The 137,770-nt window shown below is 39.0% G+C and overlaps 18 protein-coding genes and 2 long non-coding RNA genes across 39 annotated transcripts in view; 12 read left to right on the forward strand and 8 right to left on the reverse strand.

Annotated features, from left to right (window-relative positions):
• LOC135612167 (AP2-like ethylene-responsive transcription factor At1g79700) overlaps positions 1 to 1,725 on the forward strand; it is a 2,816-nt gene extending 1,091 nt beyond the window's left edge. For both annotated transcript variants that reach the window (XM_065108052.1, XM_065108055.1), the window contains 3 exons: positions 38 to 88; positions 337 to 413; positions 966 to 1,725. In XM_065108052.1, the coding sequence (XP_064964124.1) occupies positions 38 to 88; positions 337 to 413; positions 966 to 1,450 (613 nt within the window). In that variant the 3' untranslated portion in view covers positions 1,451 to 1,725. The remainder of the gene's footprint in view (positions 1 to 37; positions 89 to 336; positions 414 to 965) is intronic.
• A 1,373-nt stretch (positions 1,726 to 3,098) lies between these two features.
• LOC135612168 (uncharacterized) lies at positions 3,099 to 6,860 on the forward strand. Its single transcript, XM_065108056.1, has 6 exons — positions 3,099 to 3,419; positions 3,585 to 3,824; positions 4,730 to 4,841; positions 4,941 to 5,115; positions 6,010 to 6,250; positions 6,331 to 6,860. Exons 1-6 carry the CDS (start codon positions 3,236 to 3,238, stop codon positions 6,624 to 6,626), a joined length of 1,248 nt encoding a protein of 415 aa, XP_064964128.1. The 5' UTR covers positions 3,099 to 3,235; the 3' UTR covers positions 6,627 to 6,860.
• A 5,532-nt stretch (positions 6,861 to 12,392) lies between these two features.
• LOC135612169 (UDP-glucuronate 4-epimerase 1) lies at positions 12,393 to 14,281 on the forward strand. Its single transcript, XM_065108057.1, has one exon. It carries the CDS (start codon positions 12,611 to 12,613, stop codon positions 13,928 to 13,930), a length of 1,320 nt encoding a protein of 439 aa, XP_064964129.1. The 5' UTR covers positions 12,393 to 12,610; the 3' UTR covers positions 13,931 to 14,281.
• A 1,283-nt stretch (positions 14,282 to 15,564) lies between these two features.
• Positions 15,565 to 18,916, reverse strand: LOC103983944 (uncharacterized). 4 transcript variants are annotated; one of them, XM_009401306.3, is made up of 8 exons: positions 18,737 to 18,916; positions 17,821 to 18,000; positions 17,127 to 17,194; positions 16,917 to 17,030; positions 16,620 to 16,782; positions 16,377 to 16,523; positions 16,246 to 16,298; positions 15,565 to 15,877 (listed from the first exon to the last, which is right to left on the reverse strand). In XM_009401306.3, the coding sequence occupies exons 2-7, from the start codon at positions 17,893 to 17,895 to the stop codon at positions 16,272 to 16,274; spliced, it is 594 nt and encodes a 197-aa protein (XP_009399581.2). In that variant the 5' UTR covers positions 17,896 to 18,000; positions 18,737 to 18,916; the 3' UTR covers positions 15,565 to 15,877; positions 16,246 to 16,271. The 4 variants fall into 4 exon arrangements, with proteins under 4 accessions (XP_009399581.2, XP_009399580.2, XP_009399579.2 ...); XM_009401305.3 differs by having other exon boundaries at positions 15,565 to 15,912; XM_009401304.3 differs by having other exon boundaries at positions 15,565 to 15,985.
• Positions 18,917 to 29,476: 10,560 nt separating this feature from the next.
• Positions 29,477 to 31,562, forward strand: LOC103983946 (RING-H2 finger protein ATL13-like). Its single transcript, XM_009401308.3, has one exon. It carries the CDS (start codon positions 29,965 to 29,967, stop codon positions 31,330 to 31,332), a length of 1,368 nt encoding a protein of 455 aa, XP_009399583.2. The 5' UTR covers positions 29,477 to 29,964; the 3' UTR covers positions 31,333 to 31,562.
• A 5,072-nt stretch (positions 31,563 to 36,634) lies between these two features.
• LOC135613223 (uncharacterized) lies at positions 36,635 to 37,591 on the forward strand. Its single transcript, XM_065110319.1, has one exon. It carries the CDS (start codon positions 36,635 to 36,637, stop codon positions 37,589 to 37,591), a length of 957 nt encoding a protein of 318 aa, XP_064966391.1.
• A 1,752-nt stretch (positions 37,592 to 39,343) lies between these two features.
• On the forward strand, positions 39,344 to 41,556 carry LOC103983948 (protein transport protein Sec61 subunit gamma). Of its 2 annotated transcripts, none has more exons than XM_009401310.3 (3): positions 39,344 to 39,516; positions 39,647 to 39,762; positions 41,353 to 41,556. In XM_009401310.3, the coding sequence occupies exons 1-2, from the start codon at positions 39,423 to 39,425 to the stop codon at positions 39,760 to 39,762; spliced, it is 210 nt and encodes a 69-aa protein (XP_009399585.1). In that variant the 5' UTR covers positions 39,344 to 39,422; the 3' UTR covers positions 41,353 to 41,556. The 2 variants fall into 2 exon arrangements, with proteins under 2 accessions (XP_009399585.1, XP_009399586.1); XM_009401311.3 differs by lacking the exon at positions 41,353 to 41,556 and adding an exon at positions 41,144 to 41,321.
• A 1,653-nt stretch (positions 41,557 to 43,209) lies between these two features.
• LOC135612171 (protein CYPRO4-like) lies at positions 43,210 to 48,553 on the reverse strand. Its single transcript, XM_065108058.1, has 2 exons — positions 46,870 to 48,553; positions 43,210 to 43,669 (listed from the first exon to the last, which is right to left on the reverse strand). The coding sequence occupies exons 1-2, from the start codon at positions 48,499 to 48,501 to the stop codon at positions 43,388 to 43,390; spliced, it is 1,914 nt and encodes a 637-aa protein (XP_064964130.1). The 5' UTR covers positions 48,502 to 48,553; the 3' UTR covers positions 43,210 to 43,387.
• A 3,296-nt stretch (positions 48,554 to 51,849) lies between these two features.
• On the forward strand, positions 51,850 to 58,171 carry LOC103983951 (probable cyclic nucleotide-gated ion channel 14). The gene is made up of 7 exons (XM_009401313.3): positions 51,850 to 52,310; positions 52,756 to 53,254; positions 54,028 to 54,231; positions 54,326 to 54,636; positions 55,162 to 55,273; positions 55,596 to 55,832; positions 57,112 to 58,171. Exons 1-7 carry the CDS (start codon positions 52,252 to 52,254, stop codon positions 57,841 to 57,843), a joined length of 2,154 nt encoding a protein of 717 aa, XP_009399588.2. The 5' UTR covers positions 51,850 to 52,251; the 3' UTR covers positions 57,844 to 58,171.
• A 1,455-nt stretch (positions 58,172 to 59,626) lies between these two features.
• LOC103983952 (protein GLUTAMINE DUMPER 3-like) lies at positions 59,627 to 60,043 on the forward strand. The gene has a single exon (XM_009401314.3). The coding sequence runs from the start codon at positions 59,627 to 59,629 to the stop codon at positions 60,041 to 60,043; it is 417 nt and encodes a 138-aa protein (XP_009399589.2).
• Positions 60,044 to 61,817: 1,774 nt separating this feature from the next.
• On the reverse strand, positions 61,818 to 67,296 carry LOC135612172 (uncharacterized). 2 transcript variants are annotated; one of them, XM_065108063.1, is made up of 11 exons: positions 67,162 to 67,296; positions 66,332 to 67,063; positions 66,190 to 66,257; positions 65,317 to 65,387; positions 64,868 to 65,116; positions 64,408 to 64,565; positions 64,251 to 64,306; positions 64,100 to 64,152; positions 63,884 to 64,004; positions 62,960 to 63,057; positions 61,818 to 62,060 (listed from the first exon to the last, which is right to left on the reverse strand). In XM_065108063.1, the coding sequence occupies exons 2-11, from the start codon at positions 66,652 to 66,654 to the stop codon at positions 61,989 to 61,991; spliced, it is 1,269 nt and encodes a 422-aa protein (XP_064964135.1). In that variant the 5' UTR covers positions 66,655 to 67,063; positions 67,162 to 67,296; the 3' UTR covers positions 61,818 to 61,988. The 2 variants fall into 2 exon arrangements, with proteins under 2 accessions (XP_064964135.1, XP_064964134.1); XM_065108062.1 differs by having other exon boundaries at positions 64,402 to 64,565.
• Positions 67,283 to 72,397, reverse strand: LOC103983954 (uncharacterized). 11 transcript variants are annotated; one of them, XR_001978137.2, is made up of 5 exons: positions 72,018 to 72,397; positions 68,990 to 70,743; positions 67,879 to 68,101; positions 67,617 to 67,714; positions 67,283 to 67,525 (listed from the first exon to the last, which is right to left on the reverse strand). XR_001978137.2 is itself a non-coding variant. In XM_018826497.2 (4 exons), exons 1-3 carry the CDS (start codon positions 72,339 to 72,341, stop codon positions 67,885 to 67,887), a joined length of 2,295 nt encoding a protein of 764 aa, XP_018682042.2. In that variant the 5' UTR covers positions 72,342 to 72,397; the 3' UTR covers positions 67,283 to 67,714; positions 67,879 to 67,884. The 11 variants fall into 11 exon arrangements, 4 of the variants coding, with proteins under 4 accessions (XP_018682042.2, XP_009399591.2, XP_064964133.1 ...); XR_010486789.1 differs by having other exon boundaries at positions 67,594 to 67,714; XR_001978136.2 differs by having other exon boundaries at positions 67,838 to 68,101.
• A 756-nt stretch (positions 72,398 to 73,153) lies between these two features.
• On the reverse strand, positions 73,154 to 74,224 carry LOC135611665 (beta-1,3-galactosyltransferase pvg3-like). The gene has a single exon (XM_065107308.1). It carries the CDS (start codon positions 74,206 to 74,208, stop codon positions 73,264 to 73,266), a length of 945 nt encoding a protein of 314 aa, XP_064963380.1. The 5' UTR covers positions 74,209 to 74,224; the 3' UTR covers positions 73,154 to 73,263.
• Positions 74,225 to 76,895: 2,671 nt separating this feature from the next.
• On the forward strand, positions 76,896 to 92,630 carry LOC103983955 (uncharacterized). Of its 2 annotated transcripts, none has more exons than XM_009401318.3 (11): positions 76,896 to 77,358; positions 79,989 to 80,038; positions 80,278 to 80,393; positions 82,347 to 82,707; positions 85,411 to 85,593; positions 87,505 to 88,008; positions 88,137 to 88,236; positions 88,325 to 88,385; positions 90,400 to 90,509; positions 91,818 to 91,893; positions 91,970 to 92,630. In XM_009401318.3, the coding sequence occupies exons 1-11, from the start codon at positions 77,076 to 77,078 to the stop codon at positions 92,283 to 92,285; spliced, it is 2,160 nt and encodes a 719-aa protein (XP_009399593.2). In that variant the 5' UTR covers positions 76,896 to 77,075; the 3' UTR covers positions 92,286 to 92,630. The 2 variants fall into 2 exon arrangements, with proteins under 2 accessions (XP_009399593.2, XP_009399594.2); XM_009401319.3 differs by having other exon boundaries at positions 88,137 to 88,233.
• Positions 92,631 to 92,778: 148 nt separating this feature from the next.
• Positions 92,779 to 95,773, reverse strand: LOC103983956 (uncharacterized). Of its 2 annotated transcripts, none has more exons than XM_009401320.3 (3): positions 95,307 to 95,773; positions 93,763 to 94,010; positions 92,779 to 93,670 (listed from the first exon to the last, which is right to left on the reverse strand). In XM_009401320.3, the coding sequence occupies exons 2-3, from the start codon at positions 94,006 to 94,008 to the stop codon at positions 93,116 to 93,118; spliced, it is 801 nt and encodes a 266-aa protein (XP_009399595.2). In that variant the 5' UTR covers positions 94,009 to 94,010; positions 95,307 to 95,773; the 3' UTR covers positions 92,779 to 93,115. The 2 variants fall into 2 exon arrangements, with proteins under 2 accessions (XP_009399595.2, XP_064964136.1); XM_065108064.1 differs by having other exon boundaries at positions 93,106 to 93,670; positions 93,763 to 93,941; positions 95,307 to 95,432.
• Positions 95,774 to 102,408: 6,635 nt separating this feature from the next.
• On the reverse strand, positions 102,409 to 103,385 carry LOC135612175 (uncharacterized). Of its 2 annotated transcripts, XR_010486792.1 has the most exons (3): positions 103,256 to 103,385; positions 103,011 to 103,151; positions 102,409 to 102,934 (listed from the first exon to the last, which is right to left on the reverse strand). It is a non-coding gene; the product is annotated as an uncharacterized LOC135612175 (long non-coding RNA). The 2 variants fall into 2 exon arrangements; XR_010486791.1 differs by having other exon boundaries at positions 103,011 to 103,332.
• Positions 103,386 to 103,429: 44 nt separating this feature from the next.
• On the forward strand, positions 103,430 to 105,351 carry LOC135612174 (uncharacterized). The gene is made up of 2 exons (XR_010486790.1): positions 103,430 to 103,801; positions 103,873 to 105,351. It is a non-coding gene; the product is annotated as an uncharacterized LOC135612174 (long non-coding RNA).
• Positions 105,352 to 109,326: 3,975 nt separating this feature from the next.
• Positions 109,327 to 116,643, reverse strand: LOC103983957 (WAT1-related protein At2g37460). The gene is made up of 7 exons (XM_065108066.1): positions 114,860 to 116,643; positions 111,663 to 111,903; positions 111,530 to 111,592; positions 111,138 to 111,456; positions 110,715 to 110,879; positions 109,651 to 109,802; positions 109,327 to 109,562 (listed from the first exon to the last, which is right to left on the reverse strand). Exons 1-7 carry the CDS (start codon positions 115,785 to 115,787, stop codon positions 109,430 to 109,432), a joined length of 2,001 nt encoding a protein of 666 aa, XP_064964138.1. The 5' UTR covers positions 115,788 to 116,643; the 3' UTR covers positions 109,327 to 109,429.
• Positions 116,644 to 126,914: 10,271 nt separating this feature from the next.
• On the forward strand, positions 126,915 to 128,625 carry LOC103983961 (probable WRKY transcription factor 17). The gene is made up of 3 exons (XM_009401324.3): positions 126,915 to 127,662; positions 127,739 to 127,864; positions 127,954 to 128,625. The coding sequence occupies exons 1-3, from the start codon at positions 126,998 to 127,000 to the stop codon at positions 128,126 to 128,128; spliced, it is 966 nt and encodes a 321-aa protein (XP_009399599.2). The 5' UTR covers positions 126,915 to 126,997; the 3' UTR covers positions 128,129 to 128,625.
• Positions 128,626 to 133,636: 5,011 nt separating this feature from the next.
• LOC103983962 (exocyst complex component EXO70A1-like) lies at positions 133,637 to 136,600 on the forward strand. The gene has a single exon (XM_018825819.2). The coding sequence runs from the start codon at positions 133,940 to 133,942 to the stop codon at positions 135,950 to 135,952; it is 2,013 nt and encodes a 670-aa protein (XP_018681364.2). The 5' UTR covers positions 133,637 to 133,939; the 3' UTR covers positions 135,953 to 136,600.
• The last annotated feature ends 1,170 nt before the right edge of the window (positions 136,601 to 137,770 follow it).

Consider the following 137,770-nt stretch of genomic DNA (forward strand, 5'->3'; position numbering starts at 1 on the left):
AATTGGTCAAGTATTTAATCGTACTGTTGTTCTACAGGAAAAGCAGTGGGTTCTCAAGAGGTGTCTCAAAATACAGAGGTGTTGCGAGGTATTATACATCGCCATTACTCCTATCGTAGAAACCTCATCGTACAGTTCTTAAGTTCGACTTGACGATGCTGTTGCGATTTACCTGCAACAGCTTCAGATAACTTGCCATGTTAATAGGAACAGTCTGCTTACCTCAGTTTTTACGACGCTCCTAATATTTCCATATTCTTTTGCACTAATATATACCAACTGGTTTAAGATAAATCAGTGATGATTAAGTGCTTTATCCAAACACATTCATTGCAGACACCATCACAATGGGAGATGGGAAGCTCGGATTGGTCGGGTTTCCGGTAACAAGTACTTGTATCTTGGAACATATGGTAAGATTATCCCACCTGTGCTTTGTATCTAAACATGCAAACTGGGCATTTCAGATCTTGAATCGGAACCCATTTCACCACCTTCCGTCTGTAAACCTCATGCATCGCATAAAAGATTTCTCATGAATCCTGGCACGGATGTGGAGTGCAGGATTGAGTTCATGGCGATGCTGGGTAGCTGAACTACCACCTTGTCATCTCCTTCCCCTTTCCTGCAGACACAGTGTGGCAACCATGAGTCAATCCTGTTAGTTGGGAGAGAAAGGACTTTAACACCAACCTCCAACGCTCAGCAGTATGCTGTCCTTGTCACTACATCCGACCACCGATGCTGTCGTCTTGAATTCACTCTGTAGCTCACACCCACAACCATTTTCCTGCCCATACAAATCCTTCGCCGGCCTGCTGGCGTTGGATACTTGTCTGCTTTCATGCTGCATTACTTCGATCGCCCAACCTTAAATGACATGTACCAGAAACCTTCAAGCTTAATGGCTGCCCATTAAGCTCGGGAATCATCTAACATGCACCTGTCGCCTTCCATCTTCGCAGCGACGCAGGAGGAGGCTGCGACCGCGTACGACATCGCCGCGATCGAGTACCGCGGCCTCAACGCCGTCACCAACTTCGACCTCAGCCGCTACATCAAATGGCTCCAACCCAAGGGGCTCGATGCCGAGCCAGGCAGCCACGGCAGTGCAGGGCAGAGCATGCAGCAGGAGGACGGGATTAGCGTGAGGGGGATCTCACAGTTCCCTGAACCAAGAGAAGCAGGAGTGGCCACATCGTCTGCACTTGATCTGCTGCTGCAGTCGTCAAAGTTCAAGGAGATGTTGGAGAAGACATCGGCAGAGAGCAGTAGTACGTCGTCGACACCCGGTTGTGATGACAAGCCAACCGGGTGCAGTTTTCCGGACTACATACAGACGTACTTCGAGTGCCAAGACAACGGGGGCTTCATCGAGGAAGAAGACTCCATCTTTGGGGATCTCAGCACTTTGATATCCCCCATCACCGAGTTCGAGCTCGACATATGAACAACACAAAGAAGAATCTATAAGGGTTTTTGGTGCTTGCGCCTCTGCTTCTCGTAGGTGAGTCTAAAAGGAGGCAAGCTGAGGCAAAAGGTAGACTACACAGAAGAACAGAATACAGATAGTGGAAGAAGACAACTATTTTTCTTTCTTTCTTTCTTTTTCCTCCCCAAGGAGATGATTAAGCTAATTATTGATTCATTTTTATTTCCAAGCATGTGGATAGTGATTGTTTTACCATTGCCAACACGAAAATAGTTTGTGTGGATCATTCCGGAGATCGATTCTCTCTACTCAGATACTCCATTAAATAGCCCAAGATTGAATGGTACGGATCCATACAGGATGTGCTGGTGAAGTTTCATCCAACTTCATCTGAAACATCAGGATCGCTTAATTAAAAGCTCATCGATGAATGACAGCAGGTATTGAATGCCTTGCTGGGCCGCATGTTACAACAGCAGGTATAGAAAGTTTTGAGGTCACATGGTAGGAGTAAAAATTAGGTCAACAGGAAAGAAGAGATGTTGTTCTACGATGGCCATTGAGATGGCTAAGAGAGAGTGAATACACATGCCAAACAAGATGTCTACCAGTCCGATTTGCATTTAATCCTATGTTATCCAAGGGATTGAAGAGAGGAAGGTAAGAGAGCTATCGCAATCTTTTGGTCAAACCGATGCCGTAAACCTCGTCGGATTTATCGAACATGAAGGTTGCTTGGTTTTTGAAGTCCATTATATTGGACATATTACAGAACTAATTGTATACTTCTCCTCCTCCTTGTCATGATCTTAATTTACAAGCTCACACTATATTAGGAAGAACTCACAAGTTCGCTTTATATATAATTAGACATCAATCCAACCCATACGCTTAATGTGATCTAACATTATAGTGAGGTTTTAATTATTCGAAAGGTTACAACATTACGAGAGTATTACGGCCCAAAATTGTTGGTCGTGAACCAACACAGATGTTTATATTTGTATTTTGACGCTTTAATCTTTTAGACGATTGGAACTATTCTTTATCTAAATAAAGATGTATAAGGGATACATTACTAATATGTCTAATGATTTGGTATAAATAATATTATTAGAAAATATATGCAGAACTTCAAAAAATTTGGGCCACTATTTTGCAGATAAAGATGTCATTAAATAAAAAATGATTGCATAAAATTTCAATTAACATTAATTCCACTTTAATGTTTTATGATCTCTCTCTCTCTCTCTCTCTCGCTCTCTCTCTCTATACATATATATATATATATATAGGTTGATGGCTTCTAAGACTTGTTATGGTAACCAATAAAGATTAATTATATTAATAAATTAATTAATAAAGATTTTGATAAATTATTCTAGGATTAAATTTTATCTTTATCATCTACTCCTTATATAAAAATATATATTATTATAATAAATATATATTTATTATTATATTATAAAAAAAATAATGATCAAATAGGAAAATCATAAGTTTTCTTAAAAATTAAAAATAATACGCTTTTATATATAAAAAGATTATAGTTTTTGAGGGATATATACACGATGGAAAATACATTGGAATTGATAGAGCGAAAATAGTTATACAGCGAAGGAAAAAATAATCCTCGATAAAAATAGAAATACCAATGGCTTAACGGCGTTCACCGCCGTCGACTTTGGTTCTTTCTTTGCGTCTCGTCGACCTTTCTCAAATCCCCTCCCCGCACGTCCCCTAGGGTTACCAGATCTCGCTATCAGGGCTTCTCCCCCTCTCAATCTCGAAGAAGAAGAAGGGATGTGGGCCGCCTCGTGCCTCGCCTCATGCTGCGCCGCCTGCGCCTGCGAAGCATGCCGCTCGGTCGCCGGAAGCATCAGCCGCCGCTCCGCCCGCATCGCCTACTGCGGCCTCTTCGCACTATCCCTTGTCGTCTCCTGGGGCCTCCGCGAGGTTGCCGCACCCCTCATGGAGTCCCTCCCTTGTAAGCCCTTCACTCTCCGCCCTTCCCGGCCAAAATCATCTCGCTTTCTCCTTTTCTAGGTCAAACTTGGATAGAAATTCTATCGCTTCCCAGATCCAAAGGCTTTTCTCCTTTGTCACGTCCAATTTTGATTAAAGATTTGACCTGTTGTTGGCTTGTTTGAAGGGATTAATCACTTCCACAAGACGCCGGATAGAGAGTGGTTCGAGACCGACGCTGTGCTCCGCGTTAGCTTGGGGAATTTCGTGTTCTTTACGATCTTGGCTGTTGTAATGATTGGGATCAAGGATCAGAAGGATCCGCGCGACCAGCTGCATCACGGTGGTTGGATGGCCAAGATCGTTTGTTGGTTTATCGTAGTGTTTCTTATGTTCTTCGTTCCCAATGGCATTGTCAGCTTCTACGGTGAGCATTTACAAGTTTTGATTGATAATATTGTTTTATCGTTTGGGGTAGTGTTTCTTTGGTTGCAATTACATGCAGAAGGCAGTATTGTCAAGATAGGATATAGTTTCCTAACGCTGAACTAATTTAATACTATGTTAATGCTGAAAGTAATTTTCAGTTAAAATTTTCAGAACATTGTTTCTTGATTAAGGTAGATATCATGAGTTTCTTCTGAAGATGAAAGGCCTGTTTCAATGACCTAGATATTTGTGTGATGGTTTTCTTTGCAAATGGATCTTACAAAATCAAATGGTTACTGCATTCTAGCTGAAAACTTCTTTTTTTGTATGGTAAACAACATGATGAGGGAAGAAAGAACAGATGATTGTTACAATAAACTTCAGAAGGCCAAACTAAGTTTGGTGCGTAAAAGGTAGGAAGTTTCTGCAATAAAGGGCTGTGGTAGGTAGCTTTCCTTCAATTTATATGGTTAATTGAGAACTGGAGATGGCAAGGTGATGATGGATATGTGGGTTGTAGTGGTGGTGTTATGATGTGATCCTCATTTAAGCTTCATTGGAGCATGTAGGCTTTTTTTTTTCTGTCTTAGCATCTTAGACTTCCTTTGAGATGTTATTCTGTTTCCTCTGTGATTTGGGGATTTGGTTCCAGACATAAGTCTTGACTCACTTTTTTTTATTTATCTACATTCTGAAGATTATTTCCTGTCTTATGTGATTTATCAATTTTTTTGCGTATAATGTGGGAAGAATTCCTGCTCATCAGATGTTCAACCTTTAACCCAGTATTTTCTACAGTCTATTTGTTTAGCTTAAATGGACAGATGAACCACAATTTTTTTAAAAATCTTTTTAGCATGCTAGATTGTGATTGTGACTTTGGCAATTATGTCTTTGCTGCAGAGACAATATCAAAGTTTGGTTCAGGATTGTTTCTTCTGGTTCAGGTTGTTCTCTTACTGGATTTTGTACATGCATGGAATGAGAACTGGGTTTCAAAGGATGAGCAGTTCTGGTGTGTAAATAGCTCTTTCTTTTATCAAGTATTTGTTGTTAGATACAGACTCTAGGATTATGAAAATCATACGCTTAACAACATTTTCTTCTACTGTAGGTACATGGCTTTGTTAATCGTCTCGCTGGTTTGCTATTTGGCAACGTTCTCCTTTACAGGAGTGCTCTTTCACTGGTTTACTCCATCAGGACATGATTGTGGACTCAACACCTTTTTTATTGTCCTGACATTGATTCTTGTATTTGTTTTTGCTACTGTTGCGTTGCATCCAAAGGTATGATCTTGCTATCTTTTGTGAACCATCTAACAAATATATATTTAAATTATGTTCAATAAGAGATTAATTTAGAAAAAAAAAATACAGCTTACATATTTTCTTCTGGTGCTACTGAGTTTGGCAAAAATGTTACATTTTGATGCTTTCAGAAATAGTAAATCTGCATTTTGTTATATTTAGAACAATTAATGTTGGTTAACTTGTGTTTCATCATTCTGTGTATTATATTGCTTCAGCTTATCAATACGGTGGCACAGATTGACATGTAATGCATGTAACGCAAATTCCATTATTCAAACGTTTTTCAGTTTACGAGGGTGGAAAAGTTGATTTTGGAACTTATGCAGTGTTGAAGACAATTGCTATTGATGTAACTGTTTTTATGGGAAATGGCAAACGGGAATCACTATCATCAACTATAGATATTATGCTTTCATTTCTTTGAAGCATGGAGATAGACTTGGGACATGAATAGTACATGATACGTATCCCATGATATTTCAAATTTAGAATAAAAGTATGTGTAAATATGGCATGGATGTGGCACTCAAAAAATCTTATTTTTGTTTCTGATTGTTATCATTCTAGTTATGAGTTTGTGTCCTGTATATCTATGATGCTATATGATAATAATATGTAACTTACAATGAGTCATGGCCACCATTAACCCAAAAGGTAAAAAGTAGACTCAATGTAAGATATCAAGGGAGTCCCATATGTATTATGCTGTATACGGTGTGTCCAGAACTCCTTTATAGATGAACATTTATTATATTTGTTAGTTTTATGTGGTCTCATATGTAGAAATATAATTTCTACAATTTGTTGTTCATTGTTCACCCAACCAAGGACAAAAATTGCAATCTGATGCATTTGGATTGATGTGTGCAGGTAAATGGCAGCTTATTGCCTGCATCAATTATTTCACTTTACTGCACTTACCTCTGTTATAGCGGGCTTTCTAGTGAACCAAGGGATTACGAGTGCAATGGTCTTCACAACCATTCAAAAGTTGTTTCAACTGGAAGTCTTACACTTGGCCTGCTTACCACTGTGCTCTCTGTTGTCTACTCTGCTGTTCGTGCCGGCTCCTCAACAAGTTTATTCTCTCCACCAAGTTCACCACGTGCTGGTTAGATTCAATGACAAGTTCTAAAACACCCCTGCAGTATTATCTTAATCGATTTTAGTCTGCTGATGAATCTATTGTAGGATCTGAGAAGCCGTTGCTCCCATTTGACAAGTTGGATGAGCAGGAGGACAAGAAGACTGATGAGGCAAAGCCAGTCTCCTACTCATACACCTTCTTCCACCTCATCTTCTCTCTTGCAAGCATGTACTCAGCAATGCTTCTGACTGGCTGGTCCACCTCGGTTGGTGAAAGCGGAAAGCTCATCGATGTTGGGTGGCCATCTGTGTGGGTCAGGATTGTCACTGGGTGGGCAACAGCAGTTCTCTTCATGTGGTCCCTTGTCGCCCCCCTTATCTTCCCCGATAGAGAGTTCTGATTTCATATCAGAGCCCCATGAGACCATTTCATGGATTAATGCATCTATCGTGCTACCGCATTCACATATTCTACATATGTTGTCGACAATATGACGAATGGAGAACTTTATTGTGGCGTGGCCGAGGTTTTAGTTGTGTATGCTCCGATAATAATCAAGCATTCTCTGTAGCTAAATAATTTGTGGACTTGGAGTTCAAAAACGTATAAGTGGTTTGGCTTTTATGTCTTCCAATCATCGTTGTCAAATGGTGAATTGATGATTCTCTATCTTTACTTTTTCTTACAGGTTTCTTTTTTGTTGTTTATTTTAGTTGTACAGATCAGAAAAAATAATCACTTGACTTGTTTTCTCCTCGACATTTCTTTCTTGAAGCATTATTCTCTGGTAGCTAATCATCTATTTCTTATCTCCTGTAGCACTTAAAATGCAAGGACGAAACTTATAAACTTGGCTGTCGATACTGTCCTCAGGAGAACTAATTCGATTCGGAATAATTAGATTTATGTCAGAGCCCTAATCATCTGATGTAATTTATTCTCTCACGTAGTAATTCAGTGGCTGACAAGATGAAATCTATCAGTTCATCTAAAATCCATTAATCTCGATTCGATGCCTAATATTTTGGGGAAGAAGAGAACAGTTCTCAAAGAAAAAATTTCACAAACAGAAAGGCTTATAAAGATTAGATTACAAAATAGTGTCCTACGGTGAATGGAGAGATGGATCAGACGAAGAAGCAAACAGGCTACTGCCGGATGAAACTTATTGCCACTAATTCGTGCGACCTCAAGGTTGGACAGCAAGGTGGCGCTCTGAGCATGGCCACCTGATCATCTTCCTCCACCCTGGGAGGTAGGCTTCCGCGTGCACAGTCCAAGAAACAAGACAAAACAGTGGCGACTGTGGAGGACCACTGTTATTTTAAGCTCGACACCCCCCACCCACCCCGAAACACTGTTATTACGATTCCTACAATATCTTTATGTATCATGTGGTAAGCAGATGAAATGATGTTTCAGTTTGTGCACAGTATGGATAGAGCAGTGACTGTTAAGCTCGTACATGAAAGACAGGTGGAGAGGACCGGAGGCACGGCCACGCAGATCCGGAATGGACAAGGAGAGGAAGAAGGTAAGCTTTGAGAATGATAATGACCAGTTTTGAGCTGTAATAATAGCTGCATTTGCAGAGGAAAAAATGGAGATGAAGAAGCTAAAAGATAAGGAAAATGAGAGAACAGTTAATGGTAGAAGTAGATTTGCTCGGATTCAAAGCTAAGAAGCATGGACACGTGGTTTTGGTGGACATGTCCGTGTCCCACACATGTTGAACATTCGTGGTACTATATGCTCACATGAGAGTCATACGTCGATCCTTTTTCGGATCTGTCTCTATCTCTCTTCATACATGCAGCCTCAATCTGATGAGTAGTAAATTAGATAGGGTTGGATAGCTTGTCTTGTTCTCCGGACATTAATTTCGTGTCTGGTGCTCCTCCTTCCCTCCTCGTAGAAGGCAATGATGCCAAACTTGGTCATTTCTGTCTCTGTCCATCTCTAATCGAACTTCCCCCATCAGCCACTTCATGTGAACTTTTCTGAACCCAATGCTGTCAGAAGTTTTACTGCTGGACTGTCGTAGTAATTTCGTATGCAGGCACTGGTCGCTCAGCTGACCGTATTGCCCGTGCCACTGTTGCTCACCCCGAGATCGGTGTAACGCGACGCTGGTCCCGTTGTTGCCTTGCGGTCGCCTGGCCACGCGCACATGGGTTGGCCGACGGCAGCTGCAACAGCAGCTCTCTCTCTCTCTCTCTCTCTTTATCTATCTATCTATCTACACTGTTTTCGTCTGCTAACGTTGAGCGCCTGCCTGAGTCGTTCTTTAAGTAGCTTGTACCCCATACTTCCATGGTGGAAACGGAAGTAGATGGATCGGCTGCCCATTTCATTTCCATTCCTTCGGTATCTCAGTGAGCAAGTTGATCGCTTCTGCTGCTTCAGCCGGTGCTGTTGCTCTGTGTGAGAGAGGAAAAGGAGGAGAGAGATATACCTATATCTATATATATATATATATATATAGAGAGAGAGAGAGAGAGAGAGAGAGAGAGAGAGAGAGAGAGAGAGCTTCCATACCCAAAACGGAGCCTCTCGTTGCGTTCCTTGATCCCGGAGTTTCTGGGCTGCCTTCTCCCGCACTCTTTTCACCCCCTCGCGGCCACAGGAGGGGAAGGTCGATATGGGCACTTCAGACAGAAGAAGAATTGGCTTACAGAGTGGTTAAGAAGCGACTGGTGATGTGTTTTGGGCACGGAGTGGCAAAAGCGAAGATGAGGAGGATGGAGTTTCCTTAAGTGGAGTTTGGTGTGGATGAGGAACTAAAGGAGGAAGAGAAGCCATTAACACGCAGCAACGAGTCCACCGTACCGAGGGTACATTCGACTTGGGACGGCGCACCCAAATGCAAAATGCAATGTGCAATGTAGCGAGCCTACCATTGTAACGTAGAGAGGAGAAGAAGTACTTCAGAGGTCTAGTCCTCGCTCTACTGTTTGGTTCTGTTCTTATTTTCCTAGCTTCGGGAGAGCTGAGAAGGGTGACGGAGAAGGAAGATGGCATCAAAGACCTCTCTCGTGCAAGCACGGCCGAGATAGTCAAAGCAGCAGAGCAATATTTAGAGTGCATCGTCATTGCTCTCTATCTTTTTTTTCTTTGTGCCTTGTTTTCTTCCTGTGACAAGGAAGATTTGAGGAGGAATGGCCATGGAAAAGGTGGACGCGCCAGCGAGGGTAACCAAGGTGCGGTGGCGAGGTGAAGAGAGGCCTCATGGCGACGACGCAGATGACACGAGGATGTACAGCATGTGGGACATGCTCCATTATCATATCATTTGCGTGTAAGGAAGAGGAAGGTGCTGTGATATTGGCGTCGGCGGCTCAATCAGCTCTCTTCTTCTTCTTCTTCTTCTTCTTCTCATCTTGTTATTTAGCTCTCTTTCTTTAGCTACTTTCTAACGTTGCCAACATGCTGTTTGTAATTGTCTTTCGTTCGTCTTCTAATTTTGTTTCCACTTTTTGATCGTGCGAGTGAGATGAAGCTTCGGTGATTGGGACGATTGTGTTAATGGTGGAAAGGAGGAGGGGCAGTTTCTCATGGCTTGGCTGCATCATAGTCATGCTTCTTTCACTTCTGTCCCTTGTTGAGTGGATGCATTGGTTGACCACCATTTGGAAAATGTTACACCCACATTGTTGCTCATAGATCTCTCTTCTTAACTCTGGATAAGTTGGTGTAAAGTGACAGGAACGTTCTCTAGGCTCTTGCATCTTTTATCACTCGCCCCAACCCTTGTGTCAACTGCTATGTTATAGGGCTCAGCAAAAAAGTTTTCTCTTTCTTCTCTGTGTTGTGAGCTGAGCTTCTACTCAGCAGAGTGGAGAGTGGAGAAGAGTCAAACACAAACTAAAAGCATTACTATGAGAACATTGTATGTGAATCTGTGGATTGTACATGTCAGTCTCTGGATCATTTACTCGAATGCAATGCTGTAAGATGAATGCCTAAGTTAGCCTGAAGTACAACTAATTAAGTGCGTCTTTTTTACTCAGGATGAATGAGGTGAGCATCAAGTGCAGCCTTAAGATGGCCTTTCACTTTATCCTCCAACATCTTAGCCTGCAGTGCCAAGCAAAAATATTTTTACCTTTGCAGGAACAAAACAAAAAAAATGATGATTCGACATGAAATCTATAAATATATCAAATGATTAGAAACTCTTTGTGTGTGTGTGTATATATATATATATATATATATATTGGGATAGAAGAAATTCAATCAGCTTGACTGTTATGGTCAGCTCTGATACTTGAGCATATCCAAACAAGTGAAGAGCCTGGAGATTACTGGTTGAGAAAATCCAGAATTTGAGAAAATCGTGTTTGCTTAAATCAAGATGCTACAGACTTGTGATCCGATAAAAGATATTATAAGACAAGTGTTCCAAGCTTACAATCTTAATTTATTGGCTTTGTGGGAAGCAGACTTGTAGGTTGAAGAAACCACTGTGTGCATGCACAATGTGGAAGTCTGATAGACCACGTTATAATACGCAAGTCACTCGGATCTCAAACCCTCGGTCTTCCTTAGAACTGTGCAAGTGCTCGTTAAGAACAAACATGAAGGCAGACCAGAATGCCAAACATGAAATGTGAGTATCAACAATAACATGGAAAAAAAGGAAGAAGATGGTTTCAATGGTTGACTTTTATTAGTCAAGAATATTGACATATATATATGTGTCTCTCTACCTTGTCGAGAGATCCACTCATCGGATGGTCAAGATGTGGTACATGGTTTCATCCTCTGCATGCCTTCGTGAGTGCATGCAAGCACGATACGTCGGTGATGTCGATGGCGACAATAGTGTAGATTTACTTGCGTCATGGAATGACAAAGAAGCCCTCCTTCCTAAGGATTGATTTGTGTCTATTCCAAGTTCATTTCATTCGTGTTGTGTCGGTCAAATGCAGTTCTTACTGGTTGAGAAAATCCAGCATTTGATTAAACTATCCAATCTGAGACCACCAACAAGACATGCCACTCCGGTCCGAGCAGCAGCTGCTGACACTCGAGACCCTAAAACGCCACAAGAGCAGCATCCTTTGTCCACCTGTTCATCTGCGTTGGCTGAGTGATGCATTACATCACGTCATCACGGAGCATCACATCACATCACCAATAAAGAGATCAAACTGCGGCCACACATGTGTCCTCCATACAGAACCCTACTTGGCTTCCTGAGCAAAACCAGTTGCTTCCAGGCCAGCAGCGCTAAGAAGCGTTCTCGCCTTCTCGTCCTCGGAATGCATTGAAGAAGATGAGGCCACCCTCTGCTTTATGCTGCACACAGGACGAACACAAACACGCTGCTGCCGCCAACGTCGCAGCGCCCACGGCACATAAAGGGCGACAACGAAGGGCGACGACGGCAAGTTACTGAGATGGGGCCCCACTCGGAGCTGGCGAATTGGAAAACGGGCGAGGCAGCGCCCAGTCAAAACCGCCCGGCACCGTTCACCGTCCCACGAAAACCGGGGCACCGTACCGCGATCTCCGGCCCCCCGCGGTCGTCTCCCGGTTGCCCCTCTTCCCCGCGACCGGTTCTCCGGTCCCGAACCACGCGTGTCACACCACCCCGCATGCGCTAACCTTATCCTAGTCCCGGTCTCACCAGAAACCACGTGGCATCCGAAGCTGTGGTAGCAGAAGACCGAACCACAACCCGAGGGAGAAACCAACACAGGGGTACTCGAATCCGCCAGCCGATGGTGGGTCCGATTACTGGGCGCCACACACTCGAAGAGAAAGCGGTGGTGGGGAATGCGACTTCTACCGCGGGTAAACAATCTAAACCACTAGTCAACTTCAAATAGAAAATAATGAAAGAATTTGATGAAGAAATATATATATATATATATATATATATAATTAATTAAACTAATCGTATCAAATTCCTGTGATAAGGATACTACTCGACGTACAAAAAAGAAAAGAATTATTGATATTATTATCAAAATAAACCATCTTTAGTTAGTCAGCATTTATGTGATCTCATTCGAAATTAATTGTATACTGTTTATTATGGAGAGCAATAAATCGTATAGTTTGTTTGTCTAACAATAAAGCAGAGTAATAAATTAGGAAAAAGGAAACAGTGCATAGTTTTAAGTTCTCGTTGTGGGAACAAACTGGCCGCCCCTCTTCCAGCGCGTTCACGCGCTTCCTGTCGCCTGTCGGTTCTCCTTTCCTTGCTATTTATATATCCCCGTCCGTCCGCCCTCTCTCAGCAGGTGCAGCAAGGCATTTATTTCAGCAAACACCTCATTTACCGTCGCTGCCCTGTCTCCGCCTCCTCCGTTCCCACCACCTCCACTCGCCGCATTGCCGCTGTTATCGACAGATTTTAAGAAAGCAGCGAAGAAGATGAGATTGATGGAAGACGAGTTGTTTCCGTCGACGCCTGGGAAGTTTAAGATCGAGCGGGCGCACACCATCAATCGCCAGTTTCACAGATGCTTCGCATCGACGAGCACCATGTTCCTGTGGGCGTTGTTCTTGATTGCGCTCACGGCGTCGTACCTTAGTTTCCAGAGCTTCGTCGACACCTCCTCCCGCTACTTTAATGCGTCGTGGGGCGGGATGCACTGGGAGAAGCAGATCCGGGCCTCCGCCACCCCTCGACGCCCCGGCGGCGTCTCCGTGCTCGTCACGGGCGCCGCAGGCTTCGTCGGGACGCACGTGTCCCTCGCCCTCCGCAAACGCGGCGACGGCGTCGTCGGGCTGGACAACTTCAATAGCTACTATGACCCGTCGCTGAAGAAGGCCCGCAAGGCGCTGCTGACCTCCCACGGCGTGTTCGTTGTGGAGGGGGACATCAACGATGCCCGCCTCCTCGCCAAGCTCTTTGACGTCGTGCCCTTCACCCACGTGATGCACCTCGCGGCCCAGGCCGGCGTGCGCTACGCCATCGAGAACCCGGCGTCGTACGTCCACAGCAACATTGCGGGGCTCGTCACGCTGCTCGAGGCGTGCAAGTCTGCGGACCCGCAGCCGGCGATCGTGTGGGCGTCGTCTTCGTCGGTGTACGGCCTCAATGAGAAGGCGCCCTTCTCGGAGGCCGACCGCACCGATCGCCCAGCCTCCCTCTACGCGGCCACGAAGAAGGCCGGCGAGGAGATCACCCACACCTACAACCACATCTACGGCCTCTCCATCACGGGGCTCCGCTTCTTCACCGTCTACGGGCCCTGGGGCCGCCCCGACATGGCCTACTTCTCCTTCACCCGCAACATCCTCCAGGGGAAGCCCATCACCGTCTACCGCGGCAAGAACCACGTCGACCTCGCCCGCGACTTCACTTACATCGACGACATCGTCAAGGGCTGCGTCGCCTCCCTCGACACCGCGCAGAAGAGCACCGGGAGCGGCGGCCGGAAGCGTGGCCCCGCCCAGTACCGCATCTTCAACCTGGGGAACACCTCGCCCGTGACGGTGCCGGCGCTGGTAGGCATCCTAGAGCGCCACCTCAAAGTCAAGGCGAAGCGCCACGTGGTGGAGATGCCGGGCAACGGGGATGTGCCCTTCACCCACGCCAACATCAGCTCCGCTCGCACCGAGCTCGGCTACAACCCCACCACCAACCTCGAGGCCGGCCTGAAGAAGTTCGTCAAGTGGTACCTCTCCTACTACGGCTACAACCCCAGAAGTGGCGGCGGAGCAACGAAAGCATCCAAGAGCTTGTAAAAACCTCTCTTTTCCTCTGTTCTCTTCGTTGTTTTTTATCGATTTTTTGTCCAAATTAGCGTCTTTATTTTTTCTTCGTTTTCTCTCCTCCCTGTTTATTCTGAGAAAGATGAACTAGTAATCACACTCAGATTATTTTCTTTCGGAGAGGGAAAGAAAAGGGAGAAAATAAGTCGAGAAAAAGCAGAAAGCAACAACAGCTGTGGATCGCCTCTGCTCTTTGCTCTTTGCTCTTTCCGAAGTCTCTCTCTCTCTCTCTCTCTCTCTCTCTCTCTAAGTTTGTATTTGCCCTGTTTATAATATTCATGATAATAATTCCCGTCAAATAAAAGTGAATCGGTGTACGTTTCATTTGCTTGTTCTCTTATTCTATGCTCGTCATCCTCGCCGGGCGGCTGGCCAATGGATGCTCGGTCCGGGTGTCAAACCGATACCATCCCAGATTTAGCAGCGAATCCGCCGGGGAGCAACAGAGCGGATCGGAACTCCTCGTGTCGTTCCCGTAAAATATCGCCTGAATCTTGGCTGTTTCATCGAGTCGGCTTCGTCATCTAATGAAACTTCTTTGACGCCCACCCGCTGTCTCCGCGTATCAACCCGGTCTGATGTTGGGGCCCGCTGGGATCCACGGGTCAGTGACCATTCATTGGCCGGGTGGCGGAACGAGTGTCGCGCACTCGATCGTCTGATGCCGTTGTTGCGGGATAAATGTGCCGTTGTCGGGGGAGCATCGGGAGATGGGCGCCAGTTGTAACGGGCCCACACGTTGGACGATTCCCCAAAGGCGATAGCCTGTCGGCAAGGCGACGGACGGTCGTCATGCGCCTTCTGGGGATCGGACGGTGGAGGCGCCTCATCCACCTCTGTCTCCCCTCCCCTCATCACAGCGCATCGCCTCGTTACATCCAGCTGTAAAGGGCGCGCGACCGACCACGGAAATAGTAAAAGATGGAGGCAAAAAGTTCGAGTCAGCGACGCTTTGCGCGCTGCACCACCGAATGGGCACCAGTTGTCGGGGTGGGCCCCGAGGAAGAGGACACATTTGGACGGGTCTCCTCCTCGGCCCCACAACGTCGACCCGAATCCAGTAAACCTCCGATTCATTGTAATTAAAGCAAAATGTTCATAATTTAATTCACGTTGAATGTAAATAAAAAACAAATACTCGAGTAAATTAGTAATAAAATTCATGAATAAATCCTATTATTTATTATTATGTTCCCGAAAAGCAAAGCTTTACCCATCCATAAATTCCAGTAAAATCAATTCATTGCATGTTTTATCGTACCCAAATGGATGACATCAGAAAAAAGGCCCCTTTAGGTCATTGCAGTAGAAGAATTATCATTTGTCCTTTTTACCCTACGTTACATTTTAGTACTGGCAAGAAGAAGAAAAAAGGCAACACGGAAACACTGCACACCATGGAGATGAAAACTTTCCAGCCCAATGATAATTGCTCTTGAATGATTCTTTTGGAAATTACAACTAGAAATGAAGACTACACACAGTTATGGGAAGATTGCATCGATTATGCTGTAAAAATTTGAGATACTGAAGATTGATGCCAATCTGGTTTACCTGGCAATTCATTATAGGCTCTGTTGAAATGGGATGACAAAAGATACAGAAAATTCAAGGAAACAACCAGTGTATAGAAACTGAAATGTGGCACCAAAACAAGTCCATATACATGGTATCATCTTGCAGTCAGAGTTACATTATTGTTGCACTTTACTCATGACTTGGCTTACAAACATCTTACTTCCTACTTACATAACTTGCATAAACTTTTTCTTTAGCTATGTGTCCATCCTAAGAGAGACATCTCTTACACCAGTAGTGCTCATCAAATTCTTTGGTAAGATCAGGTAGTAACCATCTCTGTTGAATTCCTTTGGGCTGTTTCCATTTCTCGGTGGTTACTGTATAAACTAAAAATTATTCCTGCTCCAACACAAGCCACCAACCATGATCATTCACTGACAGACATAATTATGTATGATTTCAGACGCTTCTTTGATCACAGACATAGCAAAAAGCAAACAGTGTCATCTGCTAAAACCAAACATGTATGCACCACATAAATCAAGCATGGGGAAAATATCACTTATTTAAGTCCAATGAACAGAAAGCAGCCTTGTAACTAGCCAACAATTAGTGAAGTTTATGTTACGTGCATCCAACGTGCTAAGAGTGTAAATCTAATGGACTTATCATCTGTCAGGTTTATCAACTAGTGACTACAATTATCATCTTCCAGACTGGTTCCAGAATTTATGTAAAAGAAATAAAGAGCAGGATAAAAGAATTACATTTTTATAATTATCGCGGAGTGGCATCATTCCAGAAACTCTTCCATTAGACCCTATCATCAGCACAAAGAGTTGTGTTAAATGGTATACAAACATCAACAAGTCTAGAGACTAAATTGATTATACAAAACCTGTGAGATAAATGGTTCAGCATCAGTACGCCTAAGAAAATGCAGTGAGTGCTTGGCAAGAGAGATCGAATGGTCATCAAGGCAGACTTCACCTATATCATCAAGCACCCTAACTCGAATATAGGGGTCTTTGGGAGGAACCATATCCTAACAAAAGGTGGAACAATTTAGAAACAGGAGGAAAATAAAAATGGAATTCACAACTCATTGGCACAAACATATTGAATGAAGAACACCAGATACCACAGTCAAATCTAGGTCCATCTCAGACATGTAGGCCTCTATGGCTGCCGAGTGATTTTTGAAATATTCTTCTTCTGAATAATTTAATTTTTCTTGAATTTCTTGGGGAAGCACAGGGCCAACTTTCCATCTCAAACCCCGAATGATCTCTGCCCGATTATACCTGAGAATCAGTGGCAATTTAAGGTGGCAGTCAAAGTTGCTCACATATGTACTAGAAAATACAGATTAATTGGGACAAAGAATTATGCTACAGAAGGAAATATTTCAGGAGTAACTATTCAGTTATCCACTTGCATGTAAGCCATGAGACAGCGTTTATTGCGAACCAAAGAAAGGTGGTGGATGACTGCGCCAAAGTGATCTTCATTTCTGGTTGTTTGCATATCTAAGTTCTGCTCCTCAATTTTCCTGGTTTAGATAGATGCAGAGTACATAAATAACAGGATATATTATACTCTTATAACAAGCATGGCAAACCATGAAAGGAGAATCATTGGAGCTTACCTGATTAATGACTGGAGCTGAAGGCTGTGCTCATTGCATTCACTAATAACTTGATCAAATAAATCACTCTGTTGTTAGGACAGAAAAGTTATGTTCACAAAGATCAGGAAAAATGAAACTTCAACTGACATAACAAGTACTAAGCATCATGGGGCCTTTATTTAGGTGATTAATTTTAGATCGTGTAATACATCGAAACCCAACCACCAACATCAATTGTGTTGTTCATGACCACAGATCCGAAGACAATAACCAGCACAAACTGAAGCCCAAAAATTAACATGGAAGAAGATACACTGAATTAAAGACGGAAACATGTATGAGTTGGCACCAATCATGGTTTTAACAGACCAACATCATGAAATCTGAGTGGTATTATACCAGCAAAGGAAGAGCCCCTTAAATATGAAGATAAAAGAATTCTTCTTTGGAAGTAATACTGCAAAGTTGTGTTTGGTGCCATATGTAAGATGGAGATTTTTCATTCATCGTTTCGATGACACATAAGCCACAGTTATGTTGAACGATAAGAATTATACGATCAATTGCACAAGCAATTGCATACAAAGAAAGAAATTTAGAGCCAAAGAATAGTATTATGAACGATGCAGATAATGCAGAACAAATATAATAATAATTCTAGCAATATTAGGATAACATAAAGCTGTTGAAGAGCAAGCGAGGAATAGCTTACATTAAATGGAGTAAACTGTCCATTTTCACAGCATGCTTGATCTTTTAAAAGCTGGGATGCACGTTTCCCATACATCCTGGCTCAGATTGACAATACACTTGTACAATTAACCAAGAAATTCCCGAATATAACGAAGTTAAATTGAGACTCCAAGCTTCCAAAATGCCCGACTTGCCCGAGCTACGCGAAGCAAGACGCTCGTCAAAATAAAAAGTTATAAAAATATAATTAAGGAGAAAAAAAATCATTCCAATCGAATAACAATCCTAAATCTACATTTGCAATGATTCAAGATGTTAAAACGAGCGGTACTCCAAAATACTAGCAATGACAAATTTAATCCTTTCGCAGGCTGTAATTAACAAAAATTAACTGTTATTAATACGTAACATTACTGTTGAATTTAAGAAAGATGGTGGCTGTTGGGGAGAGAAAGAAGCTGAGAAGGAAGAATTAGAGAAAAAGGAGGCTAGGCGGTTTTGCTGGGGAGACACAGAGAGAGGGGATGAGGGTGTCAGCCATGGTCGAATTACGGCAGAGAACTATCGGCCGGAGAAGCTCGAAGGAGGAGGAGGGAGGGAGGAAGGTCGGGGGAAACGGCTAATGAGGAGGAGAAAGGGGGAGAAGCACGGAGGAGGGAAGAGGGAGGGGGTTGTCGGGGACACATCGATGGGGGCAATGGCGGAGGAGGAGAGACGGGAAGAGGAAAGGAGAGGGAGGATGGGGCGAGAAGCATGGAGGACGAGGGAGGGGGGCATCGTGGAGGATCGACGGGCCAGCTGCGGTGGAGGAGGGAGAGAGATAGCGGGAGGGAAGAAGAGGGGTGGGTAGCCGGAGAAGCACGGAGGAGGAGGCATGGGGTGGAGGTGGCTCAACGGGGTGAGGGCGGAAAGGAGAGAGAGAGAGAGAGAGGTACCGCCAATGCTCGATGGCTGCGCACGGATGCGAGGAGCTATGGGCGCGGGGAGGAGCGGCGAACAGAAGCGGAGGCAGCGGTGAGGAGCTATGACCGTAGGTGAAAGAGGAGAGCAGTGACGGCGAGGAGAAGCGCCGGCATCGCGAGGTGGGAATAGGGTTTCTCTTGGCTGGGTTGAACCATTTGTAACATTCCGGTTCAACTCAAGTTGAGATGGCAAGTTGAAGACGCCCGCTCCGACCACCCCCTCTTTGTGATGCTCTCGCCTCGCCTCGTGTCGTCTCGTCTCGTCTCGTCTCGTCTCGTCCCGATTCGTGGGTGAGTGAGCCGTGCATCTCTTGATGTCACTATAATTATGAGAGAGAAAAAGAGCTAATTATAGTAACCTACATATTAACAGGTAATTATTGGAAAGACGTCAATATTTTTTTATTATATAATAGAAAGATATTATAAAAAGGTTAAGAGAACATTATATAAATAGTAATATTACTTTTAAATGAGATTAGAGATAAGAGGAATCAATGGGTGAGGAGAGATGGAGAGAGCTGTCGCTCGTCTTGATTACCAAACAAAAAAAGGATCAAGTGTTCTCCTTCCCTAAGGTTGGGTTTATTTAACTTTGGTCTAAGTCCCAACAACGATCCAATTAAGAACTCAACTTAATAATAATCGAATAAATAATTAACCCAATTCATGATATAAACCCTAAGCAATTGATAATAAAATACCCTAAGCAAAAATCATTGAAATGATATATATATATATATATATATATATATATATTTACTATATAATAGAAAGAAATTATGGACGGCTAAAAGAATACTATATGACTATTTTCAATTTTATCAAACGTCTAAATTCCTACAAACTAATTTATTTAATATTTTTAACATAATAATATTAAAGTTTATAGAAGAAAAATAATAGTTTGGGAATCACCCCATGCTACCCTAAAAGAGAGTTAAAAAAAATCTATTCCATATTTCGATTCAAAAACCTACGTTTCCTTGTTACATAACAAAAATCTATTCATCCTCTCATTTTTGGTTTTTTTTTATATTATATTTATTAGAGGAGGAAAACAAATCAAAAGATAAGAAAGCAAAATCATCCTTTCCTAGTTGGAATTCTTAACTTGGAGATATTAAGGAAATAAAGAGAAAATTAAAAGGAAATAGAGATTAGACATGATTTGCTCATCTCAATTGTTAATAGGAGAAGAAGAATGAAGTGCTTGTCTTCCCCGAGGTTTACAACTATCATGAATCGAAAAGAGATAGGGCATATGAAACCTAAGTTGGGCCTATCAGCCTAATTTCAACAATGACTCAATTAAAAAATTAACTATAATAGGCTCAATGATGCTCCATTTGTATATCTTCCTAACATTTTTTAGGGTGACATTGATGAATATTGGAGGATAAATAATTTTCCATCAAATTGATAGAAAAAGATATCCCAAGTAAAAGTCATTGAAAAGACATTAATATATTTTTTGACTATATAATAGTAAGACATTATAGTAGGTTGCGAGACCATTACATAAACAGTAATATTTTGTCGAGTGTCTAAATTCTCATAAATTTATTTGTTTAATATTTTTAACATAATAATATTAAACTTTATAGAAGAAAAATAATAGTTTAAGAATCATCCTATGCTGCTTTAAAAAAAAACTACTAAAAATCTATTCCTTATTTCATTTGGAAAATTTATATTTCCCAATTTTATTATATAAATCTAATCATCCTCCTATTTTCTTCAAAAGATTTGATTTTTTTTCTTATATTAGAAAATAAATTAAAAGATCATAAAGCAATATCATCCTTTCCCGTTGGAACTCGGATATCTTAATAAAACCAAGAGAATACTAGGAAAAAAATAAAAGATTAAACATAAGGGACTTCCATAAAAATAAAACTTGAAAAAGATAAAAGATATTAGAACATGATTTAAACCAAACTACATGAAAATAATTGGTGAGATACTAGAGATATTATGAATAAGACTGAATATAAGAGAAAATAATGAACCAAAGAAAACGGAGAGATCACTCGCTTCGATCACTAAAGGGAGAAGAATGATGAAGCACCCATCTGTTCGAAAGTTTTCAACCATCATGAATCGAGGAGCCATAGGGCATATAAAACCTAAGTTGGGCCCATATAACTCTTGCTCAATTCCCAATGATGACCTAATTAAATATTTATCTAATTTGTTTGTTGATTCATGATGAATTCAATATGACTCAATTAAAAACTTAATTATTATAGACTAAATGATCCTCCTTTTGCATGTCTCAAATTCATGATACTTTTAAAGCGGCGACAATGAAAGCAACGATAGTTTGGGGTGATTAATGGAGGATAAAAGATCTTTTTATCAAATTAATAAAAAAGATACCTTAAGTAAAAACTACTAGAATTAACCCAACCCTTATCTCAACTATATTATTCATGCTCCTACTTGTGTTCTTGTTTGTCGAGCAACTTACTTTTTTGTTTCTCTCAAGTGCAAGTTCTTTTTTGGTTAGCTAAAGGGCTTCTGGAACTCTATCATTTATTATGTTTGTTGCTTATAAGAAGAAATTGATTGGATTAATAAGTCGCATATGATGTGTTGAATAAGTAGTGATTAGGCACTGTCAGAAGTCAAATCTCACTTAAGTTGAAATCGAATTTAGCCTCTTTCTTTATGTTTGAAATAATTTTTTTGATTATATAACAGAAATATATTATAGAATACCGAAAGAACATTACATAAATAGTAATATAACTCTAAATTTTATTGAGTGTCTAAATTCTTACAAAATTATTTATTTAATATTTTTAATACAGTAACATTAAACTTTATAGAAGAAAATAGTTTGAGAATCACCCCTCAAAAGAGAGCTTTTAAAAATATATTCTATATTTCACATAGAAAACCTATATTTCTAAATTTCATTAAAGAAATCTAACCATACTCCCATTTTCTTTAAAAGATTTAGTTGTTTTCTTATATTTATTGGAGGAGGAAAGCAAAATAAAAAAAATAATTGTTGTATTTATTGGAACTCAAGGGGGCTTTTACAAAATCAAAAGTTGAGAAAATGATAAAAGATATTACAATAGAATCTAAACCAAAATGCATAAAATTGATCATGACACTAGAGATGCAATGAAGAGATTGAAGATAAGAAAAAACAATAGATAAAGAAAAATAAAGAGATATCACTCACCTCAATCAGTAAGTGAAAATAAGAATGAAGCAACGATTTTTCCCAAGATTTATGACTATCTCAAATGAGAGGAGAAGGACATATGGAACTTAGGTTGGGCCTATATTACTCTAGCCTAATTCCCTATGATAACCCAATTAAAGACTCAATTCTAATAGACCCAATACTAACCTAATTTATTATTGATTCATGATATACTCAAAGACTATCAAATTAAAGATTTAATTGTAATAGACTTAATGACTCTTTTTTCGCATATCTATTATTTATGGTATTTTTGAAGGTGGCAACAACGAAGGTAACAATGATCAAGAAGTGATTAATAGAGGATAAATAATATTTTTTTATTAAATTATTGAAAAAGAAGTCTTAAGTAAAAATTATTAGAAGGACATGAACATTTTTTTCAACTATAAAATAAAAAAATTATATCAGAGAACACTACATAAACTATAATATGCCTTTGAATTTTATTAAGTGTCTAAATTCTTACAAACTTATTTGTTTAATATTTTTAATACAGTAACATTAAACTTTATAGAAGAAAAGTAATGATTTGGGGATCATGAAAACTTATATTTCATAATTTCATTATGAAAAGCTAATCATCATCCCTTTTTTTTTTAAGATTTATTTTTTTATATTTGTTGGAGGAAAACAAATTAAAAGATCAAAAAAAATTATCATCCTTTCCTATTGGAACTCCTCGGTGATCTTAATAAAAGAAATTTGAGAAAAAATAAAGATCACAAAAATAAAACTCGAGAAAATAATAAAAAATATTAGAATGGAATCTAAACGAAAAGATATGAAAATGGTAGGTAGGAAACTAAAGATGCAGTGAATGAGATTGGACATAAGAGAAAATAACAGGTAAGGAGAAATAGAGAGATATCACTCACCTCGATTGCCAAAGAGAGAAGAAAGATGAAGCACCTATCTTCCCTCAGGATTAATAAAAGAGGGAGAGGGCATATGGAACCTAGTTTAGGCTCATGTTGTTAGATTATATGATTCTATCTAATTATATAAGATATATTATAGATATGATTAGATTTTTGTTATCGCTATCGGTCAATAGAAAAAAAAGTCTAATTATTGTAAGATTCTTTAGGAGATGATCTTGATAGGAGAGACTCTCTTAATTATTTATCATAGACCTTCTACTCTCACATATAAATAGATAGGATCTTCAAAGGACTCAACATGAAAATATGACATTATTAAAAGATTATAAATATTCTCTTATCTCCACTTTATCCCTAATCTATCATTCGTAGAGGTCCTGATAGGAATAGGAGAAGGTGTTTAGCTTTCTTTGCATATTAACATTGTTACACTTTTGAATCCAATGATGGTGTACTTATAGATCAAATAAAGTGTTTTTAAGTAGCATCGAAAAGTTATGAATTATAAACTTAATCTATCATTATTTGATTTTAATTTCTAGCATTAAAGTTTTTCACATAACAATAGTATAATCATGGTTTATACACTTATAATTGATACCATATCCATATTTTGAAATCAAATACTTTAGACAAAAAAATATTTCAGATCTATTTTGTATTTAGATCTATTTATTATCACCCTTCACTTGTAAAATGTATTATTTGGTTTTGATTTACAATTCTTAAACAATCTATTTTCTATCTAATCCATCATGTTACCTACTTGTGGACGATGCAAGGCTCCTTGTGTTTGATTAATAAATCACTATCAACAGCTTGTTATTGACAACAGTATTATTAAGGGCGGTAAACTTCGGTGGTCACCAGCCTAGTCATTAGTAGTGACTGCATATGCAACGAAAGCACCTTGGAGTACGACAATCTTGTTGCGCTTATAGCAAATGCAATAATGCGGCTACATGTGGCGATTGCAGTAGTGCCACTACATGTGATGATTACGATGACTACAATAGTATCGTTGCATGTGCAAGTGATAATCAAGGACCATGATACCTAATTATTATATGATGAATAGTTGATGCACCAATTGCAAGACTCATGTGCGTGGGCACGATGACATAGCATAGCACGATGATGACGCATAACTGCATATGGGCACAGTGGAATGGTACGATGATGGTGAGGTCATCAGTCAATCACATGTGAATAGTCATGCCACCACGAGTGGTGCACAGGTGACGAACAATTAGTGCACCACTAGCGAGACTCATGCGTGTGGGTGCTGTGACTACGACTGCAAAAGGAAATTAGATTTTTTTAGAAAAGGATATTTTTATCCTTGAAAATTAAAAAAAACTTTAATCAATGTCCTTAATTTAACTTCGATAGTTATACCCTTCATAAATTTGATATTTTCAAGATAAAAAAAAAGATAAAATACTTAATTTTATTATAATTGTTAATAATATTTAGACTTCATTACAATATACAACTAATACATTAAAATATTTTAAAAATTATGATTAAATTTACTAACAAGTCATTGATTGACATATTAATGCAAGGATTGATTAAAATTTAATATAATAATACTTATGGAATTCAAGATCATGTCCTCAATAATTGACAAATGGGCATAAATGTAGTTAAGTCCTTTATCACATAATTTATTCTTTATTTTATTTTTTTATTTAAAATCATTATAATAAAATTAAGGATAAGTGAAACTTAAATGAAATGACTAATACATGTTTAAAAAGAATTATGATTAAATTAATAAAAACTCTATTTTGGGTACTACTTAAGAAGTAGATAATAATAAAAGAAAATTAAAGCATAAATCACTTAAGTTTATAAATACTATATAAACTCATAAATAAAAAATTTTCATAGTAAAGTACTATTTTATGGTGAGAAAGATATTGTGCAAAAGAACTATAAGGTTCTGATTTGAAAAAGAAATGTATAAGTTTAACCTTTATATGTTTCGAATCAAACATTACATAAGTTCTTTTCTAATATTTGGTAGATTGATACTAATACTTTAATTTATATTATCAATAATAGAATTTATTTTAATATGAGAATCAAAAGAGTATGAAATAATCATCGTTACATAAAATTATCTTAAAACGATAGTGATAATGGTAGGTACTTATCACCTGTACTTAAAAATAATTTATCTGATGTTATGTTCCTATAATTTTAAAATTTTAAATTCTTTATCTAGAATTATCAGGATATTATTTCTCTTCAAGTGAAGGTAAACTCATTATGATTCAATAAAAATTAAATTTTATATTCTATATGATTGTCTGTACAGAATTAATATGAATATTAAGTTTATAATAATCCTATAATCAAATATTAAAATAATTTTTTTTATAAACTCCTTGAGATTATATATGTTTGTTTCTATAAGTCACTTCATGTTTCTTATTTTAGTGGAGAGTGATATTTTATTAAATTATAGATTAACTATATATATATATATATATATATATATATATATATATCTAATTCATGTAAGGTCTTAAGTTGTTGATTTATTTATGTGCATATAAATAAATCCAGAGACAATTAGATAAAAGGATTAAGATTATCAAATTTGATAGAAATGATAAATTTTATGATAGTTATAATAAATCCAATCATAGTTCTGGTTCTTTTACTAGATTCATAGAAAAATGATATATTTATGTCATAATAGAATATGATTACTAAAAAATGAAATCATATTCTTATGATATGATTAAGCACATGATAAGTTTTTTTTTTTACCCGAATCAATGTAAGGATAAGCTCTAAGAACAATTATATATTTTTTGAATTGGGTTCCTAGTATGTTAATTCTATCAATGACTTTTGAGTTATGAATTGGTAGGAAACCCATCTTGAGATATTTATATATTTAAGATTATTATACAGAGATAAGGGTCTTCGGTTTATCTGAAAATAAATTAAAGTTAATGATTATTTTTAGATATTTTATTATTTATTTAAAAAATTTAAATGGGTGTAACTTTTATTATCTTAATCATAATATGAGAATAATTGAATCTGATAATGTATGATTCTTAAAAAAAAATAAACCAATGAGAGTGAAATTTTTAAAATTTAATCTTAATATTAAGGAAATACAGGTTAATACTCCTTTATTATTTTATATTCGAGAGATGGTTGTTCTTCAAATCACTAAAAAAATTGATAAGAATGAATAACAAAATAATATTACTGAGCTTTTATATAATATTGATGTTGTCGCTAATTTATTTTATAGAATAATTACAATTGATAGGTTTGAGAAGATAAAAGAGACTTATCATTTTTTATTATTATATGGTATATTTACAAGAATTATATTATGATATAAGAATCAAAATGGTCTCTTGTTGTTTTAACAAATTATGAAAAGTAATTATTCTAAAGAAGTGATATAATACAATAAAAAAGATTTGAAATCAGTAAGCCGGAATGATGTTTGAGAACTCATTGAATTATCCAATAATCATAAATGACTCAATTGTATAAATATGACTCAAAAGATAATATTGAATGATAAAATAATTAGACTTGTAGTTGAAAGTTTTATTCATAAATAATATGTCGACCATAATAAAATATATTTTTTTATTTTTAAATAAATTTATTAAGAATTATCATGACATTAGTGACTTATTATAATTTTGAGCTATATTATATGGATGTGAAATAATTTTTGTAAGTGAGAATCTTGATTTATATAGATTAATCTAAATTATTTATAATAAAATTTAAATTTTAAAATTTAGTATGTAAATTTAAGAAATTCATTTATGACTTTAAAAAAACTTCTAGATAATAGTATATAAAGTTTATTGATACTATTATTTTCTTTAGATTTAAAAAGAACAATTACTATTGATTAGTATTTATATATGAAGATCAATCGGAGTAAGTTTATTATATTGATCTTATATATGGATAATATTTTGTTTGCCAGGAGTGATTTTGGTTTATTGTATCAAGTCAAAAAATTTCTTATCAAGAATTTTAATATAATTGATATGAATCATGCATCTTATGTTATTAATATTGTGATATTCAAAGATAGATCTAAGGGATTATTGGGGCTATCTAAAAAATGATATGTTGACCGAGTCTTGGAGAAATTTAGTATACAATTTTATTCAGTAAATAATAAAACTAAAATTTCAATCAGAATAAGTATTTTAAAAATAATTTTAAAAAATTAGATAAAAAGATATTCATTATGTATACGTAGTTAGACGTTTATTACATGCTCAAGCCTATACCATTTGGATATAAATCTTATAGTCGGAATATGAATATATTTTATAGTTACTCAAGAATGAAAATATAAGATGTTGTAAAGAAAGTAATAAGATGTTTAGAAGGGATGAAGGATTATATGCTCACGTATATAAATTTTGATTAGCTTGAAATGATGATATTTTTATATGCTGATATTATAAATTACCTTGATAGTAGGAAGTCTACTTTACATTTTATATTTATATTAGTTGGAGGGACAATTTACATAGAAGAATAAAAAGTAATATATTATTATATTATCAATATTAAAAGTTAATTTTGTTATATGTTTTGAGGCTATTAATCAAGTTTTATGATTATGAAATTTTATCTCAGGACTTGGTATGATCAAATTCAATTACGATGTCACTAAATATACTTTGTAAGATATCGTAATAATTTTCTTTTCTAAGAATAATAAGTACTATAATAGTTGTATGCATTATGGTATAAAGTACTTGATGATTATATAAAAAAGTATAAAAATAATTAATTTTAATTAATTACAATCTAAAGTATTTACCGTATTGATTACCGATCTATTTACTTAGAATTTACAATCTAAAGTATTTGAAAGAACATGTTCTTCTAATCTGGTTTATAAGCAACCTATAAAAGATACGATGATACATATTTAAGTAGACATTATAATTGATATTTTTGTTTATACACTTAAAGTTATTTGTTTCTACTATCCTCTTTATATTTATATGTTTATATTTATATATACATAGTTGAATATGTATAACATGATTATCTTCATAAGATAAATTATAATGATCATTTTGGACTGCATTAGGAAGAACTAACAATGTTATGATAAATAGAAAAAATTATAACATTGATGATATACAATCGTTATGAGTCGTATTGGTAGTTAGACTTAATAAAGTATTATATTTATTGAATTTATTAGTTTATTTTATAAAATTCATGCACATGTGTAAAATACTTTTTTAAAATTTTAGAATCTAATTAAATAAAATTATTTTCAAGTAAGCTTTTGGTTTATTTATTTTGATTTTAAAATTTTTTATATCTTACTAATTAATGGGTAAAGTGGAAGAATATTAGATTATATTGCTCTATCTATCTAGGGAAGATATATTATAGATATGGGTAAATTCTAATTATAATTATCGATTAATAATAAGAAGATTCCTTATAAGATAATATTGATAGGAGGGACTCTCCTAATTACTTATCCTATATTATCTGCTCTTGTCTATAATAAATAAAACCTCTCTCTCTTATCGTTAAATTCATTGATCATAATGATATATAAATGATAGAAAGAGAGAAGAATGACAAGTCTAGCTTTTTTTTGCATATCAACATCATTATAATTTTTAGATCCGACAATGGTACGCTTAGAGATCATCTACAAACTTTTTAAATAGCAGGTACGTATTATAAATTTGATATATCATTATTTGATTTTAATTTATAAAATTAATTTTTTTGTATAATAATAATATAATCATGATTTTTATGCATATATATATATATATATATATATATATATATATATATATATATATATATATATATATATATATAAACTTTAGCCTAATTTGGAACGATAACCTAATTAAAGACTCAATTGTTGACTGTTTCATGATATATTCAAGATGACTCAATTGATGACTCAATCATAAGGGACGCAATGACTCTACTTTTTAATTAAAATAATCAAAATAATTTAATTAAAATAAAAAATAAAATTTTATTCATATGCATCATCAAATCAATGGATGCGGATAATACTTCAAAAAGGTAACGACATGACATGAAAAAAACAAAGAGATCGATAAAGTAAATAATCCTTTATATCGAGTGCAACGAAAATAATCGTACAAAGGAAAATATATCTTAATATACTAGCTAAATTAACATACGCCGATTTCTGAGAAAGATTTTAAACCTTCGTAGTATCTATTAATATTTATGAAACCATATCAAACTCGAATGCTTATTCTCTATATGAAATCGGATTTAATGAAATCGGAATCGAGGTGAATTGGACCTGCAGCCATCGGTGCACATTTCAATGTGACCGAACCAAATCCCAAGCTCAAGGCAACGAAGTCCCACTCGGGATCCAATGCTGGGCTCCACACGGCAATTAAGTCCCACCCGGATTCCAATGTTGGTCTCAGCATTTCCCACCCATCCCTTTCTCATCGGTCCCCGCACCAATTTTGAGGTCCACGTCCCTACGACACCCCCAAGCAATCCCATCCGATGCATCACAGCCACGCAATCCCCGTCCTTTCCCTTTCTCGCAAGCCATCAGAAGAGAAGTGGAGGAGACAAAGATGCTCTTCAGAGCCTCCATCTCTAAGCTTTGAACCATCCCTGACATGGACAACCAAAGCAGCAGGAGAGTGCAGAAGAAGAGTTAAGAGAAGCTCTGGATTTGAAGTCTCATGTGATGACGGCACCTCACTACCACCTACTGTTTTTATCTTATTGCCGTGTGGTGCAGCACTCTCTCTACATGCATAAACTCCATTTCAATTCCATTAACCCAGTGGTGGCCTTTATTATAACTAATCTCACGTTACTCCCTTCCTCCAATGCAATCGATTCATTTATGTCTCGACACTATCAGCTGGCACACCATTAACTTCTCCCTCCCCCCCATTCAAGACACCATTTGCTCCTTTGCCTTCCACCACCTCCAAGACATCAGAAGTCTGAACCCTTGAGTGCTTGCTCCAGCACAAGTGGTGAGTCGTATCTCATATTTGTCACTCTGTAGGCCTTGACAAAGCATGGAGTGGGCATTTCGTCCGTTAGCAGTCCTCTCACCACCGCCACCACCGCTTCTTCCTCCTGCTGTTGATTTCGAGAATCGGTTCAGTCCTAGTATCTTTCTGATAGTGATGCTACTAGCAGTCATCTTCTTCGTCTCTGGGCTGCTCCACCTCCTTGCGAGGCACCTCCTGAGACCTATCAACAGGGAGCCCGAAGACATGAACAATGTTACAGCGCTCCAAGGCCAGCTGCAGCAACTGTTCCGTCTCCATGATGCCGGGGTGGACCAGTCCTTCATAGACACCCTCCCAGTCTTCCTCTACAAAGCCATCATAGGCGTCAAGGACCCGTTCGATTGTGCTGTGTGCCTCTCTGAGTTCGAGGCTGATGACAAGCTCCGGCTGCTCCCAAAGTGCAGCCATGCCTTCCATCTGGACTGTATAGATACTTGGCTCCTATCCCACTCCACCTGTCCTCTTTGCAGAAGAAGCTTGTTCGGTAACATCTCTCCGACCACCAGTTGTAGTCCCATAGTCCTTGTTCTCGGGTCTGGAAGTGAGAGCCCACGAGAGTCTGGCTCTGGGAGGGGAGTCTCTGTCCCTGATTCTAACCTTGGTCCTGTTGGTGATGATGGCTATGGTCCTTCCATGAGCGACACTTTGCGTAAGCCGGTGGAAGTCGCAACAGAGGAAGAAGGTGGCAAGGCAGTGGCGGTTTCGGAGGCTTCCAGAACAGAGGTGGCACCTGTTAAGCTCGGCAAGTTTAGGAGTGTGGATGTTGATGTAACTGTCGGTGAAGGTGACTGTGCTGCCAATAGCAATCTGGACCAGAGGAGGTGCTTCTCCATGGGGTCCTACGAGTATGTAGTGGATGATAACAGCTTGCTTAAGGTTCCCATCGATCCACCAAAGAAGCCAAGCATCAAGAAGCCCGAATGCGATTGCCATTCAAGACGGGAAGGGTCTAAAGGATTGCTTGCACCGAGAGCTACGGAGTTCAGAGATGATGGTGGTAATTCTGGCATGAGCAGTAATCTACATGTGAAACAATGCTTCTCGGTTTCCAAGATATGGCTTCGGTCCAAGGAGAAGTCCATGGCTGATGATGACACTACCAGACGAGCCTTCTCTTTCCGATTGCCATTGCGTCAGGCGACGACCGATGAATCGAAGCTGAAGAGCTATGCCAGCCCTGCTACGACTACCTCAGAATTCAATGTTTCGGCATGGGAGAAGAAGAGTTCAAGTGAAGTAGATTTGGATGAGGAGATAGGCAGCTCTAAACATGGTAGTGTAGTTTCTGGGGCTGAGGAGTCACCTTCATTTGCCAGAAGAACACTGCTTTGGTTAGCAGGAAGACAGAACAAGGTGGGTAATCACATCTGATATCGACAATGTAGCAGCTGCTAGTTCACATCAGTAAAAAAAGGTATACATCATTCAGATATAGTCCTCCAAAGTCTCCATTTGCATATTCTTTAGGATATTGATGGAATTTCATGGATATGTTTCTTACCAAAGGCTAAAACTGATGTGCATGAAAGAGGTGGAAAAAGTGCTTCTGTTTGAGTGTAAACATATCTATAGTCAATGCATTTGATTGGTATTATCACTTCTACTCATTTGATTGCATGGTTTCATTGGATGCATGAGAGAGTCCATTGGTCATCAGAACAATCAAGCATGATAGCAAAATTGAGATATATCTGCAACTATTAGTAGCCATTTCAGAGCTGTCATCCATATTCCATGAAGATGATATGTATATGAAAAGCTCGACCAACATTTGAGTTTCACTAACATTGCTTATTAAAACAGAGGAGATCCATGTAATTTTAGATATTAATGTACACTACAAAGACCAAATGTTATGATGGATCTACAGCTCTGGCTTCTTCAATCTTCATGATGAACAGCTAAGTCAAAATTAGGTTTCTCGATCATGTTTATCTTCATAATTCTATGAGCCTCAGCCATGGTAAGCACTTCAATTTCTTTATCAGTAAGATAGTGTTATGTCGAAGGGAATTATCCGTGATGAAAATAATAGAAGATAAGAATAATTATTGAAGAAGCTTTATTGAAGATAAGAAGCTTTAGCTTAAATGCATTAACATGTCCCTCAAAAAAATTGTAACAATAGAGAAAGCTATAACAATGCTATAGCAAAGGAAAAAGAAGCAGAGGATAGCAATTTGGGAGAAGAGCATATCATTGCTGCTGCAGCTGCTGCGACAAAGAGGGCTGCTGCGGCGGACGACGGCAACGACACTTCTCGCTTGAGCGAGATGCGAGAACGAGGAGGAGAGATCGTTGGCCTGGGAGCAATTGCGAGGTTGCGTCGGCTCTGCTTCTGCAGGAAGAGGCAGATGAAGGGCAGTAGTAAAAAATGTCGCTGGCGCAGGGAGGAGAAGAGGGCGCGACGTGGTGGCCCTTATTCAGCTTCGAAGGAGGTCGATGCAACGATCCTGGAGGACCCGTGGAAAACGCTATACTACTTTGAGATAGAGTCGTAGTCCACAAGGTAGTAAGAGAAGGAGCCGAGATTCGATGGAGTCCGGCGGGGAGACGGGTCTACTTCAAGATGTTTAGAAGTGGCCTTTACGGCGAAAGCTATGATATCATGATAGAAAGAATATAAGATAAAAGAATATAAGATAAGAAGAATTATTGAAGAAACTTTATTGAAGAGGCTTTAGCTTGAATACATTAACATGTCCCTCTCCTATTTATACATATTAGGAGGAAGGATTTTCCTCAACAGAATAGAGGATTTTCCTCAATAGAATAGAGAGATTTCCTCGTATAGTTGGAAAAATCTTATCTTCTATCATGCCCCCGCAAGATGGTGCTCGTTACTAATCTTGGACCGATGCAAAGAATGACTTACGAGCAAGAGACTTCGTGAGTAGAGCAAGAACATATCATTGCTTCTGCTACGATTGCTGTTGCTGTGAGGGCACAAGCGTTCCTTTCGTTCCCCTTAAGTCCGCCCTTCGTTCTCCTTAAGTCCGTCGACTGTTGGCAGATCAACGAAGACTATCGTGGTGAGGAAGATGAGGATTGGCCGTGGAGCCTCTTAGGAATTTGGCTACAGCGACGTTGGTCGCTGTCCGAAGGCAAAGGCGAAGCTTTACTTTTCTCAACGACATTGGTCGCTGGCCGAAGGCAAGAGCGAAGCTTCGCTTTTCTCACTGCTCTGATACCATGATGAGAAGAATAGAAGATAAGAAGAATTATTGAAGAAACTTTATCGAAGAAGCTTTAGCTTGAATACATTAACATATCTCTCTCCTATTTATACATATTAGGAGGAAGAATTTCTCTCGATAGAATAAAGAATTTTTCTCTATGAAATAAAGAGATTTCTTTGTATAGTTAAAAAAATCTTATCTTCTATCCCAAAAGCACTCGTAAACAGACATTAACAGGTTCTTATGGTGTTTCTCATTTAAAGCTAGTAAATGAGAAGAAGGAAAGATGCAAGTGTTTCCTTCCAAGTTCAGGTGCTATCAATTAATGGTTGTCAGCTAATCGATGAGATCCACAGAGATTTCAAATTCAAATGCTACCGGTTAATGCCAATATATGTGTGTGTATGTTGCAATCATATACATCTCCATGGCTCAACTATTGGGAGCATATTTTGAGGAAAAAGATCTATGGGTTGATTGACTTTTATTTATATAGTGCTAAGTGGTCTCTGCTTTTGCCATTTTATCTGAATGTCACTCTCTTAATGGAGAAAGGAAGAGAAAGGATGGCTTTGACTTTTTGTTCTGATGGCATCAGAACGAGGCACAATCAATTCTCAGATGGATTTGTTGCCTAACAATTTAAGTCGATACAAGTTCATTCAGAATTTACTATCTCCTACTAGCTTGAGAAATACATAGACACAAACACTTGTTTCAGACATTAGTCCACTCAGTTTCTGTCTTCTTCATCACCTAAAAGTTGGTAGTGATCTTCTCTGGATGAAGAATGGGTACCAACATGTCTTTTGGTCACATTAGCAGTGCAAGCAAAAAGCATCTCTTGTGGAAATACTTCCAAGAAAAGGTGATGCAACAATGCTTATCAAAACATATATTGGTGTTCTTGAACCCAATGCTCCATGCATATTGGCAAACTTCCCTAAGCACTTAGTATATCACTTGTTCTCAATTAAAGTTAAAATTTGAGATCATATTAGAACCAATAAAATAATGTGGAGAAACTATAAACACTTAATATTTAAGGATTATTATTACTGGGGTGGAATTAGTTGATATTAATGTTAGATTATATGATCATATTTAATTAGATAAGATATATTATGGATATGATTAGATTCTGATAATGATTATTGACTAATAGAAAGAAAGTCCAATTAAGATAAGATTTATTAGAAGACATGGAGGAACTCTCCTAATTATTTATCCTAGACTCATTGCTCTCGCTTATAAATAGACAGGATCTCTTAGGAATACATCTTAAGAACATAATAACATAAGAGTACGTGACATAATGGATAGATTATAATTCTTCTCTCCATCTCTTATTATAGTTCTTCTCTTCGTATCTCTTTAGTCATATGAATCATTTATAAGAAATTATATATCTTCTCTCGTATACTTGTGTTTTTGAATTCATCAATTATACTAGTCCTATGAAAGGATAAGAAAAGAAGAGAATGTGAGTCTAGTTATTTTTACGTATTAACATCTCAGATTCGACGATGATATGCTTGTAGATCGGATAAACTTTATTTTTCTAAATAATAATGAAAGGTACACATTATAATATTATTCAGATCTATTGTTGTTTGATTTTAGATTCTGATATGAAAGTTTTTTCATATAGTAATAGATAGCATGATTACAGATTTTATGCTAACAATCTATTCTTCCTTATGAATGCTTAGAAATTGATGAAAATACTATTGAAACTTGTAAGTGGTCTAATCCAAATACAAACAGAGGTTATTTTTGGGTATGCTGATTTATAGAATAATCAGGTGGGAAAATAAATAATAATAATTCCATTCATAAATAATTAGATTAGATGAACTTTAATAGAGGATAAAACGAGAAAAAAAATATACTATATAAATACGCTGATGATATAAATAATTATTATTAGAGGTATAAGGAGAAATATAAGCAAATCCAAAAAAATTAAAATTTATATGTAAAAACTTTAAGGACTCTCCTAATTATTTATCCTAGACTCATTGCTCTCGCTTATAAATAGACAAGATCTCCTAAGAATACATCATAAGAACGTAATAACATAAGAGTACGTGACATAATGAATAGATTATAGTTCTTCTCTCCATCTCTCGTTATAGTTCTTCCTTTCATCTTTCTTTAATCATGTGAATCAGTTAACGAAAAATTAAATATCTTCTCTCATATTATTGTGTTCCTGAATCCATCAATTATAGTAGTCCTATAAAAGGATAAGAAAAAAAAGAAGGTGAGTTTAGTTATTTTTGTATATTGGCATCTGATGACGACGTGCTTATAGATCAGATAAACTTTATTTTTTTAAATAATAATGAAAGGTACATATCGTAATATTATTTAGATCCATTGTTATTTGATTTTATATTCTAATATGAAAGTTTTTTTACATAATAGATAGCATGATTACAGATTTTATACTGACAATCTGGAATGCTTAGAAATTGATGAAAATACTATTGAAACTTGCAAGTGGTCTAATCCAAATACATTTCTATTATAAACATAGAGAAGTTATTTTTGGGTATGCTGATTTATAGAATAATCAGGTGGGAAAATAAAAAATAATAATTTCATTCATAAATAATTAGATTAGATGAACTTTAATAGAGGATAAAACGAGAAAAAAACATATTATATAAATACGCTAATACATATATAGATGTTATAGTTAGATGATATAAATAATTATTATTAGAGGTATAAGGAGAAATATAAGCAAATCCAAAAAAATTAAAATTTATATGTAAAAACTTTAAGGACTCTTAATTTTAACTAAGAATATACTGTTATGAAGCTCAATGATGAAAAAAAGAAAAATGCATATATTCGATCTCAGATAATTAGGATATTATGACTTTCTGTTTTATGGTTATAATGATGATTTGCCTAACAATTTGAACTCGAATGAGAAGCTCAGGTTCAACTCAAACCCTAATCAGGAAGCCTGTACGAGTTCCAACTATATCAACTTTTTATAACCCTGATTAGATTTAAATTTGAATTAAATTAAAATTAAATCGGATTAATGGGTCGATAATTCCAAAACAAATGGAAGCCCGATTTAGGTTTGATATCGGTTCAGATTTGGTTCCAATATATATATATATATATATATATATATATATATATATATATGAGATGGCCGAGCTATCTACCCCGCGGTACTCTATCGCCATGGCACATCAATCTTTTGCCTGTATTTGGCATTTACTCATTGGATACATCTAGTATTGTGGTTGTGTGGGCCAGCCATCTGAGCTGCCTCTAATAATTGAAGCCAATGCTTAACCCCCGCAAGATAGTTTACCATGCACTCTCTACAGCCTCTCCTGTCAGCGTCAACAAAAGAAAAAGGAAGAAGAAGGAGAGAAGACACCATAACCATTTCACACCCTCTTCTTTCTGCAGTACTCAGCCTCAATTAGCTCTCCCTGATCTGCTCACGGCCACAGGCCACCATGGCAGCTGCCGCCTCCGATTTCATGGGCGTCCTCCAGATCCTGTGGGAAGCACTCCATCTCCCTGTCAAGGCAGGAACCCTCTTCCTCTACCTCCTCCTCCTCACCCTCCTCTCCTCCTCTCTCCTCTTTCTCTCCGCCTACTCCATCTCCCCTCTCGTCCTTGACCTGGTCTCCAAGCTTTCTCCCCTGTTCAGGAACCCCATCGGCCCGGAGCCCCCTAACCTCTTCCACGAAATAGAGAAGGACCTCCGTGACATCGCCAGCCTCACATCCGGCGTCGCCTTCGTCTTCTTCTTCGTCTCTCTGTTCCTCATTGTTGCCACCATGTACACCTTCGCCATGGCCTACACCAACCGGAGCTTGTCCCCCAAGCAGCTGCTGCTCCGGGTCGGCCGCCGGTGGTACCAAACCCTGGTCACGCGGCTCTACGTGGTGCTTCTGACCCTTGGACTTGCACTCCTGTCCTCGCTCGTCATCGGCACCCTCATGCTGGTCTCCCGTGTCCCGACGGTCGCCACCGCAGGTGTCGTTGCAGTCCTTTTGTACCTCTACCTTTCCACAAGGTGGTGTACGAGCCTCGTCATCACTGTCGTCGAGGAGACCTGGGGGATCGGCGCCCTCTCCTGGTCGGTCGAGCTCTTCATAGGCAACAAGAAGAAAGGGACCATACTCACCCTCATACTGAAGGTGGTAGAGACGGCGATCTTTGGAGCCTTTGGTCTCGCTTTAGCGTCGCCAGGGCCGCCTCGGCCGCCGGAGGCGCAGATGAAGCTCTGGTGCATCGTGGCAGCTGCGACTGCAGTTTGGGAGATCTATGCCATGGCTGTGTACACAGTGTTCTATTACGAGTGCAGGAAGAGCCACGGATTGGAAGAGGTCATGACGGTGAAAGGGGAATACATCTACACCGGCTTTCCCGCTGCTGTTGCAGTTAAAGTCGACGAAATATATTGAGATGGAAGATAGCGAAAGAGATCAAAATAAGACTATGGTTTGTTCTTGCTCTTCCTATATGTATTTGCCACAAATATCATGTCACAGCTTCGTTTTCTGTCGATCATGTGGACGAATCATATCACTGCTCTGGAAAAACACACTGCTCTTGTAATATATAATGTGTGATCAGATAGCTTTTCTGTCTCATGAACTCCCTCTCTCTCTCTCTCTCTCTCTCTCTCTCTCTCTCTGTTTTTAACTAAGGTTAGATCCTCTTATTTCTGATAGAATTATCTGTATCATTGTATGCGGTGAAAATTGAAGCGATAGGGCTTCAGCTGAAGCTCGTACGGAGAGGGACCGTTGGTCTCTTCACATTTACTTCGTTTTCTGCTTTTTGTACCGCCTGTCGACTATACATAAATATGTAGTGAAATGCATGTTCTTTCTCATGAACTAATTAATGTGATCTACGCTTGCACATTCACATGCCACATGCTGTGTCTGCAAGCATTCATCTCTAGTAGCAAATTTTTGGTGTCTGCTTACACATGAATGGAGATTCAAGATCTCGTAAATTACCAGCCAAAGAGGTTCTCCTGTGGGAGTTGGGCATTTCACTGATCTTTCTTTCATATCCAAATCATGAGTCTGTTTTGATCTACTTATTTCTTGTGATGGAGGAAGCCAACATCGAGTCACGAGACTCGGGTATCATGGAGCTCATTCTCGACATCAGCCATGACCTGATCACAGCTTTTGTGAGGAAGAATCTTGCTTTAATGTCATTCGAGAGAGGTGACCTACAACCTTCGACCTTCGAACGTAAGGGACACCTTGAAAGAAATCTTTAATATCAAAATATGTTTTTTAAATTATTATAATAGAAACACAATAAAAACTAATATAGAAACGAAATAGCATATCTGCTCAAGAATTTATATAGCAGTTTCTTTTTGAACTTTGACATTTCTTGGCTTAAAACTCTCGCTGGTGTAGGAAATCCTTTTGACTTCAAAGAGATGTTCTCTCATCAAGAACATTTATTATCATCAACTCATAACGTTCAAGAATTAATTTAAATTTGTAACGTTTGAACCATAATGAAGAATTTTAATAATATTAAATATTTTTTTAATTTAATAATAATAATTTTATTTATAATGAATAAAAAACTAAAATTATTTAAACCATAATAAATGAAGAAATTCATGATAATAAATTATGAATCTTAATGAGAATGATTACATTATTATTAAATAAGATATTTAATAATAACTTTTACACACCTTTCATTTTTTGTATCTATAGTTAGATGATGAGATATCGAAGGAGGTCTTGTCTTCTTTGTTCTCCATCCATGAACAAAAGCTAGAGAATCTCTAAGTTAATTCTACCCGACGCCGAATCAAATACTTCTATTATACTCTTTGAATTTTGATACGTGATAAAAGCAATCACTTTGATTGCTTGTGAATTAGTGAAAGAAATAGAATCACATCACAAGTGTCATTTGTAAAACTAACACCGAAATTTTTTTGGTAAGACCACTTTAATACTTAAATTATTTCGTAAAATATATTTTTTCTTCTTTTTTATTATTAAAAAAAGATTAAAAATCGTAACACAATAGCACGCATCTTAATGCCGACGTGGCAGGTGACAACAATAGCAGGAATCGAGACCGTTGATTCAGTCAATGAGACTAATCCGACGGTGCTGATCGGAAGTTGGAGTGCTAGGGTTACCGATAACCTCTCGAGCAGCCGTATTCTTCCGACTCTACGGTCGTCATCGTTCTCACATCGGTCTCGATCTCGAGCGTGGGGTTTTGTGATCCGCGATCGAGATGGACGCCCTCGACTCCGCCGTCGACCCCTTGAGGGAGTTCGCCAAGGACAGCGTCCGCCTCGTCAAGCGGTGCCACAAGCCCGACCGAAAGGGTAAGTTCTTACCCGAGGTATTTTTTCCCCCTTCCGATTCGGTCTTTCAGCGCAATCGGGTGCTCCCTGGCCCTCGGATCTTCGTTTTTGGTTTGGATTCTGATGGATCTTGAACGGATCGAGGATGCAGAGTTCACGAAGGTGGCCATCCGTACAGCGATCGGGTTCGTGGTGATGGGATTCGTAGGGTTCTTCGTCAAACTCATATTTATCCCGATCAACAATATCATCGTCGGTTCCGGTTAGGTAATTGGATCTCAAACCGTTGTGATTTATGCTTCTGTTTTGTCGAATAATCTATTCTTGTCATCACGAGATTGAGGTACACGAAACAACTGTTCATTAGCAAGCCTGAGTATTCTTTAGAATTCATAAACTATGATGTTCTTCGATTATTGTCTCCTGTTCATGTTATCTACCAAACAAGAATGAGAATCCTGTAAAACTGGTGGCCGATCTCAATACCACGAATGGTTGATGGTTTTACTGAACATTTTATGTCACTTGATGAATACATAACGTGATCAACTCAGATTTTAGGGTGAGGGATTTAAATGTGGATTGATGGTACAACTACAAGTAAATTAACTAGCTCTCATAAGTATTTTATGTGAAAAGGCATGTAAAGGATTAGACTGTCTTAAGCTTTTGAAATTGATTGGGAATTCGAGTAATTTATGCTGTTTGTGTGACTTTGTTAACTGTTATGGCAAGTTATTTTGGATATGTGGAAACTGGAAAGGGAATCAATTATATGAAAATCCGAGATCCAAGTTTGCCTAGTTATGATTTTTTGCAGGTGATTCACAGGTTAGGAGCTAGAAAGACAATTTGGTTTGGATGTATGAGATCGTTAATTGATTTGCATTGGAGCACTTAAGTATTATGAAATTGTGAGGTTTTGATCAAATCTATCAGAAATAAAGATTTTCTTGAACTATAGTTATGTAATATTGGATTTTGAATGATGGTGATTTGTGCTTGGTGTGATCTTCTCGTAGTTGTGTTACTTTGGGCATGACACTTAAAGTGGATACTATGAGTGGTATATAGGACTGGATGATTATACTTATTTTTTTGGACCATGGGGTTTTTTGCCGACAATATCTAGCTAATTGATAGTAGGTATATTAGATCGAGACATGATAATTGATATCAAAATGAACCTATTACTATGATGCACAGTAAGTGGATTAATTAAGTAGGACAGAATATCCATGGATAGTGCAAGAGATACATCACGATTTAGAGTTATTATTTGGCCATGACTAAGTCTCACATGCTCGCGTACTAGAATATGATCATAAGCTACTTGGTCCTTATTGACCATGAGACCTAATAATTCTTGCAATGAAGCGAAAATGGATTGTGTTTGTATATAGAGTTAGATCAACTTATAACATTTTTGGGTTACGTAGTTTTAGGCTCGCTATATGGAAATTGGATCATGACACAGATGGTCACGTATTAACAACGATGACCGGAATGTTTAGCAAGACTTTTAGGCAGATACAATACTATCTTCTTCTACTTTGAAAATGTAACATGATTATTCTTTCCTTGTTCATATGCAATCATTTTATGCATTCGTTTGTACTAATATCACACTGTTACTCACCTTTGTCAGACGTTAATTGGAGCACCCGTGTTTAATCATGTATCAGGGGTGTGTGCTGGTTTTCCTAATCTTTTCTATGAGAGTATGGTTTTCTAGTGTTGTACTACAATGCGTTGCAGAATTCTGTATGCTCTTTATATACGAGTGACACGAGTTTATTGGAATTTATGTGTTGCGTGGTGCTGAAGTCTTCTTTTTTCCTCCCCTTGATTTTTCAGGTCGCTGGATATTACGAATTGGGTGTTTCTCATTGTAGGAACAACAAAAATGTCTCTGCCATCATAGAAGAGTTTGCTGGTTTTGTCTTCCAGCATTTTAACCGTCAAAGGCACATTTTGGGGGAACATTTGTTGGTTTTTACCCAGAATCTGCTATGGAGCCTAACTAGGGAATAAGATATGCTTAGGACATTCATTGTCAAAGGCCTTTTCCATTACTAGGGAATAAGATAGATATGCTTAGGACATTCATTCTCATCTTCACATCCTAATAAAATTTTATTTTTAGTCTTTATATAAATTGATCCATCCCAAGTTATTAATGCTAACCATGTAGAGTACAAATCAAGATAAGTCCTCAAACTTTTTAATGTAATCGACTAGCGATTGGTCTTCTTGTTTGAAATTAATAAATTATATCATTTTGATGAATTAGTGGGCTATATTGAAATATTATTTTGTAAAAAATCTTAAATTTTTCTTAGATCATTTATTCAGCATCTGTAATCCCCTTCTTGAATCCCACTAGTGATAAGCATCTTTTCGTAGCATATAAGTTATTTGTGGATCTATATCATCTTTAAAGATTGGTAAATTATTCTTTCAAGACCTTTCACTTTTTGATTCTAAAATATTATGTCCTTGAGCTACTATCAAGCTACTATCGACATCGCCTCCTATTCTCGGGCATGTAACTATTCTAGTTGTCTAGATTATCTCTTTGCTAATTTTGTTATAATATTAATTACCTTATCTCTTTGATCTCGTATATATTTCTCTATCATTGTGAGTCTCCTCTTAAACATTATTAGGGATACTATTTTGTCCTTTGGTTCTCATGATATCTTTTTGATTAAACCAAAGTTGTTCATACCCTATTTAATAAATATAAGAGTATTATATATTAATAAGAATTTTAATGTAACTCAATTATTAAAATTTATAAGATAATTAAATAGTATATTTCATGCTTTTACAAATAGTCTACGTGACTTATGACCTGATGTTCGATACCATAACTTATAACATTCTATTTTTAGTACCCTACATGGTAACATTCTATTTTTAGGACCCTACATGCATGATTAAAGTACGATGTCATTTTTTATTGTTTACTAATATAATTATAAGGTAATAGCAATTTGAATTGAGTCTCATTTGATTTGATAAAGATAATTTTTTGTCTAAACTCATTCTTCAATTTTATTCATGTATCTTAATATTTTCAATATAACACTTCTTTTTATTTTTATTTAATTTATTATCCCCAATATACATGATAGTTAAAAGTCAAACTTTTCTATTTTAATCATGATCAAATCTATTCGAGTCTTGAGATTCACTCAATTAAAATTTAATTGTCATTTCTAATAATTATATATATATATTTATTATCATAATTTAATTTTGTATTCAAATCCGTTATCACACTTAAGCTTGTTACGTCAAAATTATACCTTTCGCTATAAGATATACTTAAAATAAACATTAATGTTTATACATATTTAACCAACGTTTCATAAAACACTAACAATAATGTTTTAAAAAATATATATATTTTAACTTTAAAAGATAAAAAAGATAAATATATTATTTATTATATTTATGAAGCATAAACATCATAAATTATATTACTAAATAAAAATAATATAAATATATTATCTGTACTTCTATGAATATATTATAATATATGAGAGATTTTAATACTACATATATAAATTTACAATAGGAATTTGAACGAGAGAATATACCCAAATAAACCAGTTATATACTGATACTACAACATTTCGATCACCAGATTGCTCTTCAATAATAAGACTTGAAAAATGAATTAAAGATCAAGAAAGGGCAAGAAAGGAAATGAATATCCACATGTTGAAGTCAAATTGGTGGAACATTTGAGAAATCCACATGTTGATCACAAACAGGGGTCTTGATACATCAGACAACATTGATTCGATTAAGCTTTTCTACATAAAAGTTGATTCAAACTAATAGGAATTCAGCAGTCCTAGTGACAACAGGATCTCTATAGTTACCGCCTGCTTGATATGCTGAAGGAGCTAACCTTCATCGGGGTGGCCACAACCAGAGGAGCCTCGGGAGATTCACTAACTGCAAACTTCTCGTGCATGAAGCGGCTGTCCACGATTGATTCATCCTTCGGGACGACCTTGTAGCAATAGCAACTCTTCAGCCCTTCCTGGTTCTTGTAGCACTCGTGGTTGCTGATCTTTACCTGCTGGAAGTTCCAGATGACGCTAAATTTGCCGACTGTCGCAACTAAATGCCTCTCCTGCTTACCATTTTCAGTCACCTGGATGCATATAGAAGCACAAAGTCGTCATGTGAGACAACAATGGAAAATAAAGGAATACAGTTATCGAAATTAATACAATCACTTGAGAGAGATAACAATGAGGTGGAAAGCACATTCAACACAATGGAAATGCTTGCAAGTGCCAGAAGATTCAATGGGAGTGATATCATATGAACTATGGTTTTCTCTTGTTTTTTTTTCTTTTTTAATGAAAAATTGTTTCATTTAACCATCAGTAATCTTCCTAACAAAAAAAAAGCAGCCCCTGCCACCCAAAATTGCTTCCCCATGAGTAGGACCTCCCAGATTCCCTACCCCAATTGGCCAAGCAGTGTGCTATGCCACTATCTTCTCATGAAGATGCTGAAAGCTAACCACCGAAACTTCATCGACACCAAATAGAATTCTCTTGTTTCCCAAGAGATTGATTATCATATTTGACATGTTATGCTTTATTAGTACCTATATCCAACATAATGACAATTATACAAGTCATTATTGACACTAAACGTCTGTATTGACTTGGCAATGCCTCATGTGTCTTGACTCCTGTACTGTATGTTGCCAAGTCATAGTTGAATGCCTCATATTTTGACATGTCTATGTCCTCTCTTTTTTCTTTTTGGCATGTCTTGGCAATGCCTCATATTTCAAGTGATTATCTAAAAGTTGCCAAGTCAACAACCACTGCCCTGCACGTCATCTCATCTTGAAGTGTGCTTCATTCATAGCCTTAATCTAACAATAATAATAATAGTTGAATGTATGCATCAGACTTGTCTATGTCTCATGGACACTAATGACCACGACAAATTCCTTAAGACAGGAGTCTGATTGCCCATCCTATCTTGAGCTACATAAAAGACATAATCTGCGAGACAAGGTTACCGTCATGTGCCAGATCCTAACTCTTACCGACATATTTCTCTTGTGCATCAGCAGCTTTTTGCTATAACCAGTAGGATAGGGCAACTGGAAATTCGATATATCCATGGAAAATCATGGAGACACTTTAAATTAACATGTTCCATACTCAAATAGGAAAAGAACTCAAAATGTGGGAAACAGCAATCATAAAAAGGAAACAAAGGTGGTTGAACATGAAGGCAGCTAAGCTCTGTACAAGCATGGAGATATGCTCAGGAAACTGAGGTGAATAATGCAACAGATTTATATGTCATGAAGTTTCATGATTGACTGCATGAACTAAATTTTCATTGTCATCAGGTTCTCTGAATAAGATTGTGGGATGTAACAAGAAGGAAGTTGGCCTAACTTGTAGAAGTGCAATAAACTGCTTGGATCAATTTTAAACCCCAGTTTCAGCCCATCATTAAATATGTAACAATGTATTTGTACAAAAAGTTTTATAACAATTTCTACCTTTGAAACAAGTAACAATGCATTTGAAATGATGTGGATGCATCTCTTACAGTTTATAATGAAGAAAGGAGAAATCTAAAATGCAGATGCACGGAGATCTTAGTTGCACTGTACAAAAGAAGCCTTAAGTCTGTACTGAATTAAGAAGTCCAATTATAGAGAATTATACATCCCTATACTATTACAGTTTCAGAACAAGAACATATGTATGTAAACGAGACATTTTAGCTTTAAAATCACCAATTTTAATTCATATGAACTTTAGAAAGATGGCAATCTAAAGCTGATTTAAAATTCAGTCAACACACACTGAACCGTAAACCAATAATGTGTAGCATATATCAAACACAGCGAAACAAATACGGATCCATAGCTGTGTCAAATAGAATCAATTTGAAGACTCAAGATATAAGAGCTTAACAGGCAAATAAAAGTTTTCTTAAAACATTTGGTTAAGAAGTGAAAAGGCAAGAAACTTTCAACTCTAAGAACCATGGAAAAATTAATTGTATATACTTATTCCAAAGATCGATAAGTCCAAATGAAGGAGCCATAAAAATATTACTTGAACAGTATCTACTGTTGCCAAACAGAAAAGCAAAGCTAAATCTGGGAATACGTGAAAACACTATACCAATTCCAAGAGCTTCAGAATTACCAAAGACAGATATCCAAAACAAGGATCAAACAACACATCTGCATTTATCCTACATTGTGATATCTTAATTCAATGAATATCAAAAGGCAATCCTGAAATCCAAGATGTGTGACAATTTTACTTGCATAATGTGAATCAAAACACTCAAGACACCCAAATGCAAATCGAACTAAAATAGATACAATACAATTACACAAACCTGATTAAGTTTTCAAAAGCAGAATATCTCAATTCAAAAGGTACTTAATTTACATCCAAAAAGAATAAGAAAACTAAGATACATGCAAAATAAGGAAGACATGAATTTCAATTGCACTAAAGTCATTAATTTCCACATTCAGAAAAATTTAACAATCCAAATCAGACAGACATGGGCATATATCTCGAAGTCAACTTATGTTTCAAATGGCAAGAAACCTGACTGGCTTGATAAAATCCATAATTCTACAGCTAACCTGGAGCTAAAAACAAAAAATACTGTGACAGGTGTGGAGTAAAATACCTATCATAGGTCCAGAAAAAAAAGGCAACAAGACTAAAAGGGTAGTCAAAGTCCAAATAACCAATGCTAGTATTTTAAGAACACTGCTAAGATTCTGATTTTATAGAAAATAATTGCCACTATGAAAAACTACCTCAAAATGATTACAGGTCAAGAGAAAACTAATTTATAAATCCAAAATAGGAGACCAGAAATTCAAAAGAAAAACTGTAAATATAAATAAAAACTACAAATAGCCTAAAAACAAAAATTAAATGTAAAAACTATAGTAATGAGAAGATTAATTCTGTAAGACAAATTTCTGTTCCAGAAAGCAAGCAACAAAATCTAATATTACAACACACTGATATTCATTTCAACTAAAATTATGCTTGTCTGTCACAACAACATAAGTTATATGTCGAATTCTTAGTTTTAAGAAGAAACAACTGATCAACTCTTAAGATGGCAGAATTTATGTTGTCATTAGAAGATCATGCCATGAATTGTATGAATGCAATGAATGATCTTAAAAACATCAGTCCAGCTTTTAATTCATTCAAGTTGATTAAAGAGTTGAACCGAATATCGAATAAAGAAGGCCAGAAACAATATTGGCATTCTAGAAGGCATTATGTGAGTTTAGTAAGGAAACTAGGATGAAGTAAACCATACCCATGAAAACTGCCCCCCATGGAATTTATTGTTCTCACCAGCCAGATGTGAATCCAATGGAGTAAGCTTCAGTAATCTTGGAGCAGCAATCCTGTTCCCCATTCGCCCAGCAAAACCAGTCTTTTCCTTTCCATCTTTATCCTTAAATACCGTGCTTATAAGGATCAAGTATGTATCTGTTGTGCCCAGTATCCACTTTCCATCAAATGTGACATCCACATGAGTGATTGGTGATCCAAGCCCAGGGAAGGCAGTCTTTGCCATCCTCATAGAACTCTTTGAATATAGTCGTATCTTCCCATCCAGAGACCCCACCACAATAGAACCATCACCTGTTGAGGCAAAGCATTGGAAATTTGTACCCTTGGAGAACTGGTGACCTTGCGTCCACTGCAACACTGGCGACTCCATGGCATTTGCGAGGTTCTGGACTATCCCTCTGCGATCCCTCATATCCCAACGGCAAAGCCTACTATCATCCAATCCCAAGAAGGTCGATTCTGATGGATCCAACTGAGCACCCTTGCTATCGTTTGCGATGTCTCTCATAGTAATATCAGTCCCATCCTTCTCAAACTTCCACTCCGTGACAACCTTCCCAGTCTCGATGTCCACTTGATGAACCCCACTTGCATGGGGTTTTCCTGCTTGTGCTGGGCTCATCAACAACATATTAGTCTCCGCCCTCATCAAAAGTGCTTTCTTGGGCGTCGAATACCCACCAGCTCGACCCGTATTATCTGAAATCTTCACTGAAATCCCCTTGCCATGAACTCCATGGCTAAAGTTCCTGAGAACCTGAATTCCTGAGTTACTCACCAAGAAACTGTTCTCGAGCGCACCGAGCGCTAGGCTCTGTATCCCACCTTCATTTGCCTCCTCCTCGAACTCCTCCAGTAGGTCCTGCTTGACCCTGCTTGGCGTGGACAACGGCTCGGGACTCTTCTCCAAGCTGTCCTCCGCATCCGCCCAAATACTGTCCTCTTCGGCATCCACCTGCGCCCACGCCATGAAATCTTTTCCGAACACCTTCATCTTGTTCTCCTCATTCGCTTCAACGCCATAGGTGTTCTCAAAGAGGCAGCTCTGGTACTGACTCTGGAACGCCCGATAACCTTCCAGATTCGGGAACTTGATGGCCCACACCCCATCGGCGACGAAATCGACACGGCGCTGGTCCGGGAACGATTTGAGCTGCAGCTCGGGGCCGACCCTGGCGCGAACCTTGGCGCCGATCCGCAGGAACCAAGGAGAAGAAGGATTATCCTCGCCATCGGAGTCGTCGGAGAGCGAGGGCCGGCAGAAGGCGTACGAGGCGAGCTTGTCGGAGATGACCCAGCGGGCGGTGGGCGTGCTGCCGCCGATATGGAGATAGAGCTTGAGGGCATCCTTGGGGCTACGGGTCTGGGGGGAAGGGGAGGGATTGGAGTACTTGAGCTTGAGGGATTGGAGCTTCCGATCGACCTCATCAAGGGAGGCGACCGGGGTTAGGGCTTCACCAGATCGGCCCGCGGCTTCCACTCGATCTCGTGGCTGTCCTGCCGTTTCTTGCTCTTGTTCCTCCTGTTCTTCCTCTTCTTCCTCCTCGGAATCGGAGAGTTCCAAGCCCTCGCGGCTGTGAGATCCTCCCATGGCGAGCGAGACAAACTTAGCCTTAGGAGAGGGCAACAACGATCGGGATCCGAAACTTGAGCAAAACCGCCCTTTAAGGTTAAGGTCACCGATCGGTGGGTCGACAACGCGCTCAACGGTTACCAACGAGCCGTCTATTACTCGTCGGCCTACCTGCCTCATAATTGGAAGACAGATAAGACGGTGCAGGGACCCACTGCTACAGCAACATATTCTCCGGTAAGAAGATAGGTAACAAAGATTCGGAAAGCTACCAACGCGAAGAAATTTTTGGCTCCTACTTAAGCAAAGCTACTCCGCAGGACACCAGAAACCTTTTTTTTTCGTCGTGTTCAGAACTTGATTATGACCGTTTGCATTTCAAAAATGGTCTGATCTCTATCGTTGAGAAACGGGACCCACAGAAATGAACGCTCAGATATGAATATCGGACGATTGGCTGCAATGTACGTTGGAGAGGATCCACATCCAAAAAAGGGTGAAAGTGTGGCCCTCTTTGCATACTTAAAAGACATCAGCTTTTTTGAATGCGAAGGTGAGAAATAAATAAATATTTGTAGGGCGATTTTTCTGATTTTTTTTGTTTTTCGAAATAATGCCCTTAATCTTTATAATCCGAAAAATATCCCTCCCTTCCTCGCCGCTCAAGCTTCCCCGCCCGAGCGAGAGGCGATCGTTGCCCCCCCGACGGCGAGGTAGCCCGCTCCCTCCGCCTCTGCCGCCCCACGGAGAAGAGGAGTCCTCCCTTCCTCTGCTCCGTGGGACGGCAGAGGCGTAGGCGGTAGGCTGCCTTGCTGTCGGCGACTCCCTTCGTCTGCTCCACGGGGCAACAAAGGCGTAGGTAGTGAGATGTCTTGTTGTCGGCGACGGCAAAGGGGCAACAGTCGCCTCTCACTCAGGCGACGGTGAGGGGCGCAATGGGGAAGAGTGGACCTCAGCGACGGATAGGGGAGCAGGAGCGGTGGCGTCGGCGACGGGAGTTTTGGAATTACTGAAAATATCGGTATTATTAGGAAAAACGAAAACAGGTGTTTCTTTATTTATTAAAATAGCTTTTTGTTTAATATTAAAAAAATACCTTTTTTATTTATTAAAAAGACCCCTTTTATCCTTTACCTTTAGAGTGTTTCTTTATTTATTTTTAATAAAAAATAAAGAATGTGTATAAGAAAATAATGAATATTCATAGAAAATAAATGATGAAAAATGAGTCAAAACTCAAAATTCCAGTCCGGATTATTTATTTCTAAATGAATTATATGTGATAATTTTTAATATAGTTTTGAAATTTTTGATAATTTTTAATATGAATCATGATAAAAAAAAATCATATAATTGAAAAAAATTTGGTGTAGCTTAAGATATTGATCTTCATTTCTTTTTCTTTATAAAATTTGAGTTTTAGTTCTTTTTACATCAATTACATGGCTTTTTCATCGTTTTGATATTGGATAATATATTTTATAGAGTCAAACTTCCAACATATTAAGCCCCAAAACTTTCTTTTTATATTGTATTAAATTTCTTTTTATATAACAATAGAGACAGAAATGGACAAGATTTCCTAATATAGATATGAACAAATCGCTAGAATGTATATTGTGATGTGAAGAATATTGAGTTGTGACATATAATAAAAAGACCATCGAGATGAAGATGTGAATGAGAAAATTATTGAGAACATATAGGTTTAATTATGTGTGTTTGAATATGTGCATGTGTGAAGATAGATATTGCATTAATATGTCTTGTTATAAATTTTTATAACTATATCAATATTAATACTTAAGGTTAATAAAAGGCATTAATTATCCATCATGCAGATTTCATAGTGGTTAGTCACTCTTTTAATTCCTAGTGGAAAATGTATGTGCTTGTTGTGTAAGTATTATGTGGTGGCATCTTCTTGTTTCTCAATATTTTCTTTATCATGAATTGAATATAATGCATTCAAATACTCTGATAATAATCATAATTTGGTCATGGAATATACAACCTTGCAGAAGTACATCATCATTGTTGCTTGCAAGCTTGAGTAAAGGAAAAAGTCCACTATAAAATGACTCCTTTTCTCCCATTATTCATTGTATGGATACATTTAGATTTAGCTTTTTTATTTTCCTACTGTGGGTGAGGAAATCCAGTGGACATGTTCTATGTTAGGTGCACTTTTGGTGTTCCATGTTGATAGGTTTCTATTTATTTGAGGCCCATCAATCATGTCATTCTCCTTCAAATGTGGTGAAGGTGAGATCACCACCATCTTTTAGTGTATGTCGATTCCAACATGATTTGAGGTGTGCACATTAGGCTATTCTCTTTCCCTACCAACAAAATAGGTCATGGTGGACCTTATAATCTTTTTGCTTGGCTTCATGTTGGTGGTTCTTTGTACACCCTCAATAATCCACCTATATTATTATTATTATTATTATTATTTTAACTTTTAAGAGCTACTCTCCATTGTCTCAAGTACGTTATTCGCCAACCTTGAATTAAAAATTCAAGGCATTTGTGTATCTCTGCAAGACAGCAATTTGTACTAATATTTATACGTTGTGACGTGCGCTGTAGTATTGTTGAGATCCTGTCGCGGATCTCAACGCAGATCGAACGGAGATCAGAAAGTCAACGCCAAAGTGAGACGTCATTGTTTATCATGCAAAACTTCCTCCAATCGCGACCTGACACGTTGTCGTGTTCACCTGTGCCGCGTTCCGACTGTCAAATAACTAAAGAAGGCGAACACACGTAGCCACCGGGGCCCTCACCCCTTCCTCAGTTGGGACCCGCCATGTGAGTGGTGAGTGGCAGGGTAAAAAAAGGGCGGGTCGCTCCAACATTTTACGCATGTCACGGCCGTCACGATCTCCGTTAATTTATTTTATTTTATTGCAAAAAAAGCGAAAAGAGCAAAAAAGTGACAGCCACATTTAATCCACACGAGCTTCCCGTCAATGGTAGCTTTTTACAACCTACACAACGTCTCACCTGCCACGTGGATTTATTTTTAACGAGGGTCTATTAATGGGTCCGTCGCTCACGTCCTTTTCCGCACCACAGTACAGACGACGCGAACCACTTTGCAACTCCCTCGTATCCACTCGCGTCGCTCACCCTGTTTTTATTGGACCAACTTCCCGATAAAGTGTGGGACCAATCACTGTAGCGAGTAATGCGGCGGGTGGGTGACGAGTGACGCGCGCTTATGTGTGGAAGATGTTTATTAGAAGATAAAAAGAAGTGGAAGGTTTCGAGCTGTCGCCGTTGCCTCCCTCCCTCCTCTTCACCGAGCTCAGTTTATAAGCAACGCTTAACACAACAAAAAGCTGTTATTCGATTAATTAATTGAGGTTACTCGCCGCTAATTAGATTAAACGACGGGAATCGTCTTTGGCGGAGCCCTAATTCTCTCTCCTCTTTTTCCACCACCGGCCGAGAGCAGAGAAGAAGAGGTGCTCTCACCCCTCGCCTCCTGTGTCGTCACGGAGATCCCCGTCGGCTTTTGGATCGTAGTTGACGTTCGAAAGATTCGTTCTTTGGCTGTTCCCTAGGCGCGGACCAGGAAAAAGATCCCACCTTGGTGGTTCCGGAGGGAAGCGAGTCTTCTCTTTGGTCTTCGTGCTTTAATCGCTTCCCGGTGTGCTGTTTGTCGCAAGCTATGTGGGGGGGATGTGACTGTTGAGGAAGGGTAGTTGATGTCACGGAGACATTTTGTAGATCCCGGTGACCGAGATCGAATTGGAAGCCATGTTTGGATCGAGGAGGGTCGACGATGAGATGGAGCTTAAGAAGGAGAGAGCCGTAAGGTTAGTTCGTGCGTTCTTATGTTCTCGTGCTTTCGAAGAGATTAGACTGAAAAGAAGATTTGATTTTGATGCGAAGGTCTGTTCAGGAACCTGGCAATCCAGCAAACGAACCAAAACACATAGTTGCTTTATTGACATTATGGATTTATTTCTTGGTTTTACTTCATCAATCTCCAAACTGAATTAGGGATCCATTCAGTTTAGATCACTATAGGGAAAAAAATTATCTTTTTAGCTTTGCTGACGTTATGCACTCTTCTTTCTTACTGTATTCCAAATTTTGGGGAGATACTAAACTCATATTATTGATTTTTAGATCATGTCCAATACTTGTTGGTTTCTGTTAGTGAGTTCCAGGATCAAGCATTAACCTAGCTTCCTTTTGTTATCTTCTGGCCCTGTTAGAATTTTGTTGAGGCTTCTGACTTGCTGTTTGGTTATGTAGGTTCTATCATGATGAGAAACAAAATCCAGCTAAAACCACATACCAGGGCTTGAAACCTGGTGGTTATATATCCAATAAAGTTGGTAGTATCAACACCGGGAAGTCCATAGTTTTTGCCGAGGACCACGAGCCTTGGAGGAAGCGCATACTTGATCCAGGAAGTGATACTGTATTGAAGTGGAATCGTGTTTTTCTCATCTCATGCTTGGTTGCTCTGTTCATAGATCCATTGTATTTCTATTTGCCCAAAGTTGAGAAGAGTGATACTACATGTGTTAGGAAGGATAACAATGTAAGTGTTGCCGTTACGTTTTTCCGGACACTTGCTGATCTGTTTTACATATTGCATATTGTGATAAAGTTTCGGACTGCATATGTGGCTCCGAGCTCAAGAGTGTTTGGGCGAGGGGAGCTTGTTATGGACCCTAAAAAGATTGCTAGGAGATATTTGAGATCAGACTTCATTATAGATCTAGCAGCTGCACTTCCTCTGCCACAGGTTTGTCCTCCCTTCTTTTGAAGATGATCTCATGAAAAGATTCATGATTTATGAGTTTACTAGAGTGTCCTCACTTTAATCAACACTTTTTTATCATCTATAGTTTTTCTTAATAACTTGTTGCTTTAAATGGTGATGTTAATACTGACACACAGACATAAGCATGGCATGTGTGTAGAATTTGTATCAATAGGGAGTAATGTGAAGCCAGATCGAGAAAATGATTGTTTTATTAGTTCTTCAAAAATCTTGAACTGGATGAGGAGTTTTTATTATTGTCTAAAGAAAGTGGACACATGTATAGTAGACCATTTGTTGAAATGAACTAATCTCAGTGACGAATGAGCAAGTAGTGGTGTCACCGTGGCTGGTAGCCTGGTAGTACTCTTATATGTAGAAAAAGCTTAATAGATTAAGTTAAATTTGTTTTATGTTACAGTAAAGCTGAATAATGGACCAGCCAATGGTGAACTAATTAAGAATGTATCTCTTAATTTGGGTTCTATTATTTTTGCTTATCTAACACTTCTCCCTGCTGCATTCCATCAGTGTTAAAAATACATGCAATATCTATTGTATGTTTGTGTGTGGATGTTATGGTCTGAATCATGCTTCAGTTATATTTGGTTTTTGGTGTGCACTAACCATACGTATTTACTGGTTTGGACGATTTTTGTATAGAGAATTGTTCTTGTGCTATCATTTCTTGTTAATTATTCATGTTTTCCTGATTATGGAAAATGATTATTTTTGTGGCTTTTTATTTCTTGCAGATTCTTATTTGGTCAGCTATTAGGAACTCAAGAGCTGATCATAACAATAATGCCCTTGCTCTGATTGTGCTAGTGCAATATATACCAAGATTGTATCTCATATTTCCTTTAAGTTATCAAATAGTTAAAGCTGATGGTGTTGTCACAAAGACTGCTTGGGCTGGTGCTGCATATAATCTACTGCTTTACATGATTGCTAGCCATGTAAGTAACTTCTATATTCTGTTGAAAGTCTTTTACATGTGGTATCCTTGCTTTTTTTTTCTTTTTTTTTCTGAACTATATTCCAATATTGCAGGTTTTAGGAGCTTCATGGTATTTACTATCAGTCGAACGGCAGATGACATGTTGGAAATCAGAATGCAGGAAGGAAAATAGCACTAATGTGTCATTATGCAGACCTAGATATTTAGACTGTGACTCCTTAAACCAAGCAGATCGTCAGCGTTGGGCTAAGTCTACACAAGTGTTCGACAACTGTGATCCTAATAATGCTAATACCACTTTCAACTATGGTATTTTCCAAAACGCTTTGACAAATGAAGCTTTCTCTACGGAGTTTATCAAGAAATACTTCTATTGTCTTTGGTGGGGTTTGCAAAACCTAAGGTATGCTTTTTTAATACATACCAAATTTGTTAGAGAAAAGTCATCTCTCAGTTTGCGCCACTGGTTTATACTTCGTATAATCCCCTTTGTTTCTTTTGAAACAAATTATATGTTCAAGCTCAAACTCCATGCTAGCATGACTTGGTCCAATCCAAGCATTTGTTTACGTGGGTTGCATTTAGATAAGAAACCTTGACAGACCAATGCCCTAAGTAATCATACTACTAATACCATAACCACTTCTTATGAGTTGACTCGAAATGCCACAACTCGTAAGAGTAGAGATCATTGAGTAGCATCTCTCCTTGGAGGGGTGGTATGATACCTTAGCAATATAGTAACTTCATTAATTAGCAATCCTTGTCCATGTAAAGTGTTAGGATGCAAGTGATAATCTTACAAGAGGTTTTCACATGCCTTAGAAAGGTTCTTAAATGCACGTTTTATAAGAAAACTTGATGCTTTAATGTTTCATTTAACTTTTAAATCTTCTTGTAACATATACCCTTGGTTTTCTATTGTCAGTTCATATGGTCAGACTTTGACAACAAGCACTTTCATTGGAGAGACTTTGTTTGCTATACTTATCGCAATTCTTGGCCTAGTTTTGTTTGCACACTTGATTGGAAACATGCAGGTATTGTATGAGGCTCGTTCTTTATTATTTCTATTTTCTGTAGTATATAGCCTTCAAGTGCGATAGCAAGTAATTTTTTTTATTATTCACAAGTAATGTTTTTTTGTACAGGGCTTACATGATTAATCTTCGAAAGGATTAGTTGATCCATTAAACTTCTAGCATGAGATTACAAGCTTTTTCATCTTTTTCTAATTTGGACTTTTTATTGATTTTGTGAATATTGGATTTGATTTCTATTGTGTTTTATCTACAAAGTTCCTGGGCACTGTTTTGTATTTTTGTTTTACTTTAGCTTATTAAACTTTTTCTTGTGCTTTAGACATACCTCCAATCTATGACTGTGAGACTTGAAGAGTGGAGACTAAAGCGCAGAGACACAGAAGAGTGGATGAGACATCGTCAACTTCCTCATCATCTACGAGAAAGGGTTAGAAGATTTGTTCAATATAAATGGCTTGCAACACGCGGAGTGGATGAAGAATCCATATTGCAGGCTTTACCTGCTGACCTTCGTCGAGATATTCAACGTCATCTGTGTTTGGATCTTGTTCGACGGGTACAAAGCTGCCTCATTTCTTCCCTCTAGTGTTTTTACAGTTAAAAGGTGACAGTGGAGTATATGTGATTGGTACCCTAAAAGAACCTCAACTTATACACAGTGGAATATACTATCCTAAACAAACTCCCACTGTTGGATGGCCAAATTCTTCTTAGTAATCTTATTCTTCATCTCAGTGGAAAGAGAAATAGATATTCCAAATAATGAGCTGTCTTCTGATGCAAAAACAATTGCAGGATTTGGTAGCAATAAATCCTAAATAATGTAAAAGATATTATCATCACACCAAAGCCTTCTCAATTGTAGAGGCTCAGCCCTATAGTTGGACAAATCAAATCGAGAAGTTTTATAGGAGATTTGAGAAAATCAGGATTTACTAATTCAACTAACATCAACCCTGTAAGCTTGATGACCAGTTTGTATCCTATGGAACATTAGACAAGTCATTCTCTTGCTATAATAAAAGAGATTGTTGTCAAGTACAATAATCTACCTTTGCAATTCCAGATCATGCATCTTAGCAGTCTCTGGTGTTCCGCTACCCTTTGGGATAATCTAGAAGAGAGAGTTGTGACAATCTTTACTACAGAGCAATATTCATCTCAAAGGCATAAACAATATTGAGCTAATCAAACACAACCACCATAAAAGATTATTACTTACCCTCACGTAAATTAGGTTTAACCTAAATCCATTTTCTTAGTCATGCTATGAAGTAAAAAAACTGACATGAGGAAATATTCTCCCATATGTGTCTCAAGCTTAACACTTTCCATAAAGTCTTGTCCATTTGGGCATGTTGTTTGTAATTGTGTGATTTCCACCTTTTAAGCAAACTGTGATCCTCTCAGAGTCAATAAATTGCTGTTGTTTGATCTTTTAGAAGTTTGCATATGATTGCTAAATGAAAATATGCATTGAAACTGCATAACCAAACATGATTCCTACTGTTAATTTTCACATATTGATCAAATGTACACCACAACGATTTCAACTTTTTTATCCTTACTATGTTGTGATACAACTAGGTATATACCTTTTTTTTTTTCTGTTGAATTGGTTTCAGTGCTTGTATTGGTTCTTTGATGATGTTATTGACTTTGTCACCTATCTGTAACTCTCCATCTATAAAGGACATTTGGAGAGGATTACCTGGCTTGGTAATAAATCTCTCTTTGCAAGTCATCCACCTTTCATACACACCGGTATTCTGCAGCAATTAACTAATATTTAAGTTGTTACTAATGCTTTCCTTTTTGACTATTCCAAATTGCAGGTTCCTTTTTTTTCACAGATGGATGATCAGCTTCTAGATGCCATATGTGAACGTCTGGTGTCCTCCCTAAGCACAGTAGGCACGTACATTGTTCGTGAGGGTGATCCCGTGACAGAGATGCTTTTCATTATCCGTGGCAGATTAGAGAGTTCAACTACCGATGGAGGCCGAACTGGTTTCTTCAATTCAATAACATTGAGGCCTGGGGATTTCTGTGGTGAGGAACTGCTTGCTTGGGCTCTTCTTCCGAAGTCGACGGTGAACTTACCTTCCTCCACTAGAACTGCAAGAGCACTAGTTGAAGTTGAGGCCTTTGTATTACGAGCGGAGGACCTCAAGTTTGTCGCCAATCAATTTAGGCGTCTCCACAGTAGAAAGCTGCAGCACACATTCCGCTTCTATTCACATCACTGGAGGACATGGGGTGCATGCTTCATTCAGGCAGCTTGGCGTCGCTACAAGAGGAGAAAGATGGCAAAGGATTTGAGCATGATGGAATCATTCAATTCTCGAACAGATGAGCAGGCAGCTGATGAATCAGGGCAGGAGGAAGATGAAGTCGGCACATACTCTACAAGCACTTCTCAACCTAAACAAAACCTTGGGGTCACTATTCTGGCTTCTAAGTTTGCGGCGACCACTAGAAAGGGAGCTCAGAAGATCAAGGGCATTGACATGCCCAAGTTACAGAAGCCAGATGAGCCTGACTTCTCTTCAGAAACTTATGATTAGTTGCGCTTGTTATGACGGCAGCAGCTGCTGCTTACTGAATTCTCTTTGAATTAGAAAATATGGGTTGAGGATCGGTTTTTACATTGTAAATGCAAATCGTCACTAAAACCATACATGGCTAATCTGATACTCTGGTGTCACCTTATCTAAAAGAGAGTTAAGAAGAAAGGTATCCGATAGAAAGGTGACATATCATGTGTTTTTTAGTGTGAGTATGTTTTGCTTCTTGTTGTAAAATTTAGATGTATTTATCAGTATAATCTTGTCTAGGATTTGAAAAACAATTGGTTATTTTGGCACAACAAATATGCTTCCTCCTTTTTATCTCTGCCCAGCTTTGACTTCTTGGAGTATGACAAGGAATCATACATGATGTCATGATGCAGTAGATTAAAATAGTACATAAAGTGGTGCTGGAAATCTGAAACTTGGAAGATTGAACTATGCAAGTTATCGTGATGTTAACGAAGGGTTAACTTGTATCTGCATGTAATTGAACACCTTTGATCTACTCAAGCATGAGAATATTTTGAACTTCTTCCCACTTAGACCTCAGTAGGTCATTTGGTCTCAGCTTGTCCATTAGACATTGCATAAGGGCCTGAGGAATTCATGTCAAACAAAAAGTAGATATGCCTGGATTAGGTCCTGAGAAGAAAGATCCCAAGATGCCTATATCACAGGAGGAAAGTGTTGTATCAAGGCATAAAAGACTTGATTTGTGGTCAACATTTCAGTGAAGAAAATGACACCTGAGGACTGGTAAAGTCCAAAAGCTGGTCTTGACCTAGAGGATAGGTTAGGTTTAAAATCATATCCATGATAGAGTAGGATTTGGATTGATCTAAATATACAGAGAGAGAGAGAGAGAGAGAGAGAGAGAGAGAGAGAGAGAAAGAGAGAGAATCAAGTGTTCCTTAAAGCCAAGACAGAGAAAATTCCTTAATTTCACTCTCATGATTTGATCTTGTTCATGAAGATATCATATCTGAAAGATACTTTAGCTGGGAGTTGTGAAATATTTCGACACTATGCAAAGATAAATGCATGTCTAAAAGCTATTACAGATGGCCTCAAACTTCTGAGAGCTAAACAAATGCTTAAACCAATCTTTATCAAATTACATGTTCTGTAATTTTCTACAATGCTGTCATGTATTGAGCTGAAATCATACTATGGAAACTTGCATTAGTCCACCATACTGACTTTAATCATGAAAACAAGTGCTTGAGATAGTCTATTGTCTCTGTACCTCTCTCTATATTTGACATCTTATTTTTGATATGTATGTAACTTAAATTTGGATGAATAAACACTAAAATCTTTGGTCAATATTTATGTAATTTTGCTGAAAAATATGGTCTCAAAGTTAGCAATTGATCTCCAATCAAGCATCATCATGTCTTCAATATTTCTTGGTCATTTGGGACCCCTCCAAAACACATGTTGTCACCTTGTCAACATGATGACCACATCCCTTCCTTCAACCACAACAAAACAACAAATAATTGAGGGAAAGAGAAAGGCAAGGGAAGACTCTCTCTCTCTCTCTCTCTCTCTTCTCACCCATTAGTCAATGACATCTCACTTTGCCTCAAGACTATTTACCATCGACAGTGTCTATAGATTTCAGGTTTACCCTTAGCGTATAAGTACCGACTCGTCTTGTCCCTTCCTCTTCCGACTACCTGTGAACTGAACCACCCGTCACTGTCTCTTCTTGTACAAGGAAGCAGCAGAGAAAGAAGCGAGGTGTGCTCGAGGAAGATTGCGTAGACTCAAAATGAGGGCCGGGTCGGGTTTCAACGCAACGGCAACGGCAGCGGCGGCGCCGGTGTACACGGGTGGCCACCACTCGCCGGTGCCGTACCTCTTCGCTGGCGTGGCGGCGACGCTGGGGCTCACCGCCTGCGCCCTCCTTGTTCTCGCTTGCTTCTGCTCGAAGTTCTATGACCGCCTAGAGAGCCGCGACGCCGGTGCCAGCAGCGGCGCTGCCGCAGGCGGTGGCGTGGGGTTGTGTGAGGAGGTGATCGTGGTGGTCATGGCGGGGGATGAGAAGCCGACGTTCCTGGCGGCCCCGACGTCGAGCCGGGCGTCCTCCTTTGTGGATTGGAGCTGCAAGAAGGATGATGATGACGAGGAGGAGGAGGAGAAGGTTGAGGGGAGTAAGAGGACCGACCGGAAAAGCAGCCCAGACTAAGGATCGAAGGCAAGACATGGAAGGTTGAGGTCTTTTCCTTGTGTGTCTTCCTCCGGTCTATTGAGCCTGCAGGGTTTGTTCTTCATGTAATGATGACTGTAGTGGTCTCAGAGCTTGCAGATGTTATCAGTTCTTTCTCCTACCTTGATGAACTTGTTGTGTTCATAAACATATAGTGCAAGGTTCTTGTAGTTTAATTAACAGTGATTTTGAGCTTAATTTGTATGTATATAACTCTCTCGATCATCCCTTCCTTCTCTTCCATATCTCTTATCACAATTTAAGAACATCATATCTACCGGCCGCCGCTACGCCCTTAAGATCATCTACCGTCCGCCGCTGGATCCTGCGAGAGATCCAGATCCTCAACACTGCCGGCCGGGCAACCACTTCGTGGTCCGGTGCCACTCCATGCAAGATCCAGATCCTGCTCGAGTTCATGGACCGTGGCTTCCTCGATGGCCGGCACCGCCCGCCAGGTCCTCGCCCGGCCTACCTCCATCGAAGGAAGAGTGCCCACCGCGACATCAAACCTACCAGCCTCCTCATCGACTCCGGCCGCCGGGTCAAGATCGCCGAATCCTCGGACAGACAATGGACCCCTGCGACTCCTCCGTCGGTACCATCGCCTGAATGAGCCCCGAGCGGATCGACACCGACCTCAACCACAAGGCCTACGACGGCTACGCCGGCAACATCTGGAGCTTCGGCCTCAGAATCCTGAAAGTTCTAGCTCGGTAGCTTCCCGTTCAGCGAGAACCTCGGTCGACGTGTCGACTGAGCATTGCTCATGTGCACCATCTGCTACGCCGATCCGCCGGAGGCTCCGCCCACCCCCTCCGGTGAGTTCCGAAGCTTCATCTCCTGCTGCTTCCAGAAGTGTCCCTCCTCCAGCACCCGTTCATCACGACCGCCAAGACCTCCTCATCGGCATCATCTTCCCGCCCATGATCCAACTTGGGATGAAGAGTTTAGAGCGTCACAGCTGGCAACGTAAAAGGTGACATTGTTTTTAACCCGGCCTGCCTTGTTATGGCAATGGCAGGGTTGGTCTTGGCCGCCAATCAATCCCAAGTCCTAACTGTTCCAAGAGGTAAACATATGATTCTTATTGGGCAAATAAGATGTCAGAGAAATCGAATTTGGAAAGTAAAATTAATGATAACATCTACAAGCTTATAATCCTACAAGTTTATCCAAACAAAAACCTGCCATGTTCTATATAAAAAGTGTAGATTTTATTTTGATAAACCATAGAGAACATGAAAATGTCAATGCTGGAAGAAATTAAATGATCTTATCAAAAAGCAAGAAATTTGTATGAGCCAATCAAAGTGCAGTTCTTCCTAATTGCTTGGATGGATGCATCATTCAAGCTGCTGGATAGAATAAAGCCACATAAAGAAATAGTAGGAAGCAACAATCAAGTTATGCTGTCTATTAAAAATTAAGCATAGCATAACAAAACACAGCGATGCCTGCACCAAGGTCAAAAAGGAATATGAGGTGGGGAGGGAATGAGAGAGACATTATCTAATGGTGAAAATAGATCTACAGCATGTACATGCTATGTCATCTTATCAAGCATATAATCTCCTGCTTGTGTCACATTTATGAATATTTAAGCCTAAAATCTAAAACATCTCATTGCTAGTTATCTTGATATGCGCATCAATAAAAGAAAAAAAGACTTTGCACCTAAACAACAAGATTTTCTGTTTTCACCTGCACCAAACAAAGAAAACTTTGCTTTCGTGAGAAGGATTTGATGCAATTAACAACAAAGTAAACTTAGAAATGCATCAGGAAACAATAGACGAGTTTTTACAATGGAGTGGTAGTAATACAATTGAATATAGCTACAGATAGACAGTCGATCACAATAAAACAGAGTGTGTAAGATTGGTGATGCTGCAAAGTGAAGACCATCAAAACTGTTGAAGGGCTAGACGAGGAAGTTATCTATCATATGGAAGATCACGTCTTCACCGTCAGAGTTCAACCAGTAGCTCTTGACCTGGATTTATTATAGTAGATAAGAAAATCAATAATGAACAATGAGGGACAGGATGCTGAGTATCTATTACAATATGTAAATGATGCATTCTTATTCAAAGGGAAATAAAAACAACAGCATAATAGAAAAGAAAAGTATGGTGGCATGAGCCAAGAACTCATATTATGATAGCAAACTAGCAGAGGTGCATTCAAGCCAGAGGAACACTTACCTTGTAGAAACCTTTAAATGAATGTTCAAAGAAGGAAATTTATCAAAAATACTAAAGTCTACAATTACTTTGAAAGGTGAAACCAAAAGCATCTGTTTCTAAGAAGCTGATAAGCGATCTTGTTTGTTTGAGATGAAAGCCAGACGTAGAATTAAGAAACCTGGATAAAGGAGCATGTCATGCTGAAATCACAGTGATCTAAGACATTTCAGATGCTATCTTTCATCTAGAAGAAGAAGGGAAAATTTTTCATAAAAGGATTGTGATGCACTGACAATGGCTTTGCTAAAGCAGAGCAAGATGATACAGAATAACTTATGAACTCAAATTTCCAAGCCTGATAAAATGATGTGATGCAATCCCCATGATGAAGACTGCTGTTAATTCTTTAAAAATGGTTCACAATTATCCACTGCAATGACTGCAACATGGACACATAAGAGTCCGACGCCCATGGTGTACGAAGGCAAAATTATAGGTGCACGATCAAAGGCAGGAAGACAAAGTTAAATTCAATTACATAATACATTTAATATCGGAGAAATCAATGTTATTCATATAAATCATATAACAGTAACTTAAACTAATAGATGAGTTCATAATGCATGCTCTTGATTCAGGAACTCTTGTGATTAATGCTATTAAGATTAGAAAGCCAATCGCAACAAACTATTTTTAGAATTCTTGCCTGGATTGTATTGTGTGCTATATATCTCTGTCTGCTTTTCTGAAAGCTTACATCAACACGCTCCCAAGATACTTGTTTAAGACCTCTGATCATCTCCTCTGTGCCAAAAGCAAAAAATATATATATAATAATAATAATAATAAACAAATGCAAACCTAGATGAGTAAACAACATTTTATAATTTATCATTTTCCATAAAAAATCCAAGAAAGTTATTTTCAGGCAACTGAACTTTTGACAGAATTTATAGTTATCGGTCTCCTGACATAAGCTTAAGAACCCCATGGAACTCACTCGAGTTGATGGCAGCATTAGTTTCAAAATTCTATATCATCAAATGTACTTGTTTTACAGGCTGTGAAAGATTGTGCTTCATGCTGTTTGTCACATGATGTGATCCTTGGTGCCAAGTCTGGCAAGTCAAATTTGAGAAAGAACTACTTACAAGCTAAAAGGACAGTTCACAGTTTGAATGGTTTAATAAGTTGATGTTTAAGATACTGAAACTCGAATCATCTTCTCAAATTCTCCTAGGCCTAAGATGAGTATAGAATAAAAGGAATTTTACAAGCTTCAATATTAAAAGTAATATTCATCTCAAAGACACAAACAAGCCAAAGAAAGAGACAAATAAGTCAATATCTGGAGCAAAAATTTGATAAACTTGTTAGACTTACATGCTTAAACTATACACAACTATCAAAAAGCAGAAGAAATATCGAGAAACATATCCTCCCAACGTGCAACTGAGTGTGGCATTTATCCTCATTAAGAAAAGAATACAAAGATTCATAAACCATATCTATCATGTAGTTCAGCAATTAGAAGTAAAAAACCATCATAAATGTTTTTTAGATGCAAGGAGAAAATCAGAAATTTAACAAAAATTACATAAAGAACACATACATGTCATGTAGAATTTACCTTCCAGTTCATCTTTTGGAGCTTCTGCTACTGTAGATACTTCATTATGATTGTTTATCCTTTCTCCTTTATCCACATAAACAACGTGCGGATACTTCTCGTCATGCACAAGAAGATGATGCTGAAGGGTGGATGAACGAGGATAGATTGTTTAGATATAAAAACTATAATAAATAATTGTGAGCACAACATCAGTGAATCAGATGATATATGTACCTTTGGTAACTCACGTTGATGCCGAATTGAGGATGTTCTCCATCCTACCATGTCTTTTTAACAAGTTAAGCAATGATATGATAAATGACCAACTAAAACAAAGAGACATTGTTCGAACAACATAGCAGAACAATGAACACAAAGAGGATACGATCAAAATTTGCGTTGGCATAAGCTACTCGGCGTTTGAAAGAGTGCAAAGCTGATCTGCAAGTCAAAAGCAATGACTATTCATCAGAAGTTTCCAACATAAACCTTGCAAAGGAATACTAGCCACAAAAGAAAGAAAGATGCAATCAAACCGGAACTTGATATCATCACAGTCATCAACCATCCGCAGGAGAAGCGGAGGCTTTCCATCATCATTATCTGTCAGGAATAGATGTTTTCCAGTTCTCCCAACAATCAAATGTGCAGTTTCAGAAGCCCTTCGTTCCAGAAATGGAAGCCCACAAAGAAAAGGAAGCTGAAAATTAACAGTTACATAAGACCCAATGCGTTAAACACAGTTGTGTCTCTTTACAATCGGTGTACTTATCAATCAAATTTTAGCTCATTATCAGTTTTCCTACAACAGCTGCTTAATTTTCACAAGCTCATATTTCGTATATCTTTAATATTCTTCATTTAGATATGAAACACATCAGAGCTCACATATTATATCAAGCTAACTATATTTCTCAATATCAGAATGTTATCTCAGACATATATAGGAAATACACAATATAGCTGATATGTCATTAATTGACAAAAGGAAAATACTTTTACCTGTCTATGGCCTCTTGAACCTAAGTGAGGCGAGGCAAATGTTATAAAGTTCATTGGTTCTAACCCAGCTATTCTACCTTTGATGCCTGTGCCTCTGTCTTCATGATCTTCAGTGCCAACAGATGATTCCATTGTTGTGATAGGTTCATAGAGCCTTCCTATAGCATATCTGGCTATTAAGCCACCCAAAGAGTGAGCCACGAATGAAATTTTATGTACACCCCTTCTTTGCTTAACAACTGATATAACCTACAATAAAAGTATCGGGTTCATTGCTTCATTCATAAGTTACATGCATGGAGTTCACCCCAAAAATAGTTCATAATTTTTCTAATTGATCAATCACACTGGTAAGTATAAATCACACCAGGTAATGATAAATATTACATACCAAATAAGGCTCTTAACACCGCAAATATGAAAATTGAGTAATGCCTTAACAGAATTACCTCTTCAGCTAGCCTTTCACCCATCAAATCAACCCCATCAAATGTGAGCCTTGAAGAGTTGCACTCACTGCCTGCTTGAAAAAAAAAAAAAAACTAATTTTTTGGCCCAGAAATAGACAGCGCCAAATTTAATGGCAGAGCTACCTATATGTTAATGCACAAGTTTTCTGATAAGACATATTAATTGCTTTATTTTAATTAATCCAAACAGAGACAAATAGTTTTCAATTCCATTTTATAACATAAGAAACATACTACAACCATCTAGCAGCAACCCAAAAAATCAACACTAAGAGACCTATCATTCAGTTTCTATGAATTCCTTTTGAAGTTCCATGCATATACATGGAAAGAAAGAAATAAAAAGTAATGACTCAAAGAAATAAATACTACTTACTGTACAGCTAATGAGAACATCATGCAAAAGTACATGTATGCAGATATATGAAAAGGAAGAAAAAAATGTCATAACTCAACAATCACAGCGACAAAGTACTACTTACTGTATATTGTGGCAAGAGAATTGATTCTACATATATCTTGATGCACATCTAAAAATTTATACATGATGAAGAGTGAAAGCCTTGATCGAGTAATAACCTGATGCACATCTAAAAAGATTTTAACGTGTCAAATGAAGATGCTCCCTGTTTTACCTTTCTTGGAATCGACTTTTCCTTTATTCAAACCTCTGATCGGCATACAAGAAAAGCTGTTTAACAGAACTAAAAGGGGACTATGACTATTTTAGATGGATGCAAGATTAACAAATGAAGTATTTCATCAAAAAGTTTTGAGTACTCAAAACAAGCAATGAATAACACTAAGCACTTTGCTCCAGCAAAAACAAGAAGAAGGCAAAGCCAAACTCACGGTGGACGATTACTTTATCTGGAAGCTTTTTGACGAACTGCTCGGCGGCAAACCTCCAATCATCAGCACTGCGAAATTGGCTTAATTTAAGAGCGCAACACTTAAGGACGCAACGACAGTCAAAGAACAAGACGAGAGCAACCTCCCAACCAAGCCATTAACCATTACAACGAGATGCTCCGGGAAGCTTCCCTGCTGCGCCGCCGAGGCAGCGTCCCAGAGGTCCTCACCTCCGCGGATGGACTCCACCTCCGCCTTCTTCCCTTTGCCCACGCAAACCCTGAAGCAAGACATCCACCGGCGGGAAAACATCTCCCCACTCTCGGTTCTCTGTTCCTGAGCGGCGGATCTCGTCCGGAACCCTAATTTCACGGAATCCGGTCCCGTGGTGCCGCGGATCCGGCGCCTGCGGGGGATCCCCAAGCCGAGCTTCGAGGTCTGGAGCATCGAATCGGCGGCGAGCATCCGTCGCCGAGAAGGGCGCGGTGGGATGAATGTTCCGGCAATAATTCCAAGGGGTAAAGACAACGGAGCAGAAGCTCGGGTCAAGAGAGAGACAGAGAGAGAGAGTCGGAATGAATGTTTTGTTCTGTGTTTTTTATTTTGAGCGTTCCGCTCCCGTCTTCATCCCATCTTACGGTGGCCAACGTTGGGAACCGTTAACGATCCTTCTTTTTATTCATACTTTTCTTAATTGTTCGCAGTGCAATAAACCCCCCCTTCCAATATTATTGACTTTAGGGTTTGGGGAGTGGCTCGATCGGTGAAACGAGCCACACCATGTGGGACCTCGGTACCATGGCATCGTCATATCAGCATCAACGCATCGGGTTCTCTCATGTACTCTGCGTGCGCGGTCTTCTCCGCATCGCGTCTGCATCGAGGAATAGGCGATCGTTACGTATACTGCACGACGAATTCATGTAATCTGACACTAAATTCTCCTCAGACACAAAAACTAAGCACATTTACAGTAGCATAAAGGCAATCAAGTTGAGGCTGCATCGAATCTAGCCTATCACTGTTCATCAAGAGCCAAGTAGGTTCCTACAACACTGAATAAGAAAACATCAGCACTGGATCAAAAAGAAAATGAAAACAAGAAAAGTTCATCAGCAGAGGAGTTCCGCATTAACAAAATAACATTATAACACTCATGACCAACTATATAATCGTTGAATTCTCAAGAGTGAGCTCAAAGAAACAGATAAGTACAGGAAAAACACACACACAAATGAATTTAGAAATAAAGCACCGGCTGTAGAGGATGTTGCTGCAACTGCAACAAGACAGACACCGGCATTGGTCGATGATACATTGAAGAAAACCATCTCTCCTGCAATATAAAATGGCATCTTCCTCACACTAGCACCCATGCAGTCATATGAAGACTTAGAAGCTTACCACTCACAGGAGGCAATCAATACCTGTCGGCTCTGGCTCCGACACCGAACTGGGCTGTGATTACCATATACCAGTAATCCACTGGTCATTACCATGAAAAGTACCTCCCTAATATTGTTCACTGCAACATGAAACTCAGTTTTTAATTTAAATTTGGAACTGGAAATCTGATGCAATTTTACCTAATGTAAGAGTAAAAGATAAGGAAATGTGACACCTTAGCTACAAAAGAAGGATAGTGTACCCCAATTAATCTTAATGTGCCAAATAAAAGAATAACTCAGCTTGTTGTCAGAGTCTTGGCTCGGTTGTAACAGACTTATCTGGGATGGAAAGTTCATCTACAAGCATGAAGGAGAGATCAGGAATGTGACTCGATGACTTCTCTACATCGGATTTTGCAGGTTCTAAAATTGAATTAGCATTAGAACTCTCGATAGTTCCTTTTGTCTCCCACATCATAGAATGAGGATCTGCAGCAGTTTTCTGATCCATTCCATTCACCCTGCTAGAAGAGGGATAGAATTAACAACATGCATACTATACCAATGACTAACAAGTATGTCCACAAAAAAAAAAACAATATACAATTCCCCAATAAGCAATGAGCTAACATCAAATTTTCAGATCCTAAGGAAATTGTTCCACAGGAAGAATACGTTTCTTTGAGTAGAAAAACATGAAATACCCTAGATTTGATGTTTCATTGTTTTTACAGTAGCAAAATCATAATGAACTCTAGTAAATACTGCTATGTTCAGTGAAGGCAGCTAAGATCGTGAAGACTTTACATAAAAGTTGGCTAACAAAATGTACTCCACAGTCAAGTATTGACATTATAAAAAAAAACTAATCAGAGGAGCATTTGATGTCCTCAGAAACAGAGGGGTGGGCCAGTGAATATTCAGCTGCTGAAGATAGGATGTAAAGGTGATCTCTCAATATATATGTTTGAGTGCAGTCTACCCTTCTTTTCTTCTTTCTCATCCCATATATTCTCCATATTTTTAGCTTCCCTTGTATATATTTTCCTTCTACGTATTCATTGTGACTTTACTTTGATAGCCTCCAGAAGTGAGATAGTATCAGAGTTCGTGTCAAATACCAAACCTATGTAAACCAAATGGTCTAAAATGAAATATATAACCAATAGTAACAACAATAAGCTTATAAACATAAATAATAGTGAACAGTGATATGATGTCCTCTGGTCAATTTTGATTCTCCTAGAAGGCATAAAAAATTTTATAGCAATGACATTAGTAAAGTATTATTTAAATGACACGTACTGCAGATACCATTGAAACGGCTAAATAAGGGTATTCATCATCTCCACTGTTATTTTGTAAATCTAGCTACTATAACCAAAAGAAGTTTACAATCAGTAAATGCATACCTGTCAGAAGTCAACACATCTAGTTGAATGTCCTCTCCATCAGGATAACTTTTCTGGCCTTCCAGTTGATTTAAAAAGATATCTGTGTGTAGGTCACTACCAAATTTCATATTCTGCTGTTGTGTTGAATCTGTTGTTGAAGAATACCCAAATAAAGAGGCCTTATATTGTTCTCCAGAACTTGATGAACTTCCTTTCATTTCTATGGAGCTGGAAAAATCTTTCCAATCATCAAATGAATCATCATGCTCATTTGTCGATTCTGTTTTTCCTTTTGTAGACAATAAGTCCACTGACTTTGTTTCTGAAGGTTGCTCCAACAATGTGGGACCAGATGGAGCCCCCAAATTCGGTGATCTTTTTGGTGCTTCAGCAAAGCCAGTAAAATCTTGCCAATCATTAAAAGAGTCATCATAATTATTTAAAGGCATATTTTTGTCCAAATCCTTTGAGTTCCCTGTAGACCAGGGATCCACTGCTATGGTTTCTGAAGAATTGTTATGTGAGTTAACCCCATTTTGACTGCTTTGATTAAAAGAATTTCCCAGTGCTTCACTAGAACCAGTAAAATCTGGCCAAGCATCAGAAGAATCATGTATGATATTCATAGTTGTGAAACTGTCAGATTCCATTTTTGAGCTTGTATCCAATGGATCAACTGATTTTACTTCCTCAGGGTGCTCAAAGATTGCCTTACCAGATTGTGTCCCAAGACTTGTTGAGCTTCCCTTTCCTTCAAAGCCAGCAAAATCTTGCCAATCATCATTACAGTTATCGTTACTATCTATGGATTTATTGTTGTACAATTCTTTTTCACTACTTGCAGGGAAGATATTTGCTGCCTTTGTTTCAGAAGAATGACTAGGCCAGGTTAGCCCAGTTCCAGCTGCAGTTGCTGGACTTGATGAACTTCCCCTTGCTTCAATGGAGTTGGTAAAACCTTGCCAAGCATCAAAAGAGTCCTCATTACTATTAGTGGGAATAGAAGTCTCAGATTCCTTGGTGCTGCTTGTAGGCCATAGATTCTCCTGAACAGAAAAGTCATCTATGCCTATGCTAGACACGTTGTTTGAGACACTATTCTCCGTGACATTGTGAATTTCATGTTTAAGTGGATCTGAAGCGTACATATTCACATTTTCTATGGGCCAAAGATCATCTTGGAACTGTTCATTAACAGATGGTGGATCAGATTTATCAAACATCTCTATGCTTTCAAGCTGGTCTATAGTGGCTCCAGTCTTTGAAGCACGAGCAAGATCGTGACCTGAAGAATCTTGAAAATGGTCAAATGATTTGGGACTAACTTCTTTAGATTTTGTACCAGCAGATTGAAAATCAGCATCCCAGACAGCAAATGAATCACCAAAATCATTGCCAAGGGAGTTTGTTTTGTTGTCAGTAGTCTGCAGATTCTCAAATGCAGCAAAGATTTCTGAACCAGAAAATGCATGACTTTTTGTATCTGTATTCTCCCTCAGCATCTTTTTTCCGTCAGATTGTGGAGCAACAAAAGAAGTTGTCTCCCTCCTTTTTTCAGAAAAAAAGTTATCAAGGTCAATTCCAGTCAAGCTCAAAGCATATGTATCAGGAGAAGGCATAGTGACCGTAGAGTTATGTTCAACATCCTCCTTATCTGAAGGCCATCTTAATACCAAGTCTAAAAGATCAGACAAAACCAACTCACCCTTTGGTGTGGCCTGGCCCTTATTTGAGGTGGAACCACTTGGTTCTATGTCAAGTAAAACAGCTTCCTGCAAAAGATGATTTCCAATAAGATTGCCAAAGAACTACTTAGAAGGGTCAAAGTTACTAAGATACATATATTTGCCATTACCTGGCAATGTAAAAGCTTTTTCATCTTTATCACTATCAATTGACAGAAATCAGGATAGAACACCCAGGACACACAGATGTAACTATCATAGCTCTTCACCCAAATTACACAAGACACATGCCAGAATTTGCAGGATTTAGGCTCCTCATAGGAAAATCTCGGACTACTAACCAGGCTCATAATTTCCTTGCACTACGTATGTATGCATATATGTCCGTGGGTGCATGTGTAAGTGCACACATGTGGAAAACCTGACAATCATTTGTTAAGCCTCTTCAATTTTTAGAAAGATATATAGTAATAAAGGACAGTTGTCCTCATAAAAGTGTCAATAGACTGGCCAAATGTCTAGTTTGGGTCCTCTTAATTCAATCCTCCATTACTTCAACATACAACTAATAAGTGTCGGATCAAATTCGTCTAGGCTGATTAGCCTAAGCAATATAAGATTACAATAACAACAAAACCATAAGTCCCAACTACTCGAGATCAGCTACATGAATTTTTTTACCATCATTAAAATATGTAAAAAAGACAAATTCAGAGTACCTAAATCTTTATTTATAGTTTCTACTAAAATTTTTTTGGATTTTTATCTATCTTTCCTCGTATCACTATCATTAATCCTAAACAGCATAAGCTTCAGACTTGATAACCCTTACTCGTTAAATTTATAGTGTGTCTCTGTGTGTGGTTCTATGCAGTGCACGATCACATGAGTACAATATAAGTTCTCTGCATCACAGAGAAAATGGTCCCTGTGGTGCCAGTTAATGAGAAGTAACATAAATTTTAAAAATGAAACTCTTATCAAATACTAACCATTTTTCTTTCTGAAACAAGGAATAATATATTTAAGAAATATCTTATTGTAGTTGAAAGGAATATGTCAATATACTATACTACTCCTAGCTTTCCGAAATGATTAGTTGCTTAGAAACAAAGAAATATGTTGATGCTATTAGCTTAATTATCTTATTCGATATGTTGACCTAAGGCCCCTTCTTTCTTTTTCTTTCTTTACCTAGGGATTCATAAAAGTCCCCTCTTTTGAGCTAAATCGGAAATGCAAACTAACATTTCATGGCATAAGCAAAAACTTGTTAAGTATACACATTGAGAATTCCTAGAATCCAGTGTAGCAGCAAAAGAAGAACGAAATAATTCGAATATCAAAAGGATCCCACTCACGGATCCATCCAGCCCAAGATAGTCAAGAAGCTTCCGGCAGGCGACGGTGGAATTGAAGGAAATCGAGTGGGAGTTCCCTTCCTTCCCCCGATCCGCACCGCAATAGATGCATATCGTGGACCGGAGGCCCCGAAGGAGGCCGCCGCGGCACCGGTCGCAGCGAAGGGATGGAGGGAGGTCCGGGTCAAGCGCGGCGACGGCGTCCTCGACGGAGGGTAGCGAGGGAAGGGACGGATCGTCGGGGTCGTAGAACGGGACGCCGGCCTCTCGCCGGAGGCCGGCCTGGATTTCGCGGATGAGAGCCGATGGGATCTCGAACGCCATCAGGGGCGGAGGAAGGAGGAGGCAGAGGGAGCGTTCGGTTCGGGTTCGGGTTGAGCCCCTCTTAAGTCTTACCGGGTTTGGCCTCCTTTTATAACGGCGATTCTGTTGGTGACGTCATCTGAGACTTGTTCATGGCCGAGCTACTTTGCTAAGCCCATCAAAGATATGGGCTTGGGCTAAAACACACCATGTGGGACCGGTCTTGGTCAAAGAACCAATAAAGCAGGTGCGTTGACAAGAGTAGATCGGATCAAGTTCTGTAATATCACCCGGGACAACTCGATACGGATGGTATTCATCGTACAAGATCTGTACCATTCGATACGACGCTTGTATCATCCAGTACGTTTAGTATAATGGTCTGTACCCCTCGGTACAGGTCTTTTAAGTAGGAGGAGGAGGAGGAGGAGGAGGTGCATGGGAGCCTTATAGCTGTAGTATTGCATGAACCATGCATCAGCAGCTAAGAAAACGTGACGAGCCAAACCGAAGTTTCAGTGAGAGGGAGAAAGAGATTTGGCACGAAATACTAAGCCAGATCTGGAAACGTGATCAGCTGGACTCAGACCTAAGTAATTGTAGCTCAGTTAACGTGGTAGCAATGGCGACGTACACTGGACATTCTATTGACTTGAGTACGAGTACTTCACGTCCAAGCAAGATGGTGGCAATAGAATATATACCCTGTAGAGTATTGACTTGACTTGGCTGGCGGTGGTTGGCAGAGAGGTGCCTCGGTGCTCGTGTGCCATCATGTGTGCATTTGGAAACAATCTGCATTAACACAATCTTAAACAAAGAAGTTCTTGCATTACATTCTCTTGCAGTTGTTGCCAACCTCTCCTATGGATCTGCGTCACTGTGCTACTCGCATGCATTCGTGAGAGAGAGATCAGAGGAAGGAAGCATCAAATGAGAAGCTTCAAGACATGTGATAGAGGTTGGAAGGCTTGAGGCCCACAGTGGCGTTGAAGTACTTGAGGGCCGTCGCCCACCTCCAGTTGTTCTTGAGCATGTGCACGCCGACGGTGTCCGGCACCAGCTCGTGCCGGTAGCACGTGCGCGGCTCCCCCTCCAGGTAGTCGTACATCACCGGCTCCATGTTGATCTCGTTCTTCCCACGGCGTGCCTCCCTCAACCACGTCCCCATCACCTTGTCCTCCGGCCCGACCTGATGATTCCTCGGCGTCTCCGCCGTCGCAATCCACTCCACCAGGTCCCACGACAGTATGTAGCCCATTCCCGACATGTAGTGGTCTCTGGTTCGCCAGTTAAGACAGGGAGTGATCAGCCCGTAGTACATGTCCTCCCGCGGTAGCTTCCGCAGCGACTCCGCCAGCAGTTGCAGCCGGAAGTAGGTGTCGTCGTCCGCCTTCATCACGTAGTCGTACGGCCGGCCGACGCCGTCCAACATCTTGGGGAGGCTGGAGAAGTACGTGTAGGTCTTACCGTTATCCATGTTCTCGGCGCAGTCGAGGATGATGATGTCGTCGTAGAGCATGATCTCCATGGCCACCAGCACCCGCTGCTCCTCCTTGGTGAGGTTGCAGAAGACAAAGCGGACGTCGATGCGGGCGTTGGCGACGTCGGGCTGGAGGGCGTAGACGTCGCGGACGAGGTGGCGGCGCTCGTAGCTGTCCGGGAGGGAGAGGATGCCGATGAGGAGGCGGAAGTCGGGCTCCGGCGTCACCGGCTCAAGGAAGCTGGAGAGGGATGAGGAGGAAGGCCGTGACCCGCACCGGGAAGTGACCATGGACTGCAGCCGGAACTCATTGGGGTAGATAACGAAGAAGACGAGAGCTGTCATGGCTGCCGCGAGGAGGACAAATGCTATGGCGTAAGACGTATACAGAGAAGGCTTCTTCATGGCTTCTTGTGCGAGACCGGAAGCTGAGAAAGCTGTTGTCTTATAGTTGAAGGCCATACCACTTGTTTTTAGGGTGACAAGCAGCGTAGTCTTCAAAACTACGAGTAAATAAACAGATTATACACAGTTAAATACCCAAAATAATTCTCGAGTTTAGGCCATACCACTTGTTTCACTGGGTTTTCTTCTCCAACTCAAGATGTTCAACTCACTAAGAAGTCTACAGTCTACTGTGTGCCAGTTCTTACGCCCTACATTTTACCAGCATGTGATGATGCATGGGTGAACGTGTCTTTTAGAGAGAGAGAGAGAGAGAGAAACATTAAAAGTACGGTCAACTTAATCTTAGGATAGTCTTGCAAGCCGCTTCTTTCCTTCGAGTTGCAAAGAGGATGACAATGACAATATCTAGTGGCCTTTTCTGAGACCGGACAATGAAGCAACTAGTAAATGTAAGAGAGATGTCAACGCTAAGGATGCTGTGTCTTGAATAGATTGCTATCTACAAAGATTACTGTCAACGCTAAGCGGCTTGCAAGACTATCCTAAGATTAAGTTTACCGTACTTTTAATGCTTCTCTCTCTCTCTCTCTCTCTAAAAGACTGGACAATGAAGCAACTAGTAAAAGTAAGAGAGATGTCAACGCTAAGGATGCTGTGTGTTGAATAGATTGCTATCTACAAAGATTACTTGCGACTCCACACAAAAATATATAAATACGTCAACAATGGCTGTTCTTCATGTTGCTGGGTCCTATAATATGATGGAATCTATCTTATTATGGTTTCGTGCCTACAAACTAGTCAAAGAAAACTCACATCCTATGGGCATGACTACTACAGAGATTATGCACTACATTTCTTCCGTGTATGTTCAAAATCTAAGCTTGGGTTGAAATAGCTGAGTGTACGTAGAAGCCATCCATTTCTGACTTTTCTGCAGGTCAAGTCACATGAGAAACCTTGCGGGTGAGACTTGAGGTGGCACAAGGAATTCTAGGTTGAATCTTTCGTAGACTAAGTTGGCTTTTATGAGCACCTTAAGAAGTAAGATTTCGGTGACAATATGTTCAGTCAACTCTTGTAGTCTCAGACTCACAGCTTGCACTTAGCTCAGCCTTGAGAGTTCTGCAGCATTGGGAAGAGAGAGTGAGAGAGAGAGAGAGAGAGAGAGAGAGAGAGAGAGACGAATTGATGCCATTGTTCATCCATTATCTAAAATTTCATGGAGCCAAATGCATTTTTTAGAATGTTTCAGTGACGATAACTAGTTTGCGATGTCAAGATAATGGTTTATGCTTCTAATTATCGAGAAAGGAAGAGAAAGTGAAGGAAAGTTGTAGCACAAGGATAGAATTGGGACGATAGAATAAGATGGAATGTAGGAAAGGACACTTTGTTTCTCTCAGTGCAAACTCTATAAGGCCAACCTGCACAGGGAAAACTAGTAAGGGTCCCAATCCAAGTGTCCATCTCACTATGACTTTTGATCTCAATCATTGGCAGGCTTTAAAGAATTGAATACATAGAAATTGATTTCATCAAGAACAAATTGATTGACTAAAAATCAATATTGGTATGTATTGATATAACCCACTTCTAAATGTTACATCAAATAATAATAATATATATAAATTCCAAAAAATGGACACTTGGACAGCTTCAGTAAGTCCATTTACACTATATAGATTGATCCTTATGGTGAATCCATCAAATTATTCAGTCACAAGTTTTTTAATATCTTTATAGTGTTTTGTTGGAGGTATCAACAACACTAAGACTTATTAAAAAACACTAAATCTAATATAAAAAACCTATTTAGTTATTTTTGTTCCTAAACTAATAAATATATCTATTTAAAAATATTATTTTTTAGATGTGTTAGTTCTCACTGGATTTTGAGTTTATTTGCCCTAATGTTTTGCTAGTGTTAAGTCAAATTTTAATTATCTATGGTGGAAACAAATTCTAATCCAACAATGTTCTTTCCTCAAGCTGATGTTAACTCAAATTTCACTAACTCAATTATTTTTTTTATAAAACTATGTTGGAGGTACTCCCAATATTATTTCTTTATTTTTTTATAAAACTATGTTGGAAGTACTCCCAATATTATTCCTTTGATGCTTAAGTTAATAAGTTAAACGAACAAATTGGATAGATTCTGAATTTTAAGAGTTATCCCGAGACATACTTGGGGGATCGGTTTCGCTTCGAATGGCATGCTTATTTTAAGAGTTTTAAGAGTTTTAAGAGTTATCCATCTTGTGAAAACTTAATCTATCTATTAATTATTGATTAATGATTTTTTTTGAAAGATTCATGATTTTGATATTATACTTGGTATGAATTGATTATTTTAATAGTCATAAGCTATTAAGATAAACATATATTATATTTTTAAAATATAAAAAAAAAGAAGAACTCTCGTGAAATAGTTAAAAAAAAGAGACTCTAAAATTCGTCCTATATATTTACATTGTACTCATTTATTGATATTTATTTATTTATTATCTATTTTTTCGAACATCGGATCTTCCTCGAAGTGCCAATCGGGTTTAACGTGCAGTCATCTCCGTATCACGTGAAAACAACGTGCCGGACGCCAATCCTATCGCGGCCGCCGAGAGAGACCGCACACCTAAAAAAAACAAAGAAAAAACAAAGGGGGTGGTAAAATTCCGTTGGTCCTACTCGCACCCCATTCCCATTTCGTTTCAATTCGCAATCCCTCCCCACCTCGCTCCGCGACGAGATTCCTGTAGCAGATAACTCCCTTCCCTTCACCTCCTTCCAATTCCTCGTTCCCCTCCTCCTCCTCGTCGATCGATCGAGGCAGCCGAACTCGTACCCCGTCTTCCTCTGCTATGGCGTCCCTCTTTAGGGCTCGCCGTCCGGCGGAGGAGGGCGGATCGGGCGGGAAAATCCTCCGCGGCCGGCGAGGAGGTTCCGCGTCGCAGTCCTCCCCCTACGCGCGCCCTCCGCCGCCCGCTCTCCCACCCCCTCCCCCTCCCGCCGGCAGCCCTAGGTGGCTCCTCGGCCTCGTCTCAGGCGCTGGGAAGCTCATCTCCTCCGTGTTCCGCTCCGATAGCAGCTCCTCCGCCTCCTCCTCGGATTACTCCTCGGATGAGGACTGCATCCCTCGCAACGGTTAGTTGATTCCCTCGTTGCTGAGGTTATTGTGTCGTTGCCTAACTTGTCGATGCTCGCAGTTTGTCTCCTTCTGTTCGTGTGTGTGCTTTTGGTATAGCAGAGGCTAAGTCCACATACTTAACAATCTCCTGGTTGATTATAGAGTTACTAATAGTCTCATTTGGATGTGTATATCGTGGGATACCAAGGATGTGATAGGAATCTTAATCCATGATCTCCAGTGGCCTGTTTAGTGGAGTCTTTACTATAAGGCTTTTTTAAAACATTTTTACACATTATCTTTGCCTGTAAAAAGGGTTTAAGTTAAAATGGATCAACGAGAGAAAGGTGTTTTTAAGAAGAGATTCTATTTCTTAGTAGTAATTTTAGTCAGGAAGTTGGATTCATATCCTGGTCAGTTAGAAACTCCTTTATGTGAGATGCACAGCTTTCGGTCAGATTCTCATGAATAATATTCTTATACACTATTTGTTCATAAACCCTTTATGCTGTGCATTTTTCACCTTTTACTTGTTGGATATCCTACTCTGCATTGTGCTCCTCATTTTGTGTAACCTTAACTTTCTCCACAAAAGATAAGTCTAGCTTTTTTTAAACTTTAGCAGTTATGTATAATAATGTCCATTTTAGTGTTTTGTTGGTGGCCACAAAAGTTACTAGAATTATAAACGGAAATGTAAAACTGAAGAAAATAGAATATAAATGGAAATATGAATGCACCAACAATAGATTGATAGTCCAACTATTAGTAAAGTAACTGTTATGACGCATGCCTATCATTCCAAAAGGAATGACAAGAATTTTTTTGATGATTTTATAAAAGAAAAAGATAAAATACTAACAATCCGATTCATTTTGGTTGAATGAGCTAACATTTACAATTTGAACCCTTCTCGATTTAGTAATTAGTATGTATGATATATATCATCTGATTGTGGAAACAATGTCACATCGGTATTTAGTGGTTCAACTACTGAACACATTTTTTTTTATTTCTCACAAGTGTTATAAATAATATTCCAGAAAATGATGTTCAGAATATCTAGGATTTGGCTACTTCAACTTGATGAGAATTTGGATTATATCCATAGTTTGATGGCCACACTAATGAAGGAAAACCTTTGATCATATGTGCACGTCCATAGCTTTGCACTAGTCTCAAGGGAACTAACTCTATATGTGAGCTACCATGCATTGAATTCACCTATGCTAAACCATGTTTATTGATTGTCACCAAACCTTGAATTGTGGGAACACTAATGTCATCCAATTAGAGGTTGCATATCACGACTCAGTTTGATAGGATAACTGGTCTGTTAATTTCGTTGAGCCTAAAACAGTGACTCAAAATGTTTAAGCTAAAGTTAACAATAATACACTCATCAAACCTTTATAAACAAATTTTAGTTTTAGCTCACTTCCAATGTAGGACTAAATCGGTACGTTATAATCTCCCCCACTTAAAAAAACTTGACGTCCTCGTCAGAACATTCAAACCCTAGCATGATATATGTGAGACATAATCCAATGGTGGCTCCATACCGTGACATATCCTTCGACCCACCCTGCCTATGGGCAGTCTTGAGCTTCTCATCATACTCCAATATTAGGTTTACTTTAATATCAATTAACTTGATTAGATATTATGCTCCAATATTAACTTGATTAGATAACGGACTTGTTAATTTCATTGGGCCTAAACTTTATCAAGCCTAAACCACTTGCTTAAAAATGTGTAAGCTGAAGTTAAAAGTAGCACTCACTAGATCCTTATAAGCCAATTTTAATACTAGTCACTTCCGATGTGGAGCTAAACTGGGATGTTACATATGCAATATGAAACCCAAAGGAATTACTTATATATACATATATAAAAATAGTTTCTATGGTAGACGTTGAAACAAAAAAAGCAAGAGATAACATATAGTCCATTTTTGGTTATCAGGATATAGGAAATTTATGTTCTTTTGCGTCAACTTAATCTACTTAGGCAACTAAGACTCTTAGATTTTCTACTTATAATTCTTGTTCCTCTAAACTGAGCATTGTTGTAATATACTTTTTATGTGTTCTTGGCCTTTGCTATTGGATTTTGGGGGAGTAAATTGTTTTAAAATGCTCCTAGAGGGTGTGCAAATGAATAAAAAGATTGGAGGATCTTGCCCTTACTAAGAGGATCATTAAAGGATGTTGCCTGTGGCAGAGCTAAACATGTCAAGTACAAACAAAAATCAACAATCTGTTTGTTTGTTACTTTGTTTCATGAAAGGCTACTTTTGCTGATTTCTTGTTTCCAACGAGTTACATAATTTTTGTTTTCAATTTTGCCAAGTTTTCAATGCATTCTGGATGAAAGGAATGAAGTCAACTTATCTTGGTAAATCTTGATCATCCTACTTTGTTTAAAATGTTTTGTTGCAGTGACCACTTTTAGGATTACTTTTAACTTTATTTTGCTATCTGGTACGACTCTGATCATTTCATGCAGTTAAACATAACTGGAATGTTCTCCTTCTCAATGGATATGGGATATGTTTAGCTCACTTGATCCTGGATAGACCCGTTATCAGTAGTTTTTGATTTGTTACTGTGCAGCTGATGTCTGATAGTTTTATCTACTATTTCAGATGAAGAGGAGGATACTGAAGCACGTGCAGACCTTCATGAACTCAATCAAGTAATTCGTTGCTATATTTTTCTCATTTGTTTACTATAGTTGGTGTTGCTTTATCAGTCTATGTTGATCATGAATCATCAGCATTTCTAAACATGTTGCCTTTACTTGATGTTTCACTGACAATTGCTTGCACCTGATATCTGTCTGACAATGCACTGGATTTTGCCATTTTTTATTGAAAATTAGAGTTTAAGTTTGATCGGAATTGAAGGAAGAAGATTTTGTTTCTATATGATCAGGGAGTGAACAAACCAGAGTTGGTTACTGACTGCATGGAGGGATCACGCGCAATTGTCACAATAAGTGAAACAAAACTTGCTATTGAGAAGTTGCTTGCGCAAGAGACTTTCTCAAGGTAGTTGAGGATTTTAATGTTTTATTTGTTTTAGGTTAGCATTTTCTTTACATTCTTCTTCTGGAAGTTTCCTCCTTAATCAGACAGTATTGTTTGCATTATCTTCTCACTTTTGCATGTGTGCATCTATTTGTCCTGCATGCATGACCATATATTGTTTTTCTTTCTTTTAGACCATGGAACTTGACAAATGATGAGAAGATGTAAACTTGTCTTATCATATTTGTATACGGATCAGTTTAGATCCCATACCAATAATATGTAATTCCTCAACTGTCTTATTATTGGTGTTATTTGTACGTTTGCTAATAGAATAATGTCCAGTTATTATCTTACACTCATTTATATTATTCATCAAAGTTCTGTTTCACTTGTCTATCGACACACCAAATTCATAAAAATAAATTAAGAAACTAAAATTTGATTCCAAGACTATCATAAATTACCATGAATATTAAGTGAATGTTGAGTTTTTAACCCAGACTACTCTATTTACTGAATTTCATTTTTAGTAATTTACAAATTAAGCCTTTTTCTTCTCTTTTGAAATATATATTTTGTTATCATTGTCATTGTTGTGTTATGTTATGCAACCACTTCTTTTTCTTTTCAAGTTGCCAGCAGCTAAAGTTGTTTATTCCTTACCAACTTAAGAGCTTGACTCTTTCTTGTGTTTTGTACTTGTTATATTAATACTGTTGTGAGTGTGTGGGGAAGTACACTTAACAAAGCATTTATAAGGTACAAAGTTCATCATTGTTAAACTGCAAAAGGCTATCTGATTAAAAAATAAGATCTTGTTGGGGTTACTAAATACTTGAATTCATCATTTAAATAATTTTATATTCTGAAGCAGAAAATTTTCTATGTTGAATGAAGTGATCATGTATCATATCCTGCACCAGAAACCAATGCATATCTTTTTCGCCATCTATTGTTGCATCATGTTTTGTTGAATTCTGCTCCTTGTTCAGTTGTTGAGCCTTTTACTTCACTAGGATGGCCATTCCAATTACTGTTTGTCCACATCAGGCTTCATTGGTGGACTCCAAATCTTTGGATCCTTTTTCTTAAACTTTTTGCTGTAGATCACCTTAAAGTTCTTAACTTTATCTCTTTGTCTTTTTCTAGCCATGAGCCAGAATCTATTTGTTTGGCCATATCCTTGGATTGTGCAACCATATTAATCTGAATCTATATAATGCCACTATAGGATGAATGCATGAAAAATTTTGTGGTAGGGAAACAATTTATAGTAGCCCACCTAGCAGAATATGTTAAGTGTATATTAATATTAAGCATCTGAACTATAGGATATCTACAACTGTAACATCTTTCTTGTTCATAAAAGAAAAAAAAAAGTGGGAAAAAGAAAAGAAAGAACATTAGTGAGCTTACATGAGAGGGAACTGATTCTGCTGTATACTTTAGCTCCAAGGAACATGATGGAAATGTTTTCCATGAAAAGTAGTGACAAATTGTTTGAACTGTAAAAAGAGGGAGACAAAAAAAATTCTTTTTTGTGGTAGGAATGCATGAAAATTTTAAAAATGTCTTTTTTGGGAAATTTTGTTGAGCAATATGGAAAGATATGAACGGGAGAAGATCCTTTGGTTTCCAGGGAAAAATTCTCAAGAAGAAAATAAAATTTTCCTAGAATTATGGAAAACAGTTGTCTACATCTTTTTTCGTTTTTCCTACCAAATATGAAAAGAGATTTTCAGGAAAATAGTTTTCTATTGAAATTTCCATGCTACCAACTGCATGATTTTATTAGGTTATTATTTTAAGTAACATGTTGGGAACTGGTAAGGTGATATTCGTCTGTCTGAGTTATCAAAACTAGTATGGATGGCTTCTATAGAAAAGGCATAGAACAGATTGCACTAAATGTGCTCAAGTTTGTGTGGAAGCTATAATACTCTAAGTGGAACTTTCCTATTTTGTATTTAGGGATGAATGCGACAGATTGATAAAGTTAATACAATCACGAGTTGTCGATTCTCCAGAATTTGTTCATGATGGATCGGAAAGGGGGGTTACAAACAGGGGAACTGGTAATGCTGTTGATCCTTCAGGAGCATGGCTATCCTTGAAGCAGAATATGGGTCTACCAGAATCACTTCAGTGCTCTCCCGGTGATTTGAGTTCTCTTTCTCCGAGGACTCCTGCTTTTCGAGGATGTACGCCTGATGTCCACAGTGCAGCAGTTATGGAGGCCAAGAAATGGCTAGAGGAGAAAAAACTGTCATCTAACTCCAAAGTTGATTCTGTTTGTGGGCCTTGCACTTTGAACACCGATATGCTTAATTATGTAAGGCCTACTTTCTTCTCACATGATTGCCTTGTTTATTAAGTACACTGTAAGCTCCTTTCTCACTGACTCATTCTTCCCCTTTGTGTTGCCTTTTCTTCTATATATATGTATCCATGACATACCATTTATAGGTTTATTTAGTTTCATTTAGTTTTTGATGTACACAATTTGACATTGGGTGATGTAGCAAGGGCATCTATGTTTGAAGAAATAAGGATATCCACTAAATAATAAGCAGGACTAAAGCCAATTGAAAAGCATCATGTTCAAGGATACTAAATATTGAAGAGGAGGAAGTTGATTATGATGAAATAGAAGAATAAATTCAGGGATATAAATTAAGTGGTGGATGAAATGAGAAATGGATATGTAATCATTGTAATGGACCTTGATAATCATTGAAGCGTTTAGGTTGATAGAAATTTGAATGGCATTTATTTTGTTATTTAGTATAAGCTAATCTAATTATCATTTTGTTGACTGAGTGCTTATAGATGGTTGGACTTATGTAATTTGGTGTGCTGATGGTAATCATCATGCATGTAGAATGATAAACCATATTCTGATTAATGTTCATGCTTTAATGATTATTATTTTTCAAATATATTTTGTAATTCGGTGTAAGGTAGCACCTTGCTTTATTTGGCAAATGCCTAGGCGAGCACCTAGCACCTCGGGTGATTAGGGACTTTGGTGTCTTATAGCATCACAACATTGATAACGATACTATACCAGCCCAAGAGAGTGTTGAAATTGACACAGGACCAAGATTTAAACCTTATATTATTGTAAAATTGATTTGTTTATCTATGGTCTTTAAACAGATAAGGTTAATGGCTTGGTCATATGCAACTTTTCCACCCAAAAGCATCAACAGGCATACAATGAGATCATATGCATCTTTTCCATAATTAGAAGTTATGACCTATCTAGGATGACCGTTGTCCCTGATGGATGAAGTGTTTCCTCTAGTACTCTTTTGACAGAGGACAATTATGCAATAGGGTGCCTAAGGAATGGAAAATAGTTCAGATTTCAGCACTTTATGACAAATTGACAATATATAGTGGAAAATTGTTTATAAGTTTGCGACACTATATAGCAGCTTTGATGCTATTATAGCAAAGAAAAATGTCGAATATTGAGCAAGAAGAAGAAACAGATAGAGTTTTATTTTTCTACCCTTAAAAGTTGGAAATTGCATAATTATTTCTCCAGAAATTGGAACAGTAGTAGAACAGATAATCATGAAGCTGTTTTGGGTGCTAAGTATGCTCTTTTTAGTTTCAACATTTGGGTCATTGATGGGCAAACACATGCTCTCTTGTTGTGTAAACTTTGCACTTAGTTACTAGAGATTGTATTGACATTCATATTTTACCAAGTCAATTCAATGTATGTACCTTCAAGGTATCACCAGTGTGGTGGATCATGCTATCTGTAAAAGATAATGTGGCAGCATTATGCCGAATTCACTGTTCTTATATGAAAACACCTGTGGATTTTCTCCGTGAAGTTTTCCACATAATCAGCATCCCCTATCAGACAAAAAATTAGGTCTTCTTTTTCCATATATTGGATATTCTGGCAGATGGCTTTTGTTACGCTGGAAGGATGAATCATTTTTGAGGATACAACTGCCTTATACAAATGAAGTATTTTCATTTCTGATATCTATGGTTGAGACAACATAGTGACATTTTGCTGGGTCACAGTGGTTTGTGGTGAAGGAAAAGTGTCAACTTTATTCAAAATTCAAAGCATGTTCATCCATTTGATTTTATTTATAATCTCATGCTTACTTGTTTCTTTTAGTATCTTTTACTTGGTTGTTTTCTAGTTTCATTTGTTAGATGAAATTTGTTGCTGTGGTTACCTGGGTTGGCCATTGATAAGTCTTTTTCAGGGGTAGAAGACTAGGAGTAATGCAATCATTGCCGATGCTACAAATAGCTCATGGTGTTTAGTCCAATATTGTACTGGACATGGCCTCATGTGCTTGATCATGTGATGGAGCATGTTGGGGGAATATATTTGTGCTTGCTTGCCTATTGAGCATCACCCACAATCATGCACTGGCACTGACCTGCATGTAGAGGTATGCACCTTTGTGCTTTGCACCTAATTCACTGGCATGTATGTTTCATGCAGTGCAGCACAGAGCACACTTTATCTATGGTGCTTGTGGATTTTTAATGTGGAAATTTGGTATATACAAAGCACATCTATTTAGGCACGTTTATGATACAAAAGGAACATCTGTTATAGGAGAAGTGTCCGAGCAATCTGACTGTGTCTTGACTAAAGTAGGATTTGCTATGTGATCAAGTTAATTTGTACAGTAATTTAAAGATTCAGCATGGAATTCAATTATGAGAATCATGCACTGGCACAGACCTGCATGTAGAGGTATGCACCTTTGTGCTTTGCACGTAATTCACTGGCATGTATGTTTCATGCAGTGCAGGACAGGGCACACTTTATCTATGGTGCTTGTGGATTTTTAATGTGGAAATTTGGTATACACAAAGCACATCTATTTAGGCATGCTTATGATACAAAAGGAACATCTGTTATAGGAAAAGTGTCCGAGCAATCTGACTGTGTCTCGACTAAAGTAGGATTTGCTATGTGATCAAGTTAATTTGTACAGCATGGAATTCAATTCTGAGATTTTATTTCTTGTGATGCGTTCTACAGGATATTCATAATAAAGATGTTTCACCAGTGGATTTGGCTAAATCATACATGCAATCCCTTCCTCCTTGGCAGTCTCCACGATTTGGTAGTAGTGGTCTAAAAGCTCCAACACCTAGCAGGGTAGATTTTTGCACGGATGAGAACAATGATGCAACAACCAGCCATTCTTTGCCCCCTTTCAAGGTAAAGTTATAGGGGACAGTTAATTACAGAAAGAATGAAAGTAATAAATGCTGCCCTTATTTTAAATATAGAACTGATATTTGGGGAGTTATGTTTACATATTCAATACTAATGTTTGATTCTTTTTGGCAAACATGACATAAGTAGCTAACTATGTGAAAAAGAAAGCTAGTGGGAATGTCCTGGATTAAAGAACTTTTTTAGAATTTTGATGAAACTGGTTAATGTTAGTTTACTGATGGTGGGTTTGGTGTCGTTGGTAAGGTTGCTCATATGACAGGGCCTGAGTTGTGAAAATAGCTCTCCGCTTGCAGAGATACGGCTACATACATTGTTCCTTTTTAGGTCCTGTGTTGGCAGGAGCCTTGTCTCACTCGCTTTTTTTTTTTTTTTGTGTTAATCACTATGATGGTTGTCATTTAATAAAAAATATAAACCCCAGATGTAATTAATTACATTAGGATTTCGTTATGGAATTATAAACTCAGTCAGTTGTTCCTATTCCTTCTGAACTTGCTGAAAGTTCATCCACTTTCTTGTGAAGCCAAACATCTGTACAGGTGTTGCTTTTTTTTGTCATTATCAATTTAAAGTACCTTCTCTTTAGAATTTATGTTTCTTGTGGTCGCTGCTTGCCAGCCTTTTGGTCTAAATTTAATTGAGAGCATGATTGACATGATCTAGATTCTTTTCAATTGTCATATTAATGTAGATTTATAAAAATATAAACAAGGAGCCTTGGTCAACATGACATATTTGCCTTGTCCTTTTTTAATATGGATTACATAATATGGTCTTGTCATAACTATTGACTCAAGGTTTTAACTAACAAAATGAATTTTAATATGGTACCTGTTTATACTGACTTTTGCCAGAGTAGACCTTTGATTTAGCTAACTCTTGCTTGGCAATTGGATAAATTTCAATTTTCATACAGCCGATTGGTCTATCAAGGACCCTAGTCATTAAGGCAAGTTTATGTTTATAACAACTACTAAATCTCACCAGAAATGCTTATAGTTTTTTTGTAGTTAGTTCTTGGTAACCAGTCAAGAATAGAAGTTTGCAATATGCTGTTCGACCAAGCATCATGACCTTTTATCTCATAGTGAACTTTAAAATGTTCGACTCTTGGATATTAGTCGGTTTAGATTACTGTAATTTATTCGCTAGTAATTTTGTTTTTTATGAATTTTATTTCTTGGTCGAAACATCTTTAGTTTCTGATTAATTCATAAAATGAATGATTCATTAGAAAAGAAACATCTATTTTTCTTTGCATCTACTGATTGCTATGTGTATATCTGTCTATGTGTATATCTGTCTACCTGTATATAGGTTTATATTGGAAGTTGGAACCAAATAATGTCACATTTACAGCTTTATAGACAAGCTCTCATGCTGGTTCTACATTCTGAGTCCTTGGAACATCTACTTACAGTTGGTTGTGCTTGGAGTTGCTTTGGTACCCTGTCTTGCTTTAACAACCAATGGAAATCATTATGTCATGCAGCTGTATTAAGAAAATCTTGCAGTAGTTAAATCAATAGTTTATTGTCTTAGTTTGTTTCAATAATATCGACAAAGATCTAGTTAGTACTGTCCAGTTTAATGTCCATAGGACGCTGATCCTTTTCTTTTTGTTTTTTCCATTGATGCTGAATGGTGAAACATTGTAGAGAACATATAAAAGAAGCTATGTAAGTGAATGTTATTTGATAATATTACAAGCCCATTTAACATTTATGTCTGAGCATTCACAGTCAGGCAACTACTTGGTGACACGCTCATTGGACATTTCAAATTTCTGTCAATTGCATGCCACACATCATTCAATGTTTTTAAAAAAGATGTATCATCCTGCTCCTAGCTGATGCCTTCTCTTATTCTATAATTTGATGACACGTGCAGGATTTTAAGAGAAAGTATCTTTCTGCCAGATTGCGGGAAAGCTCGGACAACAATCGTAGAGTCCGTTTGAAATTGGCAGAAAATATGCTGGAGCATCATGAATTCAAACAATTTGATGCACAACAAAATATATTTCAAAATGAAACTTTGAAGATCTCATCAGCAATGGATGAGAAAGGTGAAGATGTTTTAGGGACGGAACGTTATTCAGGTTCTTTACAATCTGTGGAAACTTCTAGTGCTCCTAAGTCATTGGCAGACTTACATGTCAAAGATGATTGTTCAAATGATGGTCGTAGTTTACCTGATAAATCTGTCAATGCGGACCCTCTAGTTTTAGCAGATAAACCCTCTTCTATTGTAATAGCTTCAGAGACTAAAGAAACAGATAAAGCAACGGAATCAGCCAATGAAACTGCACTGCGGACTATCAGTTCTTTAGATCCCACAGAATCTAAGATAGAGAGTGAACCTACATTGTCCCCTGGTTTGGTAGAAAATAAGGTAAACAGAGTTTGCTTTGTTGATTCTTCTAAGCTGATAGATATACTGGATTCTCTTTTAAAAAAATTCAGATGTTATATGTTAATGTAAAAGTTGCCATGACCTATAAGAAAATTTTCTGTTATCAGGATGTCGTAGAGCCTTTGCTAACCGAGCAAGAATACATTGTTGATAGTGACATTCCTCGTGGTTCTTTTGTTCCAGCTTCCACATCAGTAGTGCATGGTGGTAATTTTGCAGTGAAAGTGGACATAAAATTTTCACTAGTACCATGAGTAACAACTTTTGAATTATTGAAATGGGATTTTGTTTTCAGGAGACCCAATGGCTGAGAAGGCAGTTGTGACACCAGATATCACCAAGTCCACAAAATTGTGGTTAGTCATCTCATACATGCAAAGTTATATATATTCTTTATAGTTAATTTTGTTTATCTTTAAAATAGTTTATCTATATTGTGAAGTAGGTCCTTGTTACTATATTTTTATTATTTTTTGTGATATGCTTTTTGTCAAGTTCCTGGAGTAGTTATTGCTGGACATAGGATTTGAATCACATGATGTGAACTTTAGGGGTTTGAGTTCAAATATGATGAAGTTTGTTGTATCATTGTGCACTTGATTATTTCATTGATTAAATTCTTTATAAATATTGAACACAGTTGTCAAATATGGATATTTTTCACTAAACATTCAAACTAGACTTCCTTGAACCTCTTCTTTGTTCTACTACGCCTCCTAGGTTTGCTGGCCTCCAAGACTTTCATCGTGGGACTAGTTGGATATGATGTTCCATGTTTATTTCACCATTATCACAGTATATATTGTCTTGTGGTGTGCTATTTATGTTATTCAGTGTTGTATAGGTGCACAATGCTCTCAGTTGCTTCTCTGACATTGTATTATGGGATATACACATACAGAAAGATAGCTTTTTATTTCAAAGGAAACCAAGTAACCAACATGTCTAACTGTGAACTGATTATGCTTCGAAACATCATTTGGGATGTTACAAGTCATGCTATATACCTATTAAATTGTGTAGCAGTCGGTCAATCTTCTGGGAAACAGAGCTGTCATCTCTTTTCTCTCATGGACTCCAAAGGCTTGAAATGTTGCTTACATGTAACTAGTATAGTGTATGACTCCAGAAGATCAGCTTTTAGCCAATTATAGAGCTGGCCAGCTTCAATCAGCATCAAAGAAATCTGGTACAAGGTTGGACCACCACCTCTTTGCCTCCAAAATTAGCAGGAATTGTATCTTTAACTCACAACAGTAGTTGTGCAATTCCTGGTAACATGAAGATGTGTATTCATCTTCAAGATCTTGCAATTTAGACCAGATCTGTTCTGCTGCAGATGGGGCTCAAAATTGAACCCGTGTACGGCTCAGGCTGGGCGTGTTTGAGACAATACAGGGCTTTGTCTGAATAGAAGTTTAATGTTTCTTTTCTGACAAATGAAACTCAAACATGATTTGGTTCTCCTTGCTCTCTTGTTAACGGCTCTATTTTAGAAAAATGATGTAAATAATGTATATTTTATAACTTATGTTGTTAGATGTAGATCTAATTCATTTTAACAGTTAGATTTTGGTTTAGTGGTCAAAATTTCATACGCTGTATAATTCATTGAGTTAGATAGGAACCTTAAATTTATCGCACTTGCATTTTGTATTCTTTCTCTTCTCTCCTTTTTCTTTATCCTTATTTTACAAGGTACTAGCTACCCCTGACCAATATATTGGGTTTTTCTCTATTGGAAGGGGCAGCCTGACACGTCCTTGCAGTCCTGTTTCTATCAGGAACGGTACTTATGAGTCCTTTTTAACACAGAAGGGTGACCATTATTCATTGTCTGGCCAGGAAAATAGAGGGTCGCAAAGTCTCTTCTTTGAATGCCCAGGAAACAAAAGGAATCAGTGACCCCCAACATGCAGGTCGGGTTTTGAGACCCAGTTGGTCGGTTGGCATTTCAATAGGTCAAAGGGTGCCATCCTCCTTGTTCTATTTCAATAGAGTTTGGGCAGGCTTTAGGTTCCATGAATCTCTCTTTCCTTGTATCATAAAAATTGATTTTCCATAGTTTAGGAAGGGTGACATGACTAGTTCCTGTTTAGGATGTAACATTTTTTTTTCCAGATGCATAGCTATTCTGGAAGACTCCAAGGTTGACTTGTTCTTTTTTCACCAAGCAACCTCAGCATTTTGCTTTATTTCTTTACGTTTCTCAGGAGTCATCTTTAACATGAGGTGCAATTAATGTTGTCAGTTTGAAAATCAGTCCATCTTGACTTAGCAATTTATGATTAGTTTTGCTTAAAGGCTCATCTTAATATGTAACTTTCACTAAGCATTAACTGATATAAATTCTTTTGTTCTTGATGTCAGTGATGCTGATGATGTTAACAATATTGATAAAAATGTTCAAACCTCAAGTGCTAACACAACTGCGGTTGTGGGGAATTTGGAAGCCAATAACACTACAGAGTCAAATCCAGGTTCAGATTTCAAATTCTAAATTCTGTTGGTCATTGAGTCTAGATTCATGTTTCAAGTATTCAGTTCTTTGTGCTGTACTGATCTTTCAAAGCTATCTGTATCTCTTACAACTTATATCTGTTATGTCGTTTCTTGCTGAGCTTGTATTATTTGGTAGAGGGTAGTGTTGTTTTTGGGTTGGATCCACCTTGGATCAATTTCTGAAATTGATAAGGGTTCAAAGGACTTAAAACTACACCCGAATCGAGATCCAAATCCAATAAAACAGTTTTAGATTTTTATTTGAATCCATAATTATTAAATATCAAGATATTGTTTTGGATATTGGTTTGTAAAGTTAAAAATGCACTTGTTTTCGACACATTCAATGTTTAGATATAACAACTGACTTGATATAAACATCATATACAAGTATAATACCATACTATTAGTATGTTTTTGTACATAAATAACACAAGTATTTTTTATGTTAAATTATAAATTCTGTTACTTGGTCTCATAGATAGATCCGGTTAGATCCAAATATAAATTGAATAAGCTGTTAGATACATGTGGGTGCACATCACACCTTTCTTTTATTATGCTTCCCATCAGGGCCAGAGACAAACGTAAATTCAACTTGATTGTTGTTGGGTTGAGATATAATTATCCAAATCTGACCTTAATGACAAATTCACTTATACAGAATCATCTTAATTTGGGAGTGTTGGTGGGTTGGGGTCAGAGATTGTCACCCCTATCTTAGATATGGATGATATATCTTGCTGCATGTGACAATGAGTACAATGTGCTTAAATAAATATCTCTGTCATGATCCTTTTTATATCTGATTGTATCACCCTATATATGTATGTCTACAGTCAGCTTATATCCTAAATTGGTCCTAGAAAACTAGAGATATCCAGTTGGTTATTTTTGTGGTTAGAATAGAATTAGAAAGTCAAAGTGGTATCCAAATTTGTAGAATGGTTGTACTTTTAGGACCACATGATGTACTGGCATAATTATTACCTTTTCTTGTAGGTGGTTACGCAATTTGTAGAAAAGTCTATGGTATTTGTGGAAATTATACAGTGGTGCATTAGTGGTTTTTGTCGTCATAATTCACGATTGGCAGGGAAAATCCAGCAAATTATGTAAAAGTTGCTTGCATGTGGTGGCTCTTGATTCGCCTTTCTTTGAGGGTGTATATATGTATGCATGTGCGTTTGTTTGAGCATTGTTTGTAATTGTCTTTTGCAATGAGTTGCGTCAATAAAAGTACCCTTGTTTACGTTCAAATGCACTGAATATCTGATACTTCACAGATGCAAAGCCGCAGCAAGGAAATATTTTCTTGCAGCATGGAACAGATGGACGGGCAAATGAATTGTCAACCAATGGGTAAGCATATGTGGGAATAAATTTGTGACCCTGCTCTTACGTGTAGTTTGGGCTAACAGCTTGGTCTGTTGTTCAGTGGATCTGTGGAGTCAAATGCCGATCCACAGTCCTTTTGCGAGGAGGATCAGAGCTATACTCATTGTGGTAACGGTGAGCAAACCATGGGCATCTCTGGAGAAACCTGTGAGCTTCAGAGTGAGGCTGCCATTGATACACCTGCTATTCATGGGGCAAGCAGTATCACAGGTAACACCGAGAATGGTATACTAATGAAGTCAATTGAGCAGGTTCTGGTTGAACCTCAACCTAGTTCTAGCAGCCGCCGGAAAAGAGCAGTAGTCAAGGTAAAAAGAGGACGGGGACGGGGACGGGGGGGACGGGGAGCCAAGTGATGATCAACAATAGATCATGCTCATTGTACACTAGTTGTACCAAAACAAAAACACCAGTAGTTCGTAGTTTCCACTCGATTGGCATCCATTTCCAAAGTCGGTGCCTGTATCCACTGAATGTGCTGTTGTATCATTTTAGGTTTCATCATCTTAAGGCAAGAGTTGTAGTAGTTTGTAGTTTTCACTCGATCGGCATCCATTTCACTGGGTCTCCTGCCTTGCACCACCCAGCCTGTAATATTTTACGACCAATCACCCGGGAATCATTGTGGAATTTGTTTGTGACTTGACATTTTACTCTCTGATTGATTTAAATGTCGTACTGGAAAGTAGTTATTTGCTTTATGCGCAATCTTTTCTTGCTAATGCCTGTGCCAGCAGCAGTCATTATCTTTCATTGTTCTTTGACAGGTCAAAAATCCTTTATAACGTCAACATATTTTTCATAGTAGAGTAATTACTGTAAGATGGAGATCAAATAGCAATCCATCAGTGCATGCAAAGTTTAATTAGTTGATGTATTCGGAATCATAAATTACAGGCTTACTTCAGGTTGTCATGCTGATTTTTTCTTGCTGGAATCAGTCGTAGGTCAACAATCGGTCTTCAAGCCAGCCAATGCGGTGGGTGCGATCGTCGCAGGGGATTGAGCTTCATACTCTAGTAATCCCCATCGTGTGCTGTTCTATCAGGTTCTCTTCTCTCTTCCGAGTTCTCTCATTCATCAGCTTCACCATCAAGCACATGAAATCCTTCGTCGCACCCACCCTTGGCCTCCTCTCATCAGCCGCGTGCCACTGCACCAGAGCTGCCCCAGATGCAAGGAAACTTCATGTCTTGTTCAGATTAAAAGCTCGAAGAATCCATGGAGACCTCCTCGATTCGTCTCTGTCCAAACCAGAGGAGTCGTCACCGCACTCCTCTCCTCTCTTCTTCTTCTTCGTCTTCTTCTTCTTCTTCTTCTCATCTGAGCTGCTGCATCCTATGCTTAATGTCAACTCGATCTCGCTTCCGTCATCAGGCCACGAGAACGAACCTTTCATGCTGCTCTTTTCCTTATCCTTGGTGGTCTTCTCGTCCATGCTCGTGGCTCCTCTGCAGGTGTACTCTTCGGCTGGCTGCTCGAGATCGAAGCCCATGACTTGCTCACTCCATGGATTCAAAGAGCTGTACTCCGAGTTCAACTCGGGTGCAGACTGGTGCAGGTTACTGACATGAGAAGAGTGGCTGGTGTCCGAGGTAGAAGCACTGCTCCAGATTCTGGTCCTGGCATCTGCTACTGCTACTACTGCTTCACTTGGAACGGTGTGGAGGCTCACCTGCTTCTCTCCCAGCTCGGCCATCAGCATCTTCTGAACTCCGTACACACGATGGAGTTCATGCACCTGCAACATCCAAGCCAACTCAAATCGAATCGTTTCAAGCATAGATAGGTATTAGCTTCACAAAAGACAGCAGAAACAGAGAATGCTTTTACCTGCTGCTTGAAGATTTCTTCATGCTTCAACATGGTATTCCTTAGAGAATCTGTGTCACAACAGTCAAGTTGTCTCTCCATCGAGGCCTTGAGCTGGTTCAGACCACCAACAACGCTTACCTTCAGTGATATGTTGTCAGATATGGCTCCAATATCTGAGCTTCTCAATCCTGCATTCACTACATTACAGTTGGTCTTTTGCAAGGTGGTGAATAGGTTGTTCATCTGATGCAACTTTGTGCCCATTCCTGAGAAATCAAGAGAAATGGTTCATTTCACTGTCAGACAAAATGGTTGCAGTAAGGAAGACTCAGATGTGGAGACACAGAGAAAGGTTGTGTCAGGCTAACAGACAACCAAATCCTATCACCAATTGTGTGTGTGTGTGTGTGTGTGTGTGTGAGAGAGAGAGAGAGAGAGAGAGAGAGAGTATCTATCCGGAGATTCACATAAGCTCAATTTAGTAGCTTTCTCCTGATTTCTCCAAAAACAACTAATACTCAGATTACAGAAAATTCCAAAGAAAATAAAGAAAGATGGGGCAAAACTTTTTAGATGTCAAGTTACTCAACTTGAAGAAGAAAAAGAAGAAGAAGAAGAAGAAGAAGAAGAAGAAGAAGAAGAAGAATTCATATCCTGCTAATTCTTCAGAGAATCATGTTGCTATCAAAAGATTAGGACAAAATTAGGAAATCTAAGCCAAATCTCAAGCAGTTTGATCTATTTCAAAGAAGGTAATTATGATGATTGGCAAAGTACAAATGACATCTTATGGCAAACAACCATAAGAAAGCCATTTCTGAGGTGTCTTAGCCACTTTCTGGCCCACATAGAATTCAGTGCAGGAATGCAGTCGAGACATCTGACTCCTGCAAAATGTCAATACCATCATGGAACTTAGCAATCATAAAACCAGTCTTGGTTCCTTCATGCCCAAGCTTAAATGTAGGAGACAACATAAATAAGCACCGCATTCATGATCTGAATAGGGACACCATTAGCAGACTTCATCTTTTTACTGATCTGCAACAGATGTTGAACAGATATGTCTCTGATTATAATTATTATAAATGATAATTGTAGTTATAGCAGATCACTCCTACATAAGATCTTGAGATGTGAAGAACTCAAGAAAACTCCTTCAGATGAAAAGCATATATTGGGAGAGAAAACTCCTTCAGATCAGATCTCAATTCTTGTGTAACTGGAAAAAAGGAAAGAAAAGATAAAATGCAATGAATACAAGTAAAGTTAAATCAGAAACCATCTTTTTGAGCTCAGAATGTTCAAGAGATTTATATCAGATCATATGTGGTTTAATATCATCACCAATCAGAGGAGCAACTCAAGCTTTTCTTTCTGGCCAAAAAAAAAGAAAAGGTAGAATGGCAAAAAGAACAGTGAGATTCATTCAGTCTCACCACAATTTCAACATCCGAAAAGTTGGAAAAATTAAGACCAGATTTCAGCGAAGAATAACAAAGAATTGAGAGCAGTGATGCAGTCTACAGGTAGCAGAAGAAGAAGAAGTAGAGAGTTTTCACCTGCAAGCTCCAATCCCAGTGCTTGTCGAGCATCTCCTTCCTACAAGACTTCCTCTCCTCCATTTATCATCCCCATGAACACCACATGAAATCTCGATCCGTGGCTAATCATCAGGGATATCCAAGAGAAGGGGAGTGGTGGCCTCACTCATCAACTGGATATATGCAGCTCGGCAATTGCTTCCAGGAGCAGCAAAGGCTGCAGAAATCTAATGCGAGCTTGACAGGCTGTGGCGGACAAGGCAAGGTGAGATCAGGTACGGTATTGTATCATATCCACAAGGGAGGATGGAAAGAGTCAGCCAACCAGAAACAGCATACGAATCCACATCTAACTCGTGTATGCAAGCCATTTAAGCAAGCATGTGAACGACACGCCAAGATGCTATGGTGGGCTACTCTGCTTCAGCTTCTCTCTCTCCACGCAAAGAACCAGAGATACCCCTGCATTTATCCTCACGGATAAGTGTGGGTGTTTTATCTGCTACGTTGGGTGTGCTATTCAGTCAATCACAGTGGTTAGAATTCTTGAATTGTCCTTTCAAAGCACGGTTTAATGGCTGAATCGGGTGAAAAGAGTGGCCTTTCTTTGCAATCGGAAGATATCAGATAAGATCAGCACGGTCTTAGCATCAAAGAAGTGATCTTTTTGGTTGAGTACAGAAAGCAATGGAGCTTCGTACTGGATTCAATGATTGATATGGGCAAAAGGCAAGAGAGATTGCGTGCGTGAGCTGCTTTCTCGGAGAAAGGAGGATTCTTTCTCATCTCCAGATCAGAAAAATCCCACCTTGATCACGGTAGAAGGTAATAAACTTCATTCAACCTTGGCACTGAATCGGTTCTTACCCATCGCCCACTTGCCGAAAGGTCAGAACGCAATGAGTACAAAGCTTGGCACAGAGATGTCCAATAAGAAAAAGGTAAGGGAACAAAGAAGAACAGCGGCAGCAGCAACAAATCCATCGCTTTCCTCCAAAAGCCGACAGACCAAAGCATATCTGTCATCCAAGGCCGTGAACTCATGTGCACGAAACCTTGACAACGGACTCATAGCGCTCCAGGAGAAGCCTAGTTTAATGAGAGAGCCCCTGTCTCGCTCCTCCCACGTTGGAGAAGCCCCACTTCTGGTGTCCTCTGGTGCTGCTTGCCGCACACATCTCAAGTCGTCTCCTTTCTTCCTTAACTATAATATCTGGCCACATCAATGGACGATGACCTCGTAACATGGCTGCTACAGTGGATTCATGCGGTACTCAGAGTCACAGTCCAAATGAAAGAAAAGAATGGGAAAGAATCAAGCAAATTATTCATCCGAGCTTCTCGATGTACATTTGGAGATGTCATTTCCATTGGGATTGGATTCTTCCCTGATGGGAGAAGCCACGAGAACTGACATGATTCTCTGACTCGAACCGTATACCCACTCAAAAACTATTATGGGACAAGTGAATCAAGATGGATGATTCAGTCAACAGGAAGAGGTGTTCCCAGATTCAGATGACTGCATCTTGTGAAGGGAACACGATGATGGATGAAGGAGAGAGAGAGAGAGAGAGAGAGAGAGAGAGAGAGAGAGAGAGTTCATCCTGGTGATCAGATATTGGGAATCAAAAGCTATTCTGGTGATGTTTCTATCACAATATTTTCTGAATTAAAATCATAATTTTAAAATGAATGGATCAGATATTGGTAAGAAAATTTGAACATGAAATGGATGGATGGATGTTTGACTAAGTGTTTGATGTCAGACTGGGAAAAGAAGTTATTTCTCTCTCCACCCACCATGAGCTTGAATTCAGTGTATGACACATTAGAAATGTGCCAATCAAAGATGTCAATGATGCATCAGAAAAATATGTCAAACTTATTGGCAGCAATTAAATATATGTATGTATATCATCACAAAGTGAAATTTAAGATAACAACAAGAATACTGATACATCTGCCAGATTGTGACTATTACTCAGTTGATACTATTTTGATACTTCTGTTCAAATTTTGTTTTCAAAATAAAAAGCACAAAAAAAAAACTTCAATGTTGAATCAACTTAACTTCAGTCACAAGTCATTTGCATGATTTGATGATTCCCTCACTGTAAATTCCCTTGATATCAAATTGAGGACTGAGGTAGGAAACAAGAGTGAGGAAGATCACTTTTGTCCCACATACAACCTGTCTGGTTTATGGATCTTTTCCTGTTCATAATCTCATTTCTTTCTTATATTGTTTTGAGTTGGTATGGCAGGTGTGGACTAGTTGGTGAGATATAACAATTATGGTGGATAACATGAATCAGGACCAAGAAACTAAAGCCTCACAGTCTGCAATTTTCTTCTTCCAGATGACATCAGAGCCAAAAATTAAGCCAATGCTTGTGATATTTGAATGGATAGGAAACCACCAGTAGTAGATCAGCATGTTTGCCACTACAATCTTGGAATCAGAAATGAAGTTGTAGTGGCTGTTGAATGACAAAGACACATATGGTTGAAAATTTGGAGATTCTGTGAAGCTAAATCTTCACCCAATCTCAGTACTAAGTCTGTGAGATCCTGAGTCATCCAACATGCATGCCAGAGTTGACTGATCTACCATAATTGGTGGATTTTTTTGAACCAGCGGCAGATGCTATAGCATGAACAGATTTTGTGGGGTTGGACAAGCTGTAGGTTTCATCTATATCATGAGTAAAAGAGAAGGGAAATGCCAAGTGCCACTCGTACATGGACAGCTGATGGGATCAGACAAAGGCATGTGGGTATGATTCAACATCATGCTCTGGTATTCAATCAAGATTTCATCAAATGTTTTGTCCTCTAGCAGTGGCAAGTTTCATGGTGGGTCAGCAGGCCATGAAGGTTACATCAGACTGTGTCACAGGGATTTAAATATGACCACAAGGTTGGCACATCTTGAAGAGAGATGTGTGCCACCATGTGAAATATGGATGTGAAACTTCAAGCTACTTTGGACAGGCACTTGAAGAGAAGTTATATCAAGCACTGTGTTTTAAGAGGACAACTCTCTCTGTCCACTTGAGGAGACATGGTCCCCCTGTCAAGCATGCACCAAAGATAATAAATGATCACAAAAGGAGGATGGAAATGTGCACAAGGGTATCCAAGGCCTCACACACTGCATGATGAAGGAATGTTGTCATCTTTCCTGAGATGATTAAGATATATAATGATCACAAAGGAGGATGGAAATGTGCACAAGGGTATCCAAGGTCTCACACACTGTATGATGAAGGAATGTTGTTATCTTTCTTAGGATGATTACCTTGCAATGCCATTTCATTGGAGGCCACCAATGATTAAGGAACTCATCACCTCTCATTCACATCAAACCTGCTCCAATTAACAAATGCAAATGATGAGCTATATTATTTTTCTGTACTCTGTTTTTTGTTCTATAGCTGCAGATCTTCTTCTTCTTATGGACACTGAGACAATCAAATGATTGTCTCTGTTGTTGAGGAAGATTCAACCCAGTGTCTGGAACACAAATATCATGTGATGGCCTGTTGAACCATTCAAAGTTCCTGTAATGTTGTGTCCTCGTTCAATGGCCTGATCATTGTCTGCTAGTAGTGTATTCTGCAGTGGGAGAGTTGCATGATGTCCAATCTACTGCATTTGATCCAGTCACGCATTCCACAGATTGGTGAAGAAGAAGAAGAAGAGAGATCCCATCACTATCTTCTTGCTACTGTTGACAGGGATGTAGCATCTAATGGTTGAAGAGACATATCACATCTGGTTCTTGGATCATTGTGCGCCAGTATAGTATGCCATGTGTCTTGACTGCTGCTCTAGTTTTCGTGGCTCTCACAGCTTCAAGTGTACAGCCTTGATGCCACATGTGAGAGAGATTCGATAGAGTCAGACCTATCACTTGCCATGAATCATGGCATGTCAGCAACCTTGATTCAAATCAGAGCAATCAGTACATGTGAGTCTTCATTCTCCACAATTACAGTTCATCACTTCATTCGATGATCAAATGTTGGTCGATTGTCATGGAAGAGGTGAAAGTTAGGAGGGAGTCTTCGAGGGTGGGGATGAAGATGAACATGAGGTGGTTGAAGGGATTGGGATTGAGGTGTGAGAGGGCATGTGGAGAAGCTTAGGAGGAAGATTCATGTGAAGGCACATCAATTCCCACCCACCTTCCATGAATCTGATTTGACACAATAGATATAAAAGCTAGAAGACAATATAATAAGCATATTAGAAGGAATCATACATAAGCAAATGGTGTGATGTGAAGTGCCCCTGTCACATCCTTCCTTGGCTCTTATTCTGGTCCCCCTTACTGCTCTACAATATCTCCTTTTCTTATCCCATGTTTTCTGGAGATACTGATATAAATGGCTGATGCCTTTTTATACACATAATGTATTTTTTTTTTCTTGAAGAAGAAAAGTTCTTATAAATTAAATATATATATATATATATATTTGAATGAAATAGACTTTGAATATTTTTAATTTCTGTATAATATATATAAAAATCTTCTTCGTGGATATTGACCAAGGATATCGTATCATATAAATCTTGTATTTATTATATTTATACTGGATTGTATTATTGATTCTTTTTATTATTCTTTTGTGTATTAAATGTTTTCACTCTAAACATGGCAAGAAGAAAAGTTCTTTTATATATATATATATATATATATATAGTTTGGGTTACAAATAATAAATTCTCACTCTACATATATATCCAAGGGACTGTATGTGAATGAAGCTAAGAAATATGACATCTCCTTGCCATGTTTAGAGTGAAAACTTAGTATATTATTTTTATCATGATCAATATATTGAGATCTCTTTCCAATCACAGCATGAGATGTGAGAAAGCTTAATGGAAGAAAAAGAAGAAGAAGAGAGATAAAACACAGTGCTTGAGGAAAGATAAAACACTCAATTACCACAAACCTCATCTATAGATAATGGTGGAAGAAATTTTCATTTTGTTAGAAGAGTTCAATGATAGAGGAGTTTGTGTGTAAGTGAATGCATAAAGCACTTATCCCTGCTCACAATTATACAGCAGGGATCATAGAAGGCTAGGATCATCTTCATGTCCATGTATCTGAATGTAATTTGAAGTCATGTCAGAATGAGTAGGATTATGGATATTTGGAGCTTTTGTTTATGTGCAATAGAAATACATTTCCAAGGAAAGAGATTGGAGTAGGAATTCTTCAATCTTATCACTGAACACCACATCATTTGTGTAGTCAATCAAATAAGAGAACAGATTTCCATGTTAGCAATTGCCTCCTGTGATAAGTTAATATGACTTCTTGCAAAGAGGAAAACTGAGAAGCTGAGCTCACTTGAAGCTGCTAAGTTCATTCTTATGATCATTCTCTCACTGCTCTGACCATTTGATCTTTGTTATCTGTATTCTAACATTGCAGCAGCAGCTCTGCTCATTGGAGTCTATATCACAAATCACTTTTTATCTGTAAAAGAAAATTTGTCTGTACTATTAAGCAAAATAGTATTGTGTGGATATCAAGCTATAGATTCCCATATTAGTAAGTACTAATTCAGACTGGTTGATACTGGCTGATTAAAATGCTTAGAACTGATGAAATGGATTTGTTTGTGCTTGAGTAGTTCCCTGGGAACCTGAAACAGGATGTCATCTAAGCTGCTTAGATGAACACTGAGGAAGTCCAATTGGTCACAATTGGATCACCACACTTTCCAGCTTCATGGTTTGATGGCACACGAATAAGACTCCAACATTCTCCCTCCAAAGCACCAGCTCATGAGACTCCACTTCCTTCTCTGGAATGGCAATCCCAAGGCTGATGCATACTTTCCATCATCTATCACCAAATGCACTTCCTAGAGTTGGACTCCACCAGCCCACAGACTAAATGTGATGAGTGCAGAATTACTATTACATGATCGACAACTCCTAGAGAGGAAGGAGTAGTGGTCGTCGGAAGTGCAGTTGTTTTCTGCAAGCAGGACACTCCACCGAAGAGAAGCAACAGTAGCAGGAAGAATACTGTGACCCCCGCAGGTTTAATGGAGAAGTCGTCTCCACACGCCTTAGACGGTCTCTCTCTCTCTCTCTCTCTCTCTCTCTCTCTCTCTCTCTCTCTCTCCGCCTCTTTCACGATCCGTGTTGGTGGTAATTACTACTCCGAAGCTTCTCAAGACAGCGCATGATAGAGAGAGCTAATGTGACGGAAGGAATTGAATGGCAATGGAATGAAGCCTTCTTCCCTCTTTCCACATTCACATTCTGCAAGAATCGAGAACATGCGTGTTGTTTTTTCTTCAGATATGGGCTGCCTTCTTTTTCTCTTTAGTTCTACGCCTGCAAGTGAATTGAAGATCCATTAATGCGGTTTGGTGGAGTCACTCTTTGGCTCTTGTTGGCTTCCTCTCTCGCCTCTCCTCGCTTGCTTCTACCACTCTGTGGGCGTAGTAAAGCAGCATTAGGTGCAGGCATATCCCACAGGACATGAAGAAGAGATGGGCTTTGACTGCTTTGGCCACCTGCTTAATTCTAGTCGCCGATGGGATCTGTTCGCATGGGTTCGCTGGAGATGTCGAGAGGAAGCCCGGTCATGCAGCGGAAGCTGGGAAGAGACCGGCGGGCGAGTCGGCTGTCAGGGTTGCCAACGTTGGCCTCCACAGGTGTCGGTCGAAGAAGATTGATCTCTGTGGCTATGTTGGTCGAGCCAAGCAGAACGACAGCCGAGTTGGCGACGACAAGCGCGCCGTGCCTACTGGCCCGAACCCCTTACACAACAGATGAAGGAAGAAGCATCAAAGCGTGGTCGATCGGACAGAAAGAGAAGGAAGAAGAACAAGTGCAGCTGCTCTTCTGCTATTTCCTCCTTCCTCGAGTGTTTGGTTTCCTCTTTCTTCGTGTTTTCTGACCTAATCAAACTGTAGAGTGGGTTTAAGATAGATAATTGACAAGTTGCGTAGTCAACTCTGTCTTATATTTCTTATTTTACATGCAGTTGTTGTAAGATACATAAATGCATACTTATTTTTCGAGGAATTTGGAGTGACAAATAAATATATTTATGCTCAAAAGCAAAGAAGGCTCAAAATGATCAGAGCATGCAATTTCATCCCTCAGGTTGACTTCTCATTCAGTAATAATATGATGTTGCATCTTCTTCTTTTACATTTCATTTCCTTGTTGTCTTTTTTCCATGAGTGAGGAGACTAAGCTCACTCCTGTTGCAGGAAGCATCAACACATACAGCACACTGCATTTTGTCAAACCACATCTAAAGAAGGATATGAAATGGACAAAAGTACTGAGAATTTGTTTAGCTGACTTGTATAGAATTGGTTTACCACATCACCTTTAGACCAAGCCAATGAAGTCCCACCATGTTGGCTCAAGAACATGGACTTGTAGGTGTGAGCTAATGAGAAGATCTTGCCATGTCCCAACTTCATTAATTGTTGCAGACAACTCGGAGAAAGAAAGAGAGAGGGAGGTCTTGAAATCCAAAATATGATGTGAGCAGCTGCTGTGTACTCATGACATGACATGCTACAGTTGCTACATGACTCAGGTCTGGATGGAGAAGATGACAATGATTTCACCATCATATTGTGATGGACCTGCATGTTGGTCTGTAGATTCAATTAATTGTATATGATGCATATTAGCAACTGACCTATATTATTGTAGGCATACCAAAATCCTGGTGATAGGTTTGGACCATTGGCAAACACTTTCGATGTCACAGCTCCTCTGTGAATGGCAAAAGACAGGCATGGATGAGGGCAGCCTCTGTGATCTGCTTTTGTCTGCTGCATCCACATCTTCTCAGAGCACCTGTCAAATAGTTAAACAGGGATATGTATCAGCTTTACATTACAAACAAAGACACATCACCAACCACACCAAGGAACCAATGGAGACATGTCTGTGTTTTGGACCTCCATAATTCAGATGGACAGTGAACTGAGCAGAAAGGATATCTTTTGATCTGTTTTGTTGGGTTCATAGGTATGGCTGAGGCATGTATGGCTCTCAGAATCTGATGCTTTAAGGGATTTTGTTGCCTTGCCTCAGAAAAAATTAAGTGGAGAGAACAAAGGTGGTAGAGACAATAGCCATGGAGGTCAGTTTGGTGGCCTTCTGCTGCCACCCCTCATAGATACATAAAGATCTAAGCATGACCACCACCATGTTCTCCTCCAGCTGCTCCAATTATTCAAATCTCTCTTCTCCTTCCTCCATGTATATATAATATTGCCCAGCTCCCAAGAGATCATTCCTTCCAATCACAGCACAAGTTTCCTTGAGCCACCAACATGAAGAAACTTGTCGGTTTGATGATCCCATGTCTTCTAATACTTACACTCCTTGTTTCTTACAATCTATCTACTTGTACCTCTCCCTCCCAGTCCTCAGCAGTAGAAGGCCAAAATCTCCGCAGGCTGATAGGGAAGGAACTCGTCTTCTCAGCAAGAAACACTGAGGTCAGTTAACAGATCTTCTTATGGTCCTGCAAAGAAGAAAAATCATTTTTTTCTGCTTGCATTTGATGTAGATAACTCAAGGGAAAGAGAAACCTGAAATCGAGATCGATCCGATAGGCGTTCGGCACAAAGATGAAGAGGAAGGTATGGTTTACAATGCGGATTATCGTGGAGTGACAACCCATCCTTCTCCATTACCCAAGCATCCTAAACCATAGCTTGCTCACGAGCCTTACATAAACATGTTTTGTTCATCACACAAATATGAAATAGTATGTGCTTCATTGTTGGAATATGATGCAACACGGAGGAATCTTCAGGTCCAAAGAAGATCCCTCGACCATGCTATCAGTAAGATCACAAGTGCAAATATAGATGTCATCCAGTAGGATTCCAGCACGCAGCACAGTCTCAGAAGCATTTAACCAAACAACTTAAGCGCGCACACACGAGAAACCATTTCTGAGACCATTTAAGGCAGAGAAACCAACCAAACTTCAAATGCGTGTTGGAGATTATACACAACAGTAATCGGCACAAGAAGAATCGAAGGGGAGAAATGGTGCTGAATGGAATCATGAATAACCTGACTTGTTCACATGAAATTGGTGACGAAAATATAGAGAGAGAAATTTCCATATCCACCAAAGAACATGATGAGAAAGATAAGAAAAGAAACCTTATTATATTAGCCTCAAATCTTCATTCAAACTTTAATATATACCTTTAAATAAAATTATTTGAATGATATTTTAGTCCAAAAACAAAAGCCCTCTTTGGATCGCATCCGACGAATCGTAATGGATTTTCCTATTTCCATAATTGCCCATCGAAGTACTACGCAATGGCAAGAGTCGTATTGAAATCGACTTGGGGTATAATTGTAAATAAACGATGCATTGCACTTGATGCCCCCCAACAATCCTATATATACCCTCGCGTCCTTTAGGGTTCCGAATACATCATTTCTCCTGCCGCCTTCACGGTCTCGTTCTCGTTTCAGCTTCCTTTTGTTTCGCTCGATCTGCTTTGAGGCGACAGAAAACAAAGGTTCGCTCATCGTAAGGGCCTCTCTTCTCTGCCGGCACTTCAATCTCCGCTGATCTTTGTCGATCTCTTAGTTCTTCATATTTGTTTTCGATCATTTATTTTCCGTTTTTGCTTGAGTTGGGGACGATGTTGTGTTGCGATGATAATAAAGCAAGAACCAAATCGACAGCGTTTTCCGATGGGAAAACGTTTCGTGGGACGGGAATTTGTTCCTGAGCGGTTACATGAGCAGCAAACGAACCCCCATTGTTTCTGTTTCCTTCTTTTGTGGGTGTGTGTGTGTGTTTCTGTTTCGGGAAACGATTTGCGGTGGCGTGGTGGTTTTTGTTTTTTGATGAACTTGTTTTCGCTGCTGGTGATGGCACAGTAACACCTTCTTCTCGGTTGATTAGATGATCTCCTTGGCTTTCTCTTCCTCTGTCAGTTTAGAATGTGAAGAGACTGTAAGGATTTGGAATTCCAGACATCTATAAACACTTCTCCTTGGATTTCTCTTCCTCTGTCAGTTTAGAATGTGAAGAGACTGAAAGGATTAGGAATTCCGGACATCTATAAACACTTCTCATTTTGGATCTTTTTCTTGATTGAGCCGGATCACGAGATTCGATTGTTTTGAATTTTGAATGAATGATACTAGATTTTTCTTAATGGACGAATCCAGGAAAAGTTCCTTATTATTATTATTATTATTTTGTCGGAGGTTCTCTTCTTTCTTTTTATTGGTTATTTTATGAAGCAGACTTGAAGAATATTTGTAGTCACTCTGTCCATCGATCCAAATAAAAGATATTATAAAAAATATAACAAAGAGAAGCATCCATTCAGAACTATGAAATTTTTATCTCATCGGAAAAACCAAAAGAAGTTTTTCGAAAAATACGTCCTTGTTAAATTTTATAAAATAAGATTAAATTGGAATGTCAAATCATATCTCTAAAAGAATCAAAAGCAAAATTTAAGATAGATATATATATTGGAAATTTATTATCAATCTACTAGGAGAAAATTTGCTCTTTAAAAGATGATTTATGGATATAAATAAATATTACATCAAATATCTTTTGTATAGATTTGTTTATGATATTTTTAAATTTATTTTTTTTTTATGTCTTTGTCGAAATTTTTTATTTTTGATTTTTATTGAATTTTTATTTTTATTTTAATTGAAATGTGTCTTTTGATTTTTAAGTATTTTTTTATTGTTATTGAGTAGTGGAATTTTGATTTCTTAATATTGTTTTAACTTGTTAGTAACTTGACACTGGTGTTGGGATAATTGATTTATATTGATCTTTATTGATTTTTGTAGATTTCTTAGATTTTTTTAAAATAAGAGAATTATGGTATTTAGTTTTATCTGTTCTCTTATAGTAAATGTTATTTGATTTTGTTTTCTCTTGAAATTCATGTATTAAACTAGTTATTAATTTTCATCTCTTGCTCACACTTTGTAATTGATCGAAGTGTTTTAGTTACTGAAATTAATCTCATTGTCATCGAAATTCTCGAAGGTAAAAAGTTTTATTCGAAAAAAAAAAATTTATCTTCGATGATTTTGGTCACTTTTAGAATTATATCGTCTTTATCATTTTCAATGTTTTCTTTTGAATAAAAAAAGTATAATAGCAGATATCGTTATTTTATTCTTTCATCGAGCATTATTAAATCGACTTGAAGGTTTTTAGCTTTTGTTCTTTAGTTTTATTCTTTCATCGAACATCATTTTCAATATTTTCTCTTTAATTTTTTATTATCTTAATAAGAAACTCGTTAACATTCATCTTACAGAGTTTTTTTAGCTTGTCTCAATTTTTTTTTCATGATCATAATTTCTAAGAGATTAGTCAGTTCATGAAAGTCTTGTCTCTAGAATATCATAGTGTTGTCACATCTATTAATTTATTATTTATCATCTTATATTCATATTTGTGGCACTTCTTTGAATCTCTCCTTTCTTATAATTATTATTTCCTCTTCTCTTTCCATTATCTGCTGTAATATTTTTATGTTTTTTGAATAATTTTTTTTATCGATTGAAAGATTAACTCACATACATAGTCTCAACCATTAAGTTGTAGGGCTTGTATTGTTCTATTTTCTTTTACATCTCTTATAGCAACATTTTACTTTATTTTCTAACTTGTTGGATTCTCTTAAACAAATATAAAATCACTAGAAGCAATAAACCCTCGTCTCTCGAATGCCTACTCATATTTGCCTCGGACAATGCAAAATCCTCGTGCTGTTATCTGGAAGCAACCACAACAAGATTTGGGTCCTAAAACCTTAGCAAATCGAAGCACATAGAGCCCTAAAAGCGACACGAAACCCAAAGCTAACCAAGTCTTTAGGCGGGACCCATCGTGATCAAAATCAATTAATAAAAATGGTGCCACGTCAAAAAAGACTCAACGCGCCACGACATTGCCCCCAAGGAAAAAGGGCATTGCCAAGCCAAACCAAATTTGCCTTGGAAAAAGCTCCACTCCACTACGACGAAAGTCGCGACAGTGGATCAAAACTCTCGCTACAGTGATTGGACCAAGACACAGAAGTCACCCTGCCGAATTAATACTCTCGCTATGACGATCAAGCCAAGACCTATTACGGTGGAAGCTGCAATGACGGATCAATACTCTTGCTATGGTGGTCGAGCCAACTATGGTGTAAGCTGTCACGACGGATCAATACTCCCACTACGACTGTAGAGCCAAGACTCGCTACGGTGGATCAATACTCCCGCTATGACAATTGAGTCAAAACTCGTTACAACGAATCAATACTCTCGCTATAGCAGAAGTTGTCATGACGGATCAATACTTTCGCTATGACGATCGAGCCAAGGCCCGCCCCGATGGAGCCCCAAGCCGGTGCCTTCTCCTAGGAGCAACAAACGGAGAGCTTGTTGCTTGCCTCCTAAAGTGGAAGGGGAGGCAGTGATAAATGAAGAAGAAACAATCTCTTAAAGCGGAATGGGGAGGTAAAAACAAATAGAGAAGAAATCCTCCTGAAGTGAAAGGGAGAGATCAGAGAAAAACGAAGAAAAAGAAAGGACCTACCAAAGCAAATCCGCCACGATGGACCCAGACTCTCGCTATGATGGTCGAGACAAGACCTACCACAACGGACCTATACTTCCGCTACATTGGTAGAGGCAAGACCCACCATGGTTGACCCATACTTCCGCTACGACGATCGAGGTAAGACCCACCACGACAAACCCATACTCCCACTATGGAGGTCGAGGCAAGACCTATCACGACGGATCCATACTCCCACTATGACGATCGAGGCAAGACCTACCACGACGGATAAATAAGGCTCGTCATGCTAGGACTTACACCCGTTACGGCAGTTAATAACAAAACCCGTTACGATGAACAAACTCAATGCCAACACTCGGGAACCATTACGAGAAACACAAAGTCACAATGGGGCAACGCCCGCAACTTGTCACACCCGAACGAAGCGAAACCATGCAGCCAAATGGCGTGCCTTGAAACCCCTATGAGAGTCCCGAAGCACACCTTCTAGGGGGGAGGGAGGGGGGATGAATGATAGGAAAAATGACAACGTTGCCAACTCACCCTGCCACCTAGGCTAAGGAAGCCACCTAAGCAAAAGCATGGGCAAACTCACACCAATCCTCTGCAATCGTCAGCAGGGAAACAACTCGTCGACCCTTGCCTGTCTCGACCCCCGAAAAAAGGTCAACAAGGCCTACTCCTCACCTTCGCCTGTAAGCATCTTCAAAGAAAAGGCCTACGCACATGCATTAAAGCCAAGCGGCATGGCACAACTTCCCCAACTTTACCTTCCAAACGAACAACGCAAGGGACCATCCCTTGTCCCGCATAGGCCAAGAGCCCTGGCAAAGCATATCATCACGGTCGTCCTACCCTGACGTCGTCCTCAATGATCCTCTGGTAGGGTACGAGATACCCTAACCCATCGTTGGCCTCACGTCGTCGACCGCTCAAGTAAAAAACCTAAAGCCCCCAGGCCAAATAAGGGCAAGCGAGTTTTATCTAAACTTTTATGAGCTATATTAAACCCCCTCCACCTACTCTATTGACTTGAGCATTGGCGAGGTCGGGTCGAGACATCCCCCCGACGTCAATCGCTTGTGCAAGACCTAAGCGCATTTAAGGAGTACCTTGGAGTGATGCTATATGCTTCCAGACAAGGCCAAGACGCACCTCGAGATGACCTCGAGCATCCTTCAATAGATAAGCCGCTCCCCTAGATTGCTTGCTCGAGCTGCCACTCTCACCTCGGCACGAGCCCCCAAGATAGATCTGTGCCTTCGGGACCGAACCAGGCTATGTTGACTCTCTAGTCAATGGCACCAAGACAACAATAGAAGGTGCATAATCTTTTGTTCCTCCGTGGAAGCAGATAATTGCATTTCCATATATCTATGATCTGGGATGAGTTTAAATAATTTTTTTCAAAAAAAAAAAAGTTTGGTAGTCTTTCAAAATAAAGAGAATCATATATAAAAATATCCAATTTTATCCAACAAGCTTCAAAATCAAGGAGAAGATTAAATTTTGGCATACTATGTGTCCGCTGCTACTAAGACTCTGTCGGTAGCAATGGTTCTGCAGTGGAAGCTTGGACAGGATGACTCTGTTCAACCATGTCATCTTTAGCTTTTGCCCACAGAAGAAGATATAAACCCAGTATGACAAGCACCGAGCCAACAATGCTGGAAGAGTTTTCAGTTGTTTAGTGGGTGACGATACGATGCTGAAAGCATAGTATTTAGCAAGACAGTAATTGTTTGGAACTCTCACCTTGCAAGCTCTTCCGAAACCCCAATCAAGATTATTTGGAGGAGGAATGAGAAGACGACGAGCAGCGGAGAGAATGCAGACCCGAAAACGGGGCCTTTCTTGTGTATGCACCAATTCCGCGCAAAATATGACACACCATTTACGAGGATTCCCTGGAACACAAAATGTTGTGTATTAGATGTGAATGACTTGTGGAGATATCTTATAACATGGCACTATGGAAGGGTTTTTCTTCATGCTCTACTGCATTGTTCATAGGAAAGATTGTCGTTTTGGATATCTGACTCATTTCGGTGATCCCATCAATGTTAGTGTGTTGACGTATGATGTATTGATGCATACCAGTGTTTCATCAGCTAGTTAAGGAAGAGGAGAAAGAAAGATGAGGTACTAAGAGGACGATGTGGTAAAAGGAGGAAGACGGAGGAGGAAGAGAAAATTGAGAAGATCCTATAATATTAAACTGGTCGGAGGAGATCCTTTTTTTTAATGAGTCGGAGCAGATCACCTAAAATAATGATGATCCGCGTACCGATTCATGCCCCAAGAACCGAAACCACAGTTCATAGTGCCATAGAAAACATATCCATTAGTTCATGAGACATTACTGTAATGCATTCTGTCTTCTTAAGATTGAATCATGTGTTCATGAATTAGCCACCGTCAAGGTCTATTATTTGTCAATGACATCATAAATATGAATAACCAAATTCTTGTGGCAATCCTCATATACAAAGCTAAAGGAATATTTTTGGAGTTCTTGTTCATCTAAAACTACAATTAAGTGATAGTAGTTTAGCTGATTGACAACTAGAAAAATAAAATCAATGCAAATCCTTGACATTAAGGAATATCATGAAAGAAAGATATGCAAATTGAAAAGCTTGATAACAGCAATTAATTTCACTTTCTTTGGTACATCAATCTTAACTTTACCTTTTTCTACCATCAGATAATGTTTGAATATTCAGGAAAAGATCAAATATCATAAGAAAAGAAATGTCTTCAAGAGAGTCAATTTATATCCAAGTAATGCAGTGATTAAGAGTAGAAAGTGAACTAACCCCATATACGATGGCAAGGAGCTCTAAGCTTCCACTCCACTTAATCCTCCAGGCTGAGAGGTCCCTCTCCATGGTGCCTGCAACTACTGCAACCTGGAGAGTCCCAAACACAGTGATCATAGCAGACAGCTTAAGATCCGCATGATACTGCAGAGCCACCCTTTCCTGCAGATAGAAAAAGCAGAGTCACAGCATTCTACCAAGAACTACATCACTTAAGAAGACCAGTCTTTTGGGCACAGATAGAACCCCATATAATGCTTTCTTCAATTATGTGAAGACATGGATCTTCCAAGCCCTAAATAATTTCCGGTAGAGAATGAGAATCAATTGCATGTTCTATGATTGAAATTGATTAGAATGGAAGACAACGCCTACCGAATTCATAGCATAATTGTCTCAATCAACGAAGGGTATACCCACCACCAAAAGGTTCGCGGTAGCCTCGGCAAGAACAGAGACGCCGACCATGACGATCCCAACCAACCGGCCGCCATCGCCGGCCGTCAACCCGGCCGAGTCCCGGTCTGACAGGAGCACCACGATGGTGGCGCCGGTGGCGGAAGCGAGGGTCCCCCAGAGCTTCCACTGCCCACCCAAGCTGCAGAACCGGAACCGCTCCCTGCCGGTGGCGGTTGCGAGCACGAACACCACCACGGGGATGGTGTTCATGGCCACGCTCTGGAACGTCGCCGTCACGTAGCGCAGGCTCGTGGTGAACATCAGCTCCCCGAGCGGAATCCTTCAGCCCCAACACTTGGTGAATCGATCACCCAAGTTACAATTGAAAGGAGGACATTGGTCGATTACTCAACTGTAGGAGACCGATCACGGCGGACCAAGCAAGGATTTTGGGGGTCGGCTTCGGTCCTTGGCGTCTGCAATAGATGTGAATCGATTCGAGGAGGAGAAGCGTTTGAGGGAAATAGAGGAAGGTAAGTACCGCACCGGTCGAAGAGGAGGGCGAGGAGGGAGAGGACGAGAGCGGAGAGGAGCTGCTGGTAGGCGACGAGGACGGTGGCGCTGACGCCCGCGGAGGGGGCGAGGACGGACCGCAGGATAACCAAGAAGCCGGCAAGGCAGAATTGAGTCATGGTCATCACGAGGTAGGGCGCCGCCGCCTCCATCTTTTGGCGGAGCTCCACCACGGCTGCTCCGACGCTTCTTCTTCTCGCCCTTCGGCGCGTTTCTGTCGAGCCGCATCTTATTATTATTATTACTACTACTACTACTACTATTATTATTATTATTATTATTATTATTATTATTATTATTATTATTATTATTATTATTTTATCATCCTGCTTCAACCAGAAAAGCATAAAGAAACATGTAATAATTATCACATGCATTAATTAAATTTGCATAATATAGTACTTTAATTTTGATCGACTATAAAAAAAAATATTTTCTGACATGTTCAGTTCATCTTCCAAAGTCGATGGAATCTAATCGGATGAAATCGATGCTCTTCGATCTGATTTAAAATTATCGTCTCCACTCTCTACTATTAAATTGTCTCCAATTACTTGTGTAATTGGTTTGATTCTAATACATCAAATTTAATATCATCATCCCACTTGATATGATGATAATTGTACCATTGGCCTTATGCAGCATCAACAATACAAAATACTTAAGCTATTTGAGTTAATAGTTACACAATTAATTCACATTTTCTCTCCAGATGGAACTAAAATCACCAAATATTTATAGTGCACATAAGGTTCAGTCCAATGGTGAGTTCATATTATGATAGGTTGAACTGTTTCAGATGAGAGAGAAGGATGTGAATATGTATTAGCTGTGAAGCAATCAATCAATGACATCTTTAAGAGCCTTCAGGAACAGCAGCAGCAGCATATGGGTGCTGTGAGCAGAGTTCAATACCACCAACTCATCATGCTGGAGGACCACACAACTAGGATACAGATCGAATACCATGCCATGGAGCACCTTTGATGGGTGGCCAGCAAAGAGGTGGGGAGCTCAGGAACATGTTCTTGTGCTTGACAAGCTTTGCTGTGGCAAAATTAGATGCTCACATGCCACATTTTGATGCAACACTGTGATAAGATGCCACTAAAGTGCAGCAACAATCCTTTAGCCAAAATTTCTAATCCCTCCTGATTGTTTGCAGTAAGAAGACAATTAATGCACAGAATTCATGACATAGTTAACCCTAAGTCATCCTTTTCTTTGGGAATCAAGATCTGGGGATGGCATAGAATTTTCAATTTTCCTTGAGAACAAAAACAAATTAGGTGTATAGTACAATTGTCAGATCCAGGGCATTCAATCTTGATTCTCTTTCTTATATTTTATGAATTAACTTGGGACAAAACTTCACATGTAGATTGTATAAAAATACTCTTACATTTTCTCTCTCTCTCTCTCTCTCTCTCTCTCTCTCTCTCTCACACACACACACACACACACACACAACTCAGTCTAGTTTAAAATTGAACAGACATATATATACTCATACAAAGTAATTTGTCAATAGACATCTCAACATCACCTCTTACTAGTGAACAAATCTATCATCAAAATATCCAACATCATCTTCTGCTCAATGGAAACAAATAATTTGAGAGACATAATGCCAAATTCAGGTTTCATGGAAATAGATACATATGTATACACACATATATATATATACAAGCACAAGAGCCTTCAGCAATTACAGAACAATTTAGAAATGAGATAAAACTCTAAAGTTATGGAATGTATTTGCACTCCTTAATGTGTTTCTGCAGACAAGTATTTCCTGTTTAAGCTGATGGTGGTGGCACTCTCCAGGTTACCTTAGTTTTAAGGAACTAATGATTCTGAAGATGAAACATCATGAGTCACTAAATTTTCATCTCTTAGCTAATGGTGGGAACAAGATTCTCTGTCCGAGTCACTAAATTCTTTTAGATGATCTTTGCTTTTGATTAACATCAAAAGAGGGCATATACTGTTGACTTGTCCACAATCTTTGTCCAGTAACAAATGAAAGAACCCTCCATCACACAAAGAAGACAAAAGGCATATCAGACTTCTCTTATGAGAAACAAATGATGGTGGTAGAATACTGATCTGTTCCACTTGGATACCAATGATGTGCAAGAGGTTCTCTATATTTATTTATACAGCTTCCTCCTAACCATATATGTAAGTAATCATACAGATGAGAGCATGATTACAGGGCAGATCTGTGACATAATTTGCCCATGATTATGGTTTATTATATACACCTTCCATGCAGCTCACAGATAGCTATATACAGCTAGCTAAGGTACTTCACATAATTAAACTATTTAAATTTGCAATGAGATGGTCAAAAAGATCAATAACTATGAGCTCTAACCAGTTCTTGGTGAGGTTCCAATTCTTTCCTCTTCAGTCCCAATCTTAATCCTGTAAGGCACTCTAATGAACATTTAAGAGTGTGCAAAAGAGCTATGGCTGTAGGATGTGTCCAAGTTTCTACTAGTTGAAGACAAGCAGATGAGAGAAACTTCTTTTGTGGCATATTTATGATTCTTGTTTAACCAAATGATGATGAAGTTTTCGTTTCTCTGCTTTTGCTGTCTTGCTCTCAACATGCAGATATGAGATTTAAGCATCCAGAAACTAATCTTTTGTACATGAACTACATACACTATGAGGTAAGCTAGCTAATTCAACAGTTACTGTAATCCTCTAAAGTGTTAACCTAAGGAGACTGTCTGCATCCAAAGATGGTGAAAAAGAAAGCAATTATGAATTGCAAAGCCAGTAAACCACACACTTAAGCAAGGTATTTGTTCTTGTGCTGTAAAGTTCAAACAAATCAACAACAGAACATACAGAATAAACACACAACTAGAGATGTATAGCAGAAGATGATGGATAATGCACAAGGAAAATTGAGCACTGTTGTATCCAAATATTTAATGACTAAATAACCATGGATTTGTCCTCTTCCATCATCGACGAGAAAGCAGTCATAGTAGCAAATGCAAATTATACTGGACATACCCTCCTCGATTGCTTTTCATCGACCAATCCTTTTTCCCCAAAATGGAAGGCAATTAGCTACAATTATCTCGATTTTATTCACACAGCAGATAAAGATGGCATCTTTCCAACAAAGAACAAAGAGTGGAACCCCTAACCTTCATCCTCGCGACTTCTCGCATTGCCGCCGCAGCCTGAATGTGTGCTCTGGTGGTGGTGATTGACCTTGGCCAAGCCCCGGAAGCCACTGCCTCTGGTGGACTCTGCCGCCTTGGTTCTGGTGTCCACATAGGTGGCCGACCCCATCTCCATCTGTGCCACCCTCACAGCCCCCAGCAGCCGTTCGGGCAACTCCTCTTCCGCCTGCGCCTCCACCAGGAACCCCATGTCGATCGTCACCGCCGTCACGTAGCCCAGGGCGAGGCGAAGGATCGCCTTGGCGATGGACGAGCTCTCGATGTCGACGTCGATCTCCAGGTAGTTCTCCCCACGGTGGTAGTTGCAGGTGAGCGCCTTCCCCAGGAGGCAGGCGGCATAGTTTCCAACGGCGGTCTTCACGATCCACGGGCCCTTCACGATCCGGTTCACGATCTTGAACCGGGCGTTCCGGAACTCGTCATCGCCATGGACGAAGCGGTAGAACAGGGAACCGGGCGGGATCGTGTCCTCGGCTGCGAAGTAGAAGACAGCGGAGTGGCATTCGCGGCCGCCGGGGACCTGGAGGTTGACGGCGAACAGGAAAGTCTTCTGGGCGCGGCCGAGGGCTCGGGCGCGGCGGAGGGCGGCAGCGACGCGGTTGTCCGATCGGCCAAGGACGTTGTCGAGGCGCGAGGGGGAGCGGAGCCAATCGACGCCGGCAGGATTGAGCAGCCAGTCTCCAGATGGGGCCTTCTGGCGGTGGGAGAAATACTGGCGGCCGCGGAGGGCGAAGAGATCGCCGGGAGGCGACGCCCATCCGTTGGATCCAGTGTGGAGGTCCACGCGGCGGAGGGATCCGCTGTCGATGACCTCCTGGCGCCAATCGTAGGGCTTCTTTCCGTCCGCTGGGGAGCCAGCGGCGCCCGAGTTCGTCGGCTTCGGGCACATCTCCGGCGATGGCGACTCTTCCTAGGAGACCTCCTCCCTCGCCTGCGTGTATCGCATCGGGTGGTGGAATCGCTATATATCAGCTAATGCTTACATTTTATGCCATCCGCTAACCATCTATTGACGGAACTGCCACCCACTGCTTCCGAACCACAATTATTATTCTCACATTAATTTGACAGCTCGCATGACTTTTCCTATGAGAGACATGCACATAATAAGCAGCAGTAGCAGTCGCATGCCAAACGGCGCTTACATGGACCAGACATCAGCATCAGGACGTTCCCGTCGTATCACCTCCGACTCGAGCATTTTTCCCGCACGTGTGAGATAACGACGGAGCCTGAGAGCGCCGTCGCGTGGCAAATCACGGCCAGGGAGCGGAGCGGAGGGCAGTCGTCGGCATTCGAGTTAATGGAGCGCAGGGTCGCATGTGGGAATTAAAGCAAGCACTTGGTCGGCGTCCGCAGGGCACCCGATCCCACACATCTCGGCTGCAAATCCCGGCGTCTCCCACCACCGACCGTGTCGTACGTTACACACGGCAGCGGGCATTAAAGTTGTGGGAGCGACTGATTAGGAAACTTAATGTCGAGGAGGGAGGAGGACAATGATTTAGCAGCGATGACAACTGTGTCTGAGCTCCTCTGGTGCGGCAGCGGCGTATCTGCCGCTGTGCATCACGTTCACGATGGAGAATCCTGCAGTTGGATCCATCCAACTCAAAGGAATAGGAAGCTCGGTGTCGCCTTCTGCGCTGCGCACAGCTCCGCATGTTTGACCCCAAGAGAAAGGAAAAGAAGCATCGGAGGGAAAGCAAGGAGGCGGTGGGAGTCGGTGGATTCCAAGTAGGATTGACGAGGCGATTCGAGTGTCATCAACGTGTCCTTTTGACTTGGAACGATTAGATACGAGGCATTACGTTAGATACCCGATCTTTCCACCCACGACAAAAGATTTAAATAAGATGCATTACGTTAGATACGCGAGTAAACATAGGCTTTAGGCCCATCCGAAAAGCCTGATGGATCATGTTAATTGGATCTTAATTGGGCCAAGCCATGAAGTATAGTAGCATGGAAACCCTATCAGCACCGAGGCCACTCCCCATCGCTAAGAAGAATGCATGGTGACCCGAGAGGTAGTGGAACCTGGAAAGAGGCTCGTGGCCGAAGGGACAGAAAGCTAAAAAGATGACCTTGATGATTGTCAACCATGAAGCTGAGCTTTAGATATATCTATGGAGCGCCCACCATGTGATGACACTCCCTCCCGTCTCATGCTTTTTCTCAGTACTGATGTGTTGCAGTATAATGATTACAACAATAATAATAATAATAATCTTCAGGAGAAGCATTGCAGGGAAGATGAGGAGAAGAGTGGACAAGGAAATCTAGCTAGCGGACATCACCCCTTGTTCGTTCGGCAGCAGAAGGAATAGATTCTGTCCACAGCATTGAGGGCATACTTCTACTTCACTGTACTGGTATATTCTTGAGCTGTCCTGATCCATGGAGGTTGCATCATGTTGCACTTTGGTCATGTGGGCTTGTCTACAGGAATCTCTTCCTTTCCGTGTGTCATCGTTGGCCATGATGGTCAGGGAAAAGTTGACGTCCCATCTTTGTCCACGATCTCCAACCTGGAGAAGTCTTATCACCATGTTCTAACCTAGACGGATGCTTTCGATGAAGCCAGCGACTCGTTCACAGAGATCCCACGAATCGGACTGCCTTCTTCCTCTAAATGCGACAATGGGAGTCGATGAGGCCGGTGACAAACAACCACAGATGAGGAACAGGTCTTGAATCGCTAGATTACCGGGAGAAGAACATCGTCTGACATTCATGATGTCGAGGAGAATTTTTCTTCGTCTTACACAAAGATCACAAAAAAGAAATCAAATCTAAATGAGAAGCGAAGGAGAACAAGAGAAGGAATCACGGAAGATTACAATTCGGATCAAACTACACGAATTCTCTTCGTGGGAGGGAGAGGGAGGAAGACGGAGGCGAGATCGCGGGGTACGGGGAAGAATTCTCTGGGAGGAGGAGACTCCGGCGACGTCCTCTTCGCTGTCCTCGGCTTTCTCGGGGCCGGCGGGCAGACGAGGACGGGCTCCTCCGACCTTGGTGTCACGCACTCTTCGTGCTCAGCATCCACCGCCGTCATCTCCAGCGGTGGAAGCTGAGGCAATTCGCCTACGACGGCCACCTCGGACCCCATGGAAGCAGAGGACGGAGGAAGCGAAGGCCACGAGGAGGCGGACAGAGAGAGCAGCTTACGGGGTGAGATAAAAAGGCAGAAGAACAAAGGCGTGGCATGTCTGCGGGTTGGGCATAACATAGCAAGAAACCAAGGGAGACAGACGTCATTTCGATTCAGGAAAAAAACAAGCATTAAAAGAAACTATTTGCAGCATGTAATTCATCTCCTGTGACAGTATGATGGATTAAGATAGATCTGTGCTATCGCCAAAGGGTGGACGTAAGGGGGAGTTCATGGCCATGTTCCAACAAAAGAATGTGGGTGGCAGCTTCGGAAAGCATGGTACATACGTCGGTACACCCTTAGTGCCCACCTGGAAAACAAAGACACATGAACTCTCGGCCACCTTTGAGCATCAAACAGGGGAGGAAGGGGCCATGGCAGCTCGATCGGTCGGTCGGCCAGCCATGAAATGGTACGTCTTGCGGTGATCGATCCATCGGATCTGTGTGCGTAAACACGAGATCTAACAATCTGTCGAAGATTTGGAACAATATCATGTGGTAGAAATGATAGGAATTCATGGGAGGAGGACAGTGCAAGAAAGGAAGTATATGGACAAGAAAGAGAAGTGCAGCAGTACTTGTGGATATCTTCAGTTTATTTCCAAGTGAAAGGCAATGATCAATACAGCCAACAACTTGGGGACATCTCTGGGGATGTGTGCACAACATGAAGTCAGCTCAGGTATGTGCCCTGCCACCTCTCTCTCTCTCTCTCTCTCTCTCTCTCTCCCCCTAAACCCTAAGAAAAGACTTCAGCAAACTTGTCAGAAATAAGGTGGCCTCCAATTTACAACTCCTCTTGGCTACATAGTTTACAATTGAAGTTACAGACTTTACCCCCATTGTCACTCTGCCTTTGGGTCTCACAGGGAGTTGTTTCCTCAGCCTTCAATGCCAACAGTCTGTCACTGTGGACCAATTGAGGTTGATGGTGCCAGGCCAGTATTGTTGCTTGGTGATTCAGCCTGCAATGAGAAGAAGACACTTTGATACTTCTCCTAACTGAAGACACCTTGTAAAAATTACTGCTAACAACACTGGAAACTGTTTAGGCATAGTTGAGGTGTAATTTTATGTACTAAATTATGGAAATGTCATGGTAATTATATTTTCTGATAACTTAACTTATCAAGTAAACCTCTTGAATTCCTGCTATAGTTAAGAAATAGGTACAAACTACTGTAACCAGCTCAGAAGGTGATTCAGTTCAAGAAGCACTAGTGTGTCTAAGGTCTTGATGAGCATAAATTAACAAGAAGAAATTAATTGCCACTCAAGATTAAGAAATTACTTATCTTTAAAGTTGACACCTAATGAAAAAGTTGATGAAGAGAGGTTAAACATTAAAGATATATGGAAGAATAAATTAAATTAATTATTGATTCTAGAAAAGAATCTCGTAGAGAAAAAGGATTATAATGAATATAATCTATTCATGGGATTATATAAATCCCCGATATAATCTTTTGAAGTTATAGTGATTTTCTTTTGAGTAAAACAAAGAATGCTTTGTCTTATTTTTATTTTTCCTTAAATATAATGAATGTAATATATGCATGGGGACTATATAAACCTTATATATTGGGTTATAAAAGATATAGTCTTTTGAAATTATAGTGAGCTTTTTTTTTAGTGAAATAAAAAATATTTTATCGTGTTCTTACTCTTCCTTGTATGATAGTCTTGTCATTTCTTCATATCTATTTTAACATTTGGTATCATAGTCAGGTTAAGCTATGACCTCTTCTTCAAGGACCTTCTAATTTCAAATTCTTATATTGATAAAAAAAAGTTATGATATATGGTATATCAAAATAAAGATTCTTCTAAGTTCCCAAGATATATGAGAGTTTATAGAAAATAAATTTCTTGAACCAAGTCAAGAAGAAAGAGTAATGGATAAAAAAGCAAGAAAACAACTCAAAGATCAAAGAAAGAAGGAAAAAAAAAGCCATTGTTTATGATTTATCAAAAGCTTAATAATATAATATTCAAGATTATCGCTCTAGCAAAGACTTTAAAAGAGGCTTGGGAAATAATTCAAAAAGTATTTGATAGTATGTTTAAGATAAAAATACTTTGTATATAAGTTTTACAAGCTAAATTTGAAATTTTATAACAATATACTTCTGAATATATTTCTGGTTACTTCTAAAATATCATTTCTATTATTCACCAAATGAGAAGAAATGATGAATAAATAAATAATCAAAGAGTAATTAAAAAAATACTACGATCTCTACATCTAAAGATTGATTTTATTATTGTAGCAATTGAAGGGTCTAAAGACTTAGAACAAATGCCTTTAGAACAACTAATGAGTTTTCTTTAAGTTTATGAACAAACTACTATAACCAACTCATTAGATGATTGGGTTGAAGTGGCACTAGTGTGTCTAAGGTCCCGATGAGTACAGATGAAGAAATTAGTTACTACTCAAGATGAAAAAATTACTTACTTTTGAAGCTCACACCTAGTGAAGAAGTTTGTTATATCAAAAGGTGAAACATATTAAAGGTCTATAAAAGAATAAACTAAATTGGTTATTGGCTCTTAAAGAGAGTATCATGGAGAAAGAGATTTATATTAAATGTAATGAATGTAATATATCCATGGGTACTATGTAAATCCCATGTATTCGGTCATGAAAGATATAAAGTCTTTTGAAATTATAGTGAGTTTCTTTTGAGTGAAACAAAGAATACTTTGTCTTGTCCTTACTCCTCCTTATGTAATAGCTCCATCTCTTCTCCGTATCTATTTCAATATTTGGTATCAGAGCCATATTAAGTTATGACATCTTCTTCAAGCACCATCTAACTCAAAATCCCTATATTGATAAAAAAAGAAAATTTATGATATATGATGCTTTCAAATGAAGATTCTTCTAGACTGTCAACTTATAGGAGTTTGTAGAAGACGAATTTATTAAACCAAGTCCAATAGAAAAAAGAGTAATTGATAGAGAAGCAAAAAAATAACTCAAAAATCAAAGGAAGAAGGAGAAAAAACATTGTTAATGATTTACCAAAAGCTTGATGATATAATGTTTAAGATCATCACTCCAGCAAAAACTTTAAAAAAGACTTGGGAAATGCTTTAAAAAGTATTTGATAGTGTGGACAAGGTAAAACAGTTTTATTTATAAGTTTTACTAGCTAAGTTTAAAGATTTAGGTGCTTATAAATTGTCTCAAAAAGTATTTCTATTAATTTATCAAATATGTGATGAAAGAGTAATAGAAAAAATATTAAGATCTCAATATTCAAAGTTTGATTTTATTGTTGCAGAAGAGTCTAAAGTCTCAAAAACAAATATCTTTAGAATAACCAATGAATTCTCTTCAAAGTTCATAAATAAAAGGCACGTAAAAAGAATTGAAGAAAAATCTATAGAATAAGCATTACAAACCGATCTTACTATTAAGAATAAAGATGAATCAAAATCTCAAAGAAAAAAAGATAATGGACAAAGAGGAAAATGTGACAGAAATCAAACCAATTAAGAATCTCAAAACAATAAATGTGATGGAAAAAATTTTAGTCAAGAACATAGTTGAGGCCATGGACATGGCAGAAATTCTAAAAGGTTTGAAATACAATATTAAGTTTTCAAAAAGTATGGATACTACTACTTTTTAAATATTATTATAATCAGTGATAAAGTAAATTTTACTGAGAAAAAAGAAAAGAACAAAACTAATGTTTTGATAATGAAATGAAAATTTGAAAAAAAATGATATGATAGTTAGATACAAGAGCTTCATATCATATGTGTGGCATCAAATACGTTTTTTTAAAAGAGATACAAGTTATTATGATAATATTACATTCGGTGATCTGTCTCAACATTAGCAAGAGACAACGGTAAATTTTTTTTGACTTAATAATGATAAAAAAATCATACATTTCAATGTTTATTATATTCCTAATATGAAAAATAATATTCTGAACTTAAGGTAATTACTTAAAAAAAGTTATAATATTGAGATAAAAGATATGGCTCTTTCAATTTGTTATAAAAATAAAAACATTAATCTTTCATCTGAAAATACGAAAAACAAAATGTTTTCTCTATATATTTTTAGTAGTCAAATTATTTTAAAATTGATATTAAGGACAATTCTACGTTATGACATCTTAGATATACTAATTTAGATTTTGAAGCTTTAAAACTTGTAGAGAAACATAATATGATAACAAGATTGTCAAGAATTGATTGCTCATCAAAGTTATGTGAAGTATATGTCGTGAGCAAACAAGAAAAAAATCTATACAAAAAGAACATACCATCGACTTGAACTAGTGCACTCCGATGTTTATAGCCTTATCAATCCAATATCACTTGAAATAAGTTTTAAGAAAAAAAAAAGTTATAAGTAAATTTTAAAAATTTAAAAATTTTGTTGAAAGATAAAATGGTTGTAAGATTAAATGTTTATGAATAAACATGGGTGGTAAATACATATCAAATGAATTTAAAAATTTATGTAGAGATAATAAAACTTTATATCAATTCACTATATCATATATGTCTCAATAAAATGGTATCTTAGAAAAAAAAAATAGGACTATACTTAATATGGTTTGATATATGTAAAACAAATATGAATTCCTAAATAATTTTAGGGAGAGGCTATTGCTTGTGTAGTTTATTTTCTTAATAAGTTTTCAACAAGATGAATTGATAATGATACACCAAAAGAAATATAGAGCTTACAGAAATAAAGAGTAAATCATTAGAGAGTTTTTAGAAGTATTGCATTTGCCAATATATCAGAGAAAAAGGAACAAAACTTGATGATAAAGGTCAAAAATAAATCTTGTTAGGTTATATTAAAAATTCTATTTTTTGGGTATAAACTTTATAATCCTACCACAAAAAAAATTGAGATGTCAAAAGATGTTGAATTTAATGAATAATAAATTTGAAACTGCAAAAGTGATAAGTAATATAAGAAAACTATAGTTTCAAAAGAGTATGATACAATGCAAGCAAGCACTAAAGAGTATTTGCCTAAATTATCATCTAGATCGACTAGGTCATGTGATTCAAAAAATCCAAATATAAGAAAGATAAGAACGATTCATAAGTTATATGATGTGATTTAAATGATTGATACTATCAATGATAAGCTTTCTTTGTTTTATCATTCAATAGGATATGATTCATTAACTTTTAAAAAAGCTTGTAGAAAAGAAAATTGATGATAAGCTATGAAAGAGAAAATTCATATTATTAACAAAAATAATACATGGGATCTTATTATACTTTCAGAAGACCACCAAGCAATCAGTGTTAAGCGGATCTCAAAAATAAAAAAACATACTCAAGGGAGGTAGAGAAATACGAGGTCTAATTGGTTACAAAGAGATGTAAATACAAGCTCGACTACGAAAATCTATTTGCACCAATAGCTCGATTGGAGATACTAAGATTACCTATCTCCTTAGCATCTTCAAATAAAATAAAAAAATTTATATATGAACATCAAATTTATATTTCTTAATGAATTTCTTGAAGAAGAAGTATATGTTCAACAACCCCTAGTTTTATTATTCATAAATAAGAAGATAATATATTTAAGTTAAAAAGAGCTTTTTTTTTTAACTAAAACGCAAACATGGAATTCTTGAAAGATACTTATTTTATTCAAAATATTTTTTTGAAATAAACATATGAAAATGTTCTCTATATAAAATTTAACTCTAATAGAGTTATCTTACTTTTTATACCTACTCGTAGATGATTTAAATATTTTAAAATATTTACAATCAATAGTGTCATCATGTTTAAATATTTTAAATACAAGAATGAGTTTGAGATGATCGATTTGGGCATAATTAGTTATTTCCTCGATATCGAAATTATACAAGACAATGAAAAAAATTTCATATCACAAAAAAAATTATGTAAATGAGATGCTAAAGAAGTTTTCATGGAATATTGTCACTTTATTGATAACACCAAATTGACTAAAGAAGATTAAGATAAACCAATTAAATCAACTTATTATAAAAGTATTGTTGAATGTCTAAGATATTTAAAATATAATTGCCTGATATATTACTTAGAGCTAATTTAATAAGTAGATTTATGAAAGTTCTTAAGATATCTCATTTAAAGGTTGTTACAAGAATTTTATGATATATTAAAAGGATAATTGACTATGGTATATTTTATTCATCATTTAAAAGGTTAGAGCTTATTGGATATAATGATAATGATTGAGTTGAAAGCTAGGAAGATACGATGATCGAAACTATACACCGAATTTGTATTTTATCTTGGTGAAACTACATTCACATGATTTTAGAATAAAATAATCAATCGTTGTTCTATTAAGTTATGAAGCATAATATATAACAGCATATTCTTATGTTTGTCATATAATATGACTAAGAATACTACTTTAGGAACTTTATGTATCACAAGAAGAGTCAACCAAGATTTATATTGATAATAAGTCAATTATTGCCTAATCTAAAAATTTAGTCTATCATGAAAGATCAAAACATATTGACACAAGATTTTATTTTATAAGAAACCATATCATGAACAAAAAAGTGACGTTACTTTGTATCAAGATAAGCAAACAAATGATTGATATAATCATAAAATCTCTCAAATTTAAAGTATTTAAACAACTTCAAAAAAAAATTAACATGTTAAATGGAGTAGGTTTAAGGAAAAAAAATATTAGAATTAAATTTGCCGAGGCATCATAAAAAAATTATTATATGAATAGATGAAACACACTAAATATAATGTATTCATTTGGACTATATCAAGTTGGATAATAAAAGAGATAAAAGTTTTTTAAAAAATATTTTATCTTATCTTCTCTTTTTTTTTTAATCTATTTCAACACTTTTAAAAACGTATGATATTAATATAAATAATTGACCTCTTGACAGGGTTAGATTGACTTGCCATTTAAATACTTAAACTGATTTTTTTGTCCTACTCAATTATGCAAAAACTACAGTTCAAAGATCATTCACATATTGACAAAGTAATCCTAGTTTCTTTCGAGGAAAATGGAAGTCAATGCTCCTTTTGTTTTGTGCACTTGTCCTTTCTTAGATTCTCTTGTGCAGGTGATCAGAGTAATTGCAAATTAGAAGGGACTCGGAGAGCGACCAGCCACCAACTTGATCCCCATCGTAGGGCACCAGCATTGAACGCCTCTCAACGCATTTCCCTGCTTATTATGCCATACTTAATGTCTTCTTATTTCTTGTTTCATAATTATGACCAAAATGATGATAATAAATCCTTCAGTGTATAATCCTCAGAATGCTGTCGATGTTATCATGATGCTTTACTCTGTGTTCTCGACTTCTACTTTGACTTCCTCTGTGTGACACCTCGGATGATCGACTCGTCTTCCACCATGCACGTTTCGATTGGCCCATCGTTTCAAGGCTAAGCCCAACTTTTTATCTCCTAGTCATCATCCTCATCTCTTTGGATTGGAGTCCCACAAACCCCTGAGAGTTGGAACATGAATCGATAATAATGAATGATCCATCAAAGTCATACATTATATAAATGGGATGACCATACTACCAAGGAGGAGAAAGAGAAATGCACTTGCACTCTTAACAGCTACACTGTATGCTTTCAATTCCAATCCTAATGGCATGTTTGGCAATCAATGCTCATTCAATCTGGTCAACTGTGTGAACAGAAGATGGAATATGACTGCTCTACAACATCTGCCTCCGATTCTTACATATTGGATCGAGGATAATATCCCGTTATCGTATCCCTATGATCTTAATCTCAACCAATTATTAATTGACCTCTATCTATCTATCTATCTATCTAATTAGTTGGGGAAGAGAAGAATGAATGAAGTCTTATTAATCGGTGAGACCGTCTAATTTTTCTTAGATTTGAATCCGAGTGCTAATTGGATCCCTTTTTTTCGGGTTATCGGATTCCATTGCTAGTTGACTTTTTCTATTTTTTCTTCTTTTTGTTCTCCGAATTCCACTAATGCTAACGTTTACTCCGATCATGCATCCTAATTTCGACCGTCAGAATCATCTACGGACGATCCAACGGCTCACACACTTCACCGGCTCTTCCCGGTTCCCCGATGCCGCCCTGCGGCTGGTCAACAGTTCTCCTGTAGCGCCCAACGCTCTCCCGGTCCCACCCCAACTCATCATTTCCCGCACCTCCTGAACCCACCGAAAAATCTCGACCCTCCAGCACACCCACCAACATATCCCTCTCCATGCCGGCCCCCCGTAAGCCTAAAGCGATGAGGTCAAACTCGGGTAGGTCGGCATGAGTGATTCTACATTTGAATATATAATAATTGTGGGACTTAAGGAGGTGCTTTCCTCGTGATTACATCCACCATTACCACCCACTTGCCGAGAAAGTCCACCACCTCCATTGTTTGTTTGTATGTTTGTTTCAGTGGTGTGCGAGGCCACCACTACCAAACCCACTGGTTTACCCCAACCCTCCCCTCCCTCTCTCTCTCTCTCTCTCTCTCTCTCTCTGAGTCAAAGCACACGCAGATCCCACTAATAAATAATCTTAATTCTACGCCCATCTACGAATAATACACGGAGATTATGTTGACCTACCATCTAATGTAATCATGATCCGGCGTTGAGATTTCTCGATGCCTCGTGATTGGGGAAAATGTTATGATGATGATGAAAGGGTCTACTAAAGCATACGGTCGTACCTGCTTTGTGGAAGAGGGCGCCTCCCTTTGGTGATGCCATCACGAGAGAGGAGTTGTGATCGTAGCCGTCCGATGATAAAGTACCCTTTGACTTCATCTTCGGTCCCCACTCACCATGAATAAATGTAACCCCCTTCTCGGCTTCTTCCCAGCTCTGGGACGCTTCTTCTTCTCCTGCCTTCTCTCATGGTGGTGGTTTAGGGTTTGGTGTCGGAGGTGTGACGATGGCGGTAGATCTGATGGGGTATGGGAAGATGGACGAGCAGATGGCGATCCAGGAGGCGGCCACCGCGGGGCTCCGCTCCATGGAGCACCTCATCTTCCAGCTCTCCCACCGCCACCAGTCGCCGCAGCTCGACTGCCGCGAGATCACTGACCTTACCGTCTCCAAGTTCAAGAAGGTCATATCCATCCTCAACCGCACGGGCCACGCCCGCTTCCGCCGCGGCCCCGCCGGGCCGCCGACGGAGAACCCGCCTCCGCGAGCGCCGCTGGCCCTGACCCTCCCACCGGCCAAGCCGCCCCGGCACCTGGCCCCGCCGCCGCCGCCGCCTCCCCCTCCGCCGCCGCAGGCCTTGACCCTCGACTTCACGAAGCCGGTCGCCATCGGCGGGCGGAGCGAGGCCACCGGCAGCAAGTACACGACGGAGAGCTTCAGCATCTCGACGACGATGACGTCCGCGACGTCGTCGTTCATGTCGTCCATCACCGGAGACGGCAGCGTCTCCAACGGCAAGATCGTATCCTCCTCCTTCCTCCCCGCCTCCTCCGGCAAGCCTCCGCTCTCCTCCTCCTCCTTCAAAAAGAAGTGCCACGAGCACGCTCACTCCGAGCTCGTCGCCGGAAAGTACGCCGTCCCCGGCGGCCGCTGCCACTGCTCCAAGCGAAAGTAAGGAAACTAAACGAAACCCCCTTCCGATCACCCCTTGACCGTTATTCTGAAACAACCAAACGCCTTTGAGCAGGAAATCTCGGGTCAAAAGGACGATACGGGTGCCGGCGATAAGCTCGAAGACGGCCGATATCCCACCCGACGAGTACTCCTGGCGCAAGTACGGGCAAAAGCCCATCAAGGGCTCCCCCTACCCGCGGTAAGCATCACCTCCTCCTCGCTTCGCTTCCGACCGTCCGATCCGATCCAGATCGTGCGGCTAATCGCTCTCTTCCTTCTCCACCGCAGGGGCTACTACAAGTGCAGCAGCGTGAGGGGGTGCCCTGCGCGGAAGCACGTGGAGCGAGCGCCCGACGACCCCACGATGCTGATCGTCACCTACGAGGGCGAGCACTACCACAACCGCGGCGCCGCCGTCGCCGCGCCTGCAGAGCCATCCGACGTCCCCATGGCCGCCGTCTGACGCCTCACATCCCTCCTCTAGTCTTCTTCTCCCGCCTCCCCTTTTTATTTTCCCCTTTTGTTTTATCTCCCCTTATTTCCCGATCTCCCGCTACTGTAAAAAAAGGGAAAAAAAATCGCGAAAAAAGAAAAGAATATTCCAGAAATTTGACCGCACTCCGAGGGGAGGCGCAGTGGAGTGGAGTGAGTTGATCTTTAAAAAGCGTGCATCGATCTCGTGGTAAGCTTAAAATTGTTGCGTGCATGTCAAAGATGCTCTCTGCCTTCCCACCTCCATCGGTCATGCTGTATCCACTACTCAATTCTATCGCTGAGCAGCTGAAGGCTGCCATCCTTGGATGGTGTGTGAGGCGCATCTCCTGTGGACTGGCTGCAATATGGGCAGTGGTCGAGGCTAAAGCAGTGATAGTTTTGGATGTTTGCTCCGCTACTTTCTATTGCTTTTGCAGTATGTACATACCTATATCCCCATCAAAAATCTGTGGAAATTTCATGAGATATCACTCTAGAACTGTCTTCTTGCAAGATGAAAAATGGGTGCCTGCGACTTCACATGCTCATTAGTTCTGGTCAATGATGCAGGTGGTGGGAACGCATGAGACAGATATATAGTCTCTGCCGATCTTTTGATTCTTGAGGGATGTGAATTAGAACAGTGGTTTTCGGATGCCGTCATCTGCTTAGATTGCTTGCATTGCAGGAATGTTACGACTTGTGGGGAAGAGAGTGTAAAGGAGGGGGATGGTTTGAATTAAACAGCTTGGGAGGTGAAGGTTTCACCTTTATTTTACGTCGATTGAGGTACCACAAGCAGGAGGAGGAGCACGAGAAATGTGGGTGGGAGAATCTGGAGCACCAGATTTTATTGTGGAGTGTGCATCTGTCCAATGGATCATCATCACTTTTATTAGTGGGATGTGACCTGTCCCATAAGCTGTTGTGGAAGATGAGTTGACTTGGGCTGGTGCAGATGGAGGTGACAGACAGCAACCCATGCCACACAAAGTTGGATGCCTGCCTGGTTCTCTCTCCACTAGATTTGTGTGATATGCTCTTTTTACTGCATTCCAACATGAATATTACTCCCAGTGGGCAAAGATGGTGGTGGTGGTGGTGGAACAATGTGTGCGATTGGCCATACAGTCCTTCCCATCTCAATTTGAGTATCAGATTTGGTGATTGGCCCCACATTGCATTAGATATTTATGTCAATCATCAAGTGATGGAATATTTCTCCAAAGGAGATGTAATTATTTGTTTTTTCTTAAAATAAATTATTATTTTTAAAATAATTATAGATCAATTTTTTTATTATAAAAAAGGATAAAATAAATTTGACTCTCGATTTAATTATTAACAAGTCAGTCAATCGATGACACCATTATTATACTCTCTTAGATAATATAAGAGTTAAATTATTAATAAATTAAATATATTTGAGATAATGATTCATTTAAATAATAATAATAATAATCAAACTATGGTAAATTAGATGCTTGCCGAGATAGTAACTATCTTATCGGGGAAAGAAAAGGAAGATCGATCAACCCATTCATCATTCATCATTCATCATTCATCTTACTTGAAGACAAAGAAGGCTCACCATCTTTCCCTACTTTTTCTTCCTTTTGACCAACATTAACACATAAGAGGTCCCATTCGGACATCAAATTCGTGTTCCTCAAACACGTGTCGCGTGATACGATTTGGATCAGGTCAAACATCTTTAACGTTGAAACGTGTGTCCATTATTCCACATCCCCAAATCTATGGGCAAGTCATGCTTAGGGTTTGACAATCTTGCGTTTCACTATAGGTTGTGATTGATGGCCCCCTACTACTACTACTACGTGACATGTTTCATGTTCTTATTTTGCTGTCATTTGTCATTACTAAGTTCATACTTTATGGCACTATTTATATTGCCCGGATATGAAGATGATTAGATATTCATATTCACTTTGTAACTCTTCTAGAACATCAATCAACACCTAACTCATGATATCCTCTGAAAATGTAATACAAAATATAAATTAATTAATCAGCAATATTACGATATTTGTGAACTTTTACTAACTCAGTCAAGTCAAAAAAAAAAAAAAAAAAAAAAATCATCCAATCCATTCCATGCGAATGCGAATGCGAATGCGAATGCGAATGCGAATGCGAATGCGAATGCGAACCGAAAAGTCAATACCTAAAAATCTATTATTGGTCCTGTCATGATTTATCGACCAATCAACTATCTTATTTTTCGCATGAAATATATGAGAAATATTATCTACTAAATTTATTCTAAAGATTATGTATACTTATATTAAAGTTTAAAATTGTCTCGGAGTCTTCTTCTACATCTTGTGAATGATAGGAGATGAAAGTGAGTTAGTCCCCGAATGGGAAAAGCCAAAGCGAATGAGATCAACAGATGTGTCCCAAGTCCAAGCTGTTATCAGTCATCACCACCACCATTGTTGACAAACTAAGAAAAGACCAGTTTCGGTCTTCTCACACTCTTTCAGCTGAGGCCAAAGTTTCTGTAGTCCAGTTTGGCTGCCAGCGGTGAAGGTTCTACCGGAGGCCTTCCGATGAGAAATTCCAAGTCAGGCTTTCTCATCTGAACTGGTCCAAATCAATATGAAGAAAGAGAATTCATTGACCGATGCGCATACTCCACACCATCTTCTTCCTCGCTGATCGACACCTTTTAACCTCAATTTTGCTTTGGAGGTGCATTCTAATCCTAATTATATATTGGACTTATCCTTCAGCCTCAATTCTAATCATATTATTTTGGTTACATTATCAAACGATGGATAAGATACTTAACAGAGAGATGAGTATATTTTGATGTTAGATTAATTATTCTTATCTTTGTCAGTCAGTCAAATTTAATCCTTATTTTTTTTATTTTATATGATTAAAGCTTACTTAACTTTGTGTTTGTGTGGGCTTATTATTAGGGCCGAAGAGTCTTTCTTTTTCGTTTTGTTAAAGAAATAGTAGATCGAAGCCCATAACGATTAAGAAACTTTTGACACATTTTATTTGTGTAATCACTCTGATTGCTAAAAAACACTATCAAATCCAAAATAAGATTTTACTTCGCGACGATCATTCGTCGTCTGCCTCTAAATAATTTTTCAATCCGAATTTATATTTCATTTGGTATTGTTATCGCGCATGACTCAAAATAATTAAAAGAATAAATCTTATAACATTTATTATTAGTTTCTTGTGATAGAGATTAGCAAGCAAGTTGATGATGGATGGATGGATGGATGGCGAGACTTGTTGGTGAACAAATGTGTCATGATTGATGAGTCATCATGGCTCGGTCCACTGGTCGATATCGGGAGTCTTCTATCGACTGAGCTGGATGCCGAGGTTGATCGGGCCCCCGCGATGGGGTGTTGATCAGTGTTTCTCGGTCCGGGTGCTGGTTGATGGCTCGCCGTGAGGACGTCGGTCGGTAACTTTCAAGATTGGGACGCTCGCGAGTCGTGGGTGGTCACTTTCTTGCAAAAATGATCTTCATGGGGGGATTCCCGACTTTGGCCCCTCCGACGAGCAAGTTAGTGATGGGTTGGATTGTTTTTTTCTCCTTCTCTGGTCGGATGCCGACCATGGGCTTTTATACTATTGTACGATGGTCGGTTGTACACGGGTTCGACGTGGCTGCTGATCTTTGAGAGTTGAGACGTCACTTTTGACTGGTCGTCGTCTCGGGAAGCTCAGAGCAGCGTCAGACGGCGTCGCCCCGGATTCCCGAGACGGGACATGTCGAACAACGTCTTGGTACGGATTCTGACTTGGCATGTGGGGGTGTTCCCCTTGTTGATTCTCGGATTGATGTGACGGTACGCGGGTCGAACAATGCCTTAGTATGGATTCTGACCTGACGTGTGACATCAACTGTGATAAGTCTTAAGCCCGAAATATGTAGGCTAAACAAATCATACTCGAAAGCTCGATGAGTATACTCGTCCATGTCCATAAACAATTCACGTGGATGGCGTGACTTATCTCCTACTTTCTTCTCTCTCTCTCTCTCTCTCTCTCAATTTTATCTCTAATTTAACTAAGCTTGAAGTGAGATGACAAAGGAAACAAAATAAAGTGAGATGACAAATTTGTTATCACGTCACGGTTGTCACAGTGATTGATGCATCGGTTCTACCAAATATTCAACCATTAAATGCATGGAAAATATGTCATGGCTGTTGCAACTTTATTTTCATGAATTTGGACTGTACAATTGATTGTCTTATATACATATATGTATACATATATATATACATATATGTATAAGATATTCTTTGCATTACAATGTGGCACATAAATGGCATTAATGCATACGCATCTGTAATAAGACTCATTTAAGAAACTCAAATTAATTCCTAGTAATTATGGCAACCAATTAAAAGCTTTTTTTAAATATAAAACAACAATAAATATGCCTTTATAATTCTTGCCATCTTTTTTGTTCTAACGTTCGATTAGATTTACTATAATACGCATATATTTAAGTCTCTTAATTTTACAAGGATATTTGTTTTATATATATTTATATATATACAAATATTTGGTAAGTTGGATGGAGCTATCATGGTTTATTTCCAACCAAATTATGGATTTATTGTGCGTCATTCGGTGGTAGTTGAAGTGATCAATCCTCACGTAAATCCATAAGGAAAGAAATCATATATATATATATATATATATATATATATATATATATATATATATATATACATATGTATAATAATAATAATTATTATTATTCAGAGAAATGATAAATTAATGGTTACATATCACACCGAGAAAAAAGAAAGGGTTATATTAGATGCATGATAAAAGAAAAAAAGAGAGAGAGTGATGCATTGGTTATACCAATAAAATAATAATAAAATAATGAATGAAATGTCAAATTTCTCAGTAATATCGTCTTGTCGAGTAATTGACTTTAAATTAAAAGTAATATTGAATCGAGGTTTTAAAACAATTGTAATTTGTTTTATTCACAGTGATTATTAGGCCTTTCCTTTCTTTCTTCTCATTTCATCTTTCATCGTCCATTTTATATAGAAATAAATAATAAAAATTAAGAGACATATATATATATATATATATATATGTATGTATATATTCTTATTTTTTCAACAAGAAAATATAAAAAAAATTATGTCTTTTAAATCATATTTTCGCTAATCTAATTTTAGAAGAAAGAAACAAATCAGGAATTTGAACCCAACCCGACAAAATGGATTCAGAGACTCTCTCACTCACTCTCTCTTAGAATGCCTTTAGAATTCTTATTATCAAATATATATATAAAGAGAGGAAATTAAGTTAGAGAGTCGACTTTAATATAATAATTTATTTATTTTAAAATAAAAAGGGTAGATAATTAAATAACTAAATTGTAAGGGGGCAATATGTAATTTGAACTGTACTTTTCAATCGCTTTCCCATCTGTCCTGTTATCTCCCATGCTTTTTTTTCTTTTCTTCTTCTTCCTCCCCTGCTTTCCAATGCAACCTTAAAGCTTTCAGGCTCGCTTTGGTCCCATAAACCGTCTCCCTCCTCTCTCTGTCTCATTGCCTTCGCCGTTCCACTCCACATTTGTTCGTCCATTTCTTCCCAACTTCATTCTCTGCTCCCCCTCAAAATCCCAACTTCTTCTTCTTCTTCTTCTTCTTCTTCTGCATTGGTCCTGTTTAGGAAGATTTAATCCGGTTCAACTCGCTTCTTGAGTTGTTGTTGTTTTAGTCGAGGATTTTTGTGTTTCGTAGTGAAAGTTGGGATTTTGGACATGGAAGGAGGAAGACGGGGGATGGACAGCTTGGTGACGGCCAGGCGCACGCTGGTGGCGAGCCTGGAGAAGTCGCGGACGCTGGGCGCCGCCCTCGCGCGCGCCGGCCCCCGCCTCGACGAGATCCGGCAGCGCCTCCCCTCGCTGGAGGCCGCTGTCCGCCCGATCTGCGCCGACCGCGGCGCGCTCGCCGCAGCGGGCGGGCATATCGACCGCGCCGTTGGCCCTGCTGCCGCCGTGCTCAAGGTGTTCGACGCGGTCCACGGCCTCGAGCGGTCCCTCCTCGCCGACCTCCGCGCCGATCTCTTCGGCTACCTGTCGGTCCTCAAGCGCCTCGAGGAGGCCCTCCGGTTTCTCTCTGAGAACTGCGGCCTCGCGGTGCAGTGGCTCGACGACATTGTGGAGTACCTCGACGACCACTCCCTCGCCGATCCCCGCTTCATCGAGGCCCTCAAGGCCTCCCTCGACTCCGTCAAGCCCTCACCTTCGGCTCTCGACGGCGGCCTCCTCGTTGCCGCCCTCGACAAGCTCGAATCTCAGTTCCGGCGCCTCCTGGCCGATCACACCGTCCCTCTTCAAATGCCATCCGACATCGTCGGCGTCCCAGCCATCGCCCCTTCCCCCCTTCCTGTCTCTGTCATCAACAAGCTCCGCGCCATCCTCGAGCGTACCACTGCAAACGACCGGCTTGATCGCTGCATCTCCATCTATGTCGACGTGCGAGGGTCCAATGTCCGCGCCAGCCTCCGCGCGCTCGACCTCGAGTACCTCGAGATCACGCCCGCCGAGTTCAACGGCGTGCAGAGCATCGAAGGGTACATCCAGAAGTGGTGCCGCCACCTCGAGTTTGCCATCAAGCACCTCTTCGAGGCCGAGTTCAAGGTGTGCATCGAGGTGTTCGAGCGTGCTGGACCGCGAGATGTAGCCCTGTCATGCTTCGCGGAGATTGCTGCACACGCTGGGATGCTTGCGTTCCTCCGGTTTGGGAAGACGGTCACCGAGACAAGGAAAGATCCCATCAAACTACTCAAGCTTCTTGATATCTTTGCGACATTGAACAGATTAAGGTTGGACTTCAACCGGATTTTTGGAGGAAAGGCTTGTTCTGAGATCCAGAATCAAACAAGGGATCTTATCAAGAGAGTGATTGATGGGGCTTGTGAGATCTTTTGGGAGCTCTTGCATCAAGTGGAGCTGCAAAGACAGACGCCACCACCTTCCGATGGAGCTGTGCCAAAGCTGGTGGCCTTCGTCACTGATTACTGCAATAAGCTTCTCAGCGAGGAGCATCTGCCGGTGCTCACTCAGGTTCTGATCATAAATCGGAGCTGGAAGCAGGAGAAGTTCCAAGAGAGACTCCTAACTGATGCAATTTTGGACATATTTAAAGCCCTCGAGGCAAATTTTGAGACTTGGTCCAAGAGCTATGAGGACATTCCTCTTTCCTATCTATTCGCGATGAACACACATTGGCATTTCTACAAGAATCTGAAGGGGACCAAGCTGGGGGAGCTATTAGGTGAGGCAAAGTTGAAGGAGCATGAGCAGTACAAGGATTACTATGCTGCATATTTCCTGAGGGAAAGCTGGGGAAAGCTTCCATCTCTACTGAGTAGGGAAGGGTTGATATTGTTCTCAGGGGGTAGAAGCAAGGCACGGGATCTGGTGAAGCAGCGATTGAAAGCTTTCAATAGGTCCTTCGATGAGATGTATCAGAAGCAGTCAACTTGGGTTATATCAGATAAGGAATTGAGGGAGAAACTATGTCATTCGATAGTGCAGACGATTGTTCCTAGTTACCGGAGCTATATGCAGAACTATGGGCCTCTGGTGGAGCAAGACGCAAGCGCAAGCAAATATGCAAAGTACACAGCCCAAAGCTTGGAGAACATGCTTGGTTCTCTTTTCCTGCATAAGCCTGGGAGAACAATGAGTCTCAACATTAGGCACTCAAATGGAAAATTGAATAGTGTAATGACTAGCATGTCTCGCTCTGCCTCAACTGTGAGCTGATGAAGTCATTTCCGTTTTTTAGGATGGAAGGGAAAGAAACCGTGGTTTCTCATTTTCTCATGTGTATAGCAGTTAAAAGCATGAGGACTGGGTCCGCAGCAATTGGTGTTGGTTCAATGAGCATATCATGGTCATATGCTTGGAGCAGCGGTATGGGTTGGCGGCTAGATATATCAGTTTGTACAAAGGTTTTCACGGATGATCGGTTAGGGAGCACTAACTGTGAAACTGGATATCAAGCATGCTACGGACAAACTAATTTGCACGTCTTGAGAAACAAAGACGATGGAGGGTGACACTGGGATTGGTGTTTTGGCACTCATCTAGCAGAAGCTACTTCACTATACTGCTTTAGAGGTCTATTTCTCTCTCTGAATATGCATCAATATTTATTCATTTTAGGCTGGAGGATATGGGAAAACAAACATGCAATTTGCTTTAATATGTAAATTTTGTATGTCAAGGTGCACATGGCGCCCTTGTATCTTTCTTTTTGTCCATTCATCAACATTCATCTTATAGGTTGCAATATGCTAAGACCTAGATTAGATGCATGACGCAGGAGTAAACCACATAGAATCTTATTGTGGTGTTGTGATAGTTTAGCTTAAATCATTTCACAAGTTTGAATTTGCTTTGTTTTCCTCAGAGTGAAATTTGTGCTTGAGTTGTGCTGCTAACTAGCACTCTGCTTGTACATGACACTCGAAATTCCTACTCGCATACGTTTTACGATTACACTATCTAAAATGTAAATCAAATGAAAATGGTGTTAAAAGACATGGGAGTGGTTTACAAGTTTGGAGTTCCACAAGGTCCAATAATTTGTGATGCTCATTCATCAGAGCTACTGAGTCCATGCCGGGTTTATCCTATGCTTATGTTGAGGACTCATTCTTGGTTGGAAATACATGCACATTTTATATTCTTCGTTATGCATGTCATTTCCTGAATCCAGTAAAGGCAGTATCTCCTGTTGTAGTTCTTGCTTGAATTTCCTCGAGTAATTATTACCCACATCCTAAGCGTTGACATGCCTTGTCTTGTCATAGTGGAATTTTTTATACACTATATATACAGGGTATGATAAGTCCGATCCTACTCTTTTAATTGTTACATGATTGGATTTCAGCAAGGTTTAGGGCTGCACTGCACAATTAAGATCTTCCTTAACTTTTTTATACCTAAGCATGTTTTACTTGAGTGCGCATTCATTTGCTTTCTCTCAAAAAAGATCAAGTCAGAGACCCCCAACCATGGCAACCTTTTTCTAGGCCAAAAACCTTGTGGATCTTATTTGAGATCACATGAGATATCCATGTTTGCCGGAGGAGGATCACGAAGTCTTTCAGGTAAGCTTTTTAATCTTATTTTCAAATTCTGATACTGTTCATTAGTGCTTTAAAAATGTTTTGTCCCTCCCGATGAGATGGTCTATATATAGAGATCTCTCTATAAGAATATTCTCAGAGGTATAAAAGTAGTGTGGTATATACTAACCCTTGCTTTAAGATGCTGCCCACCTTGCAGATGATAGAGCAACTTATTCTTTCATGTTTTTAGTGTGTAGAATTGCTTTTTGGGTGCTTCCTTCCTATTTTCACTTTTCCTGTTTGCAAATCATAATGTTCACAACAGACTATATTTTCAGACTTTGCAAATCAGATATGTCATAAAGGTATTATGGTGATAATGAAGTGCATAAATATTGGTTATATGTTGAATGGTTAAGAAAGATACTTGTGATTCAAGTGATGTCCATGCAATCACAGTGCAGTTCATAACTTACATGGTTGAAGCATCTATCAGAAATTGGAG

Source organism: Musa acuminata, chromosome BXJ2-5, assembly GCF_036884655.1.
Source record: "Musa acuminata AAA Group cultivar baxijiao chromosome BXJ2-5, Cavendish_Baxijiao_AAA, whole genome shotgun sequence".
Classification (NCBI taxonomy): domain Eukaryota; kingdom Viridiplantae; phylum Streptophyta; class Magnoliopsida; order Zingiberales; family Musaceae; genus Musa; species Musa acuminata.

Coding starts and splice junctions, on each gene's coding strand:
- LOC103983962 (XM_018825819.2), top strand. CDS start 133,940: ATGGAAGGAGGAAGACGGGGGATGGACAGCTTGGTGACGGCCAGGCGC.
- LOC103983957 (XM_065108066.1), bottom strand. CDS start 115,787: ATGTGCCCGAAGCCGACGAACTCGGGCGCCGCTGGCTCCCCAGCGGAC. Junction 111,593..111,662: donor CTCGCCCTCCTCTTCGACCG/GTGCGGTACTTA, acceptor CATCTATTGCAG/ACGCCAAGGACCGAAGCCGA. Junction 109,803..110,714: donor TCCTTGCCATCGTATATGGG/GTTAGTTCACTT, acceptor TTTGTGTTCCAG/GGAATCCTCGTAAATGGTGT.
- LOC135611665 (XM_065107308.1), bottom strand. CDS start 74,208: ATGAAGAAGCCTTCTCTGTATACGTCTTACGCCATAGCATTTGTCCTC.
- LOC135612169 (XM_065108057.1), top strand. CDS start 12,611: ATGAGATTGATGGAAGACGAGTTGTTTCCGTCGACGCCTGGGAAGTTT.
- LOC135612172 (XM_065108062.1), bottom strand. CDS start 66,654: ATGCTCGCCGCCGATTCGATGCTCCAGACCTCGAAGCTCGGCTTGGGG. Junction 65,388..66,189: donor AGATAAAGTAATCGTCCACC/GTGAGTTTGGCT, acceptor TTTTTCAAGCAG/GCAGTGAGTGCAACTCTTCA. Junction 64,005..64,099: donor ATCAACGTGAGTTACCAAAG/GTACATATATCA, acceptor TCCACCCTTCAG/CATCATCTTCTTGTGCATGA.
- LOC103983951 (XM_009401313.3), top strand. CDS start 52,252: ATGTTTGGATCGAGGAGGGTCGACGATGAGATGGAGCTTAAGAAGGAG. Junction 54,232..54,325: donor TTTACATGATTGCTAGCCAT/GTAAGTAACTTC, acceptor CCAATATTGCAG/GTTTTAGGAGCTTCATGGTA. Junction 55,274..55,595: donor ACTTGATTGGAAACATGCAG/GTATTGTATGAG, acceptor CTTGTGCTTTAG/ACATACCTCCAATCTATGAC.
- LOC135613223 (XM_065110319.1), top strand. CDS start 36,635: ATGGCAGCTGCCGCCTCCGATTTCATGGGCGTCCTCCAGATCCTGTGG.
- LOC103983961 (XM_009401324.3), top strand. CDS start 126,998: ATGGCGGTAGATCTGATGGGGTATGGGAAGATGGACGAGCAGATGGCG. Junction 127,663..127,738: donor TGCCACTGCTCCAAGCGAAA/GTAAGGAAACTA, acceptor GCCTTTGAGCAG/GAAATCTCGGGTCAAAAGGA. Junction 127,865..127,953: donor AAGGGCTCCCCCTACCCGCG/GTAAGCATCACC, acceptor TCTCCACCGCAG/GGGCTACTACAAGTGCAGCA.
- LOC103983946 (XM_009401308.3), top strand. CDS start 29,965: ATGGAGTGGGCATTTCGTCCGTTAGCAGTCCTCTCACCACCGCCACCA.
- LOC103983944 (XM_009401306.3), bottom strand. CDS start 17,895: ATGTATGGGAAACGTGCATCCCAGCTTTTAAAAGATCAAGCATGCTGT. Junction 16,783..16,916: donor CGCTGTCTCATGGCTTACAT/GCAAGTGGATAA, acceptor ACTGATTCTCAG/GTATAATCGGGCAGAGATCA. Junction 16,299..16,376: donor CTGAACCATTTATCTCACAG/GTTTTGTATAAT, acceptor TGCTGATGATAG/GGTCTAATGGAAGAGTTTCT.
- LOC103983956 (XM_009401320.3), bottom strand. CDS start 94,008: ATGGGCACAAAGTTGCATCAGATGAACAACCTATTCACCACCTTGCAA. Junction 93,671..93,762: donor AAGAAATCTTCAAGCAGCAG/GTAAAAGCATTC, acceptor TGGATGTTGCAG/GTGCATGAACTCCATCGTGT.
- LOC103983952 (XM_009401314.3), top strand. CDS start 59,627: ATGAGGGCCGGGTCGGGTTTCAACGCAACGGCAACGGCAGCGGCGGCG.
- LOC103983955 (XM_009401318.3), top strand. CDS start 77,076: ATGGCGTCCCTCTTTAGGGCTCGCCGTCCGGCGGAGGAGGGCGGATCG. Junction 82,708..85,410: donor ACACCGATATGCTTAATTAT/GTAAGGCCTACT, acceptor TGCGTTCTACAG/GATATTCATAATAAAGATGT. Junction 88,386..90,399: donor ACCAAGTCCACAAAATTGTG/GTTAGTCATCTC, acceptor TCTTGATGTCAG/TGATGCTGATGATGTTAACA.
- LOC103983954 (XM_018826497.2), bottom strand. CDS start 72,341: ATGGCGTTCGAGATCCCATCGGCTCTCATCCGCGAAATCCAGGCCGGC. Junction 70,744..72,017: donor ATCTTGGGCTGGATGGATCC/GTGAGTGGGATC, acceptor CATCTTTTGCAG/GAAGCTGTTTTACTTGACAT. Junction 68,102..68,989: donor GATGTGTTGACTTCTGACAG/GTATGCATTTAC, acceptor TCCCTCTTCTAG/CAGGGTGAATGGAATGGATC.
- LOC135612168 (XM_065108056.1), top strand. CDS start 3,236: ATGTGGGCCGCCTCGTGCCTCGCCTCATGCTGCGCCGCCTGCGCCTGC. Junction 5,116..6,009: donor CTGTTGCGTTGCATCCAAAG/GTATGATCTTGC, acceptor TGATGTGTGCAG/GTAAATGGCAGCTTATTGCC. Junction 6,251..6,330: donor ACCAAGTTCACCACGTGCTG/GTTAGATTCAAT, acceptor AATCTATTGTAG/GATCTGAGAAGCCGTTGCTC.
- LOC103983948 (XM_009401310.3), top strand. CDS start 39,423: ATGGACGCCCTCGACTCCGCCGTCGACCCCTTGAGGGAGTTCGCCAAG. Junction 39,517..39,646: donor CCACAAGCCCGACCGAAAGG/GTAAGTTCTTAC, acceptor TCGAGGATGCAG/AGTTCACGAAGGTGGCCATC.
- LOC135612171 (XM_065108058.1), bottom strand. CDS start 48,501: ATGGGAGGATCTCACAGCCGCGAGGGCTTGGAACTCTCCGATTCCGAG. Junction 43,670..46,869: donor ATGGGGGGCAGTTTTCATGG/GTATGGTTTACT, acceptor ATATGCATCCAG/GTGACTGAAAATGGTAAGCA.